The sequence below is a fragment of the Callospermophilus lateralis genome, chromosome 8, assembly GCF_048772815.1.
Source record: "Callospermophilus lateralis isolate mCalLat2 chromosome 8, mCalLat2.hap1, whole genome shotgun sequence".
NCBI classification, from domain to species: domain Eukaryota; kingdom Metazoa; phylum Chordata; class Mammalia; order Rodentia; family Sciuridae; genus Callospermophilus; species Callospermophilus lateralis.
In genome coordinates, this window is record NC_135312.1 from 51,118,767 (window position 1) to 51,229,345 (window position 110,579).

The window sequence follows — 110,579 nt, forward strand, 5'->3', positions numbered from 1 at the left end:
AGAGACATATTTGGAAAATAAGGTGGGATGTGAAAACAAGAATCCCACAATAAAACTACAAAACTGAAAGCATGAGAGGAGAAAAATAAGAAAAGTAAGGACTTACATTATTCAGCAGGTTGCTCTCCACAATTTTTCAAATACTGGAATATTTGGAAATTACTTCCTATTTCCATCCTTTGTGTGACATTACATAATTCATATGAATAATTGTATCTTATTCATTTAAAAATACAAAAGAATGGTTGAATTTATTTTAAGTCCTATATAATATATTTATCATTAAATGTACATTATACTTCCATTATTTTCACATCCTAGCATTTTTCATGGAAGGGGTAAACATACATTTGAATTAAATAAAAGACATATTGTATGGACAAATTTTGGAAACTATATCAGTAGGTGTTAGTTTCACATTTACAAAGAGTTTTTCTTTTCCTTTCTTCCTCAAATGCTGTTTGCAATCTTTGGTCTGTACTGACTGAAACTGTACAGTTTTTTCTCCAGAGTTTCCTTTATTTCTCAGACATCTTTTTGCTTATGCATTTACTTGGTTTTTTAACTTTCTCAATGATTTATGGAGTATGAATTTAGTAAGATCAGGTGACAAACAAAAAATTTCTTACATTACTAAAACAGAGGCTATATTATACATATAACATAATCCATATATATCTTTTCTTACTTGTATTTAAATAGTTGTGATTGCCACTCAGTCACTTTTGGAGAAAAACTCAAAAAGCATGCTGAGATCAGGACTGTGTTGTTGTTTCTTAGTCTTAATTTTTGCTATCTTTTTGCCTTAGGTGTTGGTCATTTTAAATATCATATTTAGTAATATAATAATATTGCTCTTTGTTTTATTATACAAAGAGAAAATGAAAAGAAATGAGAGAAAAAGCAGATGCTAATTTAGAAGTTCACGATTAGGAGAAAATTTTCAGTACATTTCCTGGTTATATTTTTTTAAATAAGTGAGACTTTGCCAATGTGATTTCTAAAAAGAAGAAGAATGATAACTGAAACTTAAATCCTGCTTTTTTTTATATGTAATATGTTGCAACTTTTTTCTTGTCGTTCCCAAGTGGGTAAATTCATTACCTTGCTTTTCTTTATATTACTTCATGTGTAATCTGTCAATTACAGAGAGAAATATCCATATATAAGTGGATCAAAGCATGGGTTTAAAAAAGCAAAGAGAAAGAAGAAATGATTTACTGGGTCTGAGACCCTGTTTAACATTTCAGGATCAAACCAATACCAAATTCCTAGGACATAGTAGGGAGTCCAGCAGACAATAAATGAAGTGGCAAATGCAACTGTCATCTTCAAGGTCTTCAGCCGTGCTCTTGGTATATTGTTCTTGGATTGATTCAATTGTAGTTCTATTAGGGAAAAAGAGTAGGTGTTTAAAGATAGTTTTCTCACACAACCAAAACAGTCCAAAAGAGAAACTCACTAATTCAACCTAATAAATATTATAGGAGAAAATTTCTAGCATTTTAAATAAGGACAATTTATTTAAAACGCATACTTTTTTTTGATTTATTTTTATTTATTTATTTATTTATTATTTTTTTTATTGGTTGTTCAAAACGTTACAAAGCTTTTGACATATCATACTTCATACATTAGATTCAAGTGGGTTATGAACTCCCATTTTTACCCCAAATACAGATTGCAGAATCACATCGGTTACACATCCACATTTTATTGTTTTCCACTGTATCACATAATGAATAGAAAATATTGAAGAGGCATGTGTTCTTTAAGTTTACAACAGACTAATCTGTATTTAAAATTTGAGGTACCCAAACAATTGAAATATAAATTTAAGAAAACAGAGGCTAAGCTGAGTTGAATTCTGATTCACTGGGTGTCCCTGCCACTAAGGATAGTAAGAATGATGTATGGATGAAAGTGTGCTGCTCCAAATTATCTACTTCAGCCATGTTTCTTTCTATGATACCTGAAATAATTCCACTTTTAACATAACTTTTAGAGTTCATAGGTTATTCTTGCGAAGAAAGTTATTGAAATCAATGGAATTGCTGACTTTAATCGGCTACCTTTTAGAATTTAAAGACTTAGTTTTTAAAGTTATAAACTGCAGAAAATGTTCAAAATCTGTTCTTATATTTTGTAATCCAAAAGTGCTATTTTAAAATAAGAAATACTTTTCACATATTATATATTTTGAGGGAAACATACAATGCTATTTAGAAATAGTTTACAGTTTCTTTTTCACTGATCACCCAAGAGTGGAAATATGGAGGAAAACATTTATATTTATGTTATAAAGTTAATTTTTGACTAGAAATGTTAAAATAAGTACTTTATTGAATATAGACTGGTCATGATTTTTTTGAGCAGACAAAACTAATTACCATTTAATGCATCCCTTGCTATGGGTCTTCCTCTTTTCACACATTATTTCATTCAATCATTGATATCTGTAAATATTATGTATATTAATAAAGCAATCATGAATGAACACATTTTTTTAAAAAAAGTTTCTTGGCTTAGCATAATGGCTGAATGTGATAAAATACAGATATAGCATGCTGTACTTCTTCTTTAGAAATATCATCATACTTGATTATTGGTTTACTGTTTGCTCTCTGACTTTTATGCTAGACTATGGACTCTATGAAAACAGGATAGATACTAGGCCACCTAGTATGGTTTCCAGCAATATCAGACAGTGCATTTTAGTTAAGTAAATAAAAAAGTAAATGGCTAAAAGTGTTAGTAAATATGTAACTATTACTCCTGTCTTTTTCTTCTATCTCTGTACTACTCATATTTCTTCTGATTAACCCCTATTTTTGATTCATCTTCTTATTCCACATGTCCCATTCTTAAACAATCCTTACATAACTGAATCTCTCTTGGATAAGATTTGAGAAGCAAATTGTTTTTGCACTATTCTTTTTGGTTTTGAAATATTAAATAGCATTTTGGGATGGCAAGTGGAAACTCACACAGCATCACTATAATTATTTCCTTTTGATAATATCTACCCAAACTGATCATTCCTTAATAATTAAGATGATTTCCCTATTTATTTGTACCAGATATGACTTATATACTGTGCCATTGGTAGCATGTCTTTGAGATGTCATGCCAAAATATCATGCTTATTTCATAAATTTTAGTTTTGGGAGTGCACCAGATTACTGAAGAAAAAAAAAGGAAAAATGTGTAGCTACATCTATGATATTTTGGATGACATAATTACATATTTAACATTATTTGACTTGTGAATACATACATATATGCATACAATCACATACACATACATGTTGTAATTTCTGTTTGTGGATATTAAGGGAATTTGAATCAGTTTAACAAATGTTATGGTTTAGATGTGAGGTATCTCCCAAAAGCTTACGATGCTATATAAAGCAAGAAAATAGGTGAAATGTTTGGATTATGAAAGCCTTAACCTAATCAATGCATTAATCCCCTGATAGAGATTGACTAAGTTGTGATTATAGGCAGGTAGGGTGTAACTGGAGAAGGTAGTTTGATGGGGGTATGCCCTTGGAGTTTATATTTTGTCCTTTTGGGGATCTCTCTCTCTCTCTCTCTCTCTCTCTGCTTCCTGGTGTGAGCTGCTTCCCTCCACCACACTCTTCCACCATGATGTTCCTTTTTTTTTTTATTGATTTAAATTTTTTTGTAATTTGTTCTTTTTAGATATACATGACAATAGAATGTATTTTGACATATTATACATACATGGAATGTAACTTTCCATTCTTGTGGTTGTACATGATGCAGAATTACACTGGTTGTGTATTCATATATGAACATAGGAAAGTTAGGTCCGATTCATTCTACTGTCTTTCCTGTTCCCATCCCCACTTCCATAATGTTCTGCCTCACCTCAAGCTCCAGGGAATGGAGCCTGCTATCTATGGACTGAGACCTCTGAAACCATGATCCTCCAAATAAACTTTTCCTTCTCTAAAATTGTTCTTGTCAGGTATTTTGTTCATAGTGGTGAAAAAACTGACTAAAACAACAAATTTATTGGCTAGCATTTAATAGGTTGTTTGCTGTATTCTAGGTATCGGGTGTTGATGTATTATTTCACAGCCCAGCTATAACAATTTTCTAATGCTTATTCTAAGTTTTAGTGAAGTAGTTATTTTTTCTTTAATTTCTCAATGTAAATTTAGAACATCAGAAAATATTATCTCGTGTAAATTAGGAGCATAATAAAAGTACTACCTCATGGGGTGACTGTAAATAATAAATGAGCTAATATATATAAACTTTATAGAACAGTATCTGGCACATAGGGTAAGGGTCATTCTGCTTTAGTTTTGTTATTTAAAAACTGTTTGCACATAATTAGCACTAAATCCAAATAATACATACTGTGGGGATCATGATGAAGGACCCGTGTCAGGGTGAAGATGATTTTTGCATTGCAGATCAACATGATGAGAAGAGGGATAATAAAGAGGCAGCTGAAAGTAAAGAAGTTATAAAAGGCTTGATGCCACCATTGTGGAAAACTGCAGTGTGTTACACATTGAGAGAAAATTTCTGTTTGTCCAGAACCATCTGTTAGGTGGATCATCCTGAATATATATAACTGTATGAGAAAATAAGAAAAAAAACTTATGTTAATTTTTTAAACACTATTTGGAAACTTTTTTCTTGCATCCTGCTATCTTTCTAATATATGTTACCTAAAGCAATTTCTAAGCTCCTTGGTATTTTTTGAGCATTTCTGTGTTAACTTATAATTGGATATATACTTCAAATATATTTAAGTAAGTATGAATGGAATGATAGTATTTTGGGTTTTTTTGGAAATTATTCAATGTTGCAGAATAATTATCACCCAAGATTCTAAACCTTGTCCATTCTTTCATTTTCAAGTACAATTATGTTGAATTAACTTTTTGCAAGTGATTTTGTTTATAGTGTATCCACATTTCGGAAAACAGGGTCTGACTCTTTAAATACATGTTTAAAATTTATTTTAGAGACTGACAGCCCCATTGAACTGACATTTTAAAAATAAATAGTCAAAAGACACAAAAGCTTTACCAAAAAAGTTAAGGCCTCAGACATAACTAATATGTTTATCCTTACTCATAAAATTAATGCCAATTATAGTTACACCAAAATGCCATTTTTACTATTGAGATTGGCAAAAATTAAAAAAAGTTCAGCAATACCTTCTACTGGCAAGGCTGTGGGGAAATCAGTACCCTTGTACAATGCTACTTGGAATGCAGATTGGCACAACCATTATGGAGGGAAACGTGCTAATGACTATTATAATTACATATGCATTGTAATGCTTAATATTGCTTGTCAGCTTGTCTGAATTGAGAGCTGCCTAGATAAAGCACACTTTGGGGGTGTGTATTTGAGGTGTTTCCAGAGATGATTGGCATGTAGATAGGCCGAATAAGGGAGAAAGACCTACTCTGAATGTGTATGACACTATCTAATAGGCTGAGGGTCTAGACAGAACAAAAAATGTCCCATGCCCATGACCCACTCTTTTTGAGCAAGTGCTTGTTTTGGTGCCTTCATCTCCTGTGGACAGTGGACTCCATGTATATATTTTTTATTAGAACTTTATAGTTACACATAGTAGTTGTGTACATCCTGACAAACTCAAACATGCATGGAAATCGATTTCAGTTCATGATTCCCCTTTTCTTTCCCGTTGTCCCTCTCCTCTCCCATTCTCCTTCTACTCTGCTAGATTTCCTTTTGCTTCTCTATTAATTTATATTTCATTGATTTTTTTATGTTAACCTATCATTTCCTCACCCTTTCCTTGCCGCAGTCTCTGGCTGGGCACAAATCACGAGTCTCCACACAGCTTGTAGATTCAAACAGCAATTCTTTATTCCCAAACTCACACCGGCAGTCTACAAACACGTTCTGGGGAAATCCACATTCTCTGCCCAAATTCACTACTCGCCCAAATCCACACTCTGCCCAAATCCACTACTGCCCAAATCCACTCCACATGGGCTTCTGTCTCCCAAAAATACTGTCTGACCCTAAGAACTCAAGAGGAACTCAGCAGCAGGATACGCCCTATTCTAAAGGGGGAACACCCTAATCTCCTATTATGCTAAACCGCCCTGATCCTTGAGCAAGGTCACCTTTCAGAAGTCCTTCCACTAGACAGCATGGGAGTAAGCTGGCAAGGAGATTGTCATACCTACTTGGCTGATGGCTCCCAGCATCTCCTTTTTTTTTTTTTTAACTCTAGCTTCTGCATGAGAGAAAACATTTGATGTTTGATTTTTTGAGTTTAACTTATTTCACTTAGCAAGATATTCTTCATTTCCATCCATTTACCAGCAAAAGCCATAATTTCATTCTTTTTCATGGCTGAGTAGAACTCAATTGTCTATATATACCAAAATTTCTTAATCCATTTATCTATTGTTGGGCATCTGGGTTGATTCCGTAATTTAGCTATTGTGAATTGTACTGCTATAAACATTGAGATGGTTTCATGCTGTAGTATGTTGATTTTAGATCTTTTTAGAAAATACACAAGAGTGGGACAGCTGGGTCTTGTGGTAGTTCCATCCCTATTTTTTTGAGGAATCTCCATACTGCTTGCCAGAGTAATTATACTAGTCGGCAGTCCCACCAACAAGATACAAATGAACCTTTTCCCCTTACGTTCTTTAGCCCTTGAATGCAGATTTGTACCAGCACCTCTGTAGGGAGCTTCCAGGTCTTCACTCTAGGACTGGGGCTGCATCATTGGTCCCTCTTATTCTGAGGCTTCCAGTTTCTTGGACTGAGAAACTACTGGTTTCCTTGGCTGTGCAGCCTGCAGATGGCATTTGTGAGCCCAATCTCTTCTCATGTAAACCAATCTAATAAATCCATATGTATGTATGTATATATATATATATATATATATATATATATATATATATATATATATATATATATATATTCCTTTTGGTTCTGCTCCTGTGGAGAACTAATGCAAGATTTCCTTTGATCCAGCAATCCTACACCAGGCAATTACTCTGAACATACACTTATACCTCTGTAATGTGAAAATACGTCTGCACAAGATTATTAGTTGTATCATTTGTCACTGAAAATGTTGAAAATAATCTACATGACGGTTTTAAAAATAGTGGCTGAATAAATTATGGTAGACCACACTATGGAGTGCTGTGAAACTGTAAAAAAGTAAGGAAAATCTCTGTGTACACACACACACACACACACACACACACACACTGCCAATAATGAAACCAATTCACAGAATCTGCATCCTTAGATAATGCATTGAGAAGAACTTAGTGTCATTTCTTTGATATTACTGTTTAAAGTGAATCTAACTATGAAGAAACATTAGACAAAACCAAATTGAAGGGCATTCTACAGAGTAACTCGCCTGCACCCTTCAAAAAAGGTCAGTGTTATGAAACACAAAAGAAGACTGAGGAATGGTTCCAGCAAAAAGGAGACTAAGGAGACATGCAACTGACTCCATCACATAATCATTTAGTTTTTTTTAAATATTTATTTTTTATGTGTAGATGGACACAACACAATGCCTTCATCTTTATATGGTGCTGAGGATCAGACCCAGGTCCCACCCATGCTAGGCGAGCGCTTCACCGCTGAGCCACAATCCCAGCCCCTCATTTAGCTTTTTAAGAGTATAAAATTAAGCTAAGTACAACTGTTGAGATTTAAACACGGTGCATAGGTTGAATAATAGTATTGTTTCAACGCTAATTTCCTTGTTTAGAAACTTATGCTGGGGCTATGTGTGAACAAGGTCTTAAACACAAAATGAAGTATAGAGATATAATATCTGAAACTTTTAAACAATTAAAAAAATGTGTATGAGGAAAGAAAGTAAATAAGCAAATATAGGAAAATGCTAATATTAGGGAATATCTATCTCTATATGAAATATCTACATTTCATATATAGAGATAGATATCCTATATATGACAGAAATCCAAAAAAAATTTGTATGATGCTTGCAATCTTTCTCTAAATGAGAAATTATATTTTTAAAAAGCCTTCTTTATTCTAAAACTTATAGAAGCTCAACCTGAATAAACTTATTTTTTTTATTTATTTGTATTAGAGCATTGTAGTTAAATTATTTAACTATTGCAAGTAGTTTTCAAGAATAAATTCTAATGGGAATTTATTTAATTTTTTCTTCATTTATCAAGCACATATGTTACATAGTCCTTTCCAAGCTTTCTACTAAGAAACTTCATTTTGTTGTAAAACATTATTAAAATAAAAGGATGAGAGCCCAAGTTATTAAACTGATAGCAAATAATAGGAACCAAATACTTTTAATTAAATTAGTGGTAACCTTTTTTCTTTCTCTTCTTTCTTTCTTTCTTTCTTTCTTTTTTTTTTTGTTTTGTTGAATTAAGACCATTTAATTTATTTAACAGGTTCAGGGGTTCTATCCTTTTTGGGATTTGCTGGGATATAGTAGTGGAAATAGAATATGATGCTTTAAAAGGTAACACAAAATATTTCTTTTCTTTTTTGAGTAGAAAAACAATCCTGTTTCTTATGTCTATAATTAGAAAGTTGATTTTCAGTTTCATTTTTTTTCCAACCTCAAAGGGAAAATAATTTAAAAATAATCCACTAGAGGGCAACAAATAGTCATATTATCAATCTCTAAGTCAAGAAACAAAAGTACATTTGACTAATTTTATCTTATGATCCAGACCAACTTTTCCCCACATTATGAAATGAGGCTTTCAGTTTTTCATATTTTTTTTTCTAATTTGACCATATTTAAAGTTTAGTATTGTATTATACCAAACAGATGTGTGAGTTGAAATCCTTTGGAGGGTTTAAATCACATAGAACTCAAGAATCTTAGATTTTCTTTTTTTCTTTTCTTTTTTGTTTTAAGTTTACTACTTTCCTCCATCCCTTTGGAATCAGATGACCTGAATTTGTCTTTCTGCTTTTGCACTGTACCACATTCTTGCCTTAATAATTCACATATTTAAGCCTTAATGATGAAACTTTCAATAACCCTGACTTTCAAATGTAGTTCTATGATTTGAATTACTGGTTATCATTTTTATTTAATAAATGCTTATTTGTTAAGCAACTAGTTGCTAAGAATAAATATATCAGGTGGTCTCTACCGTAAAAGACAAGCCAGATATATCTTTCTATAAGGGAATTTAATATTTGATTGTGGATATTATAGAATGTATATGCCACCTGTGAGACAAGATAGACTGATAGTTTTAAAAGAGAAATACATAAAAGTATATGGAAATTCACAGTCTTACTTGCCTATCAATTAATTTGTCTTAGTCTTGCTTTGGTTTATTTTGTGCTTCAAGGCCTGCTCATTTGAGTGATTGATATAGGGATCCATTTTACTCTCTGTGATTCCTTTGTCCTTGGATTATATTTCTTTAGTTTCTGTGTTTTCCCTCTGTTATCCCCAACTCTAGTTCTTATCGATGCTTGCTTTATTTTGACATAAACAAGAACATTCTGTTTTTCTTCTTCATAGGCAATTGTGGATGCTTATTTCTTCTTAGAATATTATCTTTAACCCTCACATACCCCACAGTAATCACACAATTACCTAATTTTTCCAAAGGTAATTATCTTCAGATGGAATGCTTTAGTTTCCTCTAAAGTGCAGGTAATAATAGTACCTACCTTTAGGGGATGTTATGACAATTAAATGAATTATTACATGAAAAGCAACTGGTACAGTGCCTGTGCACAGTTAGCACTATATTAATCTTAACCAGTATGATAAATATTTTCAAGGCACACAACTTCTATGTGTATCCATATGTATTTATATATCCATCTATAAATATATATCTATAAATACATACCATATTTTTTTCTTGATGTCTTTTATCCTTCTAGTCTCACCTTAAGCTTTTCCTTAGCCTTCTACAGAAAAAGGGAAATAGCTGAATACATAATGGTGTAGAATGCAGTAGTTTAAAGCTCTGGCTGTGGAATTGAAATAGTCAAGGCAAAATATGCCAAATTGGTATATTGATTTTTCAAGCTGAAAAGAACTTGAGGAAGTGAGCCATTCAGCTTGATTTTCCCTACATGCAGGAAGCCATAAAGATTCTTTGGGAAGGGACATCCTTCAAATACCAAGATTGGAAAACAGCATGGACCATCAGAGACTGTAAGAGGTGCTGCAGTAACCTGAATGTTATAACAAACTCTTTTAGTAATGCTTCTCTTTCACTAGCTTGTACATTCTCCATGTGTCGTCAGTAACACCCCTAGAATTTAGTCCCCTATTCCACACATCCATTTATGCTATTGTTTCTGCACCAACGTTGTTTTTCTTTGCCTCAAAAGTATAAAAGTATCATGCTTTGGTCATTTCTTCAAATTTCACTGTCTTGTAAAATTCTGATCTAAATATAAATTTAACAAAATTTTTACACTTTTCTTTTGCTAACCACCTTGAATTAATTGGGTTCCTAGATCCATCCAAAGAACCCACTTAAAAACTAAGGGGTAGAAGGGATATTTTTGTTTTCTACAGAGTTGGGAGTATATACTGACATTTCTACTCATTAGATAGCAATCATGGGTATCACATGATATTCATAGGCTTAGTTTCTTCATGTGTAAAGTAAGAATACTAATTGAACCAATTTATAGGGTTGTTGGAACATTCATGAAATATTACATGTATTTAGCACAATTCCTGGCACACATTTATATCTTCAAGTATTCTTTATCATCCTCATTGTTATTGCTACTGCTAGCATGCTTTACTATGTTCTAGCACAGTACTTGGCATATTGCACATATGAAGTAAATATTAATTGAATTTAAACTGCTCTTCAAATTCAGAAGTGCATTTTACACCAGGGAATTCTCTCATGTGTCACGGCAAGCCTCCACACATCTCCAGAACAAACTTCCTTACACCAAAGACTAAGGAGTGGCTCATATTTCTTGCCTGCAGGCTTGAGTTAACTATAATTTTAAAACTGTCAATATGTAATACTCCCTATTAAGTCAGATAAACTAGGGATATGAACTCTTTCTCTAAATAATCTGCTACTCTGGAATTCTTGTGGTCTTAGATGACTCTCATTAAAAAGCATGTGATTTTTAATTAGATATACCCACACCTAATTTAGGAAATGTTTTTTTACTCAACTTATAACCAGCCTAACTACAGATAGTTTAAAATCAGAGCTACTTCCAGGGTGTGTGTTAGTTGCTTTTTCTTGCCTTCTTTTCTCCTCTTTTCCCTCACTTCCTTCCTTTCTCCTTTCCTTTCCTCTTTCCCACCCTACTTTTGGATATGATGCCTCCAAGACTTGAATTATGCTCTGGATATATAACTTTCAGAATGAGTAGTATAGTTTTGTGACCAGAGAATAGTTGCCAAGTTTACTGATCAGTCAGAAGGCAAGCTATAATTTTAAAAAATTTGAAGAGATTAATCTTTATATAAGCATTTTTTGGGGAATGGGGGGTACCAGGGATTTAAATCAGGGGCACTTGACCACTAAGCCACATCCACAGCCTTATTTTGTATTTTATTTAGAGACAGGGTTTACTAACTTGCTTAGTGCCTTGACTTTCCTGAGGCTGGCTTTGAACTCCTGACCCTCCTGCCTCTGGCTCTGGAGCCACTGGGATTACAGGCCTGTGCCATAGCACCTGGCTTATATAAGCATTTATTTTTGTTGTTTCTTAACAAATTAACCATTTTACTATTCATATTTCTGCATTTTTCTTTCCTGACCTCAAAAACGATTATGAAAGAAAGAAAAAAGGAAGGAGAAAAGAAAAGAAGAAAACAAACATTAATTGAGAGTTTAAAATAAAGTGTAAAGTCTCATACTGGATTATTTTATATGTCACATAATTTATTCTTTACAGCTACTCTTTTAAATTTAGTTATTTGTTCAGAGTCCCATACTCTAAGAGAGAGTACTGAGATTTGAATGCCATTTCTACAATCCTACTGGCTTTCAAACTTTGTTCCTGGGCAATCCAAAATCTTTAAAGGGAGTATGAATTGGGGCTAGTGAACAGCCAAGAAGAGTGGTCCTCCTTTATGCCTGTTTGAAACAGAAAGGGTCCACTTAAATTTATTTAGTTTATTGGGACTCCACATAGGATTTTAAAAAAATTCTGAGAACACATTCATTCCCAAACTATCATAGAGCTTAGTTTCTGAGGTTAATAATTAGGAAGGTAGAAAACCAAGGTGGTCAATTTAAAATAGCTCATTGTGAGCTCTAGCAAAATGTCATAAATCCCCAGATTTCCAGGCTTGAGTTATGACAACTAGTTTGTTGTTTTAACTGTGGTTTGAATTACATTAGTAATAAACAACCAGTATATGCATCAAAGAATGAAGGTTAAAGTCACACTTTTGATGTAAATTGGTCACAACAGGATATGACTTTGTCAATGGGCTTATCCATAGAGTGTGGTAACACATGACACAACCTATGTGTCACAGTCTACAAATAAAAAACTTTTGAGTTATTTTTTTTAAACCTCTCCCCTTCCTTTTTTTCCTGAACACTTACAATATATTTTTACCTATGTCTATGATTTGTCTAACCCACCATCAGAGTATAAGCTTCAAAAAATCTGTAAATCTCTCCAATTCTGTTTCTTTTATTTTTCTGCCTTTTTTCCTTTATTTTCTTCCTTCCTGCTTTTTTTCTTTTTTTCTTTTTGGTAGTTGTGGTACTGAGTATTGAATTCAAATTGTCACACAGGGTAAGCAATGAGCTATATTCCCAAACATTTCTTTATACAGCATCTGCTAAATTGACCAGACTGGCCTCAGACTATTGTCCTCCTGCCACAGGTAACCTGGTCATTAGCATTAGAGATGTGTATCACCCTGCTAGCAAAAATAACATCTAATCTGCTTAGATTAAATTCAAGCGTCCAGCATGTGAAACAATGAATGTAACCCAGTAGGTGCTCAATAAAGAACTGCATGTTGCTGGGCTTAGCTTTAGCGTGTGTTCTTAGGGTGAGATGGCAACCGCCCACCTATAATCTGACTCAGGGGAGCTAAGGCAGAGAATGGCAAGTTCAAGCCCAGTCTGGGAAAATAAGGGAAACCTGCCTCAAATTTAAAAAATGCATACGGAAGTAAATATATACAAGAAAGGGAATGTAGCTAAGTGGTGGAGCACCTCTGGGTTCAGTCTCTACTATAAATAAATAAATAAATGAGAAAGAGAGAGAAACAAAAAGGAAAGGGGTACAGCTCAGTGGAAGAAACTTTATGTAGCATGTGAGTATGAAGCCCTAAATTCAATCACCAGTATTGCAAAAATAGATGATAATTCAAGATAGAACAACTTACATAGCAACTGAAAAGGCTCACATCTTCTCCCCCATACATACTTCAATATGAATTTTAAACGGCATTTATTTCCCATATAGAAAAGAATTTCTGTGTCTTGATGAGAGGGCAAGGAATTAAAACAAAATAATAATCCATTTTCAATTGAGCTTAATTTTAGATTTTTTATTTTTATTTGATGGTGCATGGTTTTAATCCCAGTGACTCTGGAGGCTGAGACAGGAGGATTTCAAGTTCTAGGTCAGCCTCAGCAACTTAGTGAGACTGTCTTAAAATAAAAATTTAAAAAGGTCTGTAGATGGATGTAGCTCAGTGGTAGAGCTCTTGACTAACAGGTGTAAGGCCCTGGGTGTGCCCAGCTCTGAAGAAAGAAAAAGAAAAAGAAAGAAAATGTTTATTCATATGTTTTTTTTTTTTTCAGGAAACTTTAGCAGAGTGCTTTATAAACTTAGAAGCGTTATTGGAAGTAAGAATGAGTCATTTGTTATACAAAGTAAAATATTACTATCATTCTTGTAGTAAATAGTCACATAAATCTCTGGTAGAACAATGTATTTGAGGTCAGACCATTACATGCAATTTCTAAACAATTCAAAGTTAAGTTCTTATTTTCTTTTTGCTGTGCCAAAATTGATAGGTATAGTATATGGCATTGTCTTTCTATTATTGCTATAATATATTTAGAGGAAAGTAGTTGAATTAATAAATCAATATTTTAGGTAGAACTTCTGAGAGACTTCTTTCAAGGAGAAAAAAAACTGTGGATATATCATTCAGTTATTATCACAAACTGTCTTATTTTCCACTTCTGTTTGCATTTTCGTCTATATTAGTATCCCAAATATTTTCCTGATAGCTGTATCTATACAATGATCTTACATTGTCATTAGTCATGTCCTAACGTCATTCCCCGCCCCCCCCCCCTTTTTAAAATTGGCTAAAATCTATTCCCACATTCTGCCTTCCCACTGTCTTCAAACAGACAGGCAGAAAAATACTTCTCCATCTACCTATGTCAGAGGTTTTACTATTCAAATTTTTTGGCTAAAAATATTGGAGCTTTATTTTCCTTTGCTGTTTTATTAAATAGAGCCAATTTGTTACTAAGCTTTTAAAAAATATTTATATTTTTAGTTGTAGTTGGACACAATACCTTTATTTTATTTATTTTTATGTGGTGCTGAGGATCAAACCCAGGGCCTCACACATGCTAGGCGAGAGCTTTACTGCTAAGCCACAACCTCAGCCCTGTTGCTAAGCTTTATTTGATGTTGTTATTTGAAATGTTATTCTTACTATCAATTCCATTCCCAACCTTCAATTTAATCACTTACTTGCTAAATTATTTGAAAAGATTCTTTGTCTTACTTTACTCTATTTGGCCCTACATATATTTTTAAAAAATATTTTTGTTTAAAAGAAGTAACTTCAGTTTGAGGGGAAGGTTATTTTGATTTGATTACTATTAAATGTGATATATGGAAACATATTGTATCACATAAATATGTACAATTACTTTTTTGAAAATTAAAAAAAATTGAAATGTCATTTTACTCCTTATATAGGCCTCACAATGGTTCTCACATTAATTTTAGATTTTTTATTGCTGTCAATGTCTTTTGTAATATAAATATATCATAATCATTAATTCACTTACCCATTTTTAATGTTCAATCTTTAAAAACATTTTGTTCAATTTATTTTTAATTGAGATATAAACACAAGTTGTATATATTAGTGTATCTAAGCATTTTTTAAAAAATATTTTTTAGTTGTTGATGTAACTTTATTTTTTATTTATTTATATGTGGTGCTGAGAATCCAACCCAGTGCTCACACATCCAGGCAAGAGTTCTACCACTGAGCCACAATCCCAGCCCCAGTATCCAAGCATTTAATTTAAGTTTTACTAGGTATCTTAGTAGGAAAAATAAATATTAAGCTGCATACTACGAAGTCTGTACATGTAAAAATGTATACCTTAATGACAAACATAGGCAGACAAACATATAATCACAGTGTTTTATAATATCATGAAATCAAAGGAAAGGAGAAACCACCAAATCTAATTTTTCACTATTCCTAACTCTTAGTCTTTCACTTCAACAAGTTTCTTATGAAAATTAATCATACCTTTTAGCCTTTATTGAAAAAATACATTTGATACTTCATTTATTTTTTCTTGCCCAAATACCTTATCCCTCAACCTCCAGAGTTACCGGGATTATAGGTGTGTACCCCCACACCTGGCCTGTTTTTTTTTTTTTTTAATACTTTAATTTTAGTTAGTTATTTTTAATGTGGTGTTGATTTGATCACTATTAAAGATGTTGAGGATCGAACACAATTCCTCATACATGCTAGGCAACCGCTCTACTACTGAGTCACAACCCTAGCCCATGGCCTGTTGTTTTTAAACTATCTGGCCAGATTAGAATGGCTAGATAGATTTATTAATACTATTATTTTTTGTGGTGCTGGGGATTGAACCCAGAGCTTCATGCATGTGAGGCAAGCACTCTCTCACTGAACTACATCCCAGCCCATAGATTTAAAATTTTAAAGGAAATTTTTTGGAGGATTTTAGAAAACTCTGACTTTACTTCTTAACACAATTTTGTACCTTGGATTTATCATATAATGCATTTGTAAGCATAGAGACAACTGATTAATTTGTTGTGAAAAGATCTTGTTATTTGCAAGCATTTGTTATTTTCTTCAGAGATGTAATTGTTGAAAAAGCAGATTCTGCAGGTCAATCTGTTATGCTCCTTCTATGGAAGGCAATCTGAAGAGATGTATGTCTTCCAGAGGTATGGGAAAAGGGCCTGCTGACTACACACCCATGGTAATAAAGCTTTATCAACAACATCTTTCTAGTGGTGCACACCTGTAATCCCAGCGGCTTGGGAGTCTGAGGCAGGATTGGGAGTTCAAAGCCAGCCTCAGCAAAAGTGAAGCACTAAGCAACTCAGTGAGTTCCTCTCTCTAAATAAAATACAGAATAGTGCTGGGGATGTAGCTCAGTGGGTGAGTGCCTCTGAGTTCAATATGCAGTGCTCCCCTAACCCCACCACCAAAAAAAACCCAAAAACCTACTTGAGCTCAAATCAGGGAAGTATTCATTTTTTTCCAGAGTCTAAGATTTCCCACTTTCTCTCTTTGTTCAGTTTTACTAACTGCAAACTATAGAACAACATACATGTCAAAATAATTTTCCCTTAGCTGTAGTGACGAAACTCTTAGTTTCTACTCAACAAACCTCAAATAAAAAGTTATAAAATATTCATGCAAATTTAATAATTCCTAAAAATTCTCTCAATTAATCATTAAATGTATGTCAATTAGAAGAAAAGGAAAAATGGAAAAAGCTGGGCCCAGTGATGCATGCTTGTAATCCCAGGAACTCAGGAATTTAAGGCATGGGATTGTGAATTTGAATCATCCTAGTCAGCAACATAGTGAGAGACTCCATCTCAAAAAAAAAAAAAAAAAAAAAAAGGATTCGGATGAGTTCAATTTCAGCATAGCTACTTTTTAGAGAACATTTACTATGTACCAAATATTATAATAGATATTTTAATACATGATTAATTTAATTATTATAAAGGCTCATGAATTAGTTATTACCCCATTTTATAAATAAAGGAGCAGAACCCTAAAGATGTTAAGAAATTTTCTTGAGGAAACTGAACAATCAGGATTAAACACCACCTTGACTACTAGACCCTCGGTTCTTAAAAATAATGCAACATGTGCTTCCTTTAATAAGACCTTTACTCAGATTTAGATGGGAAATCTGTGATCACCATAATAATACAAGTTCATGAATAATGAATTACCTGTGGTCCAGCAAAAATACTACTGAGAATCCAGGCCAGGCTGGTCATGGACTGTTCAAGCTTGCGGTTGTTTTGCACAGCTAGTGGTCTGGTGATAGCCAGGGAACGGTCCAGGCTTATCACCACCATCATGAAAGCTGGGGCATACATGGAGAAAAGCTTCAGGTAGCTGAGGACTTTGCAGAGGAACTCTCCTGCATACCATTGGACTGTAATATTCCACATACCATCCAGTGGCATGACAATCAGAGTCTCCAACAAGTTGGCTAATGTCAAATGTTTTAAAAGCACCTTCATTCTGGAGAGTTTTTTCCCTTTTTCTTTCTTCTGAGTCCACTTCTGAAGTTTCAATAAGAAAGAAGCATTAAAGGTGGTGGAGAGTAGAAAAAGGCAGAAAGTCACTGTCACTCGAATCTTTCCAGATAAGGTCAGGGTGGGGAGGTTTTCCTGTATCAGTGAGATGCTGTTGTTGATGGCTGAACAGTGATTCTGATTCTGTTCAGGAGAGGCATTGTTTGCCATACTTCCCCAATGATAAAGCTTCCAGACTTGTATTTCTGTTACTTCTGATATTTTATTATAGTTGAACCTAAAGTCCCCTTTTAATTCTGCCTTTTTTTTTTTTTTAAGATGGAAACATCACAGGTTTAGATTTATGTCAAATTTTGTCCCTGAGATACTTTAGACTTAGTGTAAAAGATCAAGGTGAACTTGTTTTGTGGATTTGTAATCCAACATAATACTAAAACAGAGGATTTAAAACACATTGTGAGGGCCAAATGTAACTGTACCACCTCAGCAGATGGCCTGGTTTTCATAACATTTTTTCCTAAGCGAAGAAGGATACTCGCAGCCTAATTTTGAATTTAAAAGTTCCTCATAATAGTACTAGAATATCTTTAATGAAGAGATTTTTAAAATGCTATTAACTTTTTTTTTTGTTGTTCTGTTCAACATACAGGTGCAAAATGAAAATGAAGGAAAATACTAAAAAAAAAAAACAAAAAAAAACTTGATCCAGTTAACATTTGTTGTCTTAAGATTTGAATACATTTCTCAAAGATGTTTCTTTGTTTTGTTTTTAAAATATGCATTCTTGACTTTCAAGCACTAGCCATACATGTTAATTTAAACTATCCTATGCAAAACAAGAAATTACTACTTTTATAGAATCAATCTGAACAAATACAAATGAGGCTGTATTCAAATTTATCAATCAGTCTTTACGGTCAGATTATCCAAGCTTAAGTTAGTGTAAAAAGATTAACCATTTAAAAATTATTGCCTTGATTTTATAATTGTCTAAAGATTTCACTTAAATTATTATTATGGCACAAAGTTCCATAAAACAACTAGATATTGGCAAGAAGATCTGCATAAATACTGTAGTATATTTATATATATATATATATATATATATATATATATATATATATATATATATATATACATTTATGTTCCTTCTTATATAAATACATATACTTATATATGTATATATTCATGTTCCTTTACATCTTATCTGATCATTCCACATTGAGATTATTTAAAATCTTTCTCTGTGTTACTGTTTTAACTTTCATGATGAATGCTTGATAATGTCACTTAGGAACATTGGAGTGGTTTGATTTGAATACTTTATCAACTGGTTTGTTTCTGTGGCAGCCAAAGCAGGGATAAAGGTGACTTTTTTTTTTTTTAACTTAGATGGTCCATTTTAATTGGTTTATTTATTCATTTATTTTGTCTTATATTCACTTATTTAACAAAGAGTTACTAAATATCTACTACATATACTTTCTTACCTTTTGTTGATTATAAAACTTGAACACATCTTCAGGCCCTTCAGGAGTTTGTTTGGTACTAGAATAGGTTAGATGGGTATATCGGCCATGTCTGATGTGCCTCCTCAGCTTCCCTTTGCAATCACTGCTTCTTGGATCTTCAACAGCTTAGACCATTGCTTTGATTGTTACTATATGCCCAGAATTACTGGCTTTTTTCACTACTTTCAGACTTGGATGGAATTTGACTTCCCAAGTGACTTTCTGAAGGGTCTAGATATATTTTCTAATAGGAGTACTTTGGTTTTGAAATATATTATTTTGGAATAACTAGTGGGAGGAATGAATAAGTCAAAAACTATGAGAAATATACCTTTAAGAAAAATGTAACACATCTATTTTATCTATTTTTAAGCACAAAAATACACAAGTATCAGTTGATTATCATTATTTTTCAATTATATCAAGTCACCACAACACCAAATTAGTGAATATTGAATCATTGCTCCTATAGAAAATAAAGGGTTAGATTCCTGTGACCCAGAACACCATTTGCATTATATATGATCATTTGCCAAAGTCTTATAAGCCAGTTTCATCAACATTGATAAATCTATTTCTCTCTTTTCCTGTATAACACTTAATAGGTATTTAAAAAATCCTTCCACAGTTGTAGAACCTGCTTCACTTATAAGTTTAATATTTTCTATACCATACTCAGTAAATTAAAGTATATTAGAAACATAAACTGTTCATAATATTAAAAAATAGTATTTTATCCCAGAGATTCATACTAGCTTAAAGGATATTACTTTGTGAACCCTCAGGTATTGAGATTTTAGGGGAGAAAGTAAAATCATATTTATATAAGATATCAAAGAGAGACTTTTTTCATTATATTATTATGTTTATTAACCACAAGAATAATAACAATGACATATACACTGGTGAAGACCCTGAAGCTAATTTGTAGAAAACAATGATTATGAAACTCAGGTCCTATCTTTGGAAGTTGCCCCATAAACACTATCATTTCTTTGGATAGCTTTCATTGGTGGGAGGTCCTGGCTATAACCTGAATTCCAGAGGAGCTTCAGGAGGGCAACAAAATTGAGAAAGTAAGCTTAGGAGTTAAGGTACCTGGAAGGAGGATAATACACTAATTCTGTTAATCTTTGGTTTTACACTATAATTATATATAAAAGTGGGATTCATTGTGGTATATTTGTAAATGGGCATAGCATAATTTGGTGGTCTTTTTACCCCAGTACTCTGCATGTTCTCCCTCCTCACTCCTGCTCAATCCCTTTTCCTCTATTCTATTGGTTTCCCTTCTATTTTCATGAGATCACTTTTTTATTCCTTTTGTTTAGAGAGATTTTTTATACCAAAGATTTGTGACCATAAAATTTGTACCTATTACATTAGCTATGATGGGTTCCTTATAACAAAACAGTCCTGATTTATTTTTATTAGGAACTCATGGGCTTTGCATATGTATTATATCAGTTAATCTCATCAGGGCCATATGCTTGAAGCAAAACAAAACAAGGTAAACACTGGATAGATTTACAAGCTTGAAAAACTATCATGTATAGGTGAGCAACCAAAAGAACAAAGGAAGAATGTTCATGGTAAAATTCAATGTTACTAAAGTATGTTTTGCCTTTTGTCATCTCCATTTAGGCAAAGAAAAAATGAGCTTCATTATTATCTCCTTCGCTTTCCTTTGGTTTTCCTTTTTATCCTTTATTTTTCTCTCTCCTTTTCCTCAAAACACAACTTATCAAGAATGACTATGTCTATAACCACTGCCAAATGGGTAAAACAGAAATTTTTTTACACATTTTATTGGTACATAATAGTTGTACATAATGGTGAAATTTGTCATTACATACTAATGAATGCATACAATTTAACAATATAATTTGTCCAATATCCTTCCCTAGCACTCCTCCCTCTCTCTTCTTCTACCCTTAGTCCCTTTCCTCTATTCTACTGATATCCCTTTCTTTTTCATATGATTGCCACCATCTTTCTTTTTCTTTTTCTTCTCTAGCTTTCACATACGCGATAAAACATTACCATTGACCTTCTGAGATTGGCTTATTTTGCTTAACATAATGGTCTCCAAGTCTATCCATTTTCCTGCAAATGACATAATTTCATTTTTCTTTATGGCTGAATAAAACACTCTCTCTCTCTCTCTCTATATATATATATATATATAATACACATATGTACTACATATATATCACATTTTATTTATTCATTTATCTGTTGATGAATACTTAGGCTGGTTCCACAGTTTGACTATTGTGAATTGTGCTGATATAAACATAGGTATGCTTGTATCAATATAGTATGTTGACATTAATTCTTTAGGATAAATACCGAGGAGTGGTATAACTAGGTCATAGGGTTGTTCTTAGTTTTTGAGGAAGCTCCATACTGATTTCCATAGCGGTTATACTAATTTATAATCCTACCAACAGTGTAAAAGTGTTCCTTTTTATTCATATCCTCTCTAGTATGTATTATTGTTTGTATTCTTGATGACTGCCATTCTGACTGATATGAGATAACATTTCAGGATAGTTTTGATTTGCATTTCTCTAATTGTAATGATATTGAATAAATTTTCATATATTTGTTGACCATTTTGAGAAGTGTCTGTTTAATTCATTTGCCCATTTATTGATTTTTTGGTAGTTTTTTGTGTTGTCTATGTATTCTATTTATTAATTCTCTATCAGAAGAGTAGCTAGAAAAGATTATTTCCTACTCTATAGGTTCTGTCTTCACATTATTAATTGTTTCTCTTGCTGTGAAGAAGCTTTTTAATTTTATGCCATTCCATTTATTAACTCTTGGCATTATTTCCTAAGCTTTAGGGGTTCTGTTGAGATAGTCCTTGCCTGTGCCTATTTGCTAGAGTGTTAACTCTGTTTTCTTCTAGGAGTTTTATGGTTTCTGGTCTAAGTCTTTGGTCTTTGATCCATTTTGAGTTGATTTTTGTGCAGAATGAGATATAAGGATCAAGTCTTATTCTTCTACATATGGATAATAAGCTTTCCCAGCTCCATATGTTAAAGATGCTCTTTTCTCTAATGTACATTTTTGGATTTTTGTCAAGGATCAGATCATTGTGTGGGTTTTTCTCTGGGCCTTCTGTTCTGTACTACTAGTCTATGTGTTTGTTTTTATACCAGTACCATGCACTTTTTGTTACAATAGCTCTGTAGTATAATTTTTTAAATATTTATTTTTTAGTTTTAGGTGGACACAATATCTTTATTTTATTTTTATGTGGTGCTGAGAATCGAACCCAGTGCCTCATGCATGCTAGGCGAGTACGTTACCACTGAGCCACATCCCCAGCCCCGTCTGTAGTATAATTTTAAGTCATGTATTATACCTCCTGAATTTTTTTTTTTGTATCAGGGATTGAACCCAGGAGCATTTAACTACTGACCCACATCCCCAGCCCCCTTTTATATTTTATTTTGAGACAGGATTGTGCTAAATTGCTTAGGGCTTCACTAAGTTGCTGAGGCTGGCTTTGAACTCATGATCCTCTTGCTTCAACTTCCGGAGCTGCTGGTATTTTGGTGGGTATTGCATCAAACCTGTATATCCCTTTTGGTAGTATGTCCATATTAACAATATTAATTCTGCCTATTCATGAGTATGGGAGATTTTTTCATCTTCTCATTATTTCTCCTCCTCTTCCTCCTCCTCCTCCTTTTTCTTCTTCATGTTCTATACTTTTCATTGTAGAGTTTTTTTTCACCTCTTTGGTTAGATTTATCCCTATGTGTTTTATTTCATTTTTTGAAGCTATTGTGAATGGGATTATTTTCCTGATTTCTTTATCAGCAGATTCATTACTGGTATATAGAAAAGCTGTTGATTTTCGTATGTTGATTTTGTAATCTGCTATTTTTCCAAAATTGTTTATTAGCTCTAGAAGTCTTATTTGGAACTTTTTAGATCATATCATCTACAAATGCTGATAAATTGACTTCTTCCTTTCATTTTTCTTCTTTTGTCTAATTGCTCTGGCTAGAATTTCTAGTATTATATTAAATAGGAGTGATGAAAGTAGACATCCTTGTTTTGTTCCAGATTTGAAAAGAAATGTTTTTGATTTCTCCCCATTTCCTATGAGGTTGACTTTGAGTTTTTCATGTATGGCCTTTTTGATGTTGAGATAGGTTCTTTCTATCCTAGTTTCTTCAGTGTTTGTATCAAGAAAGGGTGCTAAGTTTTGTCAAAGGCTTTTTCTGCATCTATTGAGATGACCAAGTAATTTTTGTTCATAATTCTATGTATGTGATGAATTGCATTTGTTGATCTTTATATATTAAAGTATCCTTGCGTCTCTGGAATAAAACCAACTTGGTCATGGTGTACAATCTTCTTAATATGTTGTTGAACTCAATTTGCTAATATTTTATTAAGTATTTTTGCATATAAGTTCATCAGGGATATTGATCTATAGTTTTCTTTCCTTGATGTGTCCCTATCTGGTTTTGGTATATGTATAATATTGGCTTTGTAGAATGAATTTGGAAGTGTTCCATCTTTTTCTGTTTCATGGAATAATTTGAGAAACATTGACATTAGTTCTTCTTTAAAAGTCTAATAGAATTTAGCTGAGAATCCATCTAGTCCTAGGCTTTTTTTTTGTTGTTGTTGTTGGAAGGCTTTTTATTACTGCTTTTTCTCCTTGCTAGTTATTTGTCTGTTTAGATTTTCTATATCCTCTTGATTCCATTTTGGTGGGTTGTATGTATCTAGAAATGTATCATTTCTTCTAGGTTTTCTAATTGATTAGAGTATAAGTTTTCAAAATAGTCCCTAATGATCTGTTAGACCTCTGGGATATCTGTGGTGATTTCTCATTTTCTCATCTCTAATTTTATTAATCTCTCTTTTTCTTTTGGTTATTTTGGTTTATCAATCTTGTTTATCTTTTTGAAGAATCAACTTTTTGTTTCTTTGATTCTTTGTATTGTTTCTTTTTCTCAGTTTCCTTGATTTTAGCTCTGATCTTCATTATTTCCTTCCTTCTGGTTTTGGAATAGGTTTTTTCTTTTTTTCAAGGGCCTTGGGATGCCTCATAAGATTGTTTAATTGGGATCTTCCTGATTTTCTTATATAGAAACTCACAGCTATAAACTCTCCTCTTAAAAGCACCTCCATAGTATTCCAAAAGTTCTTGTATGTTGTATTACTAGTTTCATTTGAGTCTAAGAATTTTTTAAAATTATCCCCTGCTTTCTCCTATCACTCAGTTTATCTTTCAAAAGAGTATTGTTCAGTTTCCATATGTTTATAGTTTCAGTAGTTTTTTTTTGGTTCTGATTTGTAATTTCATTCCATTATCATGATAAAATGAAAGGAATTACATCAAATTTTTTTCATATTTGCTAAGAGTTTTTTTTTTGGTTTAGAGAAGTATTTTTTAAATTTTTTTTAAACAGAGAGAAAGAGAGAGAGAGAGAGAGAATTTTTTAATATTTATTTTTCAGTTTTCGGCGGACATAACATCTTTGTTTGTATGTGGTACTGAGGATCAAACTGGGCCGCATGCATGCCAGGCGAGCGCACTACCGCTTGAGCCACATCCCCAGCCACGAGAAGTATTTTTATTGAAGTTTAATTGATAGAATTTGAAGAAAGAATGTTAACTATTATTTATGAAGAAGTATCTACACAAAAATACTTGGAGTCTGAATTCTCAAAATCATAAACTTTTTAGAGCTGTGTTAAATTATGTAGAGCATGTAAAATGACAAATTCACCTTCATTTTCTTAGAATGTATCTAATTTGAAGAATTCCACCATGAGACAGGTCACTACTTTTTCAATATAGATGTGTCAGAGGTAAATGATAAGAAAATTGATTTAAAATTAATGTAAGATATATGGATATCAGATTTATAAAAACCATATATAATACAAATTATCAATATATGAAATGACAAAAGAACAAGCATAATTATCAAGTTTATTTTTTAAAAATTACATATTCACTAAATACTGAAAGTAATAACATTTTACTATTTTAAAAAAGAACATATAACAAACTGAAACTACCAAGATTATCATATTTATTAAAAAAAGTATGTAATGAAACATTTATTGACCATTCATATTAGGCATTGTACTTGTGGATAGCAAAGAAATGCTAAAAGTTTATTTCTTTATCTTATCTTTCCAAACACATTTCATGATTATTTTTGGTGAAATTTTATTTGCATAAACTTCATGTGGGTTACTTTTATTAAATTTAGTATGATTTTAATCTTATTCTTTTGTTGATAAGCTATTGACACACTTAGCTTTTCTATTTCATAAATTAATTAAACTCTAAAATATATCTTAATTCTACTATTTTCAGGACTGGAAGTTTGAATGCTAGATTTCCAATAACTCTATTATTTAAGAATTTATGATGAAAGTATATAATAATATATGTATGGTTTAAAAATGGAATTTAGAAAAATATGCATGATTATAAAATTATCAACTTTTATTTAAACTAAGTTTCTGTAAGGTTGAGCTCACATGAAATTGATATCTTATTGATTTTTGTATAATATATTATCATTTTTTTTCTTTTTTCTTATTCTACTCTTCAAAGTATTTCTATAAAGTCTCTGCTGTTTCTAAGAGAGGTTCATTTACTCATACAATTCCTTGATGTTCCTTTCAATAAGCATTTATTAAAAAATACTCAATATTTCCTGCTTTAACAAATTTTAATAATTCCCACAGAATAGAATGTTGAGGTTTAAAAAATTTTTCTTAGCAGAATTAAAAAGGAGGCTGACTCATAGTGGGATAGGGAGCGAGAGCATGGGAGGGATAGATGAACTCTAGAAAGGGCAGACGGGTTGGAGGAGAAGGGAGGGGACATGGGGTTATTAATGATGGTAGAATGTGATGATCATTATTAGCCAAAGTACAGGTAGGAAGACATGAATTGGTGTGAATATACTTTGTATACAACCAGAGATATGAAAAATTGTGCTATATATGTGTGATAAGAATTGTAATGCATTCCGCTGTCAAATAGAAATAAAAAATAAATTAAAAAATAAAAAGATTTAATTTTATATGATATCATAGTAAGAATAGCAACATGGCAGGAGTATGTTATAGTGCCACTGAAATTAGCTTAGAAATATTAGTATAAGTTAACAAATATTTAAAATATAGTATTTTTTGGAAAAATAATGTTTTTATGATTTATTTAATTGCCTCTGCCTATGTCTCTGATTTAAGGATGCTGATTCATAATGTGCTCTGGGGAGGGGGAAATGGGAGGATTAAATGAACTCTAGATAGGGCAAAGGGGAAAGGGGAAGGAGAGGAATGGAGCGGGCACAGGGTAGGAAAGGCAATGAATGTGATGGTCATCATAACCCTAAGTACTTGTATAGAAGACACAAAGGATGTGATTCTACTTTGTGGGCAACCAGAGATATGAAAAATTGTGCTATATATGTGTAATATGAATTGTAATGCATTCTGTTCTCATATATAACAAATTAAAATTTAAAAAAAATTCTAAAAAAAAGACAAAGAGATGCAGGGTACAGGCATGGGCATGCTTAGGAAGGTAAAAGAAGAAACCAACTGAGATGTTAAGCTTAAGTTTACTCATTTTCTAGTAAGAAGAAGTATATTTAAACATGCAGAAATTGTAGTGATATCTGTATGATGTTTAATTCACCTAATAAACCTGATATTTATATTCAGTGTATTGATTTTCCAATATTTCAAAATTCTTATTTTAGAATATTTATTGATAATGTTGTATATATCCAAGGTGTAAAATGTAATGAATTAATATGTGTGTGTGTGTGTGTATAAAATGATTATTACAATCAAATTAACACACCTACTACCACCTTTATATTTTTAGATCCACAGAACTTGTCCATATTATAACTGAAAGTTTGTATTCTTTCACTAACACTCTGTTTATCCCAACCTCCAGCCCTTGGCAACTACCATTCTACCCTGTTTGTATGAGTTCAACATTTTTATATTGTACATATAAAGGATATTGTTAGCACAAAAGGGCCAGGCCAGGCACAAACTTCAGCAAAAGCCTTTATTCAGGAACGGAGTCATGCCTCTGATGGATCCACTTTCCTAGTGAAAAATGAGGCACTGGCCAAAGAAGGAGTCTGTGCTTAATAGGTTATGCTGAGAGGTAACTTGATTAATGAGTGTGTCAGTTTGGATACTCAGGAATTTGGGCTCTGTTTTACTAGTGAGATGTGTGTGTGGGGGGAGCTTGTCTGGGGTCAGTGGTTAGTATCTGGAATTTGTCTTTGTTGGGCCAGATGGAGGATCTGAGGAAGGATTTGTTTTGTGAAGGATCAATGCTTTGCCCTCTTCCCAGAGGCTAATACCTCTCCCCTGGAGCCTGTCTCATCAATGGAAAAGAGTGTATTGGGAAAGGATCAAGGTATTGCCATTTCTCTCATTCCCTCTCCCCAGGCCACACTATTTTGGGGTTTGTCATTTTCCATATACAATAGATATCACTCAATATTTGTTTTTCTTTGTTTGGTATAATGTTCTCTAGGTTTGTCCATTTTGTCATAGTAGCATTATTTCCTTTTCTTCTATGGCTCAATACCATTCTATTATGTGTAAGTGTATACCACATTTTTAAAATCCATTTTCCCTTATAGATAAATTATTTCCATATCTAGCTTAATGTTGTAGTGAAAATGGGGTGTAAATATCTCTGAAATACTGATTTCAATTCCTTTGCATATATGCCCCATAGTGGGATTGCTGGATCATATGGTAAGTCTGTTTTTAATTTCTTTAGACAATTTATATTCCCACCAACAGTGTCATTTTTTCCCCATACCTTTGCTAACACTTTTTATGTGCTTTCTTTTTGATAATAGCAATTCTAACAGTATTGAAAGATACCTCACTATGGTCTTAATTTTCACTTTTGTATTAGTCGTGTTGACCACTTTTTCAAGTACATGGTAGGCATCTGTATGTTTGTCTTCTTTGAAAAAAGTATTATCAGGCTATTTAACTCTTTTAAAAATCAAGTTATTGATTTTTCTTTTCAGTACTGCATTGTGTGAGTTTTTTATATATTTGGATACATGGTTATTATACCAGAATAAGATATTATGGTTTGTAGGTATTTTTTTCTCTTTTGTACTTTGTCTTTTCAAATTTTGATTATTTCCTTTACAATACAGAAGCCTTTTGGTTTAAGTTTTTAATTAATTTTTAGTTAATTTTTCTTTATGGAATAATGGTTCAATTTAATTCTTTTGCATGTGTTCTCACCATGAACTCTTTTTATATACCTACCATTTCTAGCAGAAATGCTCAAATTTGAAGAGACCCAATGATTATGACACTGGTTCCCAGGTGGGGAGGGACACCTTTATCACTGTCATTACTTCCTATTTTTGACTTGTACAGAGGAAAAGGGAATCTATTATTATACAGCATATCATCATGCTGGTGGGTTCATGCAAGCCAGTCTTATCTGGAGACACATTCTAAAATTTTGCTAACTTAATGTATCTGTCCACATGTGAAATTATTTTCTAAATAAAAAATGAAATATTTTGTACTCTTTTTTCTCATAGGAATTTTGTACTCCTTTCATACATACATAAATTATGTAAAGAGGAATACTTGCTGCTCAAGTCACTAGTCCATATTGCTCTTTTCCAAGATAGCAGAATATGAATAACATGAAAAATCTGTGACTTATAACTCAATAACACATGAGAGTACAGAATCTGTTTATTGCGAGATTATATGATTTTGAGTAACATTTTATTTACTCAGAAGGTAGCATTGGGTAGTGGATAGCTATTATTTTTAAAAAGTCTATCTAGCATTTTTTTTTTTCTGGAAATGCCCCTATGAGAATTCAAGTTTTGTTAATCAAGAGTTCTCTACCTCCTTAATCACAAGAGTGGCACCTGGATCAATGCTAGATCAATCTTCACTGATGTGCATATAGTTTATTTTGTTTATCCTCAATTTCTAAAACATCAAATGATAGAAATGCATATTCTTATGAATATATAACAAGATATGTCAAAGTATTTAATAAAGCAATAGTACTAATTTATCAATTAGGTTTCTGAAAAAATGTTACATTTTATAATACTATACTTGTTATAGTCCTAGTTATAATAATATCACATAACATAACTTTGTTGTTACAAGTCTGAGCTCTGGGATATAGTGGTCTGATTTTGAATCTCAGCTTAGTCAATTATAAACTCTGATTTTCAGAGAGTTACTTGACTTTCTATACCTCAATTTCCTTACTGATAAAATTGATATATCAAGGGAACAATCGACCTGGGTTTTTTTTTTTGGGTGGGTTCAATGTAATAATACACATAAAGTGTGCCTGGTAAAGACTAGTAAAGACTTAATAAATATTAACTATTATCATTAATGTAATTTGGGGATGTTATGAAAAAATTTACATCATGATGGAAGTTAGTAGTAGCTGTAAATTGTTAGTGATGTAAAGGAGAAAGAAAACCTCCTATAGAGACAGTGATGGACTACTGTCTAAGAAAGCACCTGGAGGAGACAATATTTTGGATAAATGGCAACTAACCTGATGATTTGGCAGAATAGTACATTTATGGACACATGTACCCACAGCTAGGATGTCTCTGTATGGGTCAAAAGAGATTGAAGTGGAGGCAAAATTTTACTATTACTTATCCTGGTGGATACTTTGTATTATTGAGAAATTTTAAGAGTTTAGAGATATGCAATATGTCATTATTTGCATGTTGAAAATGAAGCCCACATGTCTGAGGATATCATTCCTATTGTGTGTAAGTGAGAATCATGTACAGACATCACTTTCAAACTCAAAAGAGTACCATATGGCATTATCTTGTTATTTTCTGTCCTGGAACGTGAAGAAACTGAGAAGGGATCAGCATTGGCAAAAGGACCAGAAAGAAAAGAGTTAGACAGGTTTTCCTGAGTAATTCTTATAGATAGTATTATTGCAACTCACTGGATGGCAACATTACAAATACATTGATCCTGTGGAATCCATGTGCTTGTCAGCAGAGGATTGTTTCTACTTTCAGAAGGGAGTTTATTGATAAAATCTATTCAGTGATTTTTCCAAAAGATTTGGATCTGCAAATCATTAAAGAATAGTTCCTTAATAAACTGAAAACATATTTATTCACATAATTACTTTCAAGCTAGAAAGGGGTAAAGAGGAAAATTGTATGTCTTGGTTCATAGTTTCATAAAGAAGTTTTCATATTTCTAAAATTATATGTGTTTAAATTTCATTCATTAAATATGAAGATCAGGTAATATCTACGTTAAATGTGGTCTGGAATTAGAAACATTTTTAGCAAGCATTGTTAAGCTTTAATATACAGAGGACTTCTACCCTACAGACCAGTTTTGGACATGATCCAGTCTCGATAGTATGTCACTCGAGTGTAGACACCAGGCTTGTTTGGAAGAGCACATTCATCTCCCCAGCTTACAATACCAGCAAGGAACCAGGTACCTTTTGAATCTGCGCTAACCAATGGTCCACCAGAATCACCCTAGAGAGAAAAAGGATGTATACAATTACTATGTTTTAAAGGTGAATATTGCTTATTTTTCTTTTTTTTTTTTTAGTAAGAATAGGGAAAAACAGCAGAAGAGGAAAAAAGAACCCTAGATATTTCAAAACTAAAATGATTTAGTCTAGAATATTCTTTGCCATATGCTCATTTACTTAAATTCAAATATATATTTGGATATAACAATATAAAAATGGAAAACACATATGAAAGTTTCAATTTGGGCATTGTACAGAGGAGCTACTGAATGTATTATTGCTTATGCAGTTATCAGTATATTGAGGAACTCTGATAGATCTGTGCATGTCCCTTATTTCCAGACAGATACTGGAAAAAAGGGAAGATTTGTATTTATTGAGTGCCAACACTGGACTATTGCTCTTCATCTGTTTTTAAATTTTGCTTCCATTTCCAGAATTGTATAATTTGTCTAACTCCTCTCTATAACTTGTTATAATTTTCATCCATTAATCTTTAGCCCATTCCCCAAGTGATGGAACATTTCTTAGCATTTAGATTTCCCTTTGCTCTATTTTTTTCTATCATCCTAGATGATTTTAACATGCATTATAGGATGCATCTTGGCCCACAGTGTCTTGGCTTCCCTGGCTTTAATCATTTACACATTTATTTACATCACTCCTTGTCATTACCTGGAACTGCTCCACTTCTGAAACACCATTATTCAGCATTATGATTCTATGTACCAACCCTTTTTTGACTTATTCCAATGATGCCCTTCAGCCTCACTATGAATACCAATTCTCTCTTCACCTTCCTATTAGTATATCAGGTCTTCTTCTCCTTCTATCTTTCGTTATGCAGGTTACATTCTTTGATTCATCCATATCCCTACTCTTATCAACAGTATCTTCAGCTTCTTACCACCCTCCCCATCATAGCCTGTGCTCACCCATACACTGGAAAATAAAATCATGTTACAAAATTTCCTCTCAGAAATTTTTTTTGTGTCTCTAGTCAATTTTTCATTTCTCAGGCCACCATTACAAACTCTTGTCATTTCACAGTTTAAAAAATCTTGTTCTATTGCCTGGAACCTAGCATAATTCTTAGAGTCAGTGGAAAATAAGAGGTGGCAATCCCTCTGTTTCTTGTCTTGTCCCTTTCAACTTCTCAGCTCACTTATGTAAGTCCACATCTCTGCATCCTTCTTTTCAGACAGGCAGAAGTATTTTATATGTTTTTGAATTGAAGTATGATTGATAAATAAACATTGTCTGTATTTAAAGTGTATAATGTAATGTTTTGATATATAAATACATTGTGCAACAATTTGCTCAATTACATGAATTAACTTGTTCATAATGTCATATATTTATGTTTTTGTATGAAATCTACTTTCATAGAAAATTTCAAGTATACAATGCATCATTATTAAGTCACTACCCTATAAATAAGGTCCCCATATATAAGGTCCCCATAACTTATTAATTTTATAACTAAAAGTTTTATACCCTTTGAACAACATCCCTCCATTTCCCTCACCTCTCTGCCAACCATTGTTGTACTCTGTTTCACTGGAAAATATTTCAGTGAGATATCATATGTTAAGAAAAATATGGGCATAGTTGGATAGATAGGTAAAGAATATAATAAAGGTTCGACTTAGCACAATGAGAGATTCATTAAAGAATTATAATATTAGACCTATCTATGAGTAAATGACTGCTGTTTACAAGAAGGTTAAATTTCTTCTATGTGTGCTCATGTAAGAGCAAAGAAAGATGATAGACTACTTTGTGATTGAAGATAGTAAGTCAGGTGTGGGAGGAGAAGAAGATTAAATTTTTGAGGTTATTGTAAACAGAGTGGTTGAAATAATAAAATGTGGGTTCTAGGTTTCATAAAGTTAGGAGTCGTGAGGCTGGGGTTAATGGACTGAGAGAAAATTGAAGGAAGGGGGTTTAAGTGCCTCTTATCAAAGAATAGGTTTAGCTAGTGGAACAACTGTAAAGATGGAAATCTGTTATTAGAGATAATAATTATATATTGTATACACTTGCTTGCAAGTTCACTGGCTCCTAGAATGTAAAAATGTGCTCCATTCATTTTAACTTTCCTTTACATAGCACAGGATCTGGCACATAGTAGTAAATAAATAATCACTATGTGTAAGAATGGAAGAATAAAATGAGATTCTTCCTGATCTTATCACTGATTCTGCCTACCTAAATAAATACAGTAGTACTTTTGATAGCTTTAGGACTATTGCTTATAAACAGCAATAGGAGCATAAGAGACACATTAAGTAAAATCAATGGAAACAGTAGAGTTCTGAGTATGGGCACAAGAGTCAAATATACTGCATTGAAATTCTAGTTCTGTTACTTACTGGTTGTGTGAGTTTACACAAGTTACTTGATCTCTTTGTCTCAGTCTCCTCATCTGAGAAATTGGGTTTAAAATAATATGAACATGTAACAGAGAATTTCCATAACTAGAATAAATTAATATTTGTAAAGAACTTCTGGCACATGGGGTTGCCATGTAAATATTGTTAAATAAATAAATATTTAGAATGTTGGAGCCAAATTATGAGAGCTCTAATATATAGGTTTTTACCAGACCAGTTCAGTGTATCTCAAAGAGCAAAATAAAGTTACTAGTAACCTGTTTTTCTCTTCATTGTTAATCCTAATTGAGTCTTTTTCCTATTTCCATTCACTACTTCTTAGATTGAGTGATTTAGAATTTCAGTATTCTAATGAGTCCTAAATGATATCACTATAATTTTAATTAGACTCTTTGGCTATACAACATATGTAAGCTGTTAAAAACTGAGAAACTTGAATTGGTTAATTGCAAATTTAAAACTATAAGAAAAAATTTTGGAAAGTGGACTAGGCAGATTTACCTGACAGGCATCCACACGTCCCTCCAGGAACCCAGCACACAACATTCCAGGTGTGACAACTCCACCATATGCTTTTCCACTGTTACAGGTCTCATTATCTATAATCTTCACTGATCCTTTTTGGAGTATATTAGGACTTTTTCCTAAAGGAAGGAAATTGTATATTTTTCCTAAAACCAATATTAATTTTTCTGGCTAAGTTACTAGTATCTAACTTTTAACACTATGTACAATTTCTAAATCAACATAAAACATGTTTAACCTTTATTTTTCTTATTTTTTAGTAACAAAGAAGCAAGTAATATTTATGAGCACACTAAATAAAATTAGTAATTTAATTATCACACTTAGACATAGAGTGTGATGAAAGTGTTTAAAAATTGTTTTTAGAATTTTATACTTACTACATATATGCCTTAGAAAGCAAAATTCAAAATTCATATCCCAGAAGATAAATTTCATGATCATTTTTAGGTTTTCAATTGTTTATTACTATAATTCTGAATCTTAGAATTAATTTTAACTTTATTTTTCTCTTTTCAAAATACATATATGAACACAAATAGCCACTAAATATTTCTATCACTAGGGTCATAAGGATGCACTTATATAAATGGACCTTACTCAAGTATCACCTACTTATGAGGGCTACTCTTCTCATTGCATTGAAAGTGCTCAATCTTTTGGAGTCCTTATTTTTTCCTTTGGCGCTTACATGCATGACACATAATATATATGTTTATACTTCTTTCTTATATTTTGAAATTTTTGTTTTTCTTTATTGAGAACAAAAGCTTTTTCCTTACTAAGAAAATAGGTTGAGGTATTTGTCTATTTTATCTTTTAAAGTATCCATACCATAATCAAAATAAATGTTTATTCAATGAATGAATGAAATGGTGGAAAATAAATTGTGTATCTAAATAATAAATTTCTGTAAAAACTGCCATTTTTAGAGGAATTATGATAAACAGCTCTATGAAATTAAAGTTTTGCATGAATTATGTTGAGGATCATTTTCAATCCATTGCACATTATCTGTGAAATGATCCAGAGAAAGTGTTTTTCAGATTGTTTTAATTCTGAGTAGATTATTTTTAGCTCTTAAAACTCAAGCCATGTAATGGAGAGAGGTTCAAAACTCACCATCAGACTTTAATGTTCCCCATCCAGTGACTACCATTTCTGAATTGGGTGGGAATTTATAAGTAGCTTCTGGAAGACATGCTCTTCGGATATTGCTTGTATATAATACTGGTGAAGACAGATGCACAACAGCAATGTCATTATCGTGTGCAGGGTAATGGTAGTTCTCATGAATTATAATATCCTTGATAGTTCGTTGTGTTTTTGGATCACTTAAAAGAAGCCCAAAACTGACATTCCAGTCTTTGGGATTATTTTCCCTAAAGAAAAAAAATTAATTAAAGATACTATATTTCAGAGTTGCAGGACTTAATCTTTTAAAAATAATTAGGTATGTGGGAGTCCCAATAGTACTTTTAAAAATGTCAAAATTAAGCTACATGTAAAAGAAAATATAAAAATAATGATAAAAGATAAGTTTTGGAATATCTGTTTACAGTCTTATAAAAGATAACCCGGAGAAACTATATTTTATTTCTTAATTGAAATAGAAAATACCAAAAATACTAAAGAGAGATCTAGAAAGATAAATATGACAACATAAAACAATATTAAGTAAAAAGTGAGCACGGATATATGAAAAGAATGCATTTGTGGAAATTAAAGAAATAGTCTAAATACTCTTTCAAATATTAAAGACTATAAAGAATATACTTTTGACTTATTATTATTTATTCAAGGATTTGTATATTAAGTACTACAAATAGTGCTGCTAGAACATTTTCAAACCCTACTTAAAAAACATAATAAACAAGCATGATTTTGAGGAGAGTCATTCAAGGTTGATAAGGATTTCTTTTTAATAAACAAAATGAAAAGAATCATTGAACAAAAGTGTAAGTATCTTTTAGGCAAAAAAGTCCATACTTTTTGAGTAATAATATATCTTTAAAAAATCATCATTCCAAATGAGGCTGTAGATTTATGGGAACATGTATTAAAATACTTATGATTAAATAAATAAAACCAACTTTTATAATGATGAAAAAGAAATATAAGATACATGTTCAATTTGGAATTTAAAGTTTTCTTTTATAAAATTGAGGTAAATAACTCTAACTTAGTGGTTCTCAGCAGGGGTCCACTTTCTCCCCACATTTGGCAATGTTTGGAGACATTTTTGGTTGTCAATATTGAGGGATTCTGTTGATGTCAGAGCAGGAATGCTGCTAATATTCCACAGTACAGGACAGTTTTCCAAAACAAAGAATTATCTTATCCAAACTGCCAATAGTGACACTCCACAAATCCTGCTCTAAACTGACCATATCTATTATTTTACTGATAAATCAATGAGTAATTCTGAGGGTATATTTCACAATATTGAAGAATTGGAAGTATAGTTTATGACCACATTGTTGAGATATATTTATTAGAACTTTAGATACTTAAGTGACTTTTAGACCTTCATCCGGGCCAGAGCTTACTTTATAAAACAGTGAGCAGCAGTGACAAGCCAGTTGTTACTAATCAGAGTAGCTCCACATCGGTGGACACTGTTCTGTTGAAGGCTAGCTTGCCAGGGCCATTCACCTTCCTCCGCATCCTGACCCCCTGCAATTTTGTTGCCAGAGCGAGTTATTGTACGTTGCCCACAACCTGTTTAAAATAGAGTTGAACAGTATTGATATTGCTTAATTTTGCTGTAGTAAACAAACTTCTCATAACATGTCTCTCTATTAATGATTGAGGAAAATCTCACCATGTTGGAGAAGTTAGGATAGAGTTACTGCTGACATGAGATTTACTGAGAATTTGTTAAAAATAGATTGACATTGTCTTCCGCTATAGCTATCACTCATAAATGTTTTGTATATCTGTTTGGCCTCACTATGACCTGATGTAAGAGGTAAATTCAAATTATAGGTTTGAATTTTGAAGAAAATAACTGTTACATTACTGAATTGCACAGGGATACGTGTGCATTTTAATTTTAGTGAATGGTGTGGGTTAGCAATGAATTAGTGCTATGAAAACATTCCTATGAAAGTATGAGTGAACAAGAATGTAAAAGAGATATTGAAGAGACACAAAATAGATTGAAATGTATTCCCACTAACATCACAATGCACAATACCTATATAGATAAATGACATGTGGAGATAGCCAACCAGTTTCCAAAGTTTCATGATTCTATGAATCAGGACTATGCTTTATTGTCTATTTAGATCCAGAGAAACTGCTAGACTCTGAAGTTTTTAAAGCAAGTTTGCAGTATTCTTTCCATGTGGTTTTGTCTCTGATTTTTGTCCCTTGATTAACTTAGCTTTACTCCAACTAAATACCAAGTTTGTTCTTTAACAGTTTATGGTACCTTTTACTATCTCATTAATGGAAAGCAGGGATCACAACTTTTTAAAAAATGTATCTGCAGAATTTACCATAGAGAATATTAGCACATAGAAGGAGCTCAACAAATATTAACCAAGTATAATAAAAATGATACTTGATTACAAAGTTCTTTTCTTTAATAGATATGTTCTAAAGCATTTAGAGAGTGGGGGGGAACCCCACAAAACTTACTATAATCAAGGCAGGTGTATAGATTAAAGCAGTGACTCTTAACCAAAGTCACTTTTGAACATTATCTCCCTAGGAATATTTGGAAATGTAAGAGATATTTTTGTTATCACAACTGGTATATTTCAGACAGGCTACGGGTATCAAGTGGATAAAAGCCAGGGAAGCTGCTAAATATCCTGTATTAAACAGGAGTGCTGCTGAAAAAAAGAATGTTTGGTTCTGTCAATAGTGTAAAGGATGAGACACCCCATATTAGAGAAAGCAACTTATATAAAAAATGAGAATATATAAATAAATTGGAAAGATTAGCTGGCTTAATTTCTTTACAGAGATTTTTTTTTCTCAAATTTCACAGATTATCTATTTTTAGTAAAGTACTTTGAGAATAACAGATGACAAGTAACAAAAGTTCAAATAATTATTATTAGAAATGGGCTTATAAAATATTTTTGTTGATGCATATTAATTATACAGAATGCTAAATGTACTTTGAGATATTCTTTCCTGAAGTTAGAAAGATATTAGCAGCACAGGAAAGAGTCATCTAGACTATTTTAAAGGCTTTACAGACCCTCTAATGTCTTTTAAATTTATATATTTTTTATGTTTATATATTTATATGTTTTTAATTTTAGGTTATTCTCAGGTTGTTAAGGCTTCCACTTCATTAAGAATAACTTAGCTGAACTGGATGGAGTTTCTGTGGCTGCTATTTCTAAATGAGAGCCCTCACACTGACTCACTGACTGTAACTCCCTTTTCTTTGTCTTTTTCTTTCCACTGCCTCATCATGGACGCTACAAAGGATAAAACACATAATCCAGAACCCAGAGGTATAATGGTTCCTCCCTATCCTCCCTTCTTTTTGGACAACTCCTAAAGGAAGTTGGCTTTTATTCTACTTCCTTCACAGGAATATAAAAACAAAGATGCTTCTCTGTGGAATAGGAACTTCACCTAGGTGATGACTTCCTTGTTTTTGTTCTTACTCATAATTCTCACTTAATTTCTGTCCATGCGTCAACTTCCATTCTAAGTTCTCATTTACTCATGATTGTTGTGTCTGCTAAGCTTTGAACCACCACCTCTGCAGTAATACCTTGTTATTACCTTTGCTGAAGTTCTACGTGGCGCCTTGTAACTTTGTTATGTCAAAAGAGATATTATGGTAAATTCAAGGATTTAAAGAATATAATAGAGATTGCTGGTTGATACTTTCAGAAACACTGGCAAATCTACCGAGCTCTTATTGTCTCTTTACCCTTTTAATATCTACTCCCTTTTTCTATTACAGTATTTTAATACACTTTATCATGTTATATATCAAAACTCTATTCTTCTTTTAATCTTGCTTGATTTTTCTTGACTATTCCTCTTTTTTAAAATCCTAGGTAGGCCAAGTCAAATTCAAAATACTGAATGTGAGTTCTATAGTGTTTTAGCTGTAGGACAGACAAATTGGATGATCTCATTCTTATCACTGTTCTTATTTCTTTCTTGACTATTTCTTTCCTATGAACCTGACAAATTCCCAAATGTGAATTGTGATCTTATGGGTACTAAAGTTTTCCACTGGAAAATTTACTTTAAGATGTCTTTTTAAGTTGCTTGAGGATTATTCAGTCAATATCTATGAAAGAGAAAAAAGTGTAATACAGCTCTATGTTTAAATTTTGCCCAAATTTCTCAGAAGTAACTATATAGTAAAAGTGATGGGGTCAGTGTCACCTGGTTCTAGAGGGTGATTCCTTTAATCCAGCTGCCCCAGTTAGTCTCAGACCCCAGATAAAAGCATTGCTTTTCCCGACAGTTTGCACCAGGTTCCAGCAACCCCAGGGATTATATTTCCCGGTACCGGCAGTGGGAGAGTGAAAGCAGAATGTCTTTGTGTATGAGGAAGAAAAGCTACTTGCACATAAGGCACCTGTGCACAAACATATCTGCTTAGTTTTCAGAGGCAAAACAGAAAATGCAGATAGCTGACATGTACTGAGAGCTTACTATGAGCACTATGCTTTTATAAGTACTTTGCTTGTGTCACCTTATTTTTATCTTCACAACAATTTGGAACTAAGGCTTTGAGAAGTAAGCTATGTAAATTTATGCAGTTAATAAGTAGCAGATGGGACTCAAAACTCATATTTAGCTGATTTTAGATTATAGGTTCTTAATTATATTGCTTGTCAGTAGGTCTCCTTGCCATTATGGCATGTGATAATGTGTTTCTAATTTTAAATCCAAGGTATCAATGAATGTAAGGCAACTGCAGTAACCTTTATACAAGTTTCTAAAAGCAGGCATCCTTTTTACACCTTTGTTGGTATAATAACATTGACTCTCAATGTTATTTTTGGCATTCAAGGAAATTAAATTTCAATAGAAAACAACTCTTTGTTGATTAACTTACAGGTATGAAGAAGATTTTCCGCTATTGGCATTGCAATATCTAAAAGTCAAGAGAAAAGAAAATGAAAATATGTACAGTTATAAACACATTTTATTTAAATAATAGTAATTTTCATTTTGGAAACATTTTGTAGGCATAATCATTTTATTCAATCTTGAATGTATAATTTCTATGTTCATACATTGCCATAGAGAGTAATAAAGTCCTTGTATTTATTATTCTGTTTCTAAAAAGACTCTCAAGTTCTTTACCCTAAGTTTCCAGGAATTGAACCCAGGGACATTAAAACACTGAGCCACATGCCCAACCCTTTTATTTTTTATGTAGAGACAGAGACTTGTTAAGTTGCTTAGGGCTTCACTAAGTTGCTAAGGTTGGTTTTGGACTTAGATCCTCCTGCCTCAGCCTCATGAGCTGCTGGGACTACAGATGTGCATCACTATGCCTGGCACCCTAAGTTATTTGAAAAAGCAGTCTTGGTCCTGAAAAGTACTAAAATATATGAGAAAAGATGACCTTTACCATTATCCTGAACCAATCTCTCTAGAAAACTAAAGGTATTTAACACGTTTTTATGACCACTTTAAATCTTGGCTCATTTCTTTATGTGATCGTTGTGGTGATTATGTAAATTTGGATAAGCTTTGCTCAGGTCAATGTAATAGGTGCCCTTCTCAAGTCAGCACATTTTATATAAATATTATTATTTATATATTATAGTTATTATTATATTTATTTAAATATTATTAATTATTAATATTAATTATTTTTTTCCAGAAGAAACCCACAGAATATTCAGTGATCTATAATTAGGACATGTAGGAATTTATACTGGTGAACCACTGACCAAAGTAAGATTGGAGGCAATAGAAAAATGCTTCCACGTGTAATCATGGCAGTACAGTTCTTTAGGTCCCATGAGATGGGGGTAGAACTGCCAACTCTCTTTTTGTCAGATCTACTACTGCATGCAAGCTTTTGTCTTAGATTCTGTATTTTTGGGGAACTAGAATAAGACATTTAAGAAACTATACTTTAAGAAAGAATGCTATTAATTAGGAAAGCAAAAAAAAAAAAAAACCACACACACATACATTGTTACATTTAGCATATTTTGTGTTGAGTGCATTTTACTATATTTTAATCCTTTTAAAATTAATATTCTTTTAAATGGTAATTTTCACTTATTTGATCCATTCAGTTAAGCATGCCATTCCATTTCCATTAATTTTATGTAAAAAATAATGTCATTTAGCAATGAGGCAGACTTTGGCATTGTCTATTAGAAAAATCATTTTAAGGAACGTTGCAGGATGAAATTATTTACACCAGATAGTTTTTCTATGTACCTCATATACCTGAAGAATTGCAAACCTGTTTAATTTGGGTGAAAAATGTATACAGAAAGGAGAAACCAACGAGTCATGCTCCAAATTTCAGATACAGGGAACCATAAACCTACTAGCAATTTCTACTTAAAAGAGTTCCTCTTCAAGGAGGAATCATCAACTGCTAAATGAAATAAGTACTATACATGTCATTGGAGATTCATTTTTATAATGCTCTTGGATTTCTGTAAAGCTAAGAAGGTGTATCACCAGTTCTACAGGTCAATTACAGTTACACACTCTTACATTAGGTTTCACAATACATTGGGTAGACAAAGAATCCTTTACCAGAAAGTCAACCTGCCTGAACAAAAAGACCAGAGTCATTCAACATGCAGTTGGGATATAAGAAGATGTGAGCCACGCCTGTTTGAAGAGAAAACTGGCATCATTTCATCATATCCTTCACAGCTTGCCTTCAGAATCTAACTTTTTATTTGAGAAGATATTTCCAGTGTACAGTTTTGAATTTTGTATGCTTGGTAAAATATATCAAATCATATTTAGATTTGTAGAAATAATTAAACTTGTACTGGGACAGGAAAAATGCAAACTCCTATACTTAAAAGTAATTGTTTAAAAACCTTATTATATTCACAGAAGCTTCTTGGTTCTTTGAAATTTTCTTTATTCATGCATGGCTTGCTAAGGGGAAGAAATGTTTTGAATCAATAGAATAATTATCACTTGGTTAGGTGAAAGACAGGCTACAGTGAATAGGGAAGTTACTTAAGCCATCATCTTTTGGACTCAGTCACTACTGTGACTGTGTTTTATTCCTAAATCCCTAAGGACTCAGAGGCTGGAACTCCTATAGATTTGTCTCTGAATAAAGAATCCAACAGTGTAACCTAAGACACTCTATTTACACTGTGTCATATAAAGGAGGCAACTAAAAAGCAGTGGCATCGACTCTGCCAAGGAGAAGATGAATCAGAGGATAATACACAAAGCAGTTAAAAAAAAATAAAACAGCTCAGCAAATGTGGCTTGGTTTACTCCCATGGGCCAGTAGTCCAAGAAAAGAAATGGTTCTTGCTCTCAATAATTTTTGAATCTAGTGGAAAATATAGACAACTAGATAATTTTAAAAATCAATGCAATAGAACTTGGGACCTGGAGGCAGGAGGAACATAAGTTTGAGGCCTGCCTCAGCAAGTCTGAGGCAAGCCTGGGCAACTTAATGAGATCCTGTCTTAAAACAAAAAAGGTCTGGGAATGTAGCTCGGAGGTGAAGTGCCTTGGTGTTCAATCTCCAGAATCACAAAAAGAAACCAAATAAGTACATAAAATAAACTGTTGTAATTCATTGATGATTTTTTAAAGTTAGGGTCTCACTGTGTTGCTCAGCCTGACCCTGAATCATTAAGCTCAAGAAAACCGAGAAGCTAGGGGCTGTAGCATGAGCTGCCAACCACTTTTCATTGGATGATTCTTTTTTTTTTTTTTTTCCTGGTGCTGGGAATTTAACTCAGGAGTGCATAACCACTGAGCCATGTCCCCAATCCATTTTTTTTTTTTTTTTCATTTGAGACAGGGTCTCCCTAAATTGCTTAGGGCCTAAATAAATTCCTGAGACTTTGAACTTTCCATCCTCCTGCCTCAGCCTCTCTTCCAAGCCACTGGGATTACCATTGATAATTCTTAACTGAAACAATTCCTGCCTAATGATGATGTTCTACTTCCACCAATCTTTCTACATTCTGACATTTTCCAAACCAATCGCATCAAAACATGAAACATTTTAAAATCCAACTTTGATGTGACAGAGGTCATCAATTATTTTCGGTCTACCTGGATCTATCTGACTATATTTGAACCCTACCAGCCTCTCAGACACTGTAGCTCTGGGGATTCCACCCAGTTGGTGGCCCTTATTCTGGAATTTGCCTCTTCCCAAGCTCAGGGACAAAGCACCTTCTTACCAGATATCCCAATTGGTGTGTGATTTGTTGTCACTATTTGGGGTAGGAGGGATTGGGTTGAACAGGGGCAACCAAATCAAAGGAAGAGTCAAACTTTATTTAGAGTGACCTGAGTTTTAATTTTTTAAATATTTTAAATATCAAACTCAAAGAATAAACTCGTCTTGGTCAAATAATAAACTTAATAGGAGCCAGGAATTTATGAGAGGTATAGAAATTGAAGTATAGATTTCTCCCAACTAAATATTTATATTGTAAAGTCACCGATTTAATATTAGTAAGTCATTAGGTAATATCATTACTCATTTTTTAAATCGTTTTTGTCTATAACCTATAACCTTGCCCTGTCCTTTTCCTCTTTATTTTGCATAACGTAAGCAATTACAAATACTGCTTAGTTGTGGAACATTTGTCTAGCCTGTGTGAGACCCTGCATTTAATCCTCAGGACTGTCACATACTATGGTGGAATTAGGCATAGCAAATTGGATATATCAAGAAAAGTCACTTAGCATAAAGGGGATTTGGAATTGCTGATAATATATATTCTCTTGGGAGGGAGTCTGGAAATTTACTTCACCCAGGGAAAAATAAGCACAATTATTGACTGTTGAATATTAGATTAGAACAAAATGTTTATATGCTCTTGGCTCTGTAGTAAATCATGCCCATGACTACTCTTGGAGTTAGTTTGGTACTGAAGATTTAACTCAGGAGTGCTTAACCACTGAGCCATGTCCAATGCATACCAGTTTAGATGCATTGGTAAAGAGGGCTCCCGCAAAAGTCTAATTTCTAGTGAATATTTTTTCCTGGAAAGAATAAATCTAAAATAGGTAATAATAATGAAACCTAAACTTTATGATTCTAAATATAAATAATAATTTTACAGTAATGGTAAATTCATTTATAATAAAAATTTTATGTAGGCCACAGGCTTTAACTCTATTTAAGTGACCCTTACTTTACATGATTCCAAATGGTAAATAAATTAGTAAATCCTATTTTTCAGATAGTTTTCCTAGAATTCTAACATTAAAAATATAGAATAATTCAGCTGCATTTTATTATGGAATGTGCTTTATATGGGATATTTTAAAATGTTCATTTGATAGACTTATGAAAACTCTAAATCTATAATTGTACAGAAACTTATTGAGAAAAATAATTAAAAGTTAAAATTTTTTATGATATAGAAATCACCATTTTTCATCATGGAAACTAATTAATGATATTTTCATTAAAGGAAAAAATTAACTACTCTGGAGCTATAGGATGAATAGTCTGTATAAAAAAGCAAAGACACAGAGCCTGGATCTGAATCCTTCACTCACTGCACATTTTAATTAGTCACCTGGCTGCATATCTAATCTCAATAAATGCTTTTCTTTATGTTTTTTATTAGACTTATTATTTCTGGGTTTATACATTAGATATCATTTTTCATTCCTCTAGAGTGATGTAGGTTAGGTATTTTTATAGTACATGCCTTCCATGTTTATCATTTTGACAATGAAGAGAAAATGTTAATGATGAAATTCAATTCAATTAATTAAAATTAATACTAGTTATATGTACAGGTGCATATAACTTTTAAATAGACCTGTGCCCCATTTTCTTTTGCATATGTTAAGAAATATGAAAAATCAGAATTACCTATTTTTATTTGTATATTATATGTGCTTTTTTATAATCCAAGCCATTGTTGACTTTAAGCTTTGGAATTAATACAAAAAGCTGACATGATACAGGGATACAAGACATATACTCAGGAGTACACTTAGTCATGTTGCGGTATTGCCTTATGTCTTATGCATTTTACATGCCATACTTGTTTTTCTAAGGAAGGGCCCTTTTGAGGGTACATATTGAACAGAAAGTTAATATTTAGGTTATCATTTTCAGTTTGGAAACTTCTAACTTTGTCCAGATACCTAGACATCTTTTAAGGATCTGCATTTGATGGCACAGAACTGGTGTCTCATCCAGCAAAGGCTTTGTGGATCTTTCAGTTCATGCCATTGCTTTCTTTAAGACCCATCTTAAAATGTAGCTTCTCCAAGGTTTACGTCTTATCCCCTCTTCTCAGATCACTTCTTTATATTTTTTTGCCAACTTCCATGTAAGTATTTCTAATGCAAAATAACTATCGACTGGTAATATTTCCTTGTTCATACTGAATGTATTTTTTTCCTCTGGAATTTACTTCTTTAAATGAATTGGCTTACTAGGTGGTTCTTCATTTAAAAATCAGGACCCAACTACCAAAAATAATTATTAGAAAATTATGGTGGTTTTTTCTTTGACAGAGATTAGAAAACAAGAACAATTAGTGTGGTAGGCCACTTTTATTTTATGAAAATTTTTTTGAAAATGTATCTCATGTGCCTTATTGGTATTAGCAGTCTTTAATATAGTGGCTATCTTATTAATATTTATACTTTAGATATCTGGAAAGCATCTGATACCTAGTTATAATATAATAGTACATATTTCAAACTATAAGCTACAATATCATTTTAAAGTGAATTCCTGATTTTATCAAAAGACATTCTGAAATACCAACAGGTACAATGTCTTTTGTATTTTGAGAGAATTGAAACTATTTTCTCTGTAATAAAGTTGTCAAGTATCAGGAAATAAAAGTGTCTGAGGAGCCAAATTTCAATGTACTAAAGTTTATATAATTAAATAAGAAGGTCCAACATCCTTTATTCAAAAGTTGTTTGCTTTTCTAATTTTTATATATAAACTACTGTAAAATGTTTAAAATGAATCGAAAAATGGTTAGGTAGAAAAAAGATCATAGGAAAAACATAGAGAAACTAGAAATGACAACAGGAATTCTGGTTCACATTGAGGGTTGAAAAATAAACAAAATTCAAGAACAAAAATGAGAGTTTAAAACTTCAAATATTAAGGTAATTTTGGAGAAGTTGCCAATACTCTACATTTCTCAAGGGCAGCACAATATCCACTGTTTATTAGTGGATATCCATAGAGGTGCTCAGGAAGTTCTTGATGACTATGAGAGATATTTTTGGAAAACAGTATTTTAAGAATAACTTTTATGTTTTATTGAAAAGGTAAGATGCAAACTATTCAGAAAACTTACCTTTTTAAAAAGACTTATTTCTAAGGAATTTGGGGTTATCAAGTGTTAAAAATTTTGCTTATAAACTGGCTGATAGAGCTGAAAAATTTGTTCTTCATTAAGAAAGCATATAATAATAATAATAATAATAATAATAATAATAATAATAATAATAACCTTATCAAAATATCCTCTGATTTATCAAAGAATGGTTAGTTCAATTGCTTAAGGCATGATACAGTGAAGCCACTCCTTGTCTCAAGATCAAGCCATGTAATAAAATGTGTTCTAGTAACATAATTCATACCCCAGTGTTATTAAGGTGCTCACAAAGGAGAGCTAGGCTAAGCTTCGTTGTTATTTTTGTCAGACTCATTATAGTGAGTCAGAAACATCATACTTGTGTATGAAAGTCTTTGTTAGTTATATTCTTTCTATTATATATAATTTGAAGTTTTACTGTAGCCAATTATGATTTAGAGTTAAGTAGTTAAAAATATTTTTCATACTAATGCAATTGCCAGGTTGATTGTACATTATGTACAAGGCATTTTTGTGCAGGAAGTGATCATTATTTTTTAAAACAAATGATAGTCATATTCTTAAATATGCCTATTAAAGTTATGAGCTTTCAACTTAACTTTATAAGGCATTTTATTTAGAACCCTCACTTTAGCATATGAGGCATTTCTTTATTTTTACAAGGACTGCAGAAATACTGATTTTGTTAGTACTTGGAAGGTAGTAGCACTGTCATCTTTCATGGAATTCAGGAATATGTATAAAAGGGATTACATATTATATTCATGGATCTTAATATTTGAGCCTTCTTTAACTCCTAAATCTGGAGGCAGCAATATCTTCTTGTAGCATACATGAGCCACACTTGTCAAAATAGCTCCTCAATTGGGATTCTTCAGGAGAAATAAGCTTTAAAGTCCAAGGGCAACAATTTTATAAAATTCATTATAAAATGAATGAATTTTACTATGCATCTGGAATAGTACTATGTATTGAGTTTGGAAGAACTGTAAACATAGCTATCATATAATTTTATTCAGGGCTTCTCACCTTAGTTAAGCTTATATTCTCTCGTCTTTTGGTTGTCAGTTACAGATTTGATATTATTGAATTCATTAATTCACCCAGCAACTATTTACTCCTATATACCAGGGCTTTTGGCAGACTCTGAAGATATAATAGTGAACAAAAATGGACATGCCTTTGCTTTCATGGAGAATATAGTCTGGTAGGAAAGACATTTGCTAGTCAAATAGTAGGCTATATCTTAGAAAATATATAATTAAAAACCGAGAGAAGTGCTCTGAAGGAAAAGAAAGAGTTTACATGGGAACCATATTTCTGAGTTCACCTGGGATTATTGGCCAAACCTAGTGACAAGGATGTAGAAGTCCTTGGACTGAAAAACATGGGACTTTGGGCATGTTGCCTTCAAATCAGAAAGAGTTTTCAGCTGTTTTTTTTTCTTTGAAAATATTTTTTAAAATTTTTTATTTAATTGATTATATATATATTTTAAATACAGCTGTTTTTATTGAGCAATTGCTGTCACTGTTTGCTTTTACCAAATGAAGACACCATTAGGTCCAAACCACATCACCAAGTTTATACTGGAAAACTTTAAAATACATTTGTGAAATAATGATTCTAATTTCGCCTCTCATTTCATCAACACTCTTAGTGTAAGTTTAGGTAAGTTTTTTCTGAAAGAGACAATATTCTCTTTAAATTCCCCAAAGGGCCTATCAAGGCATTTGTATAATTAGTTCACAATTATTAATTAAATTTAGTATTGCATAATATTTTGTTTTATCCTACCTGAGTGATTCTTTAAGTTAGATATGAATTTACTTTATTGTTGTTAGAACTGAGGACAGAATTTAAAAGATTTGAATTTTGAATGGTCAACTACAGATTAGGAAAAATAAGACAGATTTTTTTTTAAGCTAGGACTTTATAGATTAAGCATATTTTTAGTGCAATCATTAAGTTCCGAACTGATTCTTAAAAAATGTAGAGACAGCTATTCAGGAGGCTCAGGAAGATGATCCCAAACTTGAGGCCAACCTTGGAAATTTAGTGAGACCCTGTATCAAAATTTCTAGAAAGGGCCTGGGAGCTGGGGATGTAGCTCAGTGGTAGAGTGCTTGCCTTGCACATGTATGGCCCTGACTTCAGTCCTCAGCAACAGAAAACCAAAAATGAGTGTAGGAACACAAATATGCTGAGAAGATGGGTTCAAGTCTTGGATCCGTCCATTTTTTAAGTTACTATGAATCATTTTACTTCACTGAGTCTTGATTTTGGCAAACAGACTAGAGATATGTAAGGTCTTTGCCCACTCTAAAGCTTCCTAAATGCCCACTGTGCAATGAATTATGTGTTTTTATGTATTTACTCTGAACTAGAAACCAGTAACCTATATTTACTATTCCTAATTTTGATACTGATCTGAAATAAATGACTTAATATGAATAGCATTTATAGAGAATAAAACTACTAAATGGAAATTTTGTGAGATTTTGGTTTTTAATCTTAATCATTCATAGAAAAAATTAGAAATCAAACAGAACCATTTTTATATATCTTTTTATCCTTTGGTATGTACATAGGGAAAGAAAATGAATTCAACATTTGGCATAAATTAAAAAATAATTAGTAACGTAGAATTTTCCCCAAACATCCTGGGCCATAGTCAGTGTTCAACCAGTAATTATTCATAAAATGAATAAATAAACAGTAAATAGTAGATGATCAAGCATTTTCCTAGTTATGATTTAGCATTATAACCACCAAATTTGTTTTATATAACAAATTTCCTGAAGTAGGTATAATTATTATGTAGTGAAATGTTAATGGACACTTTACTTGATTAACTTAATTCTATGAGAGCAATAATTCCCCAAGGCTTATAAAATCTCTTTAGATGGGCTTATTGCCCTGCTTTGAATCCATATATAAAAAGCATGTACATATATTCTTTAAGGTTTAATTGGTTTTACAGTGAACATCTAAAAATTCAGCTATCAGAAGAATAACTGTGATGTCTGAAAAAATATTACTTGGTATACACATGTACACACATTATATCTATATCTCTATATCTATCTCTACATATAATCTATCGTATCTATCTATTTATCTGTGTCAGTATTTAATGAGTACTTGCTCTATGCCAAGTATTATCATAAGTGTATATGCTCATTTATTTTAAGAAAAAACAAACTATCTCCTTTTTAAAGATGAAGAAACGAAAGACCCTGTAAGATAAAGTGATTTTATTTGGTGAGAGCTTAACGGGAGGTTGCTTTTACTTTCCTAGTGCTTTAAGAGTTCATTCTTCGTTAGGAATGTCTCCATTTCCTTCCCCTTCACCCAGAGATGCCCAATTTTAAGGGGAAGTTTGAGCAGGACTATTAATAAAAAAGATAGCCTATCTATCTATAAAATTGATTTACAAACACACAATCCATAGGATGTACATTTCAAATGTTTTTTTTCTTCTTGATAAAACTTAATAATTAAGGATACTTTATATTACTCATGTTTTAAAAAGTGCTTTGTAGTGAATTAGGTATTTGGTATCTTAACAACAATCATATGAAGTATTTTAATTATTATCATTCTCATGATAAGATGGTTAAACTGAGGCACAGAGATGTTTAAATTTCCCAAAGTCAAATATCTAATAGATACAGGAGCTAGGATTCAAATCTCAGACAATATCATAGCAGAATCCACGGCTTTAACCATTATGCTATATCATCTTTCTCTAGGTATAATAATACAGAACACTGATGCTGTATTCAGTGATTCATTGTAGTTAATACTACTGGCCACTAATGTCTAAGTCACAATTGTAGGAAGTTGTGACTTTCTACTATGTTAGAAGCTTATATGAAAATGAAATTCACAACTTTGAAATATTTAGGTGCAGGTGCTAAGTTACTAAGCTAATAGGTCAGAATAAGAAGGTCAGGATATTCAATAAGGTGCTATAACAACAACTTTGATTGCATAAATAAATTTTATAGTTCCCTATGGCACATATCATTTACCTGGTGACGAGTGAAGACTAACAGTTGATCTTGGTGAGAACTGTCATGAATGTAAGCCTCATATCACTTATATCAAATGTTGTTTTAAAGTATTGTCTTTGTCAGCTTCTGGGTTTGCTCCTGTACCCTTAAAACCACACTAAATTTTATGAGGAACCTAACTGCTGATGAAGAGTGAAGAGGGAGGGATGAGAAGTTATGGAAACAGAAGTTAAGAAATATCAAAGTACAGGTTACATTTAACAGGGGATGTAACTCAGTGGTAGACTGCTGTTTCAGCTGAGTAAAGACTTAGTTCTGTCCTTTCTAGTACTGCAATAAATTTCAATGAAATCTTCATTGCTTCTTGAGTTTTTCTAAGTGTGGTTTCTTCATATTGTGGTGAGAACCACTATAGTATTCTTATAGGAGTAACAGTAGTAAGTCGGAGTGAATTGTAGGAAGGCATTTTAGCAAAACTACTGAGAAAAAATTATATATTTGGAAAAAGCCTCCCCAATCCCTCCTGGGATTGTACATAATGTTCCTAAAGTTTGCAAGAATACTAGGAATATAATATTGCTTATTTGCATTTGAGTTCATGTTTTTAGCAGATGAGTTTTTGCAATGGCTTTATCTAACAGCAGCATGTTCAGGTTTTGCTTCTTGATTCTTTGGATATTCCATGCAAATGAACTGAACACCTGGCTAATTTTTTTTCCCCCAATTCTATTAGCCCTTCCTTGGGTAGGAATACATTTCTGTACTTGGTCAAAATTTTTTTGTGACAAGAATTGATAGCCAGTAGGAGGAGCTCCAACATGGCAGTGGGCGCGGAGAGATCAAGTCTCTAACCTCTTCAGCTGGGCGGGCATAGGGAGTCCTAAACCGTCTAAATACTGTTTGCTCAGGATCACTAGGCAATGCTGAGCTGACGTGGATCTGGGGCAAACAGCCTGGGCATCTCAGAACACACACCGAGCCCGGATCAGCTGAATTCAAGCTCCCATTCGCCTGCATCTCGCAGACAAACTGCTGTGACTCAGCACTAAACGATCCCGCTGAAACAACTGGTTGGCCCTTCTGAACCTGCGGAGGTTAATACCAACCGAGCCTTCATAGGCAGTGGCCACAGGATTGAGATGGGGCTTGGGAGAGCCAGTCAGGACCCACCAGTTGCATCAGTCACCCGGCAAAGGGAACGAACTGTCGCCATTTGCATGGGATACCACCATGGCAGAGAACTGACATCACCAGAATGCGGCGGCGAAGATAACTTCATTGAAACTGGTGGCAACAGGTGTGTAACCCCCTAGCCTTCCCTCTCCACACAGCGGGGAAACCTTAAGGGCCCCTCCCAGCTCTCCCGTGAGCGCGATAGTCAGACCGAGGGAATCAGGAGTGGCGCGGGACCCGCGGTGCCGAACCCCTGGCTACCACTCCCACCACTGCTGACAACTGAGATCTTTTGCACCAGCTACTGGGGGCGTGGCTACCGGAGGGCAAGCAAAATTCACTGAGGGTTCTCAGCCCCAAGCTCCACAAACTTAGGGTCTGAGGGAATGGCAAACAGGGAGAGTGTGCCCAGTCATTCAAGAAAATAGGGCTCCCGGGAGCAGCAGACCTGGTGTGTAGCCAGTATTGTGGTGAACACCACCGGTGAGCGGGGCCTGGCTTGAGGAAAAGTGGGGAAGTGACTAGACACAAGAGAAGGATTGGAGACCCGCCCAGTCTGGGAGGAGGAGCTCCTGCACAGTGATTGGCTCCTGTGAATTGAGAGGAGAAGCTTGGCCCGGTGGGCACAGCTCCACCTACTGGAAGAGAAGTTAATCAAACTCTAAGACTGCATTTATTAAATTGTTTTTTTTTTAAATTTGGGGTTTTTTTATTTTCATTTTTTTATTTTTAAATTGTTTTAAAATTTTTTTATTATTTTTTAATTTTAATTTTATTTTTTTTGATTATTTTTAAAAAAATTTTTTTCTTTTTTTGTTTTCTATTTTTTTCTCTTGTCTTTTCATTTCTGTTCAATTTCCTTATTTTCCCCTTCCTTGAATTCTACCTGCTTACTCTCATTCTCTTTAGTGACTTCTTCCCTTCCCTCTAATACCTTTCCTCCCAAGCATCAAATAAATTTATAGGAGTAAACAGTAACTCAGCAGCCAAACAGAACAAGAAGTAACATGAACAGCATGAAAAAGCAAGGAAGAAAAGGAGTACAAACAATGCAGGACAGCCTAAATATTCAGGAGGACCTAGAGGCATCAGAAATGGTCAAATAAAAAACTCAAGGAATACCTTAGACAGATGGAATGGAACCTTAAAGAGGATATGAGACAGCCAATTCAAACAGTGAAAGAACACATTGAAAATGAATTACATAAACAGATAAAAGAAGCAAATAAGCATCTTTATCAGGAGATAGAGATTATAAAAAAAAATCAAACAATAATTCTAGAAATGAAGGAAACTATAAACCAAATTAAAAACTCAAATGAGAGTATCACTAACAGAGTGGAGCAAGTAGAAGCCAGAACATCAGATAATGAAGACAAAATATATCATCTTGAAAAGAGTCTATCCAACTCAGAAAGGCTCGTAAAAAATCACGAGAAAAACATCCAAGAGATATGGGATAACATAAAAAAACCAAACTTCAGAGTCATTGGGATAGAGGAAGGTATAGAGGTTCAAACCAAGGGAATGAGCAACCTGCTGAATGAAATAATTATAGAAAACTTTCCAGAAATATAAAAGGAAACAGATATACAAATTGTAGATGCATACAGGACACCGAGCATACAAGATCACAGTAGACCAACGCCAAGACACATTGTTATGAAGATATCCAACATACAGAACAAAGAGAAAATATTAAAAGCTACAAGAGAAAGGAGGCAGATTACATTCAGGGGTAAACCAATAAGGTTAACAACAGATTTTTCATCACAGACGCTGAAAGCGAGAAGATCCTGGAACAATGTATTTCAAACACTGAAAGACAATGGATGCCAACCAAGAATTTTGTATCCAGCAAAATTAAGCTTCAGGTATGACAATGAAATAAAAATCTTTCATGATAAACAAAAGTTAAAAGAATTTGCAGTCAGAAAACCAGCATTGCAAAGCATCTTGAGCAAAACACTACACGAGGAAGAAATGAAAAACAATAAGCAAAACCAACAGTGGGAAGTGCCTCAGTAAAGACAGAGGATGGGGGAAAAGCTAATCATGGAGAAACAAACTAAATTAAAAAAAAAGATAAATAATCAAACATGGCTGAAAGTACAAATCATATATCAATAGTAACTAACTCTAAACGTTAATGGCTTAAACTCTCCAATAAAGCGACATAGGCTGGTAACATGGATTAAAAAAACAAATCCAACAATATGCTGCCTCCAGGAAACACATCTGATTGGAAAAGACATACACAGGTTGAAGGTGAAAGGTTGGGAAAAAATATACCACGCACACGGTCCTCATAAGCAAGCAGGGGTGGCCATCCTAATATCGAATAAAATCGACTTCAAGACTAAGTTAATCCAGAGGGATAAGGAAGGACATTATATACTGTTAAAAGGAACCATTCGCCAACAAGACATAACAATTATCAATATTTATGCACCAAATAAGGGTGCTGCGATGTTCATAAAACAAACTCTCTTCAAGTTCAAGAGTCAAATAGATCACAACACAATAATTATGGGCAACTTCAACACACCTCTCTCACCATTGTACAGATCCTCCAAACAAAAGTTGAATAAAGAAACTATAGATCTCAATATCACAATCAATAACCTAGACTTAACTGACATATATAGAATATGTCAACCATCATCAAGTGGGTATACTTTTTTCTCAGTAGCACATGGATCCTTCTCAAAAATAGACCAAATATTATGCCAGAGGGCAACCCTCAGTAAATATAAAGGGGTGGACATAATACCATGCATTTTATCTGATCATAATGGAATGAAACTGGAAATCAATGATAAAAGAAGGAAGGAAAAATCCTACATCACATGGAAAATGAACAATATGTTACTGAATGATCAATGGGTTACAGAAGACATAAAGGAGGAAATAAAAAAATTCTTAGAGATAAATGAAAATACAGACACAACATATAGGAATCTATGGGACACATTGAAAGCAGTTTTAAGAGGGAAATTCATCTCCTGGAGGTCATTCCTCAAAAAAAGAAAAAAACAACAAATAAATGAGCTCACACTTCATCTCAAAGCCATAGAAAATGAAGAGCAAAACAACAGCAAATGTAACAGAAGGCGAGAAATAATTAAAATCAGAGCGGAAATTAATGAAATTGAAACAAAAGAAACTATTGAAAAAGTTGACAAAACTAAAAGTTGGTTCTTCGAAAAAATAAATAAGATTGACAGACCCTTAGCCATGCTAATGAAGAGAAGAAGAGAGAGAATTCAAATTACTAACATATGGGATGAAAAAGGCAACATCACAACAGATACTGCAGAAATACAGAAGATAATTAGGAATTATTTTGAAAACCTATATTCCAATAAAATAGAAGATAGTGAAGACATCGATAAATTTCTTAAGTCATATGATTTGCCCAGACTGAGTCAGGAGGATACACACAATTTGAACAGACCAAAATCAATGGATGAAATAGAAGAAGCAATCAAAAGACTACCAACCAAGAAAAGCCCAGGACCGGATGGGTATACAGCGGAGTTTTACAAAACCTTTAAAGAAGAATTAATACCAATACTTTTCAAGTTATTTCAGGAAATAGAAAAAGAGGGAGCTCTTCCAAATTCATTCTATGAGGCCAACATCACCCTGATTCTGAAACCAGACAAAGAAACCTCAAAGAAAGAGACCAATATCTACAGACCAATATCTCTAATGAACCTAGATGCAAAAATCCTCAATAAAATTCTGGCGAATCGAATACAAAAACACATCAAAAAAATTGTGCACCATGATCAAGTAGGATTCATCCCTGGGATGCAAGGATGGTTCAATATACGGAAATCAATAAATGTTATTCACTACATCAATAGACTTAAAGATAAGAACCATATGATCATCTCGATAGATGCAGAAAGAGCATTCGACAAAGTACAGCATCCCTTTATGTTCAAAACATTAGAAAAACTAGGGATTACAGGAACTTACCTCAACATTGTAAAAGCTATCTATGCTAAGCCTCAGGCTAGCATCATTCTGAATGGAGAAAAATTGAAGGCATTCCTTCTAAAATCTGGAACAAGACAGGGATGCCCTCTATCACCACTTCTATTCAATATAGTTCTCGAAACACTGGCCAGAGCAATTAGACAGACGAAAGAAATTAAAGGCATAAAAATAGGAAAAGAAGAACTTAAATTATCACTATTTGTGAGCAACATGATTCTATACCTAGAAGACCCAAAGGGGTCTACAAAAAAAATTACCAGAACTAATAAATGAATACAGCAATGTGGCAGGATATAAAATCAACATGCATAAATCAAAGCATTTCTGTATATTAGCAACAAAACTTCTAAAACGGAAATGAGAAAAAACACCCCATTCACAATATCCTCAAAAAAAAATAAAATACTTGGGAGTCAACCTAACAAAAGAGGTGACAGATTTATACAATGAAAACTACAGAACCCTAAAGAGAGAAATAGAAGAAGATCTTAGAAGATGGAAAAATATACCCTGTTCATGGATAGGCAGAACTAACATCATCAAAATGGCGATATTACCAAAAGTTCTCTATAGGTTTAATGCAATGCCAATCAAAATCCCAGAATCCAACATGGCGGCCGGCGAGGAAGCTGCACTTTCAATATCTCCACATTAACGGGATCAGAAACACCAATTAAAACAGCTACATTCTACCTACTGAGGATCTTCTAGCAAAATTCCGTTGAAAGGAGACCTGCCGAGAATTAGTAAGTTTATTAGACGTGACAGTTTGCCCCAGACAAGTGAAACTTGAACGGCAGCGCGGGCTCAGAGTCCAATCCCGCGGCCACCCGCCGCTTCTGCAAGCGGCAGGCGGCCCAGAGCAGCGCGGCAGAAGGGTCCCCACCCGGCCAGCAGACAGCTCCCGCCATCCCGGCTACCCTGGCGGCCCTGCTCTCGCTCGGCGAACAGCCACCCCACCCAGCTGGTTTTTAGCCACGCGGCTGCAGTCACCCGGCTTTACAAGCGGCCCCCGGCGGCCCTGCTCGGAGAGAAGGGTCCCCGCCCTGCCGGCAGACAGCTCCCGCCATTCCGCTCTTGTTCTGCAAACAGCCACCCCGCCCGCCTGGTTCTTAGCCACGCGGCTGCAGCCACCCGGCTTTACAAGCACCCCCGGCGGCCCTGCTCGGCGAGAAGGGTCCCCGCCCTGCCGGCAGACAGCTCCCGCCATTCCGCTCTTGTTCTGCAAACAGCCACCCCGCCTGCCTGATTCTTAGCCACGAGGCTGCAGCCACCCGGCTTTACAAGCGCCCCCGGCGACCCTGCTCGGCGAGAAGGGTCCCTGCCCGGCCGACAGACAGCTTCCGCCATCCCGGCTACCCTGGCGGTCCCGCTCTTGCCCTGCAAACAGGCACCCCGCCCGCCTGGGTCTTAGCCACGCGGCTGCAGCCACCCGGCTTTACAAGCGCCCCCGGCGGCCCTGCTCGGCGAGAAGGGTCCCCGCCCTGCCGGCAGACAGCTCCCGCCATTCCGCTCTTGCTCTGCAAACAGCCACCCCGCCTGCCTGGTTCTTAGCCACGAGGCTGCAGCCGCCCGGCTTTACAAGCGCCCCCGGCGGCCCTGCTCAGTGAGAAGGGTCCCTGCCCGGTCAACAGACAGTTTCCGCCATCCCGGCTACCCTGGCGGTCCCGCTCTTGCCCTGCAAACAGCCACCCCGTCCGCCTGGGTCTTAGCCACGCGGCTGCAGCCACCCGGCTTTACAAGCGGCCCCCGGCGGCCCTGCTCGGCGAGAAGGATCCCCGCCCTGCCGGCAGACAGCTCCCGCCATTCCGCTCTTGCTCTGCAAACAGCCACCCCGCCCGCCTGGTTCTTAGCCACGAGGCTGCAGCCGCCCGGCTTTACAAGCGCCCCCAGCGGCCCTGCTCGTCGAGAAGGGTCCCTGCCCGGCCGGCAGACAGCTCCCACCATCCCGGCACTCCTGGTGGCCCGCCCGCTCTGCGAAGGGTCACCCCGCCCGGCTCTTAGCCACGCGGGCGCCATCTGCCTGGCTCTGTGGGCGCCCCCGGCGGCCCAGCGCAGCCAGAAGGGTCCCCGCCTGGCCCGACAGAAGGCACGTGCCCTTCCGGCTCTGCTAACGGCCCTGCCCACCTGGGAAAGGGCTCCCATCCTTGAGAGGATGGGAAGGAAATCTAACCAAGCCTCTATGAATTAGCGAACTGGGATCTAAAACCAGAGATTGTGTCAGACCAGAGACAAGCCAGTTCCACCTCTCCCTTCGGTCACTCCTGCAAGGAGCCAGGGGCCCGCCATAGCAGAGAGGGGAAGTCACCAAAGATCGGCCAAAGAGATTCCTTCCCAGCGGATTCTACATTAGCAGGAGCGGCGAGGGAGCCGGCCGGAGCTGGCTGGAACCGCGGCAGCGGCACGGGAACCGGTGGGAGCTGAGGCGGCGCTGGGTCTCCCAGCTACAGCTCCCACCAGTGCTGACAACTGAGGTCTCTTGCACCAGATACGGGGGCGTGGCTACCAGAAGGTAAGCAAATTTGCTGGGGGTTCTCAGCCCCAAGCTCTACAAACTTAGGGCCTGAGGGAGGCAAACAAGGAGAGTGTGCCCAGGCACTAATGAAACAGCTGCTCCACGCGTGTGCAAGGTAGGCGGAACCGTGACCACCGACAAAACAGGCCCAGTGGCCCGCCAGATACATCGCCCCAGTCGGGGGAGGGGCAGAGCCGCCACCAGCGCCTTTTAGGTAGACAGATCTGCAACCGACAGACAGAACAGGCCTAGTGGCCAGCGGAGGGGCAAAGCCGCTGCTCACGCCTGCAAGGTAGGCGGACCTGTGACCACCGAAAGAACAGGCCCATCGAAAGTACAGGTACAGCGGCCTCCTGGCGTGGAAGGCACATTGCCTCAATTGGAGGAGGGGCAGAGCCACCGCCAAAGCCTGCGAGGGAGACTTTGCAGCTATACAAGAGCAATATAAATATATAGGGGGAAAAATCAATAACACAACAGTTTCACCAAGCAGAAAGAAACGCGATCAGTATGAAAAGACAAGGAAAGAAAGGACCACAAGCAATGCAGGTCAACTCAACTTTAGAAGAGGTAATATCTGCAGCAGATGGAATGTCAGATAAAGAATTCAGGATATACATGCTTCAGATGATCTGGAGTCTCAAGGAAGACATTAGACAGCAAAATCAGACAATGAAAGACCACTTCGACCACTTCGACAATAAATTACATAAACAAATCCAAGAAGCAAAAGATCAATTATACAGGGAGATAGAGGTTATAAAAAACAAACAAACAGAAATCCTGGAAATGCAGGAAACAATAAACCAACTTAAAAACTCAATTGAGAATACTACCAGCAGAGTAGAACACTTAGAAGATAGAACATCAGACAATGAAGACAAAGTATTTCAACTGGAGAAGAACATAGACAGCTCACCAAAGCTGTTAAGAAACCATGAGCAGAACATTCAAGAAATATGGGATAACATAAAGAGACCCAACTTAAGGGTCATGGGGATACAGGAAGGTATTGAGGTCCAAACCAAAGGAATGAGCAATCTATTCAACGAAATAATACGAGAAAACTTCCCAGACTTGAAGAATGAGACAGAATCCCAAATCCTAGAAGCCTACAGGACGCCGAATGTGCAAAATCATAAGAGATCCACACCTAGACACATTATAATGAAGATGCCCAACATACAGAATAAGGAGAGAATTTTAAAAGCTACAAGAGAAAGGAAGCAGATTACATTTAGGGGTAAACCAATCAGGATAACAGCTGATCTTTCAACACAGACTCTGAAAGCTAGAAGATCCTGGAATAACATATTTCAAACACTGAAAGAAAAGGGGTTCCAACCAAGAATTGTGTATCCCGCGAAATTAAGCTTCAGGATGGAAGATGAAATTAAAACCTTCCATGATAAACAAAAGTTAAAAGAATTTGCAGCTAGAAAACCATTTCTTCAAAACATCCTCGGCAAAATATTACAGGAAGAGGAAATGGAAAATATCAATGAAAACCAACAGCGGGAGGTAGTACAGTAAAGGTGGGGGGGAATAATCAAAGAAGAAAACAAACCATGTTTAGTAACATAAATAAACAAATATGGCTGGAAGAACAACCCATATCTCAATAATAACGCTAAATGTTAATGGCTTAAACTCACCAATTAAGAGACACAGGCTAGCAGAATGGATCACTAAACAAGACCCAACAATATGCTGCCTTCAGGAGACGTATTTGATAGGAAAAGACATACATAGACTGAAGGTGAAAGGTTGGGAAAAATCATATCACTCATATGGACTTCGGAAACAAGCAGGAGTGTCCATACTCATTTCAAATAAAATAGATTTCAAGCCAAAGTTAATCAAAAGGGATGAAGAGGGACACTACATACTTCTCAAGGGAACCATACACCAACAAGACATAACAATCATAAATATATATGCCCCAAACAATGGTGCAGCCATGTTCATCAAACAAACTCTTCTCAAGTTCAAGAGTCTAATAGACCACCATACAATAATCATGGGAGACTTCAACACACCTCTCTCACCACTGGACAGATCTTCCAAACAAAAGTTGAATAAGGAAACTATAGAGCTCAATAACACAATTAATAACCTAGACTTAATTGACATATATAGAATATACCACCCAACATCAAGCAGTTACACTTTTTTCTCAGCAGCACATGGTTCCTTCTCAAAAATAGATCATATATTATGTCACAGGGCAACTCTTAGACAATATAAAGGAGTAGAGATAATACCATGCATCTTACCTGATCATAATGGAATGAAATTGAAAATTAACGATAAAAGAAGTAAGGAAAAATCATGCATCACTTGGAGAATGAACAATAGGTTCCTGAATGATCAATGGGTTATAGAAGACATCAAGGAGGAAATTAAAAAATTCTTAGAGATAAATGAAAACACAGACACAACATATCGGAATTTATGGGACACATTGAAAGCAGTTCTAAGAGGAAAATTTATTGCTTGGAGTTCATTCCTTAAAAAAAGAAAAAACCAACAAATAAATGATCTAATACTTCAACTCAAAATCCTAGAAAAAGAAGAGCAAAACAACAGCAAAAGAAGTAGAAGACAAGAAATAATTAAAATCAGAGCTGAAATTAATGAAATCGAAACGAAAGAAACAATTGAAAAAATTGACAAAACTAAAAGTTGGTTCTTTGAAAAAATAAATAAAATCGACAGACCCTTAGCCACGCTAACAAAGAGAAGAAGAGAGAGAACTCAAATTACCAGCATACGGGATGAAAAAGGCAATATCACAACAGACACTTCAGAAATACAGAAGATTATCAGAAATTATTTTGAATCCTTATACTCCAATAAAATAGAAGATAGTGAAGGCATCGATAAATTTCTTAAGTCATATGATTGGCCCAGATTGAGTCAGGAGGATATTGACAACCTAAACAGACCAATATCAATTGAGGAAATAGAAGATACCATCAAAAGACTACCAACTAAGAAAAGCCCAGGACCGGATGGGTATACAGCAGAGTTTTTCAAAACCTTTAAAGAGGAATTAACACCAATACTTTTCAAGCTATTTCAGGAAATAGAAAAAGAGGGAGAACTTCCAAATTCATTCTATGAGGCCAACATCACCCTGATTCCTAAACCAGACAAAGACACTTCAAAGAAAGAAAACTACAGACCAATATCTCTAATGAACCTAGATGCAAAAATCCTCAATAAACTTCTGGCGAACCGGATACAAAAACATATCAAAAAAATTGTGCACCATGATCAGGTAGGATTTATCCCTGGGATGCAAGGTTGGTTCAATATACGGAAATCAATAAATGTTATTCACCACATCAACAGGCTTAAAAATAAGAACCATATGGTCATCTCGATAGATGCGGAAAAAGCATTCGACAAAGTACAGCATCCCTTTATGTTCAAAACTCTAGAAAAACTAGGGATAACAGGAACATACCTCAACATTGTAAAAGCAATCTATGCTAAGCCTCAGGCTAATCATTCTGAATGGAGAAAAACTGAAGGAATTCCCTCTAAAATCTGGAACAAGACAGGGATGCCCTCTCTCACCACTTCTGTTCAACATAGTTCTCGAATCACTGGCCAGAGCAATTAGACAGACGAAAGAAATTCAAGGCATAAAAATAGGAAAAGAAGAACTCAAATTATCACTATTTGCAGATGACATGATTCTATACCTAGCAGACCCAAAAGGGTCTACAAAGAAACTATTAGAGCTAATAAATGAATTCAGCAAAGTGGCAGGCTATAAAATCAACACGCATAAATCAAAGGCATTCCTGTATATCAGCGACAAATCCTCTGAAATGGAAATGAGGACAACCACCCCATTCACAATATCCTCAAAGAAAATAAAATACTTGGGAATCAACCTAACAAAATAGGTGAAAGACTTATACAATGAAAACTACAGAACCCTAAAGAGAGAAATAGAAGAAGATCTTAGAAGATGGAAAAATATACCCTGTTCATGGATAGGTAGAAGTAACATCATCAAAATGGTGATATTACCAAAAGTTCTCTATAGGTTTAATGCAATGCCAATCAAAATCCCAACGGCATTTCTTGTAGAAATAGAGAAAGCAATCATGAAATTCATATGGAAAAATAAAAGACCCAGAATAGCAAAAACAATTCTAAGCAAGAAATGTGAATCAGGCGGTATAGCTATACCAGACTTCAAACTATACTACAGAGCAATAGTAACAAAAACAGCATGGTACTGGTACCAAAACAGGCAGGTGGACCAATGGTACAGAATAGAGGACACAGAAACCAATCCACAAAACTACAACTATCTTATATTTGATAAAGGGGCTAAAAGCATGAAATGGAAGAAGGATAGCATCTTCAACAAATGGTGTTGGGAAAACTGGAAATCCATATGCAACAAAATGAAACTGAATCCCTTTCTCTCGCCATGCACAAAAGTTAACTCAAAGTGGATCAAGGAACTTGATATCAAATCAGAGACATGGCGTCTGATAGAAGAAAAAGTTGGCTATGATCTACATACTGTGGGGTCGGGCTCCAAATTCCTCAATAGGACACCCATAGCACAACAGTTAATAACTAGAATCAACAAATGGGACTTACTCAAACTAAAAAGTTTTTTCTCAGCAAAAGAAACAATAAGAGAGGTAAATAGGGAGCCTACGTCCTGGGAACAAATCTTTACTCCTCACACTTCAGACAGAGCCCTAATATCCAGAATATACAAAGAACTAAAAAAATTAGACAATGAGATAACGAATAACCCAATCAACAAATGGGCCAAGGACCTGAACAGAAATTTCTCAGAGGAGGACATACAATCAATCAACAAGTATATGAAAAAATGCTCACCATCTCTAGCAGTCAGAGAAATGCAAATCAAAACCACCCTAAGATACCATCTCACTCCAGTAAGATTGGCAGCCATTAGGAAGTCAAACAGCAACAAGTGCTGGCGAGGATGTGGGGAAAAGGGTACTCTTGTACATTGCTGGTGGGACTGCAAATTGGTGCGGCCAATTTGGAAAGCAGTATGGAGATTTCTTGGAAAGCTCGGAATGGAACCACCATTTGATCCAGCTATTCCCCTACTCGGTCTATTCCCTAAAGACCTAAAAAGAGCACACTATAGGGACACTGCTACATCCATGTTCATAGCAGCACAATTCACAATAGCAAGACTGTGGAACCAACCTAGATGCCCTTCAATAGACGAATGGATAAAAAAAATGTGGCATTTATACACAATGGAGTATTACTCTGCATTAAGAAATGACAAAATCATAGAATTTGGAGGGAAATGGATGGCATTAGAGCAGATTATGCTAAGTGAAGCTAGCCAATCCCTTAAAAACAAATGCCAAATGTCTTCTTTGATATAAGGAGAGTAACTAAGAACAGAGTAGGGAAGAAGAGCATGAGAAGAAGATTAACATTAAACAGGGATGAGAGGTGGGAGGGAAAGGGAGAGAGAAGGGAAATTGCATGTAAATGGAAGGAGACCCTCAGGGGTATACAAAATTACATACAAGAGGAAGTGAGGGGAAAGGAGGGAAAATATAAGGGGGAGAAATGAATTACAGTAGAGGGGGTAGAGAGAGAAGAGGGGAGGGGAGGGGGGAGGGGGGATAGTAGAGGATAGGAAAGGCAGCAGAATACAACAGACTCCAGAAAGGCAAGATGTAAATCAATGGTTGTGCAACTGAAGTGATTCTGCAATCTGTATATGGGGTAAAAATGGGAGCTCATATCCCACTTGAATCAAAGTGTGAAATATGATATATCAAGAACTATGTAATGTTTTGAACAACCTACAATAAAAATTAATTAATTAAAAAAAAAAAAAAAAAACAAAATCCCAATGGCATTTCTTGTAGAAATAGATAAAGCAATCATGAAATTCATATGGAAAAATAAAAGACCCAGAATAGCAAAAGCAATTCTAAGCAGGAAGTGTGAATCAGGCGGCATAGCGATACCAGACTTCAAACTATACTACAGAGCAATAGTAACAAAAACAGCATGGTACTGATACCAAAACAGGAGGGTTTGTATCCAGAGTATACAAAGACCAATGGTACAGAATAGAGGACACAGAGACTAATCCACAAAGTTACAACTATCTTATATTTAATAAAGGGGCTAAAAGCATGCAATGGAGGAAGGATAGCATCTTCAACAAATGGTGCTGGGGAAACTGGAAATCCATATGCAACAAAATGAAACTGAATCCCCTTCTCTCGCCATGCACAAAAGTTAACTCAAAATGGATCAAGGAGCTTGATATCAAATCAGAGACTCTGTGTCTGATAGAAGAAAAAGTTGGTTCCGATCTACATATTGTGGGGTCGGGCTCCAAATTCCTCAATAGGACACCCATAGCACAAGAGTTAATAACAAGAATCAACAAATGGGATTTACTCAAACTAAAAAGTTTTTTCTCAGCAAGAGAAACAATAAGAGAGGTAAATAGGGAGCCTACATCATGGGAACAAATTTTTACTCCTCACACTTCAGATAGAGCCTTAATATCCAGAGTATACAAAGAACTCAAAAAATTAAACAATAAGATAACAAATAACCCAATCAACAAATGGGCCAAGGACCTGAACAGACACTTCTCAGAGGAGGACAATCAATCAATCAATAAGTACATGAAAAAATGCTCACCATCTCTAGCAGTCAGAGAAATGAAAATCAAAACCACCCTAAGATACCATCTCACTCCAGTAAGATTGGTAGCCATTATGAAGTCAAACAACAACAAGTGCTGGTGAGGATGTGGGGAAAAGGGTACTCTTGTACATTGCTGGTGGGACTGCAAATTGATATGGCCAATTTGGAAAGCAGTATGGAGATTCCTGGGAAAGCTGGGAATGGAACCACCATTTGACCCAGCTATTGCCCTTCTCGGACTATTCCCTGAAGACCTTAAAAGAGCGTACTATAGGGATACTGCCACATCGATGTTCATAGCAGCACAATTCACAATAGCTAGACTGTGGAACCAACCCAGATGCCCTTCAATAGATGAATGGATAAAAAAAATGTGGCATTTATACACAATGGAGTATTACGCAGCACTAAAAAATGACAAAATTATGGAATTTGCAGGGAAATGGATGGCATTAGAGCAGATTATGCTAAGTGAAGCTAGTCAATCCCTAAAAAACAAATGCCAAATGGCTTCTTTGATATAATGAGAGCAACTAAGAACAGAGCAGGGAGGAAGAGCAGGAGGAAAAGATTAACATTAAACAGAGACATGATGTGGGAGGGAAAGGGAGAAAAAAGGGAAATTGCATGGGAATGGAAGTAGACCCTCATTGTTATACAAAATTACATATAAGAGGTTGTGAGGGGAATGGGAAAAAAACAAGGAGAGAAATGAATTACAGTAGATGGGGTAGAGAGAGAAGATGGGAGGGGAGGGGAGGAGGTATAGTAGAGGATAGGAAAGGTAGCAGAATACATCAGTCACTAATATGGCATCATGTAAAAATGTGGATGTGTAACCGATGTGATTCTGCAATGTGTATTTGGGGTAAAAATGGGAGTTCATAACCCACTTGAATCTAATGTATGAAATATGATATGTGAAGAGCTTTGTAACGTTTTGAACAACCAATAAAAAAAAATTGATAGCCCATCTTAGTTTAGCCCTCTAGTTTAGCCCTCTTTAGCAGAGAACCAATAGCCCAGCACATTGTTGGCTCTACTTCTATCAAGATTTTGAGAGACACTAATTATTCTGAGAACAGAAGAATTGTTGTCCCCACCTTTCAGAGGTTGTCTTTCACATGTTATTATGTGCCCAAGAATAAGAATTAGATTTTATGTGACAGTGAGAGAGACAAATTCTATTAAAGGTATATTGAGAAGTAAGTTTGATTTTAAAGGGGATTCAACAGTTCTGGAATTTAGGAATCTAGATTCTTGAGACATCAGGTGACATCTTTCCTCACAGAATAAATCATGAGTTTAAAGCTGTCTTGCTTTGCAGAGAAATGTTATTTAGGATCCTGATTACTTTAGAAAAGGATAAATATAGTCATCATTTTCTATGAAATAATATTTAAAGAAAGGAATACTATTTTCATTTGCATAATGAAACACTATGTTCAAATTAAAAGATAAAAAAATTCTATGCCATACATATTCTTACCTGAAAACTTAAATGAGGAAGAATCTATAAATAATGACCTAGTTTGGCCCTTTAGTTTTTCACGTAAAATTGTTTCAGTTCTGTCCCAAAATTTTGCTGCATTATTTTTGTAACAAGATTTAAACTTCAGTATAGCATGTATTACCACTTTCCCTTTGGCTTTGCTGCAAAACATAAACAGACAAATTATATTTTCATTAGTGAGCCTCTATAATTCTTCAGGGAAGACATAGGGAGTTTGTAAATAACAAGTAGAGATTAGGACAGTGCCAAAGTGGAATCATTCTATCCTGTACTAACTATCCCACTCTTCCATAAGGGAGTGGAAGTGGCACTGTGGACCTCATGGAATAGTGTAAAGAGTATGATTGAGATTCATGGGAACTGAATTTGTCTTTTAGAACCACTATTTGCCAACTCCTACACTACAGTAACCTGTTTACATTTTTTTGTACTTAAATTTCTCATCTCTAAAATGTAGATGATAATTCTATTTACTGGGTTATTATAAGCATCATTACAGATTTTATACATTTTATAATGGATATAGAGATATTTAAAAAATCTCAGAATAATGAACAAAAATTATTTATTAATGTACATGTAACTTTGTGTTATGAATCCATTATGGACTCTATAGGAAAGGCTAGTAGAAAATAATAAAACAAAAGAAATGGATTAAATGAGAAAACAATTTATTACTTTGGTTTTTTTAAATTGAGGCATACTTTGTTATAGTGAACCATTTATCTTATACTTATTGGAAATCAACGCTGAGAATGAAGTTATTTAACTGAACTTATTTTATTTGTCTTTCTGTTTTGAAGATGGAAATGTATAAACCCAATATTTTACCAGTGGGTTACTTCTATTGGCTTGATGGAGTGCCTATTCTGCTCTGCTCTTTATTTCTCTGCCTCTTTACCTCTTCCTAAAAATTTTTCTGCATTTATACATTTGTATATCTGAAAATCAAAAACCCAGGGCTTTATGTAACTTCAGATTCTAAAAGCATCCACTTCTAAACCTTTATAACATTTAGGAACAAAACTAAAACAATAATCAAAGTCCAGGATTTTCTTGGTTACTTATTATTTAAATTATTCAGAATAATTTAAAATAAGTTAATTTCTATATCACCCATTATTACTTTATGTTTTAAGGTATATCTGTATCAGATGTCCTTCCTTTTGGGGATATAAATCTATTATTCTTATTTCTTTTGAATAGTATTAAACCATTAGTAATTATATGTCAATTATTATATTCATTAAGTATTTTCATCTCTTTTTCTGCTCACAAGTGCCTGATCTGCAGGGAAAACCCCTTTGTTCTTTATGGAATAGGCAGGACATATCATATTACTCTGTTTATTTTAAGTAATTTGTCAAACTGTGGATGTCACCCTGAACTTTTCTCCTGGGTCAAATAACACTAAAACCAAACTAAATATAGACATGTATTCTTATTCTGATATCATTAGGGTCATAGGATCCTGTTTATTACTGGACACATTAACTAAAAGATATTTTACTTTTATTCTATTTACTAACAAAATTATCTTTAGTTTTATATGACAAATATTTGTATTTCTTTGCCATATACAATTTTCCTTTCCAATGCTGAACTTTCTATTTTTCTTCTATTTAACAAAAGTACATTAGTATAAACAACATGCCACACAGAGTTCTAGGTGTCAGAGCTATGTCAGCTTATAAAACCCCAAAGTCCCTGCTCTCAGGTTGTTTATATTGTAGTAGGAGAGAGAGCTTTAAGGAGGATGTTTTAGAAGTGATACCCTAATGACAAAAAGGAGTGGGTCATGCTGTGAGCTGGTTGAGGAACATTCCAGAAAGAAGGAGACAAGGGCAAAGGCTCTGGCCAAGATAGACTTAATAGTTCCTTTAACTTTATTAGACAGAGGCTTTTACCTAATTACAGACCCTAATATTTCTTCACTTAGAGCATTTCCTTTCAAAACTTGTAATTATAAATTCTCTCTCTGTTCCTTTGAAGCGTGTGTTAGTTAATCTTTCAAAACCTCTTGCCAATTTTACAACCCAGGAAATGACTTTCCCAAGGACCTGGAAACCATCTTTTTGAAAAGTAACTATCAAAGGAGATGGCAACCCTATCTCCCAGTTTCTGTGAGACAGTGGGAGCCTAACTTCAGTGGACACCTTGCTCCAAGGTGTAAAAGTACAAGTTTACTTTTCCTTTTGGTATGCACAGATACCTAAGCTGTCCTGACCTCTACCTTTGAAAAACTCTACCAGTTTTTGTCTCAGCAGAGTGAAGACTTAGTTCTATCTTTCTACTATTGTAGTAACCTTCAATGAAGTGTTCATTGTTTGTTTCATTTTGCTAAGTGTAGTTTTTTTTGCTTTGATAGTACTGTGGAAAGAACCACTCTAGTATGCTTACAGGACAGACAGTAGTAAGTCAGAGTATATATAAAGTTGTGAGTGAGGGTGAGGGTGAGTTGACATCAGAGAAAAGGGCAGGGATTTACATAAAGTCCTGTGAATTGTACAAATTAATTTGGAATTTGTGGGAAATTGTCAGAAGGCATTAACAGGGGAATAATGTTTTTCTGATTCATTTTGCTTGCTATGTGGTAAATGAATTGTGAATAGAGCAGGAGCAAAAGCTAGAGATTAGATAAACTGGTGCAATAATCTAGATAAGATTGCCTGGGTTCAAATTATAGCATTATTATTTATTTATTATAGTAAATAATTTTTGTAATAATAATTTTTATAATAATAATTATTTCCTTTCTCAAGGGCTGGAAAGCCATATCTTTGAAATGTTACCACGAAAGGAGTTTGTAGGAATAATGGTTATGTCACTTTGGCTTAACCTATCTTTGCTTTAGTTGCCTCATCTGTAAAATGGAAACTAAAATATACCAACTATACATGAAACCAGGTTAAATGAATTCTCTGAGGGTACAGATTAAAAGCATGGATAACTTAAAAAAAAAACTAAGAAACAGAATATCATGAGTTCTAGTTTTATGATGAGGTAGATTTCAAAGTGTATTAACTTTTTTATTCTATTTATAGTTATTCTTTTCCTCCTGAATACAGAAGACAGTTCTGAATTATATCTCATTTTCATTCTATAAATAGTGTTACTCCAGATTAACTTTTTTTTTAGATAGGCACTGAAAGCAATTATATAACACATTTACTGCAGCCACTAAAGTTTTTATTACAATTCTGAATAATTTATCTTAATTTGTTATGGATTTGATTTATTTTAATCTAAATATTAAATCTTAATCTTAAAACTATCTAGGCATATTTTCTAATTATGTTTTAAAAGTATACATAGTAAGAGGGGCAATTATAAGGTTATAATCATTGATTTAATGTCCCATATACTAAAGTATATAGATTATGTTTTTGGTAGTTGTTAATGTTGTGAAACATGCAGATTCAGAGAAATTTTGCTAGCATTTCATGTAAATTTTCATGCAGGGATATGAAATTATTGCATTTCAAGAGTAACTTCTCCTGTTGCATGGTTTACTAATTTATAGTGAATATTTTCTCTTCTTTTCAGAGAAATGTTCCCTCCTATACCCCCTTAAGGGAGACAGCATTAGAATTAATAACACTAAAGAATAATTTGAAATATGATATTTAGCTTTATGCTTCTGTTTATCTTTTAAAATTTTATTGGTGCATAATAATTATCCATAATAATGGAATCTATTGTGACTTAGTCATATATACATGTAACATTTTGGGGGCAATTTCATTCACTAGTACCTTATCTTTCCCTCCCCTCCTCCCTCTCACTTCCTCTATGCCACTGGTCCCCCTTCTCTTTTTATGAACTCCCTTTTTTCACTATTTTTCTCTCTAGTGTCCACATATGAGAGAAACATACAACCTTTGAAACTCTGAGTTGCTCTTATTTTTATTAGAATAATTCTATAAACATGGGTATTCATGTCTTGCTAAATAGTATGCTAATTTCAGTTATTTTACATAAATACTCAAGAGTGGTATAGCTAAGTCATATGAGGAACCATCTTTTGAGGAACCTATATACTGATTTTCATGGTAATTGTGTTCATTTCCCCCATATCCTTTCCAGCATAATTTTTAGTAATATTTTTGATGATTACCATTGTAACTGAAATGAGAAAATCTTAGAGTAGTTTTGATTTGCATTTCTCTACTTGCTAAAGATGTTGAGCAATAAAAATATATTCGTTGGCCTATTTATTATTTTGAGAACAGTCTGTTTAGTTCATTTTAATGTTTTTAATTGAGTTATTTCTTTTATTGTTGTTAAGATTTTAGAGTTCTATATATATTCTGAATATTAATCCTCTGTCAGAGAGTAGCTGGCAAAGATTTTTTTCCCATTCTATAGCTCAGTCTTCATGCTCTTATTTTCTGTGCTGTGCAAAAACTTTTTAATTTGATGCAATCCCATTTATTAATTCTTAATATTCTTTTCTAAGCTTTAGGAATCCTATTAGGGGAAATCATTGCCTGTTACTTTATGTTGGAGTGTTGACCCTTTTTTTCTTGTAGCAGTTGAAATTTCTTGTCTAATTCCCTGTACTTTGATACATTTTGAGTTGACTTTCTGCAAGGTGAGAGGAAGGAATTTAGTCTCATTTTTCTATATATGAATATCCAATTGTCCCAGCACCTTTTGTTAAACAGGTTGTCTTTTCTCCAACGTACGATTTTGGTACCTTAGTCAAGCATTTGATTACTGTACCTGTGTGGGTTTGTCTCTGTGTCTTGTATTCTATTCTATTAGTCTGCTTGTCTGTTTTTATGCCAGTACCATGCAATTTTTGTTACTATATCACTATAGTACAATTTATGATCAGGTATTATAATGCCTCTAGAATTGTTTTTTTTTTGGCTTAGAATTTTTTGATGTTTTGGGTCTTTTATTCTTCCATATTAATCTTAGGATTGTTTTTTCTAAGGATTATTTTTTCTTAGGATTTTTTTCTGTGGTATAATTGGTATTTTGATAGGGATTGTATTGACTCTGTAGATTGTTTTTTGTAATATGGCCACTTTAACAATATTAATTTTGTCTATTCATGAACATGGGAGGTCTTTCCAACTTCTAGTGGCTTCAGTTTCTTTTTTCCTTCTATCCCTACTTTCTTTATATTTTTAATAAGAATGGTAGACTAAAATATACCAACCATATAGGATTGCAACAAATCCTATATAGTTGAAATGCATATAGGCTGCATTTTTCCAAAGGCTTTCTGTGAGATTATTATGATTTTTGACCATAATTACATTTATGTGGTGAATTATACTTACTGATTTGATTTAGATATGTTGTATATGTTGAAGCATCCTTGAACTTCTGGGAAAAAACTATTTGATCATGATGTACAATCTTTTTAATGTGTTGTTACTCCAATAAGCATACAAGAGTGGTTCTCACCATAGTACTATAAATACAGTGTTTTATTATTTTCATTGCAGAGGTGTTTCACCTCCTTGGTTAGAATATTACTAGGTATTCTACTTTTTTGAAGCTATTGTGGATGAATTTATTTTTTCTGATTTCCTTTTTCAGTATATTTTTCATTAGTATAAAGAAAAGCTTTGATTTTATATGCTGATTTTGTATCCTGCTACTTTGCTTAGTTTACTTATTAGCTCTATAAGTCTTCTCATGGAATTTTATGGATCCTCTAAGTAGAGGATCATATCACCTGCAAACAGTAATAATTTGACCTCTTCCTTTTTATCCCTTTTATTTCCTTCTCTTGCATAACTGCTTAGGATAAAATTTCAAGTACTATATTGATGGGAGTGGTGAGAGTGGACATCATTGTCTTGTTCCTGATTTTAGAGAAACTGCTCTCATTTTTTTTCCCATCGAGTATGATGTTGACTTTGGGTTTGTTGTATATAAACTTTATGAGGTTGAGGTAAGTTTCCAGTACCTAGCTTATTTCCTTTTATTCCAGGGTATATTAGCAATAGGCACTAGTGCCAATTTAATTATCTAGTTGGTTTCTCAATTATTCATGAGACTAGAAATAGTATTTTATTCATATTGAATCTGTAAAGCCCAAGAAAGCACAGGACAGTTTATTGCATGAGTGATTAATATATTTTTTTAAAAATTGAATTCCATTAGCTTTACTATAAGATTATTAAGGCAATATTCTGGGTATTATTTCCTGTTGGGTTTTCATGACATAGCTAAATTGGGACACATAACAGGTGGCAAATAATTACAGAAAATTTAGTGCTAACTGGGGTTTGGTGTGTTTATTGGTGATAAAAGATAAGGGATACCTCCCTCTTTGCTTTCCTTTTTTTCCAGGAACCTCTTTCTCACAGAGGGTAAATTCCTAGAGGTATGACTTTTTTTCCCATTCAAATATCGAACTTTTTTGGATGTAGACTCCTGACCATTTGAACTTTCTATTTCAATTTTCTGTTCTTAAGCTATGAAATTTGATTTCTATACGTTCCAGGATAGTGAAGAAAAGAAGTGAGAATGGTTGAGTGAAAATTTTTTTTCACATGCATATACATGTGAAATATACATGTATATTTTGTGTGTGTTAAGGAATGTTGCAAACTTCAGAACCTTAGTGTCTATCTATTATTACCACGTGGGAATGGGGGTTCAGTGTTTTCCCAGATTGTGATTTTTTTTTCACATAATTTGAAATTTGTTTTTAGGTAAAATTTTCTAACTTTAACATTTAGTTAATTTTAGGAATCTATGTGCAAACCAAAATTATAACTGTAAGCTAAATTTGGCCTACTGGTTACTAGTTTGCTAATACAGGACAGATAATCTATACATGGCTGGTTTATCTTGCCTATTCTTTTTAATTTTTATTTTTAAACAAAATCCCAATTTTAGATTTGATATTGGACTCTGTCCCCTCAAATAAATGAGCCAAACTATTTAACCTTCATTTAATGTCATAATCAGATGGGATTTTTGCTTGTGGTTTAATAAATCTAGCAGATCTTAAATCCTTTTTATTTTTTTTTGCATTTGAAGTGCTGGTGGTTTTAATACACCAAATCAAATTTATTTTGATCTTTTAACTATGCATCAAACAAAAGCATTCTGTTGTGTATGAGATGGACAAAAGTCTATGCCTCTCAGGCTATTGAACATACCTTACTTGGACAACGTGAGACTTGATGTACTGTCTTCTCAGTTTGGATTCATTAAATGTTTCATTTATCTGTTAAAAAGTAAAATGGATGATTATTATGTTTTCTTTTTAAGTTATCATTTTAGTAAACTTCAACTATAACAAAAGCAAACAGAATAGTGTAATAAAATATGTATCCATAATTCAGCTTGACCATTTATTAACTTATGGCCAAATCTGTTTCATTTTACTTCTCAATACCTCACAGGAATTAAAAATTTCTTAGTATTATCACCTATTCAATGTCCAAATTTTCCCAGATTATCGGGCATGATAGGACAGAATATTCATTTTGAAGAGGTAAATTTAAAGGACCCAATTGACATTGTTTGCTTTTTACATGCAGACTTTGATTTAATATTAATGCAATGAGACTTAGTAGAAATATTCCCAGGGGGCATATTTCTAATTTTTTGTTTCTGCAAGGGAAGAGCCCTATCATACCTGGACTGCAATATATTTTTCCTTCTTTTTCAATTGCATTATACTGACAGGTTTAAAAAATGTGATGTAGTAGAAATCTCTTAGAGAAGATTTATAAAATAAGAATCATTTTCTTAACTTTTCTCCTCCCCTCTCTCCAACCTCATGAATGACTTCCTATAGTAGGAACTTCACACATCACCATACAATTTCACTCATACTTTGGCAAATACGTGCCTCATACAAAGCAACTTGTTGGATTTCACAAAAGATTTAATGTATATTTTTCCTTCTCCAAAGCAATTAAAATGTGTTCGTTTATTAAAAGAAAAAAAAAACTCGTGAAGGTAAATCTATGAATGGGGTAGATAGAGTCATGTTTTCTTGGTGACTCAGTGGAAGAAAGATAGTAAGCATGCCAATAAATAAATTTATGATTATGGCAGTTTGAGATGGTATTAAGTGGTATGAATAATGTAAAATAATGAGATGAAGTGACTCAGGAACAGTATTTGAATGATCAAATAAGGCCTTTTGGAAGAAGTGACATCTCAGTGAAAACTGAAAGATGGAAAGCTGATAATCAAGGGGAAAAGAGTTTAGTTTTCCAGATGGAGTGAACAGCAGTGTGAAGATCCTAGGTAACAATGATATTGGTGTATTTGAGGGATAGAAAGAAAGTTGTTGTGACTCAAGTCAAGTGAGTAAGCGATAAAGTGTTTTAAGAGTTTGGATGTTATTTCAAAATACACTGAATGCAGGAATCCTGGAAAGTGAGCAAGTAAATTAAATTATATTTTTTCCATTCCCAATTATGATATATATTTTTCCTGGGGCCAAGTAGAATTTAGATTTATGTGAGTCAAGGAAGTAGGGAGTTGGTAAAGAATTTTTTCTCCCATATGCCAGGTAAGAATCCAGAGAACAGTCTGAGAGCCTTATGTAAAGAACAAACCACCACAGTCTCTTGGAGTAACCAGGCTAGGGGATGTTTGTGAACACCTAGGAATAAAGCTGACACTGGGCTTCTTTGAGGCTATGGAAAGGCCCATAGTAGTCAATATGTGATTGAAAGGGGAGGGTAAACCTTCCTTGCACTTGAGGTGAGTTTTATATAGTAGGCAGAAAATGAGGATCCAGGAAACTTCCTTTGGTATGGACAGATAGAGTGCATGTTGTGCAAACCTCAGCCAGTTAGGATTTAAACACTTCTCACTTTCCATCTTATGGGGCTACCTCAATAACAAGAATCTGGCCCCAATAAGCCAGCAAGGAAATATGATAATGCAAATAAAGGAGCCCAGCAGATAGAGAGGACATAAAATGGATTAGGTGCTAATCAAATCACAACTGCTTCAGGAAACAGGTAGCAACCTGAACAATAATGGCAAAAAGCCCACATAAGAATACTCAGGTACAGAATGAAAAGAAAAAAGCAAAAAACCAAAAAACTATATGATACAAAAACCCCAAATTTTCAAGATTAAAAATTCAGTCAGTCTATTTAAAATAATGACTATTTTTCCTGAGATTTGAATTTGTGGTTTGGAAGATTAAATGGAATAAGTATCTAAAAATATCTCAAATAATAATAAATGATATTCATAACTAATATTACACATTTATCAAAAAGTATAATACAAACTGTTGTGGGTGAAGATGGAGGAAGAATACTCAAATTTACTAATGTTAAAAATGTGAGTTATTTCATCCTTGGAAAATATTTGGAAAATAACCTGGAAGCATTTCATAAAATTAAAATCTTCATTTGATTTAGAAATCTTAGTAGAAAATTGTCAAATGTAAAAAAAAAAATGAGAATGTAAATAGATTTTTTTTCAATGCTGATTGTATTAGTCAAAACCTTGAAACAAAAGTGAGAACATATAAAAACACTATTCTATATTCATTTTAGCGAATATTTTGGGATCATTGAAAAGAATACATTAAATCAGCATATCTTCAGGGCCGAGCAGTTGAAATGTTCAACATCTCTAGCAATTAAAGAAATGCAAATTAAAAATACACTGAGTATTTCACTTCATTCAGAATGGCAATTGTCAAGAATAAAGTAACAATAAATGCTGATGAGGATGTGGGGAAAAAGACACATTCATACAGTGCTGGTGGGACTGCAAATTGGTGCAATCACTCTGGAAAGCAGTATGGAGATTCCTCAGAAAGCTTGGAATGGAACCACCATTTGACCCAGCTGTCCCACTCTTCAGTATATATCCAAGGAGTTAAAGTCAGCATACTACAGCGATGCAGCCACATCAATGTTTATAGAAGCTCAATTCACATTAGCTAAGCTATGGAACCAACCTAGGTGTCCCTTCAACAGATTAATGGATAAAAAAAAAATGTAGTATGTATATATACACAATGAAATATTACTCAGCTGTAAGAAATGACTTTATGACTTTTGACAGTAAATGGATGGATCTGGAGAATATAGGCTGTGAAATAAGTCAATTCCCCCCACCAAAAGAAAAAAAAGGTCAAATGTTTTCTCTGATATGCAGATGCTAATACACAACAAGGGTGGGGGGAAGGGAAGAATAGAAGTTCAGAGGATTTGACAAAGGGGAATAAAGGGGGTTGGGGATGGGAATAGGAAAAAATAGTAGAATGAATCAGACATAACTTTCCTGTGTTCATATATGAATACACAGCCAGTGTAACTCCACATCATGTACAACCAGAAGAATGGGATCCTAGTTAGAATAAGTTATGTTCCATGTATGTATGATATGTCAAAACACACCCTATCTACCGTCATGTATATCTTAAGAAGAACAAAAAAAATTTTTTTTTAAAGAATACATTAGACCTTTACATTGAGTTGGAGGAATTTCTATGAGGTTTTACTGAGAAAAGTAAATTTTTTATAAGACTTTGTATAATTAACCCATTATGGTAAAATACTGACAAACATCCATCCTTATCTTTTGTTTTTCTACATAAGCTAATATAACCAAAGATGAAAATATAGGAAGATATACATTATATTGTTAATATGGGTTATTTGGAGGTGGAGTTTTAGGATACGTGTAGAGGAAGAGAAAGGAATGGGAAAAGGCCAGAGAAAAATTCTGCACTGCAAAAAAACCCATTTTATATGCTTTGATCATTTTATCCTCTTATATAAATCTTATATTTCTCCTTTCTTCTCATGTTTTTATCTTTATATAAATTCAAACAAGACTGAAAGATTTTGGAAAACTTTTAAGCTGGTCAATGATGTTATTTGATTTTAATTTTGAAAAGATCACCTTTGCTACTGTGTGGAAAAGAGATTTGGGAAAATTAGGGTAAAAACAAAGGAAATAGGAAGCAAATGTTACTGAAAGGGAACACAGCTTCAAGAGAAATGTTTTTAAAGATGATAGTTTGTGAGATGATACTATCTCTGAAGAAAAGATCATGAAATAACATACTGCATTCTTAGAAAGCAATTATTCTTTTATTTCTGTGGGAAAGGGAGAATCTGATAAAAAAATGAAATAATACAGTTAATTATAAGCTCATAGTAATTCCAGTGTTAGCTTATCTAGGTCCCAGAAATCATTCTGATGATTCCCTTAAATCTGCTTTTTCCTCTCCAAGAAATTCATCATTTTTCTTTTGTTTCACATACTTAATGCCTCTCTTCTTGTCCCCCTCCCCCCATTGCCCATCTGCCTTTTCTTTTCTTTTCTTTTGTTTGTGGTACTAGGGATTGAAACCAGTGAACCCAGGGACTCACACATCTCTAGGCAGACCCTGGACCTCTGAGCTATATCCCAAGCCCTTCTCTTTTTCAAATACCATTTGGATATGTTCAACATTGACTGGGGTCTGTTTTTGAGGAGGATTAGGAATTAGGAAAATAAGGTACAGAGAGCATACTTATAGCTATAAAGACAAGACAGAATTAGATTGTTTCTTTAGGTGTTCAGAGATAGAAAGCAACATTTTGAATTTGAATTGATTGAATTAACATCCTAGAATTGAAAATAATGGATTCATAGAATTTTAAATCTATAAAGAATTTTAAAATACTTTATCCAGTTATATTCTTCAAATTTATAAACAGAGCTGTGTCCATGCTAACTACTTATGTTATATAGTGATTGTGCCAAATATATAAGTGATATTACTCTCTATATTTTTTGATTACCAGCCAAATTGCCTTAATACTTTTACTGAATTTTTGTTTGGTGGCACACACCCATAATCTCAGAGGCTGAGGAGGAAGAGGCAGGAGGATCACAAGTTCAAGGCCAGCCTCAGCCATTTAGCAAGGTTCTAAGCAACTCAGTGAGATCCTCTCTCAAAATAAAAAATAGAAAGAGTTGGGAGTGCAGATTATTGATAAAAGTTCCAATAAATAAATGTATAAAAGAAAGAAAGAGCCAGACGCAATGGCATATGCATATAATCCCATTGGCTCAGGTGACTGAGGCAGGAGAATTTTAGAGTTCAAAGCCAGCCTTATCAAAAGTGAGGTGCTAAGTAACTCAGTGAGATCCTGTCTCTAAATAAAATACAAAATAGGGTTGGGATGTGGCTCAGTGATCAAGAGCCCCTGAGTTTAATCCCGTGTACTCCCCAGAAAATAAAATAAAATAAAATAAAGAATAAAAGGAAGAAAGAGAGAACATCTTTATTATCAACTAAACCAACTAAAGAACTATAATTAATTTATAGATTAATTTGGACAAGATTGATGTAGTTAAAATAATGAATCTTCCCTTTCAGGAACATATTTTTCTCCTCATTTATTTTTTATGTTGTTTGTAATGGTTTTATAGGTTTATTCTTATAAGTTTTGAGCATTTTGTGATTTTTTTTGTATTTTATAACTTTGTGCCTACTAAATAATATTTAAAATAAAAACATTTGTGTTTTGTTATTTTTGGGGTGATTAATCTTAAGAAAGCTACCACTTTTTATGTATTGGGCTTATAGTTGGCCATCATACAAAACTCTGCTATGTGTCCATTGAGTTTATTGAGTATTATTGAGTAACATTGTAAATAATGACATTTTCCCCATAATTCTTTTTCACATTAACATATTTTATAGTTTTCTTTTTCTTATTGCATTGGTATGACTTCTAGTAGAATGTTTTATTCATTCTTTAATTTATAGTATGTCATTTTCTATTGAAATAATAAAGCCCATTAATTAATTAGTTACCCAAATCTGGCTTTCTTTTATAATTTTTACTGTCTCTGATTTTGGGTTCATCCCAAACTTCTGTTGGGAAAATTCACTTTTTTTGTGGGCCCATATTTTACATTTTTTTTTTTTTTTTTTTGGTACTGGGGATAGAATCCAGAGGCACTTAACCACTAAGCCACATCACCAGCCCTTTCTTTTTTATTTTATTTATAAACAGGATCTCACTGAGTTGTTTAGGGCCTCACTAAGTTGCTGAGGCTGGCTTTAAACTTAAACTTAAACTTTAAACTGCCTCAACCTCCTGAGCCCCTGTGATTACAGGTGTGTGCCACCATGCCCGGCCATATTTTCCTTCATGAGGCTATGAATTTGTTAGCAAATGTGCTACTGAGATTTTTTAAAAATATTTTTTAGTTGTTGATAGACCTTTATTTTTATTTATTTATATGTTGTGCTGAGAATCGAACCCAGTGCCTCACACATGCCAGGCAAGTGCTCTACTGTTGAGCGACAACCCCAGCTCCTATTGAGATCTTATTATTCCAGAACTGCTCACTTATTTAGTTTACTGACAACAACATTTCTGTCATTGTAAGGCACATTACAGTATAGTTTGGTTTTCTTTTTGATTTTCTTCTGTCAGTGAGATTAGAAGAGAGAATAAGGGCAAAATGCTTGTTGGCAAATAACAATCTTACCTCAAAGTTGGGCTACAACCATTTTAGAAGAATAATTAATAAAATTTGGTAATAGATTAGATACCCAGGGAGAAGGATAAGACAAACTTGATTTTAAAATATAATGACAGGATGAAAGGAAAAACTGGAATGCCATGAACTGAAATTAGGGAAAGAGACTAGACTGCTGACCAAATAGATGACTGTTAAATGTTACTCTTACTTTTAAAAACAGACTTCAGTATGAATTCAGACCATATTATATAATAATTTTTCAATAAAGGTGTGAATAGATGGGTAATATAAAACCATTTTTTTAAATATGGCACTGCCTCTAAACCAAAATACAGCTGAACTTGTAATGCTTTAGTTAGTTATTATCTTCTTCAAATATTATGTTCTGTTTTAATGTCTTTATTCATCCATTTCTACATTGTATTCATCTTCTCAAATCTTACAATAGCTCAAATGATCACATATACCTTAAATAATGCCAAGACTTTAACTTTATGCTGGGGTTGTTCAAAGACATTGTAAGGTGGAGTTATGGAAATTTTCCCAGATTACTCATGTAATTCCTGTTTTTAAGAAGCTTAATTTCTTTTCAGACCCTTTAATAACAAGTATCAGGATCCCATTAGGATTATTGGACAAAGCCTTGAGCAGGAAGTTCAGAACTATTTTTTCCCCCAGAAATGAGGAATAACAAGATGTGAAATTCAAATGACACCCATATCACAACTCAAAATCTTGCTCTTTAATACCATATAGATCTAATATTTTCTTCATGTCACTCTGCCCTCTTCTTGTCCTTCCCCATAAAGTAAAATGATAAAATGCCATCTACGCCACTGCTACACAAATGTGTAGAAGGAAGCTCTAGATTATGATGATGGAAAGATTCTGAAGATAATGATCCCAAGAATGGGCCAACAAACTGAAAAATCATTATCATTTATGATATTAATATTACTTATGGGTGAGAAATGGATCATTATAATACTTTTGAAAGATATCAGGCCTAAAATACCAGTCATTACATGTTTTTAATAAACAGAAGAACTTGATAAAAGCCCAAATATGTAGTTATATTAAGAAAGTACTGTTAAAATACAAGAGATTGGGGCTGGGGTTGTGGCTCAGTGGTAGAGCAGTCGCCTAGCATGTGTAAGGCCCTGGGTTCAATCCTTAGCACTACATAAAAATAAATAAAATAAAGATGATATTGTGTTGAACTAAAAAATAAATACTTAAAAAATAAACACATAAAATAAAGGTATTGTGTCCAACTATAACTAAAAAATTAATAAAAATACAAGAGATTGTACTTTGAAAATTTCATAATAAAGTACAAGGTCTAAAGATAAAAAAAATACCACTTAAGAGAGGAGGAAAGTGACTTTAGAAAGTAATTGTATCCCTCCTTTTAAAGAATTTCTAACCTCCTAAACTCCCAATTTTAATGCAATAACAGTATACTACTGTTTAAGATATTATTTTATGAGAAGGAAATCCAGGAAAATAGAGGGAAGATCAATGGAGTAGATGAAAGGGATTGAGGGGGAAGAAAGAGGGTCAAAGAAAGAAAGGAATGAAATTGGATCAATTATGGAATGAAAATTATGGAATGTGGAATGAAATTGATCAATTATGCTATGTACATATATGAATATACCACAGTGAATTTCACCTTTATGTATATTTATAAAGCATCAATTAAAATAAAATAATAAGTAAAAAGAAATAAAACCAGTAGAGTAGATGAAGGAGAATGGGGGAAGAAGGAAGGAATGGAAAAGAAAAAGTATTTTAGACTGAAACGGAGCAAATTGTATTCTATTCATGTATGATTATATCAAAATGAACCCCATTATTATATAAAACTATAATTTGCTAATAGAAATATTTTAAAAGCTATTCTTATAATTGTTTTATATAAAAATTCAGATCTTTAAAATTTCCCCTTTTAATTGAGCTCATAAATGTATAGAAAAACTTTTATGGTGGTGATGTTATATTGTTAAATTATACTGTGAAGTGTATAATAAACAAGATGATGTATTGTAATCAAGGCAGAGTAATACTACCTCTACATGACAAATGATTCAAAAATGGATATAAAGGAAATATTACATTTGTAGTTTTGTATTCCCAGTTATGAAGTGAAAATGGTGTATGGTTTCTTCCATTACTTTATAGTGATTCCCTGTGTATTCAGATATCCTGAGCATTTAAGATTTATTACTTCTATCCTTTTTTCCAGTTGTAGAAAAGAACACAATTATATCAGTAATTTTTTATAAATTGTCTTATATCACTTCAAATAAGAATAATAGCTCTCTAACATTGGTTGTACTTTTTATTAAAGTTTGGAACTTCTTAATTCCTTTAATGCTAAAAACTTAGCTGATAATAATTTTCTCTTAATTTTTTAGTTAAATATTTTATTTTAAAATTGTCAGTATAGTAGTTTTTTAAATTAAGACCATCTTGGAATTCATAGTAGTTTTCTGATATATTTTGAGTGGTATGAAACTGAATGAACACTAAGATAATCTTCACTCAAACTGAGATACTACTAACCTATATTAAATGGAAAAGGAGATCTGACAATTACCATTGTTTTTATTGCATCTCATTAATAATCTGTCATTTGATAGGGTATTCTAAAGAAAGTTATATGTATAAAATGTGTATAAAAGTACATATGCCCCAGCAGGTTCATGTTAGCTTAGTGGAAAATGTTGATATGTAAGCTTGTTGGTTTGGACAACTCATATAGGTTATCTTAGGTTACTTACACGTATCAGGTTCTTTTAAGAATCTATAATACAATGCCTTTATATGTGCAAGCTGTACTGAATCTTATTAACATTTTAGAATATTTGGCAATGGGAACTTTATTTAATCTGAAGTCTATTAAGATTTTATAAGATTTATATGCTCTTTAATTATAGGACAAAAAGTCATAGATTGGAAGCCCACTAGCAGTATGACTTTGGACAAATTAATCTCTTAATGTCTCCATTTGTTCATACAAAAATTGAAATGTTATGAGGAATAGGAGTACATAATATGATTAGACTATACTAAAATTAGTTAATGTAATTATTATTGTTAATAATAATTGTTCAATTCCTAATTTTTAGAACTTATTTTTACTTTAATTGGACATTATATTGCTAGAGAGTTACAAAAATAAGAGGACAATTGAGATTTCTTGAGTTGTTCATTAAAAAAAAATCACATATTTTAAATTTTAAAATATTTCCTATCAAGGCCATTCTCTGTAGTTAAAAAACTATCATTCATAGCAAAGTAACATCTCTCCTGATCCAATTTATTTCCCCAATTTATTTTATTTCAGTAAAAATCATCACAAGTGTTATATAATGAAAATCAGAAAAAGAAAAATAGCCTATTGGTATTATAATAATGACTAAATGGTTTGTCTAATGATTCATAGCTCCATTTTGTATGTGTTATTATCACCAGTATTGTACTTACAAATATGCTGCATATAGTAATAACTATAATACATAAAGCATCATTGTACTCAATGAAAACAGGAAGACATGTAAAAGCAAGCATTCTGACATATGTAAATGAAAAAAGTATGAGAAATACCTGGTAAGCGTTCAAACAGGTGAGTTAGAAACTAGGAATGAGAGTTTTTAAAGGAGCCTGAAGCAAGATGTCAAGATGTGGTTGACTGACTAGAACAATGTAATAATTAGTCAGACTGATATTTTTAATTTATTATTTAAATATTATTTTAATTCAGATATTCACTTGCAGAACGAACATAGACTAATTGACTTGAATAAATTTGTGTGAATTTATCACTGAATGATTTTCTTCGTGTGAGTATCTTTGGAACTGTTTTAAAGTTATATATTAAATTTGTTATATTCTTAGAGTTTATTAACAACATTAATGATACTCTCATTTTAACAAATTATTTTTAGACTTTCTTCTTCTTCTTCTTCTTCAGGCTTACAGAATGATAGAACTTCTGCTTGGATTGTGGTATATTTCATCTTATGTAATGCTTAAAACAACCCTACTATATAGGTATTTGTGGTCTCATTTTTGGTAGAAGGAACTGAGGTATATGGAAATTTGTTTGAGTTTATACAGCTAGTAAAAGTTCAAGTTTAGAATTGAACAAGGACCTCGAATCCAAAGATATATCTTAAGCATTGTATTATATTTCTTTTTTTATTATTTTATTTTTATCATAAAGCTAAGCTAAAGATGGGGTTTTCTGTTTCCATTTACTATCAACTAACCCTTAGTATAATGGTAAAAGCACGTAGGACTTTCAGAAACTCTGAACTTATTAGAAACCAGGAGATATTGGAATGTTATGGAAAGATGACACCGTTAGAGAAAGGTCTGAAGATGGCCTATAGGAATCTGCCTTGGGAAATAGGAGATAAAAGAGTCCAACAGTGTTCTTGATAGGATTTTGTTTGATAGAATCACTTGAGTTAATTAGAGTGGTATCTGTGTTAACAGATGCTATGACCAACGCACAGTTAAGACTCTCCACTAAGTTTTCAGTCAGGTAAACTTTAATTATGACAAAGCATATTCTCAATCATTTTATAGTTGTCACTCAACACCATGGGGCTGCAAGATGATCTTTTATTTGGGGCCATGTCCTCTCTCAGATTGCTATTCTTCTTTCTCAAAGGACTATTTAGTTTCAGGAGCAGAAACAGCAGCCTTAGTCATGTATCTTGGAGGTGGGATTTATGTTTATTCATTTAATTTATTAATTATTTTGAAATATTAATTGACTACTTAGGTGTCAGGCATTTCTTAGGTGTTCTTGAAGTTTGTTCCTTTTATATTTTTTCTATCATATACATTTTTATTTTTATTATTATTATTTTTTTCAAATCAAAAGAGAGTTTTATTTACCTGGCCAGGGACTGTCACCCACCATAGATCAAGCTCTGAGGGAGAACAGCAGTTTCCTGGTCCATCAAAGGAGAATAAAAGCACAAAAACCACAACTCAGTAACTTGCTTATTGTCATGTAAGCTAGCCAACCATAGAAATTAAAACATTAATAAGTGGGACCTGTGGGCTCTTGGCAAGACTAGAATTTTCTAGTCAGCAAGCAAGGGATAAATAGAAGCTAAAAAAGCATTAGTTTTGCAGTTCAGTTGACCACAGTCCTAGGTTCAAGCAGATGCTAGATAGTCACATCCTGAACTTGGGCAGGGGTCGGCACGATGAGAATCTACTTTGAAGTCATGTCATATACATTTTCAAATTGACTTTATGAAAGATCTGACTATTGTAATCTAGAACTAAAGTAATGGTTAAAAATTGCTTCCCATTTTGAAGGTGATTGCTAGGATCCTTCTAGGAGCATAACTGTTAAAGAACAATGCGCAGAAAAGAAATGATTTACACTTACCAAAGATACTATCTTTTTATTTAGGTCCATATATTCTTGTGAATAGGGTTTTGCAAATTTGCTGTCATAGTCAATATTGTTGATTTTAAAGCTGATGTGATAGTAGAAAGGTGTCTTTCCTTAGAAGGAGAGAAAAGAAAAAATAGATTCCACATTGAACATTTTGCAACTGCTCTCATTTCAAGAAAATCATGGGAAATAGAATGCCCTGACAAAATTTCAGGTTACTTGACATTTAAATAGTCTTGATGCCCCATCCCCCAATATTTTTGATGACCAATGCCAATGATTGTTAAAATTGCTTTGACAGAAAAATGTTAATTACTATATAACTGTACCCAAAAGTATATTCAAAAATTTTAATGTGCCAGTTTTCAAGTTTGGGCAATCTGGAGACAGATATGTTATTATGGAAAGAAATTACATCAATGTATAGTAATTATCTTAGTTTTTGTGATTGCCACAGATTACATTTAGGAAAACCAGTAAAGTTACAAGGTTTATTGTTTGTGAGATACCTAAGAAATTAAAATGAATAAGGTTGAAAGTGAATGAGGCATCATTTGTAAGTACTCAGCATTAAGTAAGCAGAACAAAGAAATGAAACCTATAATTTTAGAAAGAAAAGCAAAGGAAATAGAATGAGGGATACATTACACTGTTCTATTTGAATACATATAAAATTAGTAGGAAATATATGCTTCTTAATTTTCCAGGTTCCATTGTTTCCCTCCATTCTGTAGACTAAGAGGGTCAAATAAAAGGGAGATGAGGAGTGTGGGGAGAAGGGAGATAATATGAGAGGAAAAGAGGAAAGAAGGGAAGGGAGAAAAATTTAAAAAGAAGAAGGAAAGGATTTTGCAATTTTTTTTGGAGAAAATTTTTCTTGTCAGTGACTGCAGTTAATTATTTGGGATAGACTCCCATGTCCTTTCACAATAATTAAAGATGTGCAAAGTAAAATATGATAATATTTTTGATGGGCTTACGTTGGCAAAGATTACAATAAAAAAATCAGGCACTCTTATGGACTTTACCCATAGGAATGATAATTAAACATATATTTGGTAATATTATTAAAAGCTTGAAAAACATCTTTTCTCATTCAATGATTCCTCTTTTTATAATTTATTTTCAATGTAATGAGTTTTATACAAATCTATGTATAAAATGAATTATTTAAAGTAACATAAAAAATTAGAAATAACCTAAATGCTTAAAGTAAAAAATTAACAATGTATGTTCTGCTTATGATATAGAATATTGTGTAATCATTAAAATCATGTTTAAGAATAATATTTAATGTCTTGAAAATGCACAGAAAGGAAAATAAGGAAGAAGGGAATGTGCCAAAATAGTGAGTGATTCTGACAAGAGAGTAGGATTATCAAGAGTTTGTTTTCTTATTTATGTTTTTCTATATTTTCATACATCTTATTGAATATTATCATTTATTAGAAAATTAATTTCAAAGAATCTTTCTCTGTAATTACTACTTTTCACTACTGTTTTTCTATTCTTTTCTCTCTTAATTTAATTTTTTTATTCTTTCTTCAATGTTTAAGTTTTATATTTATTATTCCTTTGTCAATAGTTTTATTTAGAATAATATGAAGGAACTATAATATTTTGTTGCTATATATTTCTTTGCACAGAAACTTTATGACTTATTAGAAATATCAGTGTTTTCTACATCAGATTGTGCATCAAGAAACATGGGGGCAGTATTAGGTTATGTTAACTCATTGGACTACTAAATGAATTTCAGACATTAAGGACTGAAACCATTCTCCAGCTCTGTTATCCTATTAGAGCACCAAGAATGAAATTAAAAAAGATAGAGGTAAATAGAGTGCTGCCATTGGCATTATGAGGAGTTAACAGAGTGCTATAATAAAGGATTAGTTCCTCTTCTTCAAATCTAGTATATACATGGGCAGAAAAAAATAGGACAAAAGATCCCTTAGAGTGTTACTTTTGTTGAATTTTTTGGTTCCCATAAGAGTAATATTTTTTCAAATAATCCAGGCCACATTATGGATAAAGGTTTAAAGCTCAAGGAAGATTTCGAGCCTCAGTAATTATCTTCCTTAAACAATTACTTTAAAATAATCTACGGTTGTTCAAGAAAATGTATTTATGTTGACTTTTAAAAAACATGTCAGTTGTCCTTTTAGATACATAATTTTAATTTTGACTTTTCAAGGAATTCTTTTCTTTTTGTTGTTGGATATATACATAAATGTGTAGGCTTATAATTAACTGATAAGTACCAGGGCACTTGTCTCTCCATGATTTCCACACCTAGATGTTTCTCACACACAGTGGCTTATTTTCTCAGAACTGGTCTCTGGTGGAAGCCAATTATTCCCACTATTGACAGGAATAATTTTAGAAGATGGATCACCTTTAATGTCTTCAGCCTGGGCCTCAGCTTCTGTTATCTACATTTAAAACTTGCTGAGAGAAGGTCTGCAGGCCATGTTCTCATTATTGGATCTCTGGAGAGTCAGAGATGCTTTTTATAAAATCCAAATTAATACTAAACTTGGCACTGAAGAGACAATATAGGAAGAGTAACACATACTTATCATTTTGGTCCATGGATAATGAAGAAAGAAGGCAGAACAAATAAATTTGCATTTAAAGAGGTATTTATTTTGCCTGGACTCTGATGCTTTATTTTCATTTTCTATTCTTTGAAAATAAAGCTGCTATTTTGCAGGCTGAGCTTCCATGTATAATCAGCACAATGTTTGCAAATATTGTCTTAAAATAACATTAATGAGAAAATTAGAAAGTTTAAAATTCTCCATGCATATCAATAAACTTTATAGGAAAGATCATCTGTCAATTTCCTTACTAAGCACTCAAAAACTTACTACTTCAATATAATATTAACTTCTTAAGGCAGAAACTATGTATTTTTATATACTTTCTTCTATGGTAATATAATCTGTTATTTTTAATCAAGCAGATGCTATCCTAATATAAAAAGTATATTTTCCATCTTCTGTTACATCTAGGAGTAACCTTGTGCATCTATGTTCTGACAAATGGAATGTTCTGACAAAAGAACAATGATGTGTTGGCAATTTCTGTGATACTTTCCTATTGAGAGATTACCTGCTCTTCTCTCTCCTCTTCTATTTTCTGGCTGTCTGGAATTTGGACCTGATAGCTATAACTGAACATTGAAATGACATTGGCAATTTAGGTAATGTATGATAGAGCAACAAAATATAAGGAGCCTGGGTCCCTGACACCTTGAAATAGTGTAGTGAATCTGGGTCACTGACCTTTGAATTTATGTGTGTCTGGATCTGTGTCTGTCTTCCTAAAGGTCAGTGGTTTTCAACTTTGGCTGTGCAATATAACTATCTGGGAAACTCTGAAGAGTCTGGTTTCTACTGAAGATAGTATCTTTTAGAGTAGAGCTTATGTACTGGTATTTTTTTCATATTTGTTAGTGTCAGGAAATATAATTTAATTTACTTTTTATATTTTTACTTTTAAAAAAATTTATTTCTTGCATACATGACAATAGTGAAGTGCATTACATTCATAATTATCCATTCACAGCATAATTTTTTGTAACTCTGTATATAAAGTATATATAGACACTGGGATTATGCCATTATACATGGGCTTTCTTATTTTTTTTTGCATACAATTCTTAATACACCTTTATACCACAATTTATCATATTTCTGTTTGTATATAAGGTATGATGACACAAATTCACATCTTCATACATGTATTTTGTATAATGATGACCCTCTCCTTCTACCATCTATATTTTTACTTTTTAATTGACACAATAGTTGTATATATTTGGGGGGTACATGGCTGTACTTTGTAATGTTCAAATCATGTAAGCATATCTATTTTCTCAAGTACTTATCATTTATTTGTGATGATATATTCAAAAACTTTTTGTAATTTTTTTGAGATAGTGCAGTATCACTATCTTCTATCTATCTATCTATCTATCTATCTATCTATCTATCTATCTAACTATCTATCTATCTATCTGGTACTGGGGATTGAACCCAGAGGTGCTCTTTCACTGAGCTACATTCCAATCCCTTTTTGTTTTGAAATAAGATCTTGCTAAGTTGCTTAGGACCTCCCTAAGTTGCTGAGGCTGGCCTCAAACTTGCAATTCTCCTATGTCAGTCTTGAGGGACACTGGGATTATAGGTTTCTATCACCTTTCCCAGTTATGTACTAGTATTTTTAAAAACACCATTACAGGTGATTATAGGTGCACTTGGGGTTAAAATTCACCGGTCTAGAACAGGAATCTGCAATTATGGCTTTTCAGCCGAATATAACCTGTTTTTGAATGGCCTATGAACATAGAATGTCTTTTACACTTTGAAATGTTGAAAAAGTCAAAAGAAGAACAATAATTGGTGATATGTGAAAATTACATGAAATTTAAATTTTATTGCATATTAATATTTATTGGAAAAGAGCTATACTTATTTATTTCTGTACTCTGAATAAAGCACCTAGTTAAGTATCTGCCTTAAGTATAGAAGTCATCACTAAATGAAAGCTTGTTGATTTCAATCTGTATACAGTTTCAGACACCTTATTCTTTTTCCCATGTTTAACTAATTAGAACAAATTTAAAAAAAAGAAAGAATACTTATTAAAATCCATAAAAATTAAGCACAAAAAATTAATCAAATAGAAAACACATCATTTCCTTTTAGGGTAATCTGAAGCAGAGAAAAGTAGGTGTCTAGAAGTAAATATCTGTGCTGTGTCTTGGTTTGTCCAGCTGTTTGTTCTTGTTTAATTACTGGGTCAAAGGAAATAATAGTTATTGTAAAGAGATGCTCATTACTTCTGGTATTTGTATATAAAACGTGCAATTTTTTTATATCAATTATACCTCAACAAAACCTTAAAAACAAGAACAAAGACTACAAAAATGTTAGTGAGCAAATACTCTCATCTTATCTCCTAAATTTCAAAATTCCTAATTTTCCCAACATAGAATCCACAAATACAGGCAATTGTAAGCCAGACATATAAATACTTACCATAGGCAACAAAATAGACAATGAGTCCAGTGATGACTGCAGCAATCACCAACATTAAGATACAGAGTGTAATCTTCCCACATCTTGTGAGTTTGATATTCGTTTTTGACTCTGTTCTTCTCAGCAAAAAGGACAGGAGAATGTTTCAATATGAGCTTGATATAGGAGTCTTAGAAATAAATATGGGTTTGATGTTAAGTGTAAAAGTATTTTTTTAATATTAATTATGGATTTAGTGGACGGCTAAGCTTGGAAAATGAAATGAAGAATTAGTGGATATAATATTTGGACTGCTTATTTTTCAGTACATATAAATAATAATAATAATTCTAAATCAATATTCATTTATTCACTCAAAAATATTTGTAGATGTTTGCTATGTACTAGGTGTACTGTAATACCTAATTAATACCTATATTAATATTATTATCTATATTATTTTGATTTCTATTTGCTAATAAAATCAAATATCTATCAGGAAACATTGTTTTAGTTAGTTAGCAGTCATTCCAGATGATATTTCCTAAACAGACAGATATTTCCTAAATATTAGCTAGATCTTTAATGCTGGTGACATTTCCAAGTCTTAGTCTTTTTAGAAATTTCATTATATTCAGAAAAACATTCTGATCATTTAAAAGTATTTTGTTCAAATTGCACGTAACTATCAATATCTCACTATTTGTATATATATAAGATGTCCATGAACTTTTTGGTTCATTAGGAAAAAATTAAAAAGAAATCTCACTATACAAAAACTTAGAAGAAACACTTTTTTTTTTGTTATTCATTTTAAACTGGTGTCTTGCTATATTACTCTGGTCTTGAGCTCCTGGGCTCAAGCAATCCTCTTGCCTCAGCCTGATCAATTTTTCAATTTTTATTCAACTAAACTTACTGAATCTAGAATAGTATTTAAATTTTTTCATAAGACAATTGACTCAATAGTACAGTAAACCTTGGTAAATTAATTTCCTACAGTTGCATGTGTGTTCTAAAATATTTGCTTCCAAACCCATAGGAATATATTTGCCTATTTTATTCAAGACATCTTGCCATGGGATAAGTCGCAAGGAAAATGGGATAAATGAGTGGTAAATTTTATGTAACAAATATGTATAGTATATTTTCTATATTAACTGTGTCTTCCTAATAGATGAACCATGTAAAATTCCTACTTTTATAGATAAGAAAATTGAATATTGACAATTTTGGAATAATTCAGGCTACAGATATTCAGAAACCTTTCATTGTTTCTCCTGATTTTTTTACAAAGGTGATATAAAAAGAAATTCTTGTATGTGAGAATTTGTCTCATATGGAGCATCATTTGACTTTAAAATTCCCTTTTAAGTTTCCTTGAGTGAGATATTTCCCTAATGTAGAGCTAGAAGGGTCTTTGCAAATCATCCATCCGGATTTCCCAATTTTACACATGAGGAGACTGTAGAACAATATTTTCCCTTTGGGACATTTTAAATCTAGAGAAGATTAGCATATAGGTAGAGATTTGTCTGCTGGTTGTCGTTAGTATATTTAGGGTTAGTGTTAGAATTTGGATTAAGGTTCTTTTCTCCTCATCCCCAGAAGAAAAATTAAATCAAATCGTATAGGCCACTTTAACTTTCAACTCTCACCCACCTTACAATCAAAGTCTAAGGTCACTACAATTATCTCTCTATTTAATTCACAAATGCAAAATTATGGTTAATGGATAAAAATTGATTTTAAAGGCAGAAAGTTTATTTCTGTCATTCTCACCTTAGTTTTCTGAGATTTAGGTGTTTTTCCTACCTGCCAAAACTTTAATTAATTTAAAAAATATCCATGTATGTGTGTTGTGAGGGGCAGTGTGTGTGCATTCCTAAATTTAAAAGGAAAATTTAACTTTTTTGTTATTCAGATTCTTTTCTTTAAAACATTCTCTAAAATCAATACCAGGTATATAAGTTCCATTTTCCAAACTTTTTATTATTGGTTATAATGTTGGTTGTAGACTACTTAATATTCAGCAGAAATTGAGTCTTGGGTGGGAGTTGAGGTGAAGAATAGAAAAACCTGTTTTGATTTTAGCAATATAACTTACCTTTCCATGTCTGTTTTGTTAATTCACAAAGGGTATGCTGAAGTCATTGAGTATAATAATGATAAGATGACAATGATATCAAAGATTATTTGGGGATTTTAGAAACAGTGACTTGCAGGTGAGTTATACTTAAAAGTACTAATTCCTTAAAAAGATGAAATTAAGGTTGTTTATACATTCTCTCTCAGATATTATTTATGGAAAATAAGAGACTGAACAAGCTGATACGAAGGAAGTAGAATACATTATTTAGAAGCTGAGATGAAAGATTTTCAATATATATTCGATAATCAAAATGATTAACAGGAACTTAATTTGATGGAAAATATTTCAGTTCTTCCTTTGTAGTTAATTAAGCTAAATTATTAATGTAAAAAGTAACATTATTAAAGCATCCTACTGGAAGATTTATCTTGCTCAATAGTATTCTGTTCATCCAGATATGGAAACCAAAAATTTGTCTAAAACTTTTTTTTAAAAAAATGTGAGTGCATTTCAATGGGTTTATTTTGTTCAAAAATTTTTTTTTTTTAAAGAGAGAGTGGGAGAGGGAGAAAGAGAGAGAGAGACTCTTTTTAATATTTATTTTTTAGTTCTCGGCAGACACAACATCTTTGTTGGTATGTGGTGCTGAGGATCGAACCTGGGCCGCACGCATGCCAGGCGAGCGCGCTACCGCTTGAGCCACATCCCCAACCATTTTGTTCATATTTTGCTCATATTTTGTTGGAGTGCTAGGTAAGACAGAAATATATGTGAACATTTATCTTTGTCTTAATTTCATTAGCTTAAGAATAAAAATGTAAAAATTGTTTGTCCACCTATGTGTACTGTGGAACCAGTCAGCACTTTTCTTTGACCTTCAGTTCTGTTGCTTTCTAAAAGTATGAGATTGCGAATGGAAAGGAACAAACTCTTCCGTTTTGTTTTCATTCTTGTTTCCAACCAAAAGATTTAATCATACCTCTAAACATATAGCAGAATAAGCAGTGCAATATTCTAATAATTAAAAATTGATACCTAAACTTTGATCTAACACTTTCTGTAGGTGAAATGGCATATTGCAAATAAATATTAATATTTCTTATCAGTATGCATCTTTGGAAATAGATATAAATAACTTAATCTTTTCAGTGTTCATAGTGAAGTTATCTTTTCAAAGATAAAATCTCCCAAACATCTTCAAGTTTTAGAAATTGTACACATACTTTAAATGAATATTCCGATTGTAATTGAAAGACTCCTCAGAAAAATTGATCATAACATACCCTAATGATTAATATTTATACACCTCAAACATTTTTTCTTTTGCTTAGGATTTATATTGCTCTATTTCTACAAAATGTTGAGGGAGAACCTCATTTTTAAGAACTTTAAAACACAAATTAAGTTGCTTTAACAAATTTGGTTTCTTCATAAAATTTACTTGAGGAACAATGGTAAGCCCTCCTGCTGTCCACCCCTTTGAAACATACCTGTTTTGCAGCGGTGTACATGGCTCCTCTCTTTGCCGAGGTTGTCCCTTTGCCATCTTCCCCTTGAGTGCTATGCAGCACAGTCATTCGCCACCTATGTAGCTTACAAGATTCTGTGACTTTTATGTGTTTTATGATAATGGGATAATGATAATACTTAGCACTTACACAATTTTCATCTTCAAAGCGCTTTCCAGACATTTGCTAATTAATTTTAAAACTTTAGTAAAACATGAGCTGTATATATGCCACTCCATAAATAATAAATAATCATATGGCCCTAGTGGGGCAAACTTAAAACTCAGTTGTGGTGACTAAGAAAATAGTAGAGTCATCTGGTTTGAGAATAACTATTTTTCTCTTTTTGTCTACTGGGAAATGAATGGGTGCTGTTTTTACTCCTTAGAATCTATTTTTGAAAATCATAGCAATCTTGTTTTTGCTCTTTATTGAAAAACTAATGACTCTCTAAGCTCCAGCCCTTTATCAGAATCTGTATTCTTTCCAACTCATAACTCTCTTGCCTCCTTTAACCATGTGTCATCCTTTCATGAATTCTATCCTGAAAGTTTTACTGCCCTTTTAATACTAAGGCTTGTTAAAGAATGTTTGCTATCCTGAAATCTATAGGGTGTTGATTTTTAATTTAATAATATATAGATTTTAGCAGTAATTTTCTAAAGGTTTGGACACCATTCTGTTTTTTTAGTAGCCAATTTTGATACTGATATGGAGAATATATAGACACCTTAATGTGCAGCAACCTGGAAGAAAAAGAATTTGCCAAAGGTCAGGAAATACAGTAAGGGAGAATCTAGTAATTATGCTGGGAGAGAAGCCTTCCTCATGTTTGTTAAAGAGGCTCAGCCTCATTATATGACCAAGTAGAATCATTATACTACCTATGCTCTCTCCCTTCTTTACAAAACATGTATAGGGAAAGGGTAATCTGAGAAATCATATTTGTATTAGGATCAAAATAATCATAATGGCAGTTTTCATATCAATTATTAATAGAACCCTGATAAGATATATCTACATTCTTTTAAAGTTTCTATATTAATTGTTATTTATTTGACCATCACAGACACTATACTTTTGTACATGTGTTTAAAATATCTAGAGTATTCTTCCCAATATCATTTGACTCTATAAAGCCTACTTATACTTCAAGGTGAGCCTAATCCTACTTTCTTGATGTGAGTTTCTTAAAACCTACTACTCTACCATCTAAAGCTCAGAAATTCTGATAAACTTATAGAATCTTCCAACAAAACATGCTTGGGTTACAGATGAAAAGTTTCCTAATCTTTCTCCAAAGAGAGATTCAGAGATCCTGCATAGGATACTTTCTTTCTTCACTGAAAAAAAAATGTATTGCACACCTACCATGGAGTTGGCACTGTACTAATTATAGGTTAGAAATAATATTCTTAGATGCTCACAATTTCATGATGAAAACAGTCAAAGAAGCTGGTAATGAAAACATCAAAGTAAACACTTGATGGAGTATATATGAAGTATTATGAAGACAGAATTGAAACCTAATTCCATTGTGTGGGCAGGAGTCAGACAATGGAGATGTCTGGAGTATTCAAGGAAAAGCATTTGGATAATATCTTTAAGAGATTCTATGGCAGAATGCTACAGAAAGATGTTTTATGGAAGTTATAATTTTAAGTTTCCATGTAAATTCTATAATTTTATGTATTTGAAAGTCTCTAGCTAAGATTTGTGATAAAATGTTAAGGCACTCTAAAGAATTAAAGTTATTTTTTCTGCTTTTCTTCTTTTCCTTTTGATTACAACTTTAATGTCCACTTTATAAAAGCTGCCACTAAAATCAATCAACCAAATGACTAGTGAATTGAAAATATTACATAATTTCCCCACATTTTTTGTTATTACATTATAGTTGTACATAATGATGAAATTTGTTGTTACATATTTGTACATGTACACAATTTAACAATATTCTTTTTTATTTCTACTATTTCTTTTATTTCTTTTTTGAAAATTTTTAAAATTTATTTCTTACATACATGACAATAGTGGAATGCATTACATTCATAATTACCCATTCACAGCACAATTTTCATATTAAGTATGTTCACACCAAATTATGCCATTGTGCATGAACTCTTTTTTTTCCATTACAATTCTTAATACACCTTTATACCACAATTTATCATATCTCTGTTTGTATATAAGGTATGTTAACTCCAGATTCACATCTTCATACATTATTTTGTGTAATGATGACCATCACCTTCAACCATCCTTGCTATTCCCTTCCCCCTCTTTTTCCCTCCCATCTAGAGGTAATCTTCCTCCCATGCTCTCCCTTCCTACCCCACTTTGAGTCACCTCCCTTATATCAGAGAAGACATTCGGCATTTGTTTTTTTTGGGATTGGCTAACTTCACTTAGCATAATCTTCTCTAATGCCATCAATTTACCTGCAAATGCCATGATCTTATTCTTTTTTAGTGCTGAGTAAAGTTCTATTGTGTATAAATGACACATTTTTTTATCCATTCATCCACTGAAGGACATCTAGGTTGGCTCCACAGTTTAGCTATTATGAATTGTGCTGCCATAAACATTGATATGGCTGTGTCCCTGTAGTATGCTGTTTTTAGGTCCTTTGGGTATAGTCTGAGAAGAGGAATAGCTGGGTCAAATGGTGGTTCCATTCCAGCTTTCCAAGGAATCTCCATACTACTTTCCAAATTGGCTGCACTAATTTGCAGTCCCACCAGCAATGTATGAGTGTACCTTTTTCTCCACATCCTCGCCAACACTTATTGTTGTTTGTCTTGATAATAGTTGCCATTCTTACTGAAGTGAGATGGTATCTTAGAGCAGTTTTGCTTTGCATTTCTCTAATTGCTAGAGATAATAAGCATTTTTTCCATATGTTTGTTGATTAATTGTATATCTTCTTCTGAGAAATGTCTGTTCAGGTCCATGGCTCATTTATTGATTGGATTACTTATTTTTTGGGTGCTTATCTTATTTTCCAGATGAATTTCATGATTGCTTTTTCTATTTCTATTAGGAATGTCATTGGGATTTTTATCAGAATTGCATTAAATCTGTATAGTGCTTTTGGTAGTATGGTCATTTTGATAATATTAATTCTGCCTATCCAAGAGCAAGGTAGATCTTCCCATCTTCTAAGATCTTCTTTGATTTCTTTCTTTAGGGTTCTGTAATTTTCATTATATAGATCTTCCACCTCTTTCATTAAGTTGGTTCCCAAGTATTTTATTTTTTTGAGGCTATTGAAAATGGGGTCATTTTCCTTGTTTCCCTTTCTGAGGATTTGTCATTGATATGCCTTTGATTTATGGGTGTTGATTTTATATCCTGCTAGTTTTCTGAATTCATTTACTTGTTCTAGAAGTTTTCTGGTAGAACTTTTAGGGTCTTCTAGGTATAGAATCATATCATCAGCAAATAGTGCCAATTTGAGTTCTTCTTTTCCTATACGTATCCCTTTAATTTATTTTGTCTAATTGCTCTGGCCAGTGTTTCAAGAACTATGTTAAATAGAAGTGGTGAAAGAGGGCATCCTTGTCTTGTTCCAGTTTTTGGAGGGAATGCCTTCAAATTTTCTCCATTTAGAATGATGTTGGTCTGGGGGCTTAGCATAGATAGCCTTTATGATGTTGAGATATGTTCCTGGTATCCCTAGTTTTTCTAGAGTTTTGAACATGAGGAGTACTGTATTTTGTTAAATGTTTTTTCTTTGTCTACTGAGATGATCACATGATTCTTATCTTTAAGTCTTTTGATATGATGAATTACATTTATTGATTTCTGTATGTTGAACCAATCTTGCATCCCTGAGATGAATCCCACTTGATCGTGGTACATGATCTTTTTGATATATTTTAGTATTTGATTTGCCAGAATTTTATTGAGAATTTTTGCATCTATGTTCATTAGAGATATTGCTCTGAAGTTTTCTTTTTTTGATGGTCTTTGCCTGGTTTTGGAATCAGGGTCATATTAGCCTCATAGAATGAGTTTGGAAGTGCTGTCTCTTTTTCTATTTCCTGAAATAAATTGAAGAGTATTTGTATTAGTTCTTCTTTAAAAATCTTGTAGAACTTGAGTGTGTATCTGTCCAGTCCTGGGCTTTTCTTGGTTGATAGACTTTTGATGGTGTCTGCTGTTTTGTTACTTGAAATTGATCTGTTTAAATTGTTTATATCAACTTGACTTAACTTGGGCAAATTATATGACTCTAGAAATTTGTTGATGCCTTCAGTATTTTCTATTTTATTGGAGTACGGGTTTTAAAAATAATTTCAAATTATCTCTGTATTTCTATAGTGTTTGTTGTGATATTTCCTTTTTCATCATGTATGTTAGTGATTTGAGTTTTCTCTCTCCTCTCTTCATTACCATGGCTAAGGGTCTGTCAATTTTATTAATTTTTTCAAAGAACCAACTTATTGTCCTGTAAATATTTTTTAAATTGTTTCTTTTGTTTCAATTTCATTGACTTCAGCTCTGATTTTAATTATTTCCTGTCTTCTGTTGCTTTTGGTGTTGATTTGTTCTTTTTTTTCTAGGGCTTTTAGATGTAATGTTAAGTCATTATTTGTTGACTTTTTCTTCTTTTAAGGAATGAACTCTATGCAATGAACTTTCCTCTTAGACCTGCTTTCATAGTGTCCCAGAGACTTCAATATGTTTAATCTGTGTTCTCATTCCCTCTAAAAACTTTTTAATCTCCTCCTTGTTGTCTTCTGTAACCCATTGTTTATGCAGTAGCATATTATTTAGTCTCCAGGTGTTGAAGTGGATTTTATTTTTTATCTTATCATTGATTTCTAATTTCATTCCATTATGATCTGATAGAATGCAGGACAGTATCTCTACTTTTTTATATTTGCTAAGAGTTGCTTTGTGGCTTAGTCTATTTTAGAGAAGGCTCCTTGTACTGCTGGGAAGAAAGTGTATCCGTTTAGTGCAGGTTGAAATACTCTATATATGTTATTAAGTCTGTTATTGATTGTATTATAGTTTCTTTGTTCAGGTTTTGTTTGGAAGATATATCTTGTGATGAAAGAGGTGTGTTAAAGTCACCAGAAATTACTGTGTTGTGGTCTATTCAACTCTTGAACTTGAGAAGAGTTTGTTTGATGAATGTAGATGGGGTGTGAACTGGGCCTACTGAGAGCCTGGGTCCTGCCAGGACTGGTGTGGGCAGTCTGGGCTGCTGGTAGGAAGGGGTGGTCCTACACCAGAGACTAGGCTCTGGTGGGTGTCTGCCCCACTGGAGGAGGGATGGACTGAGATTTCTGTGTGCCTGGCACCTGCACAGGCTGTTGTGGGTGGATCTGGACCTATGGGATTGACCTTCTGTAGTATAGTCTGCTGGTCAGAAGGGGCACCTCAGATTTTTATATGAAACAATTAGAATGGCAAGTCGCACTTACCTCTGGGCAACTAGAACTAGTGAAGAAGAAAGGGAGGTTCTCATTAAATCTCATCCTATGGGTAATTTTTATCATAAAAGCAACAGTATTTTTAGGCTACAATCGATATTTCATTTATCAGATTTGGAAATAAATGAAATTAAAGGCAATTAAGATAAAGTTTTACAAGTCTTCTCACAGAAAAATTTTAAAGAAAGAATTATAAAAAGCTTTAGATTTGGGCTGGGGTTGTAACTCCGTTGGAGAGTGCTTGCTTTGAATGTGTGGGGCACTGGGTTCGATCCTCAGCACCACATAAAAATAAATAAATAATGATATTGTATCCATTTACAACTAAAAAAAAAATAAAAAAATTCAAAGTTTTAGAAGAAAATACTCCTTATTTTCATAAATGCTACAAATTAAATGATTTATTTTTCACTAGAATAATACAATTAGGCATAATATCCATTCTATATGCAGAATAATTACAAAGTTTTTCCCCCAAACTGAACCTTATAGTGGGCGTAAATGTACCTTTGAAGCTGATATTGATTTTTTATGACCCTCTTTTTATTGCTTATGATTTGACAGTTCATTCAAATTTCTTTCTCACTAAATTTCTTTAACTCTCAAAAGCATAGGGAAAGTGATATCTTTGAGGCTAAAAAGAAACAAGTTTGCATCTTAAGTGTGACCAAGACAAACAAAACATAAAGTGAAATTATATCACATGGATGTGTAAATCATGACAAGAAGAGCAAAAGGCAGGTGTGTCCCCAACCTCCAAACTGGGTGGCCTACAATGAGTATGAGTGCTAGTAGTGTAGAATTAGGACAGCATTAGAATTAGAAGAGAAGCTTGGGAGTTAAAGGTAGTATTTGATTCAGTTAATTACATGTGTAGAAAAAGAAAAAAAAATTGTAATATACTACTTTCATCTGACTCAGTTGAGCCCAACAAGTTTTACAATGCTGCATCCTTTCATCCTTCTAGTAATCTGGTAAATTCTATATAGTAATCTCTTTTTATTGCATTGATGTGTATGGAAGCTGGAGTTTTATTTCCTCAGAAATAGAGTGAGGGAATTTTATTGGAGGCAGTGATGAGGGGAGTGCAGGGGACACATCAGGCCCCTGGAACTAAGTGTCAACTCTAAAGATAGAGGAGTCACTGTCCTAAAATAGAACATATTATAATGAGGGGTTTGGTGAGATTTTTAAGGAAGGAGTGATTAGTAAGAGTTGAGTGAAATGTTCAAGAAATTTTTCTTGAGACTGCACTCTATCAGAAAAAGAATGGCATAGATCTTGGGAGAAGCCAATATTTCTGTCCTGCACAGATTCCTGTACCATTCCTAATTGTTGAAAGTTTAGGACATCTCTAGAGAGAGCATTAATGGCTTCATGTTGGAAGATTGATGGTCGAGGTGTTGATTGTTTTTTTTTTTGGTTTGTTTTTTAAAGGGAGAGAGAGAGAGAGAGAGAGAGAGAGAGAGAGAGAGAGAGAGAGAATTCTAATATTTATTTATTTATTTTTTTAGTTTTCGGCAGGCACAACATCTTTGTTTGTATGTGGTACTGAGGATCAAACCTGGGCCACACACATGCCAGGCGAGCACGCTACCGCTTGAGCCACATCCCCAACCCGGTGTTGATAGTTAAATGAGTGGCCTTCATGAGCACAGGCAGTGAACATATTGGAGCCTGGGAAAGAAAGGAAGACAGGCCTGATTCTATGTGGTGCCTATAGCTGGAAGAAGCATGGAACAAAAAGGAGGCATACTTGGTGCAGAATCACACTGAAAGTAAGAAATATGCTATGTGGAAGAATATAGAGAAACTCACTAGCCATCTGAATGCCATGACTAAAGGTTTCAATTTGAATTATAAAGCCAGTGTATATATATTTGTCAGTAATAAGGGCTGTGAATAGGAAATGACTCTTAGAAATCTCCATCCTTAGAACATAATTCCTATCATGTGGAGGCCACTAGTGAGAGAATAACTATTATTAAGGTGAACAGAAAATTGTATTCAGTATGATTCTTAGGGTGAAAACATAGAGTTTGGAAAATAAAACTACCATTTGTATGTGAAAATTCAAATAATGGCTGGGTATGGTGGTACACGCCTAAAGCACCAGCAGCTTGGGAGGCTGAGGCAGGAGGATTACAAGTTCAAAGCCATCCTTAGCAACTTAGTGAAGCCCTAAGCAACTTAATGAGATCCTGTCTCAAAATTTTAAATGACATTTAAAAAAGGGCTGAGGAGGTGGCTCAGGGGTTAAGTGCCCCTGGGTTCAATCCCTAGTTAGGGAAAATAATAATAATAATAATAATAATAAAATAATGTCAACAGTTTCTAATAGATAAATACATATATTTTAAAATCTGAGGATCTCATTTCAAGACCTAATTTAGCAATTTACCAACTCTATAATCTTAGACATTTTATTTAACTTTTAATCTCAGTTTCTTCTTAAAAAATATAATACATCTTGGGCTGGGGTTGTAGCTCAGTATTGGAGTGCTTGCCTGGCATTTGTGAGGCACTGTATTTGATCCTCAGAGCCACATAAAATTAAATAAATAAAATAAGAGTATTAAAAAATAATACATCTCTAGAATTATTACACCTAGTGCCTGGTAGTTAGCGGATGCTTCATAACTATTACTATTGTAACTATCATATTATTCTTCATTATTTCAGATAAAATTTCAATGGTTAGATTTTTTTAATCTATAAGAAAATATGATTTTTTTGTGTGTAAGAAATTTTACTTATTCTTTGATAATGAGTTTTCCATATAGTTTTACTCTTCATTTTGTAATACATAAGACATATATGGATATACTAGACACCTGAACAAATGGTGTCTCAAGGGAAAGTAATGAACAGCTGTAGTCGTGGCTCCATAAAATCCTCTCAGTAAGTAAAGAGTCTGCAATATTAAGCAAATACACCTTGTGTATGTGTGTGAGAACATACTGGTAAAGCATTTGATGGAAAACACATGAATGGGGGAGGGCTGGGGTTGTGGCTGAATGGTAGAGTACTCACCTCGCACGTGCGAGACCCTGGGTTCAATCCTCAGCACCACATAAGAATAAATAAGTGAAATAAAGGTATTGTTTCCAACTACAACTAAAAAATAAATATTAAAAAAAGAAAACACATGAATCAACTGTTCTTTACTATGCAGCAACCAAATAAAATCTGGGCCACCTGATGTGGGAACCAAACTGACTGACCTGATCTGCTATGTGCTTATTGTTGTAGGCTGTGAGTATGGAAAACATTGGAGTACCAGTCAGCTTTGCTTAGTCCACTGATACATTATTCTCTAAGAAGTCCTGAGGAAAAATGGAATTTTAGCTCTGTGTTATAATTTCTAAATTAAAGTATATTATATTTACTGATGTAGAAGTTCAAAATTGGTCAAGATTAAAAACGGTTAATGCTATAATAATCAGCATAATTAGCTTATGTGGGAGTTTCCTAACAAAATCACTGCCAGTAAAAACAGAAATCCTTATAAAAGTGTTTTTTCCAAAGTGAGTTTTAACAGAAGAAATTTTGTATAACCTGTATTCTTTAACAGTAGTGTAGGCCTGAAACTATCACACTTTCAAAATATTAATGTTATTATTTAGAGAAATTATTTGTACTTCATGATTTCTCCCCAATGTATTCTGTAATTATGTAACAGAAGATCACTTTGGAAATTTCCAATGGGATTGAAGTGGCACCCCCCCTTTCTCCGTGTAAAAGCCATCTTCACCATGGCTGATTTTAGGACTGTTAGCAAAAGAGTCCAATGTAGATAAACTTCCTATTTTCGTGTCACCCTGTTTATTTGGCCACTGGCAGAGAAGATACCAGCACTCCAGGTGCTGGACACCCCCTTACTAGTTTTTCACAAACATCCAGTATAGTACTTTGTGGAACTGTGCAAACAAGGCCTCTGGCCTTGAGCTGGGCTTCACAGAGATGTCTACATTTTTAAGATAAGTTACAATTGGGCTCCATGGTAACAGCTGGCAGGGGGAGGAAAGAAAGGGGAGAAGAAGCTCTCCCCTTCTCAGGTGTTTTCCTTGAAGAGTTAACTTGTCCAAAACAGTGAAAGAAAAAGCTACTTTTATGTGAACTTCTGCAGACTGTGAACTTCTGAGCCCCTCCCTTACATGCAGGGTATAAAACTCTGAAACTCCCTGAACACGGGGCTCAGGGGATTAATTGATCATAGCAAAAGCTGTGCCCCCTGAACCTGGCTGCAGCCTAATAAAACTATTTCCTGCTATCTTCGGTGCCTTGCCTCGTTTGTCCTTACAACAGGACAGGATTTTGAACTTTCTGCTGATGAGTGACACTTCTGTTTCTGAGTATGGTTTAGATATTTAGAAAAAGGTATTATGATAATTATCATTAAAATTAAGAAATAATGTAAATAGGTTTTTTTTTTTGCTCTTAAACATTTAGAGCATTTTTATTTATTTTTCTGTATGTTGCAAGGTTTTTAAAATGTCTAGTTTGTGAAATAAATTAACTGATTATATAGCTTTGTACCAAAAAATCTTACCTGCTTATATTTTTATCCTTTTTTTAAATCACAAAGTTTTATATTTTTCCTTTTGTGTGATTTATTAAGGTGCTTATATTTTCTCTTTTTATCCAAAATAAAATTCTATGAAGTAGAAAAAATTAATTGCTCAAGTTTAACAAAAAATAGTAAAAAAAAAAAAAGGAAATGTTCCCCATGGCTTGCAATAGATAGTCCTTCAGGAGACAAATGTGAATGGGACAGTTGTATAAATGACTAGTGAGAGTTGGTGGGTAGGAATGAATAGTGCTCTGGGCTACAACAGAAGACCATGAACCATGTTTTGCTGTTTCTGACTGCATGAACATGGCCACATCAGTAAACTTTTAAATTTTCAGCATAGATTTTGAATAATTTTTTATTTGAATAATTTTTTAGGGAAAATACTTCTAAAACTAAGTGTGACCATTAAATCATATTATGATTTGAGTTTGTTTCCTTATCTCATTTTTTTTTCTAAAAAAATGACAATATGCAAAAGTATCTGTTGATGCAAAAATATTATCCAACATTGGTACAAATTGTTAAACTAATAATATTTATCAAGTTTACTATTATATTTTGAATTTTAAAAATGTATTTTTAAGTCTCTAGTATAAAGTTTTTCTTTAATAAAAATACCTGAGGCAAAACTAACTTTTAAAAAGTATGTGTGCATGACACACCAGAAAATGAGAGGAAATATCAGAAAATTTAGGCAAAATTCTGATATTTTCCTTCTGAGTCCAACATCTAATTAAATATTGGATAAAGGATTTATTGAATTGATCTTCCTGTCCAAATATGTGTCCTAAAGCCATAGATTTGGCCATTAAATTTGATAGTTTGCTTTGCCTTTTGTTAATTAACAGCTGGGGGATTCCAAAGATGGTGAATTACAAGGAGAAAGCATTACCTAACAGCTCCTCAACATCATATAAAAGGGGAAGGCATCTTCTCAGGCAAATGGGTAGCCAGGGGAACATACTGAAACTTAACCTTAAACTGTTTTTTGTTTTTTTTTAAAGACACAGAAAATCAGATACCTGCACATAAGAAATAGTGTGTACAAGAAGCCTCAGTTTGTGGCGATTGTGAGGGGAAGGAGCAGCCTGGCAGAGAAAGGAGAAAACGCAAGTGGCAGATTAAGACATTTTTTAAAAGGAAGAAAAGTTAACTTGAAGAAACCTGTGTATTGGAGAGGAAGTGTTTTTAATGGGCTCAGAGTTGGTGGGTGAATTGGCTTGGTGAAAACAAATCAAATATCCCTTGCAACCCGCCCCATCATAGGATGAGTTTCCTGAGCAGGGATTCACGCTACTATGGATTCATGTCCCTCGGAGTTTCTCATGGGGTTAGGATTTTAAATACATGCATCTTTTAATTTTATCCTCAAAAACTTATTCTTTAGGAAAATTGCTATTTGTGGAAGAGTTATAACCAGAAATTTGAAGAATCATTAACGCTAGAAATACTTCAGTATACTAATATTAAGATTAGAGAGTCCCACTAAGGCTAAAAAATTAAATGGAAACAGAATAAAAATTTTTCCATACTACCTGTCATCATATATTCAGAACTTAAAAAAAAGTTGCATATATTTCCTTAAAGGGCTCTTTCCTGTAACCTGGGAATAATTTATTGCTTCCCCTGACCATGCCTGGACACCACAAATGTTCTGTGTAAGAAAGGTGGAAAATAATACATGTACAGGAAAGTAATAAATCATAAATATACAACTTGATGATTTGTGGTTAGACAAGTACTCATGAAACTTTGTTAGCAAACCAGTAGCATTATGCCTTTTCCTTACTAATTACAAGTCTCCTCCTAGCCCTACCCCCTGAAAGGTAATCATAGTCCTTTTTTGGTGACAATTTCCTTGCTTTTTGTTTCTGGCTTGTTTTATCTTTGTGTTTTTAAGGTTCATCAGTGTTGTTATTTGTAACCATATGGTTTATTTATTTTTTGTTATATGATATTCGATTGTATGGATATAAAAAAAATCTACTTACTTATTTCTGTTGGTGAACATTTGGTTGTTGTGAATAATTTCTTTGGTTATTGTGAATAATGCTTCTTTGTCTATTCTTGCCCATGTATATACTTCCTAGAGTATTTACTCTGGAATGGAATTGTTAGATCATAGGATCTGCATGTGATATCCTTCATTATTAGAGATGCCAATTTTTTTTTCAATTTTATGAAGCAATGTACTCTCCTGCATTCTTGCTAGTCCTTAATATTTTAGACTGTTAATTTTTATCCTTTCTTCTAAGTGTGTAGTGGTACTATATTATATTGATTTAATTTTCATTGTCCTTACTTCTCATGAGGTTTAGCCTCTTGTCATATTTATTGACTTTCCTTTTTCTCTGATGTGTCCATTCCAAGCTTGACCTATTTTTCTATTGCATTATTGGTCTTTTCCTTATTGATTAGCAGTCATTCTTTATCCATTACAGATACAAGCTCTTTGTTAATTATGTGTATGGTGAAGGAATTAAACATATGTCACTCTGGCATATTGACTATTTTGAGTTAATGCCACTTGAAAATAAGCAGGTGCTAGATCATTCTTTCCTTGGTGCTGTGTCTAAAAAGCAAGAGATGAGTTCCAATGTGAAGAATATCTGCCTTAAAGCAGAAGGAAAGAAACATTTTTATTATTAAAAACAGAAACCTGAGACACATAATTCTGTACAGGCCTTGTTAAAATAACTCTTCTAGTTTTCCCACATAATTTAGTTACTTTTTCACAATGTATTACCCTTTGTCCATTTTAGTATATGAGTGATCAAAACTAACTACATCTTTGAGTCTTTATTTCTTTATGAAGTTTCCTGTGCTATGTAAAATTTGTTTCAAATAAATCTGTACTTTTCTCCTATTGATCTAACATGAGCTTAATTCTCAGGCTCAGATGAAAAAATGCTCTAAAGGTATTGAAATAAAGTTTTTGTATTCTCCAATATTGCAAATATATTCTCTCACTTTGTTATTTTGCCATTTTATCCTGTGACAGTATCTTTTGAATAACAATTTTCTTATTTTGATAAGTCAAATTTATCAGTTTTTACTTTAAGATTCTTTTTGATAAAAAATGGTGATATGACACTTTTTTTTCATTATCTTCAAGACATCTTTTTCTACCTTAAGTTCACCAAGTTATCATCTTAAATATTTTTTTAAACTCCCATTTTCTATTCTAATCATTCTAACTTTACTTTTGTGCCCTACTTCCTTGAAATTTTTCTAATAAATGCTGCAAAATTGTTATTTCCAGACTTAATGCCTCCCTTGAATTACAAATACATATTTACAGTTATTTACCTTTCCTCATAACTTATATAATTCAAATGTAAAGATTCAGAAGGAAATTCTTGATTTCCTGTACTCAAATGTAGCCTTACTCCCAACCTTTCCTATTTTTTCCCTTTACATCAGCTCCTAAATTTAATTAATCAGCAATTTTGTTATTTTTCCTATAAATATTTTCTCAATTCAGCTATTTTTTACAATATTCATTACTAACTCCTTAATTCAGTTGATCCCATTCTTTCCCTGGATGACTGCAATAGTTTCTTGATTTATCTCCCTTGTACTACTCTTGTCCTGTTGTAATTATTTCCTTTTAGCCAGATTCATCCTTAAAAAATGGAAAATTGTATTTAAACTCTTTTATGTATAAACATATATAAATTTAATGTATGTAATAAATTTTAATATAAATTTATGCATAAATTTATATTTAAACTCTTCCCCTCACATTTAGAATAAAATAGAAACTTCTTTATGAGGCCCACATTCATATTACTTCAGCTTCATCTACTACTGCCGCAGTCTGGCTGGGCACAAATCACGAGCCACTCACAGCTTTGTAGATTCAAACAGCAATTCTTTATTCCCGATCTCACACCGGCCGTCTACAAACATGCTCTGGGGAAATCCACGTTCTCTGCCCAAATCCCCCTCCTGGGCTTCTGTCTTCCAAATATACTGTCTGACCCTAAGAACTCAAGAGGAACTCAGGCAGCAGGATATGCCCTATTCTAAATGGGGAATGCCCTAATCTCGTATTATGCTAAACCGGGAACACCCTAAACACGTATCCGCCCTGGTCCTTGAGCAAGGTCACCTTACATGCAATGTCGCTGCAAAATGTCCTATTTCCACGAGTCCTTCCACTAAAGAAACATGGGGGTACGCTGGCAAGGAAATTGTCATACCTACTTGGCTGATGGCTCCCAGCATACTACCATTTTCACCCTCCTTAGTTTTGCTCCAGTCACACTGGCTTCTTTGTGTTCCCCAATCCTACCAAAATTGTAGTCACCTTAGATCCTTGACACTTGCTCTTTCTTTTGTCTTCCTCTTTCCTAGAATCCATCTTGACTAGCCTAGAATGGTGCATGTTACACGGTAAGTATTCAAAAGCTCTTGATAAATAAACAAACTTAAGGATAGATGAAAAAAATACATGAATGGATAGATGGGTGAATTTTGTAGGAAAAAACCTTTCTTAACATATCAACCAATTTTTATCACACCAGTTATTTTAGTCTAATTTATGTGATTGAAGATAGGTTAAGTATATATGCAGCCCTGGAAACTGTTCGTTTTGTTTTTTTAATTAATTCTTCAATTTCACCGTTTCCTTTCCCTCCAAAATGGATTATTTTCAATTCAAATTCTGATTGATTTAATTTTTTTAGGTGATTCGTTTCATGGTTGTACACCAGATTAAATAAATAAGTGAATGAATGTTCTCAATATTCTGAAATTCTTAATTCTTGCAGAGATCTTATGCTCTTTCAAACTTTTTACTTATTATGGATAACATTTTAGAGTGGGAAGAGACTTTGGAAATGTTCTGATTTTAAATCCAACCCGACTGCAGAAAGCTTACACATTGCTGAAGGTGATCATTCAAATTTTGAATAAAAATATTTCATAATAATGGACCCCTTCTTCAAAAGACAACTACTTGTTATGGAAATGGACTACCAGAAATATAACTATTATCCCCATAGGAGACTAGTCAGACTGCTTAAAAATGGAGAGGATTGGGTTTTAAGGGCTGGATCATGTACACATGTAAAAGCTGTAAAGAAATAAATCTATTTTGAATCTCTAAATCATTTCATATTAAGGAAATTGAAAAAAAGGAAGTGAATAGTGAAAGTCGGAGCCTGTGTAAGAGTTAAAATCATAGTCTGAGAAGTTCTTAGCTCCTTTTTTTTTTTTTTTTGCTAATAGAGGGTAATTGTCATGGTTGATGGCAAACTGATGCTCTGGAAGATCCACTTTTGATTTTATTATAAAATAAATATATTTTCTATTAGACTTTTAGGATCTTCCTCCATATTTTGTATCCTTAAATAAATGTAGAACTCTTTATCACTTTTTTTATTATCTTACACATCGCATAATATATTTATCTACATCACTGTTCTCTGAATATCTTAAGGGCAAGAAATATGTCTTATTTTTGTTTCCTTGTGGCCTAATAGAGAGCCTAGAACATAGTAGAGCTCAAAACATTTCTTAAATGAATAATTTATACACTGTAATTAAGACCTCCACTTAGAAAATAGTGCAGAGTTTTCTTCAGCTCTTTCATTCTATTATTGCATGCCATTAAGACACCATGATACTCAGTGTTAGTATTGCTCGTTGTTTAATGATAAATGTAAAGTCATTTATTTCCTATGTGAAAATGATGAAATGTTTTCCTGTCTCAACATTCAATTGTTTTCTTTATCCTCTTGAATGTTCAGCAAATATTGTAGGTATTATTTTTTAACTGTAATTTTAATATATTCCTTAAAGTAAAAACCACTCAACACCAAAACAAAACAAAACAAAACAAAACTTCCATTTAGTACATTACATAGTCAATTGCTTGCTCTAAGCTTTCTTGGATAGTTCTTTTTTCATTAGTTCTATTCATTATTTTAACCCCAGTTTAAATATTAAATATTCACTTTATTTGCCATTTTAAAAATTAGTTAATATCTGTATTTTCTGTATGATGAATGGATTATTCTTGGTATTAGTAAGTCTTTCTCCTAGAAAGTTTTTGTGAGTTTTCAGAAATGATTTTTTAAGGGCTAAAAAAAATTTGAGCTGCCATTTTTCCACAAATATTTAAAACTGACTTCTTGAAGTCACTTAGGTGTGAGGAAAGTAGAACCTCATCAGTACATTAAAAAAGAAAGAGGCTTTTAAAATAGTGTTTCTCTGGTTTTCAAATATCCCTCATAATTATACATATATGTAAACATATGTACACATATGTACATATACATGTATATATATATATGCTAATGACTTTTTAATTATTTTTAATAAATAATTGAATTTGCTCTATTTTTTCTAAGTGAATACTTTTAAATAGCTTTAAATTTGTAGAAGTAAACATGTCTTTGATTATGTGAGGGCACGTGCACATACACACACACACAAACACGCCCATGCACAAAGACACCCTCCCCTTGAAGCTTGCTCTGAATTGCCAGTTTAATGTTGTCCTCACAAGGGTGCAGCCAGGGAGTGTCAGGCTTGGCACTTACCTCAGTTACAGAGCTTGATTATAAAGCGGCAGAAAGTACTAAGCCTTTGTAGTCTGGTTTGCAGTTTTCTCATTGGAGGAACAATTAAATAGTTTTGAATTGTCTTTCAGTAATCATAAATTCCATAAATAATTAGGCAATAAAAGATTGTAAAAGAGTTTATTTGAAATAAAGTATACCAAAGAAAGATTTATTTGTACATTTCACCAAGAGTTGGTTACATTTCAACTCCTTTTCTTTAAAAGTAAATTGCTTTAATGTAGGTCTCATCGCAATATTATATCAAGAAATGCAAAAAAGTTTCATTACAATTCCTAGAATTGGTCTGATTCTCAGATATAGGTAGTTAATTCTGGGAGAATGCTCTGACGCTTGGATGATCATGCATAAACAAGCTTCAGCTGTACTAGGAGCCCATTAAAAACTCAGTAACATTTATGATTCAGATTATGTAGATTGCTGTGCCATTAAATTTTAATGCATTTTATTTAATTTATAGTGGTGGTGGTGATTT

The 110,579-nt window shown here is 33.5% G+C and overlaps 2 protein-coding genes across 2 annotated transcripts; both read right to left on the reverse strand.

The window, feature by feature from the left end:
• Positions 1 to 1,143: 1,143 nt before the first annotated feature.
• Gnrhr (gonadotropin releasing hormone receptor) lies at positions 1,144 to 17,745 on the reverse strand. The gene is made up of 3 exons (XM_076864922.1): positions 17,224 to 17,745; positions 4,393 to 4,612; positions 1,144 to 1,388 (listed from the first exon to the last, which is right to left on the reverse strand). Exons 1-3 carry the CDS (start codon positions 17,743 to 17,745, stop codon positions 1,144 to 1,146), a joined length of 987 nt encoding a protein of 328 aa, XP_076721037.1.
• A 12,721-nt stretch (positions 17,746 to 30,466) lies between these two features.
• Positions 30,467 to 93,529, reverse strand: LOC143406329 (transmembrane protease serine 11C-like). The gene is made up of 10 exons (XM_076865055.2): positions 93,474 to 93,529; positions 89,913 to 90,028; positions 84,856 to 84,974; positions 73,115 to 73,182; positions 65,958 to 66,121; positions 39,601 to 39,639; positions 36,098 to 36,269; positions 34,671 to 34,930; positions 33,525 to 33,667; positions 30,467 to 30,628 (listed from the first exon to the last, which is right to left on the reverse strand). Exons 1-10 carry the CDS (start codon positions 93,527 to 93,529, stop codon positions 30,467 to 30,469), a joined length of 1,299 nt encoding a protein of 432 aa, XP_076721170.2.
• Between the last annotated feature and the right edge of the window lie 17,050 nt (positions 93,530 to 110,579).

Excerpts from the sequence above, each read along its gene's own strand:
- Gnrhr (XM_076864922.1), bottom strand. The coding sequence starts at position 17,745 with ATGGCAAACAATGCCTCTCCTGAACAGAATCAGAATCACTGTTCAGCC. Across the intron at positions 4,613-17,223 it reads GTATTTTTGCTGGACCACAG|TTATATATATTCAGGATGAT; the intron begins GTAATTCATTAT and ends TTTCTCATACAG. Across the intron at positions 1,389-4,392 it reads CCTTCATCATGATCCCCACA|AACTACAATTGAATCAATCC; the intron begins GTATGTATTATT and ends TTTCCCTAATAG.
- LOC143406329 (XM_076865055.2), bottom strand. The coding sequence starts at position 93,529 with ATGGCAAAGGGACAACCTCGGCAAAGAGAGGAGCCATGTACACCGCTG. Across the intron at positions 66,122-73,114 it reads TCTCACGTTGTCCAAGTAAG|CAAAGCCAAAGGGAAAGTGG; the intron begins GTATGTTCAATA and ends TATGTTTTGCAG. Across the intron at positions 36,270-39,600 it reads GGAAAATCTTCTTCATACCT|GTTGTGGGCAACGTACAATA; the intron begins GTAAGTTAATCA and ends TATTTTAAACAG.